The sequence below is a fragment of the Vanellus vanellus genome (assembly GCF_965231255.1).
Source record: "Vanellus vanellus genome assembly, chromosome: 3".
In the NCBI taxonomy this organism is placed as follows: Eukaryota; Metazoa; Chordata; class Aves; order Charadriiformes; family Charadriidae; genus Vanellus; species Vanellus vanellus.
The window spans coordinates 23,691,972-23,835,860 of record NC_138907.1 but is presented as its reverse complement, the minus strand read 5'-3'; the positions used below and the strand labels follow the sequence as shown (position 1 = coordinate 23,835,860).

Below are 143,889 nucleotides of genomic sequence, written 5' to 3'. Positions count from 1 at the left end.
TTTCATTTCTATTCTATTGAAATTTAAGTATAAAGATCTTGATCTGAAGGCCACCGGAGGCAGCAGGTCTCTGCATTTACTTCCACGCCTATCCAACTAAGTCAAAGCTGGACTCCTATCTTTAAGGCTCTCTCTGGCCTGTGCCCAGGATACCTGCGAGGCTATGCTCTGGGATGAAAATCACAGCTGATAACTACAGCATGACTGAACTTCTTAGAGGAAGGGTAACTCCATCTACCTAGCCAAGAGTACCTTTGCACAGAATGAGGCAAGTCCGTGGAGCACTTTCCACTAAGGATTAGTATAATACTTTACCACCTTGTTTAAGCACAAGGTATGTTTCTCTGACCTTGTTTTCTTTTACATAAACCTGCTGCACATCTGGGCATGTGTCTGCATGTTGAAATGCATCATGCCAACTTCCTTCCTAGAGACAAACTGATAAGAGGCATATGGCAGAAGTTGGTCACTACGGACAGTCCATCACTGTGATGTATGCATTCATTGCATGTCTAGGACAGAAAGGAGCTCTACCTCTCCAGAGAAACCAAAGAGAGGTTTTGTCTTCATTTTGTTACTGCTGTTTTTGTTGTGAGGAATATACAGTAACCACTTCAATTGTGGTCTTTCTCAGTATTGCTGGTATTTAAACTTTAAGCAAAAAATAAAAAAAAATAAAAAAAATTAACACATTTAAAATTTTAGACAAAAATGTTAGGATTGCAAATCCCTGTGCCATGCTCTTTACAGCTTTTTTCAGACGTTGGCTCTGCTGCATCCACAGATCAAACTTTCATGCACTGTCTCATTAGCCATGGTTGTACTACCGACCTGCAGCTGCAGAATGCCAGCTTGTGCCTCTGCTGCTCTTCAGACAATGCTGCTGACAGTGATAAACTGGGAGGTAACTGCTGCTTTGTCTGGATTGGAAAGACTTTGTAGGCTGGTTATATCTCCAGCATTCCTCAGACCACAATTTCAGTACAGAAGAACATTCAGGCCAGAGTGATGGGAGACAATGACAGTCATTTGAAATGAGGTTTGGCAACAAATTTGCTGACAAATGCTTCGGGATAATGCTTGTGGAGAGAAGTATGCTATCAGGGATGTGACTTGTTAATTCAGTCTGAGGCAAGAAGGTTCAGACCCGTCATTTATCGGAACCCATTACAGGACTTAATCTGAGGATTTTGACATACTTCCAAGACAAATATGATACCAAGACTAAGACATGTTCAATAAGGTGTGTGTACTAGGAAATGAGGACTGTAATTGCCATACTGGAAGAGCTTTTTGTCTGTGCAGTTTAATAACCTTCTCTTAGCAGTGTCCCTTCCGACGCAACGTGATTCAGAGATGAATCATGCCAAGCAAATGGTAAGTGTCTTTATCATCGTATAGCAGACTTGACCAAATGGTTAGTGCTTATTATTGGCAGACACCCTAGGATTTGAGCTCTACAGCATAAAACATTAGGAAATATGTCTCCTGTAAAGCTTGGGCCTCTTCATGAAACATCATGGGGATGTTTATGGTTTCCCTCTTACTCTGCAGATCATAGCGGAGGCCCAAATATTTCAGCACAGTGTTTCTTTTTGCTTGTAACAATGAATTAGACTGAAATTCGTCACACATAGCTCTGCTCTGCAGGACAGCTTATGATAGAAACAATAAGTCCAATACTGTTTGTCCTTAGCTGGCACTTAACCAAGACGAACATACTTAGCCTTTATAATCTTTCCTTGTAAAACAGTTTCCCCGGCCATGTAATAATTTCTGTCACTCTTTTCTGACCTCTCTCCAATTTTTAATTTTTCCACCTGATACGGAGGTAGCAAAAGGAATTTGCTATCTTGGCTGCCACCCACATCATTAGGAAAAAAACATGTAATGATGGAAGTACAAAGACACGGGTCACTGACTGTGCAGGGTAGCGACAACAAGTGAAATATTAATTTACAAAAATACAGGGTGTAGAAATCAATAAATAGATTTTAATACCTGAAAAATACTGAAGCATACTCTACATGTTACATTTTTCTCCTGTTTCTGAGGCACCACCATATGATAATTGAGCTTTAAAAAACAACAAAGTCATCTTAAAATCAAACCACCAGTCTGAGATCATTAATATCTAGGTATAGCGTTGCCTTGCACCTCATTTACAATATGAGCCACCATTCCATATTTTAATATGTGTTTATGTATACAGACTCTCTAAGGTGTCAGTGAAGGTGCAGAGGAGTGCAGTATTTCATCCATATGATCATGCTTAAGGATTATGACCTAAGACACCAAGCTTTTTGGGCAAATCTTCTCAGATACATCACTAGCTATACTCATACCTATAGCCATAATTTTCAACATCCAAGGTTATTTGTACTGCACCTTAGGGTTCCAAGGAAACCTGGAGCTCCTGCCTACCAGCATACTTAATTGTTACACTAACAGCAGTTCTTGATAACAAACTTTCACCTGTTTAGTTTGGAGTGATTTTAAGTAAGAAGATACCTGAGAAGATCAACTTATTTCAGTGTTGGTCTTCTAACTGATGCTTTTTTCAAGATACACTTCTTATAGATGCATCGAGTAACGGGGTGACTGGTAGTGTCACAGTCTGGCCTTAAAATCTGTGTGTCCGTTTACTGGTTGTGAAGAGACAGAAACTTAGTGTTACTAAGATAAGAAATTCTATAACCTAAGGTAAGAGGTGGGGGTTTTTTTCTACACATGGTGGATAGTCTGCTCTTCTGAACACCCAGTGCTAAAACCAAATACTACCATTAAGAGGGATTTCAGTACATCAACTGAACAGAGTTTGCAAACATTTCTAGAATATTAATCTGAAAAATTTGTAAAAGAACTTAAAGCATAGTCAGTGATCTAGGACTTGAATTCATCATGCTAAGCATTAAATCAGCGTAGTTTGGGTGGATCCAGTAATTGTCACTTGGAGGTTAACATCCCAGCCCATCCCAGAATAGATGTGTGGTGGAACATGTCATTTCGGACACACAGAAGAAAAGCAGAATTGTCTACAGAGAGTCCATGTCTCACCCACCTATCTGGGGCCCAAGTGCCTTTGGGTGTCTGAGGAGGTTTGAGCCCCACAGGTAACTGCTAGCACAGAGTAACTTTAAAGATTGAGAGCACCCTCCTATGAGTATCCTCAGAGGACATCTCTTGTGTAGAAGAAACATATTCAAAGTAGTAAGTGGAAGCATCAGTGTGCAAATGGCATTATCTTTAAGAGAATATAATAAATGTTTGGGTTGGTTTTTTATTTGCTTTTTTTTTTTTTAAATCTGAATGAAATGCCAAAGGAAGATAATGTCAGCTTGTCATTCCTCCTCAACCTCCAGTAAATGTTTGGGGGTTTTTGTTTTTTTTTTTCTTTTTTTCTTTTTTTTTTTTTTTTTTAATTTGAATGAATGCCAACAGAAGATTATTCCAGTTTTTCATTCCTCCTCAACCACAAATAAATGTTTTTTTTGTTTGTTTGTTTGTTTGTTTTTTTAATTAGAATGAAATGCCAAGGGAAGACAATTCCAGTTTTTCATTCCTCCCCAACCCCCAACAAATGTTTGGGGGTTTTTTGTTGTTGTTTTTTAAAATTGCATGAAATGCCAATGGAAGACAATTCCATTTTTTCATTCCTCCTCAACCCCAAATAAATGGTTTGTTTGTTTGTTTGTTTTTTTAATTTGAATGAAATGCCAACAGAAGATAATTCCGGTTTTTCATTCCTTCTCAACTCCCCAAATATGTGTTGTTGGTTTGGTTTGTTTGTTTTTTTTTTTTTTTTAATTTGAATTAAATTCAAATTACCCTCCTCTGGCAGGGCAGTTGGACTAGATGATCTCCAGAGATCCCTTCGAGCCCTGACCATTCTGTGATTCTGTGAAATGCCAAAATTCTACTTTTTCATTCCTCTTCAACCCCCAATACCAGAGATCCCTTCGAGCCCTGACCATTCTGTGATTCTGTGAAATGCCAAAATTCTACTTTTTCATTCCTCTTCAACCCCCAATAAATATTTGGGGTTGTTTTTTGTTGGGTTGCTTTTTTTTTTTAATTTGAATGGATGCCAACAGAAGAAAGTTCCAGTTTTTCAGTCCTTCCCGTGTTGAAAACTATCCTCTTTTTGGGCCTTGACCAGAAAGACTTCCAATTCCTCTTCCCGCTACGCAATCTACAGTAAACACATGCATTTATCATTGCCACGTTCACTGTGGCTCCCCAAAGTAGAAGGGAGTAATCAGCAGAGAATAACCCGCTGGGGCTTTGCTGGGTTTGAGCTTTTGCAGGGTTACTCTCCACGCTTCGGCTGAGGCGGCCTTTCTCCATGTACCGAAGCTCGAGGACGAGCCCGGCTGGTGGCGACCCCAAGATGGCGCCTGCGAAGGCGGGAGCAGCCCGTGGCGGGGAGGCCCTCAGAGTCTCGCTGGGCTTTGCCCACTGCTGGAAGGGCTGCTGGAGACCCACGGACCTCCCTGGGCTTGAGAGAGAGGCGAAGCCCAGGCAGACCTCTCTGCTTTATTTATTTATTTTTTTCAATTATGTCGCTTATCTGGTGAAACAAAACCCCGCAGATCCCCACGGCTTTGCCGATGTGCCCACGCGCCTTTTCAGGCCCGGGTCCCTCCCCGGAAACCGCCGCCGCTCGCTGTGCCCGGAACCTTTGGAGGCGGAACGCAGATTCGCGGTGCAGTGGCCGGGCCGGAAGGCAATACTGTGTGGACCCCGGGGGAAGATGGCGGCTGCCGTGGCGCGCCCACGTGGATGCGGGGCTGCGGCGGGCGAGGAGGCGGACAGCGGTAACGGGCACCTCTTTTCCAATGGGAGCGGGAAGGGGTTTGGGTCTTTCTCTGCTCCGACGGCCTTCGAAGGCTCTCCCCGGCCCACTGTCCTCTCCCCGTGGGTCGGGGAGAGCCTTCGAAGCCCGTCCGAGCCCGCCGGTGGGCCCGAGGCCCTCCTTCCCCCTCTCCTTCGTCTGCGGGAGCCCCTTCCCGGTGGGGTGGAGGCAGCGGGGTGCTGGTGGAGCTCCCTGCGGTGGCTTTCCTGCAGCTCCGGGCCTTGGGCCCGCTCCCTGCCCGCCGGCCCTGGCCTCCCTGCGCTGTCGCTTTGGGGTTTTCTGTGTTGTTTGGTTTTGTTGTTGTTTGTTTTTTTTTTTTAATTATTATTATTTATTTCTACGTAGTCCGTGGAGTACCGACAGCAGCTCGTTTATTCCCTGAGCTCACCAAAATAACTTATTGTTATGTGTGATATATGTGTCTATTTGTGACAAGAATCTACTTCCTGCTCTGAAGGAAACCTGTGAGATACACCGATTACAGTAATCCACCAGGAGAGCACAAACACAGCATAAAAACAGTCGTAATCCATTCTTTACCCGTGGTTCTCCATTCATTCTTGCCTCTTCGTGTGTTGTGAGGGTGTATCTACCTAGTTCTGATCGCTTTTTAATTATATCATGTAATTGGATAATTCTTGTTTTTTCTTTATTCTGGGAGCAATAAAGTTTGTGGCCGTTTGGAGCTGTAGGTCGTGGTGGTTCTGTTTGGTTTGAGTGTCAAAACTGCTCCCTTGTGGGGGAGCTTCCTTCAGAGCTCGTTTCTGAATGATTGCTATTTTTAACTCTACGTGCCTACACTTAGATCACTGAGCAAGTTTAGAAGAATAAAGTGTGGAGATGTACATTTCCCCCACACACACAATTAGGACTTCTTATATTAACTCTATGCCAGTCTTCAATCTTTGCGATTGAGAACAGAGCCCCAGGTCCTACTTCTGATAGAGTTAATCTAGTTTAAATTACTTTGAAGTATTTCTGCTTTATCTCATGCTCTTGACAGATCCTCTGATGTATTAAAGAATGAGTCATGGCTGTTTGTTGAAGCCACGTTCATCTTTCTGTAATTGTTGAAAGCAAAACGTTGTTGGTATAATCCAGCATTCTCCTACTTTATTAGCAGAAAATATTATGTAAAGGAGACTAATACATGCTTTTGCAATTTTCCTCTTTATACTTCTGTTCTGTTTTTTATGGCTAATGGTGGAAGTTTGTCCAAAACTACCAGACTTCTGGTAGCTGTTAGCATTTGTATGTATAAAAAGTCACAAGTAGGGGTTGACGCCTTATTTAAAAACTAGATAGCAATATCCCTGCTAGATAGCAATTTCCCTGCTCTGGCAGGGGGGTTGGACTAGATGATCTCCAGAGGTCCCTTCCAACCCTATGATTCTATGAATATTCTAGCAAGGCTTAGGGGTGAAAACTTGACAAATTGTTTTACATGTGGGAATGTAGTGATGCACCTACTTCTTTACATGCAGTGGTTTGCATTTTTATTTCTTTAATTTGGAAATCAGGATATGCAGATGTACTGATATCATAAAAAGAATGTCTTTAGTAGCTTCTGAATGTGTTGAACAAATTTGCCACTTCTAAATTTCCAATTTATAGTAAGGACTATTGGGAAAAAAAAAGAAAACACCTCTCATAATTTATCATGTGTGGAATGTGACGTAACACTTCACCTCGGTGGTAGTAAAAATCATACTGATGTAGATAATGAGCAAATATTCAGTAAGTGTTTCTCTTCCACATTTGTGATGTAAACATATAATCTTGCTTCTTTCCATGATAATAACTAAATGCTTTCTGAGCCTCTCAACATGCCTGGGTGTTAGAGGATTTGTTTTAAATTGGTTAATGCCACTGTTTTGCTGCTATGTTGGGGTTTTTGCTGCTTCAAAAAGGCATATGGAGAAGGCTGAGTAATGAGTTAGTCTGACAACGGAGTGCATGTTTATGTTTGTTAAGTAATGAAATAGGCAATTAATAGGGAATATAGTTAGTAGCTGTCTACGTGGTTTTACGGTAAATATATCTTGTGAAGCAGTCCTGACTTCATTCTCTTAAGGAGCTGGTTGATAAAGGTATGTAGTAGTGCTTGCAAAGTCAAGCACTTGGCTCAGTAGTACTTAACATTGTGATTTTAAATACTCTTTTTAAAGTAGTGTGAGAGTGGGAGGTGGATGAAAACCAGTAAGCTGGTATCTCAGAGTTGGTAGGGAATTGTCCCCTTGCTGGTGGGACTGTGAAGGTGTCAGAAACCAGTCTTCTGTCTAGCACTTAATTTGCGGCCTTGAAAGTTGTATGTAAGATAATTAATTTTAAAATTTTGGGTGGCACAAATATTAGTGGAGTGGTAGTTAATAGTGGCAGGACTTACACGCTTTGCTCTTGATTACGTGGTAAAGTGGGCCCACTGAAATAACCAAACGTATTTTAGCACACTCTAAACTTGCAGTCCATTTCATTCTAGTTAATCATCCTGCACTGTTAAAGACTAATTTTGGTATTTGAGCCACGTAACAGACTGATGAGGGAAGTGGTAGATTCTTTTTGTGTTTTATTTGCTGTCTAGTTGGCTGTTCTCTCCTGTCTTGCTGTTGCTTGATTCTGGACTTCAGTATTTTAACATTAATTCCTTCTTTTTTGTTTTGAAGGGGTCATAGGGTAAGGGAACTCGAATTTGGGGGTGTTTTATTTGCGTATCAAGAATTTGAGTAGTTACTTTTACCAGAAAAGCTCAGTGCCTCTGGTTTATTTTGAGCTACCTGACAACTGTCTTGATTCTTTGTTTCACAAAGCAGTCTCCCCTCTGTGTTCATTATGCTTAGGTAATCGTATTTTTGCTGGTATTGTTTTCCTTGAGCAGATTTTGCTTTCATGTAAAAAATACCCCCCTACCTTCAATGTAATCCATGTGGCTGTTTGCATTTAAGCACTAGATGTCACTGTTGCGGTTTGTATATAAGTGTGTACATACATATGTATGTGTGTATGTGTATATGCATCTATAAATTATAATTTTTGAACTGGAAAACACATTTTTTTTTCCCCAAACTTGCCACTCCTAAGCATCAAAGTATTCATTAATCTAGTTTCCAAGGCTGCCTTTTGCCTTTTACTGAACCTCTTTAAATCACTTTAAATCATCACTGAGATGAGCAGGCACTTGCACTGGATACTTTCTAATAAATTCATTATGATGGTGTATTCCTGCTCAAGGAATTAATAGTAACAGTAAGCAGTACATGGCCCTGAACTCGCGTAACATTTACATATGGAGCAAGTTATACTAGTGATGAATCCTTACTAGAAACAGAACTCCTGATACTTTTTTTTGTTTTGTTTTGTTTTTTTTTTATCCCTAGATTCTGAGTTAAGCTCAGGACTTCCAGAAGACAGCTACTCTTCAGGAGGTGAAGCCCTGGATGGTGATGATGAAGATGAAACGGCAGCCCTTGGCAATGCAGATGAAGAGGCAACAAGCTCCAAAGCTGGCCCAAGTGCAGGCTGGGCAGATGCCATGGCAAAAGTGCTCAACAAAAAGATTCCACAAAATAAGTCCACCATCTTAGCCAAGAATAAGAAACTGGAGAAGGAGAAAGAAAAGGAAAAGCAAGAAAGGCTGGAGAGGAGGATGAAGGTGAGAAAAACATGCAGTATTTCATTGTGTAGTCACAGTCAGATGGGGATACATGCAAGGTCCCCGCAGCAGGGTTTTGGGAGAGTGTTCTGAGACTGTCTCAGTTTTGGAATCTCTCCTCCACAGTTATCTCGAGTAGCTTCAGATTTTTTACTTTTCAGACAGTGATGCTGTAGGGATTTTTCCCTTACTGTTTTTTCTGGGCCATCAGGCAGGCTAATCTTTGGCAGCAGGACTATCTGGGCTGTCACCTTAAGGTGTTTTTGTTGTTGGGAGGGTGAAAGCAGCTGCTTTAAGCTTAGTTTTATAATTGCTATTGTTAATTTGGGGTATAATGCACTTTGTCAGCATTACAAGTTGAAATAGTTCTCATCAAAAGTGAGGGGGAGAAAAAGAAGAAAACTGCTTTCATTTGAATTCTTGTTGCGACTTCCAAAATCAGAGGTCTCTAAGTTGAGACTGCAGTAATCATTGACGTAGCTGTGAATCATTATTTGCTTCCCTCAATGATTTTCCTGGTAGGAGTTTTCTATTACAGTGTCCATGCCCTAAATGGCTTCTGGTTCTGAAACTGTTACGACGAAAACAAAACTGTGTTGGCAATTAAGTCATTTGTTTGTGTGTCTTTAGTGGAACTTTTAATTCCAGGCTGTGATTGATTTACCTTCAGGGTAAAAGTACATTAATAGTTCTAATGTCTCATCTTACCAGTTCTGTTTCAATGGGATCACCAGGTTATCCTCCTGACAGTCTGGGACATGCTGTGGTTAGGCCATGGCCTGCCTGTTAAATACAGAGAGAATCAGCATGGCATCTGCTCACTTACGGTTATCCTAAATGCCTGTTCTCATCCAGTAAATATGTGGGAGTACTGCAAAGCACAGGTGGGCTGCAGGTCCCCAAACTGACTTGTTTACCCTTGTAAAAACTTGAGAACAGTCTGCCTTCTATTAATTTCTTGCTGATGGAAGCTCGAATAGGGCAATTCTTTCGATAAAAGGCCAAAACATGGTCAAAAACTCAGAAATCTGTAGTAGTCTTCCTGGAATTACAAAGATAAGGACTCTGAAATTCTGTGAAAGACTTCTTGCATAAAACAGACTTAGTGCAACATCACCAGGCCTAGAATATTGTTAAATTGGTAAAAAGGAAATAAATAAATAAATCGCTACCTGAAGCAGAGGCTGGCGAAATACAGTGCTCTCCTGTTGCAGCAGAAAAAAAGCTGGTGGTGTTGCGACCCCAGGTAATGGGAAAACAGGTCAGTTTGATTTTGAAACAGTGCGCCTCAAAAAAAGAGACGAAAATAAGTGTTGTGCACAGGAGTTGTTCTCTAATGAGCACTTGGTGCTCGAGTTCTGCCAGTTGTAGTCTTTGCCATGCGTCACTGTTGGTCACAAAGCTGTACCATGATTAGCTCAGTGGGGGCAGTCAAATTCCCAAGGCTCAAAATGTGACATGCCTATCTTGATAGACCCAGGATTTTATTATGTATAAATTTCTCTGTGATCAGCTTGTGAAGGCTCGGAGTTGAAAGCTGTCTTTGAATAATTTCCTTGTCTGTAGCAGCCAGTGTGAAAGGATTTGAGTATTTCTAAACTCCTTTTGCTTGTCTTGAGCAAGAGGCATCACTCTGGTGTGACTCTTCCCTAGTTTTTGTTACAGAAGGCAAGTGGCTCTTTGAGATTTGACTGTGGCCCCTGGTGTGTCAGTGCAAGAGACTTGCCTCAGACCTGTTTCCCAGCCCCATATTTGAGTGCCCCTTAGCCTCAAATGAAACTGAGATGCATTGATTAATCTTCTTTTTCGCTCATGCTACATACTCTGTCAGAGTATGCTGCATTCTCAAATGTTCCGTGTTGTTTCACATAACAATATTTATAACGCAGCTCGATAAAAAGCGGGAGTGGGAAATGATGTGCCGAGTGAAGCCAGATGTTGTCAAAGACCGAGACAGAGAAAAAAATCTTCAGAGAACTGCCACGAGGTAAGAGTTTTTCTGAATGCTTTGCTTAAATACTTGTATATCGAAAAAAGGAGGGAAAAGGGGAAGAAAAGGCCTGCACAGGTAATCTGTTTCCAATCAGATTGAACTCTTAAGAATTGACTAGCAGGAGCAGAGTGATTTATATGCAGGTTTGCATTGTACAGTATCAAGTTCAACAAAAGATTTCAGAAGCTTTATGAAAAAGTAAAAATTTAGATGGGAATGTAATGTTTGCTTAACAGAAGTGTTTTGTTGGATCCCCTTATTTTGTTAATTTAATGCTTTAAAAATGCAGAATAGTTGTTTCTGCTACTCTGGTTTTTTCCTTCTCTGCAGAGGATTCACCAGATCCACATCTGTGAAGTTCAGTTGCCTGTTCTGCGATGCAGTAGTTTGGTGTCGCAGAACTAGTTGAACACCTTGGTGTGCTGTTTGTATCTGTCTGTCTACTCATTCCTCTGTTTTGTTCCCCCTACTTCAGCTGCTCTTTAAGATCTTGTCTGAGGAATTTAATAGCTGATTGTTGGACAAGTAACATGCTTCTGGGGATGAGACCTGCTCTTGCAGTAATCTCGGTGCCGTGTTACCATGCTTACTTCAGGGTCTGAATAGCTATTTGTGGTTTTGTTTGTTACTGGTTCCTAGCAATAAGTGTGAAGGAAGAGTGAAAACTGGAAGTCTCTTACATTGTAGTAAATGTTACTTCTTAATGGAATCGAGGTTTTAAGTGACCAATTTGGGGAGCTATAAGCCATGCAGCATCTACACGGATTAGTTGCTTTGATAGAGGGTTCATTTCTGTAATTTGAACGTGAGTTAAAATCTTTGTTTTGTTCTGTGCTTTTTTTCCTCATCCCAGAGGTGTTGTACAATTATTTAATGCTGTCAGGACGCACCAAAAGAACGTTGATGAGAAGGTGAAGAAAGGTGGGAGCTCTGACAGGCAGCGTGCTAAACTGCTGTCATCTGTTTCAAAGAAAGATTTCATCAATGTTTTAAGAAACATGGAGGGTGCTAAAGGAAGCAAGAATTCTGCTGGAAAGGCCATGAAAAGTAAACAGGTAAGCTTCGTCTGGGAGAAGAAACGCGTACATGATACCTTCTTAGTATAGTTACTGTCCATTAATGTCCATGCTCTTCAGAACAGCTGTGATCCAAGTGCCTGGGGTTTTTTTGAGACTACTTAGGAATGGAGCAAGCAGCTCTTAGCCTGTTTTCCCTATCTTTTGAGTATCAAGTTACAAAACACTGGAAGCTCTTCTGGTAAGACATTAAACCTTGTATACAAATAACTTGGTTTAGCTGTGTTTTTTAAAAAAGAATATGAAAAAATGGATTTTATCTTGGATTTTGCACCAACCGTGGAACAAACTGCTAGATTTTAGTGGGTTGTGATATTAGAATTTGGCCAATAGTAGTTACCAGCTCTTTAAAATTGTTAAAGGCATGGGGGCTCTTCATCTTACATGGTATATTAGACTGTACTACTTGTGTGTACCCACAGTTTTGGGCATTTCAGACTTAATTCCTCTGGATGGTTATCATATCTGGAACTGAAGGGCTTTTCCATACAAGTCAATATAGCAGCAGAAAGAAACTGAGACATATTGAACACTATATGTAGGCTTTTTTTTCCCCTAGTTCTGTGTGTGTTAGGCTGTTGTGGCTTTATTGCCATTACGATGTTTTGGAAAGAAGTATTTTAACACATCCCACTTTTTCCAAACATGCTCAAGAGAGACACAGTTTAGTTGGACTTGTCCAACTCTGTGTCAGTTCTTTTAATTCATCAAGTAGCTCAGGGCTGAAAACAAGTTGCTCAGACATACTCTTTCTCATATTTCAGAAGCTGCATGTTTTTGAAGCGTATTTGTGTTCAGGTTTGAACTTTGTGCTTGGTAGTGGGTGGAATACTTCTGTTGGCCCAGACTCACAGCAGTTAACTAAGTGCTTTTCTGTGCCAGGAAGAAATACTTTAATCAGTTGGGAGACAACAGTTTGTCATATGTTTTTTGTTTGTGTGCACTTGGGGAGCATGCTGAAACACTGCCTGGCATGAAGAGCTCATACAATTTTCATGCAAGTGTAATATTAAAGTATTTTTTAAATTCTTTGGATAATGAGAACAATTTAGCTTGGTGCTGACACTTTATTTCTCCTTAAATAATTCCAGCTTGCTTGTTTGGGGGGGAGTGTGTCTGTGTGTGTTTCCTTCCCCCCCCTCCCCCCTATTTTTCCACCCCTCCATAATAGCAGAAGAACATCAGAGTGATAGCAGTGCCAACTACTATTGTAGTAGGCATTGAATCAATAGCTGAACAAAACCCTAGGACCTTTTTTCTTTGTGTTAGATTGTAGTGGGGCAATTTTCTAATTACTAGGTCAGAAAACATAGATTGCAAATGTTTCTATACTATAAAAACAAGTCTTACTTTGGCAGCGTCAGTAACAGCATATTTCCATTAAAGTGCTCTGGAGATGCTTTAGGTGCTGGCTGGTAGTGTTGGTTTTGAATATTGATATAGGTGCTGCTTTCACACTGCTTGTGAACAAAACCTTCAGATTTTGCATTTTTTGATTACTATACTTGTAGGTTTGGTTTTGTGTTTGAGGAGAGGGGGTGGCTTTTTTGGTTGGTTTGGTTTGGTTTTTTTGAATAGCCACGTCTGCCTGGATAGACCACCCTTTCCCTCCCTCGTTGCATTTGCTTCAGTGACTCTCCATTCAGTACTGAACCAAGCTCTTTAGTAACTGATTTTCAAGCTGTTCTTAATCTGCCTTATTTTCTCTTGAGAACATATCTTACCCGTTTAGTAGGCTCCCACCCTCATAGTTGTTGATGCCTGAGGTTGAGGCCAATCTTCAGTCTCCTCCTCAGAATTACACAGACATTTAGCCACTGAACAGTACTGCTGGCCTTCACTGTCATATCTCTGCTTCTTGGTCTTTGAGCGTTTTTGAGAGGGTAGTAAGCAGAGATGAGGCTTTTGGGTGTTGAATTCCTTGCAGCAGGAGTTTGGTAGATTGCTCGTGCCATCTGAAAGCTTTTGTTTATTTGTTTTGTGTTGGTGTTTTTTTTTTTTTTTTTTTTTTGTAGCAGCCTGCTTTGTTTTTAGCAGTTGAGAGTAAGGCATGTATTTCATTTTTAAAAAAGAGGGGGGAAATACATTTATTTATCTCAACAAAAACAATGGAAGAGATGCCAATCCCAAACTTCAGGCACTCTGCCATCAATTAAAATGCAGTCCAGAACAATAAAAACTCTACCCCACCCACATAAAACAAGCAGTCAGCAGGAAAAATAGCAGAATAAAGTTTTCCCAGTGAAAGCAAACCTCTCTTGACTCCAGCCTTGTGCTATGAAAGGATATTTGACTATATTTGTGAGAATGGGCAAATGCTTTTTCTTACTCTACAGCGCTTTTTGAATGCAAAATTTGCTGATACATTTTTGAAAGTTTGGTGGCTTCTTCAAAATGTCAGGGGTTGTTGAAGAAACCCCTTATAAAGCTCTGTTGTGGTTGACTATTTAATCAGGTATATGTATGTGTGAGAAAAAGTTAAATGCTCTGTGAAGACTCTGTATCAGTGGGATTTCACGGTAGCACAACCATTTGAAGTTTGTTTTCTATTTCCATCAGTTTCATGCATTGATGGGAAGGACAGGTAACCTGTGCCCTGTGAGAACATTGTTTATAGTCTTGTATACTTTTAGCTATTGGCCTAAATATTACTTGGTGTATGCCCACCCAATGTAGCTGTGAAAGAAACACGGTAAAGCTGTGAAAATTTTTCTGTGCCATGGGAAACTATAGCCCTTCTTGGGGTTTTGTATGCCCAGATGGGAGTAATTACTTTTCTGAGCTGGAGCCAAAAGCTTTGCCTTTCATATCATTAGCTGTTTATCAAGGTATTTCTTAATCCTTGCTGAGCCAGCTGACTTGTGTAATATTTTTCCCTGTTTTTTTCCAAGGTACTGTACATGATGCTTGCCTCTGGGTAAGATCATCTAATTTCCCACCCCTCACCACCTTATCTGAAAGCCTTGCAATGTGGAAGAAAAATGTAATAATTTTCTCACTTTAGAAAATCCCCTGTGTTTGTTTTTTGGGTGGTTTGTTGGGTGGTTTGGGTTGGGGGGTTGGTTTTGGTTTTTTTTTTTGGTTGGTTGGTTTTGGGGTTGGCTTTTTTGGGGAAGCATTTATTGGGAGATATGAGAGCTTTCAATTTGGTTCAACACAATCCTTACAGACCAGATTTTCATTTCAGTATGTGTTGGTTGTATCTTGCAGCTTCCCACCTGTAAGATACCATAAGACACACTATTAAACTGTAAGTTTAAAAAAGGTCCATATCAGAGATGCTGTCTTTCCAGACCTAGATGCTGAAGTCATCTTTATGTCTACAGAGGAAATACAGAAGTAGGTAGTGGCAGTACCTTCAGGTTCTTAAGATATTTCTCGGTGCTCTTAGCATTATGGGTTAGGGAAATACCTTTGCTTCCAGGGCTGAGTGAAGTTTCTGATCTCTTAGAGTTGCAGAGACATGTTGACCGATGTAGTGAATTACATGAGGTCTTGAAATCTTGATTGTAAGAAATCAAAGAAATTCAGAGTTAAGATTCCCGGAGCAGGCTCAAGTCATCTCCCTTGCTGCATGTCAGTTACAACAGGGCCGCTCAGTACCAGATGGTCTCATCTTGAATTTCCGTTTTTCATTTGTACTACTCCCTGTAAAGCATTACTGAGTGGTAAAACGTTTTCTAGTGACATATAAATAACTGGCGTGAAAGTTACAAATATATCCTGAGAAGCATAACCTGTACTCATTGACCTTCTAATTTTGCATTAGGCCTTTGTAGCATGGTTTTCTGAATCACCTGTGTTTGCTTCAACTTGTAAGTTTTTTTACACCAGATCTGCTGCAGAGCATTTCAGTGGTGGAAGTGAGAGCAGGATATCCTGGTCTACTTCAGTAACCTCGATCCAAAATCTGCAAGGTAATTTTGCTGTAAACTGTGCCGACTACATGACTTGGAGGTACAGTTGGCTTCCTGTGTTGTGATGGCATCTGGAAAAAAATGGTGCATTGGTCTCAAAACAGTACCTATTCTAAAATAATTTATTGATGGGAAGGAAGATGAGCAGAGAAGAATACAAGTGCTGTTTCGTATCAGCTATTGCTTATATGGGACTTGAAATAGAATGCTTTTCCAGAAAAGTTCCTTCTGCCTGATGTGTACTTTATAAATGCTTTTAGTTTTTGGTAAGTACTTTGTAAACACAGTAATTAGAGTCAGGTTTACTATAGATTTTTCTTTTGTTCATAAGACTTCTAATATTCATAAATATATTCATTTTAAGCAGTAGTTTGAAGACTGGTTAAGGTAAGGGCAGAAGGAGTACTACGCTTCCGACAATGACTGCTGTTCTTGCTGGGACACAAGAAGTGGCATGGGGGCTTTCATTTTTCAAATTAGATGGGGATATAAATGTGCTTTCCGTCTTAAAAATTAGATCTGTTTAAAACCTGTGAGAGTCACTGCCACCTTTTTCTTGCAGCTGCATAGGTACTAGCCATTTGCATGTTGTTCTGCTTTTTTCCACAGTTCCACAGTGTAGAAATGGGGAGGGGAAAAAGAAAAGATTATTTTCATCCATATACCTGTTTGGAAGGACAGTAGTCTGAACAATTGCTATAGCCAGCTGTAGGAAATAGTTTATACCTGAAGTATGGATGAAGGCATGGACAATTTCTAGAAATCTGGTAAGGTGTATCAACACCTCTTTTAATCTTAAAAGGAAACTTTTTTTCTTAGGTGATAATGACATTGCAGAGTAGCAGAAGTTTATTACTACAGCTGTTGTTTGCTGGTTTTACAGAACTAATTGAAGGAGTAACCAGGCATGTGTGTATTCCAGCAAATTTGAGGGGGCAGCCAAGTATTAATTTAGTTCAGCTGCAGCCTGAGTAGATGTGTTCTCCCAATTTTAATAAATGTTTTCCCATCCCATGCCCAGGAACTTTTAATTTGGATTCCTTTATAAATCATGCATTTGTATCTGTTTTTCCCAAATGCATGTACATTTTATTCAAGGTTACCTCGTATATGTTTGGAGCTGATGCTTTTAATGTAGTTTTTTGGTTTTGTACCAAAAGGCTGCTTACTACGTAATTGTATGCTGTACTCTGATTTTTATCCTTAGGGATAAATGCAGTGCAGCCTGCCACCAGTTTGCTGTATCCTGAATTCCCTATGTTCTTTAAGGTGAGGGATTGTTGTGCAGTATTAGAAGTTGTTGATGGTGACATCTTTTTACTTGAAATCTGTTCACATGAAGATGTATTGACTTACCCAGTTTGGGTCGCCAGCAGGGTTAGCTTTTTAAAATCTCCAAGCTCGGTTCCCTATCTGTTGCTGTAGCTGGTAACAAACATCTGTGTTAACATGGGAATGTAGGTCTTTGTTACATGTGTATTTGTGTATTCCCTTTGTGCTCTCTTTTTTCAGATACTCGGTCCGAATTCAGGAAGGGAAAAAAACTGTGATTTTGCACTCTGTTTCCATCAAGCTTTTTGTCCACTTCATATTTCATGTTTCTAACAGGTTCTTTTTCCCTGCACCTGTGGGCCCAGCAGGCAGCCCAGCGTGCGAGAGCAGCCCAGACAACTGCTCCCACAGAAAAAACAGTTCCCTGTTTGTCATCATGAGTCACGCATGGCCCAGTTGAATGCGGTCTTCTAAGATGCAGATAATATGTGATCAGTGAGAACAGATATTTTAAGAGAATTTGGATACTAAATGCTGCTCATATCTACTTAGGTGATGACCTCAGGTTTGGGGAGGGCAGTCCTCCAGGTGTTTATAACTTGGCCAGATCTGGGAAAATGTTTGTAGAGATAGCAAAAGATACATTCCCAGCACCAAAATACATCCTTAACTGATTTTTAAGTCCAAAAAGAATGAATTATGCAAAGCTTTAATGGATGCCTGTAGGAAATGTCTCTTTCTTTCCTCCATAGAGCTGTAGACAAAATATTTTAAGTTCATCTTTCTGTGAAAAGGGATAAAGTGATTTTAATTGAAACAGGGGGAAACCCTTCAGCATAAAGTAGTTGAAGTTTGGTAAATTTTGTAAGTGAATATAAACAGGGACTTGTGATTGAAATGTCAGTCAATAATGAGATAGCTCCATCTGTCATGTTTGAGACTGACTTGCCTTGCTGCTTGATTATTAGTGCACAGGATACTATGGTGGTGTTCTGTTTCTCCAGAAGATGATGCAAGGCTTTTTTTTGAGTAAAACTATGTCTAGAACAACCACATTTGAAAAACTTGTGGTATACATCTTCTTTTGATCTTACTGTAAATATACAAAGCTCAGAAAGTCAAATCCTATCAGACTTTTATCTGGTAAACTGAGTTGGAAGCCTTATAAAACCAGCTCTCTACTTTTGGCTTTGTAACTCTTATAGGCAGGGCAATGTACTTACTAAATATTTCATGAAGTTTTATAAAAAATGTTCTCTGGAAGTAGGGAAGATTGGGTGGAGCTTGTCTATCTAAACCAGTTTGTTTCCCCCATCTAAGCGTTTTCTATTGCAAATTATCTTGAAAAATTATTCCCTTACTTTGAAGTTTTGTTAAGGTATAAAATGTTCTGATTTCCAGAGTGTTGAACTAGCACTAGTGTATTATAAATGACCTGCGTGGGCATCTACTCATCTGTTACCTTGGTAGACTTCAGGAGTAGTGGGTCAAACTGCTTCCAGCTTCCAGTGGTTAGAGAGTTGCTGAATTCAGTTGTTTTTGGTTTTTTTTTTCTGTGGAAAAATCTGGCCACTTTTTAATGAATGTTTCTGAAATTTACTGAAAGCTTAGAACATACACTTTTTTTTATTTTAAACGTACTAACCTATTACTACAAATGATAGTAAACCTGTCTTCTTGGAAAGACCTGACCTCTTTTTGGTTTGTTGCTGAACCCTGTACGGTGTTTTGCATGTGGTCTGTGTCATTTCTTCTCCACCTGCAGGTGTTGGGAAAACCCATACAGAAATGTACAAGGAGATGGAAGGGTCAGAAATGCAGAGAAAGGGTAGCCAGATGGCTAAGATAAGGGATTGAGATCGTGGGCAGTTTACACTTTCCCTTTTCAGGTTTAAACTGCTTTTAGAAAGCAGCCTGGGAGTGTTAAGGGGTATGGTCTGTTTCTTAATGAGTTTTCCAATCACCCACAACGGTGTGAGGGAAACTGCAGGAATATAAAATCAGAGACATGGATTTGCAGACATTTAGGATATGTTGCTAAAGCCATTTAAGTAAAAGCAGGGGCAGTGAGGATAGGGAGGTTGAGCCCTACAAGCTGCTTAGTAGTCATAAAAACTTCAGTATTTCATATTTAGTAATGACAATACACAAAAGCTAGTTCTTTGTGTTTTGGTGTGGGGTTTTTTTTTTTCCTCCCCCTCCTGCCTCATAGTATTTTGGATCTCTATACTTGTTTTGGGACTCAAATGTAAGGGGAAATCCTGTGTCAGGAAGAGGAGGCTTTTTATTAGTCCCACTTCTTCCTCATCAGCTACTCTGTGAGATGATTTCTTAAGTGCTGGAAGTGAAGGACTTGGTCATTACTGTAGCCTTTGTTGTTTGAGACAACCTTTTGGGACTCACTCTGTTATGCCTCTTGCTGAATCATAATGAAAAACAGTGGATGATTTCAGCGTCATTTGTAGGAAATAATCTGAGTCACATTCAGATTATTCAAAAATCTGCAAGATGCTAATTTATTCTAAAAAAGGATCAAAAAATATTCCAAACAGCTGTAGGCCCGCATGTTTCCTTACTGTGCCAACAGGCAAGCTTTTATAAAAACCTGCAGAAAATTTTAGGTACCCAGCTACAATAGTGCGTAAGTGTTTTGCATAAATGGGTGATATCTGAGAAAAATCTGTTGTGACTCAAAGATGTTTGAAGTAGACTGTTGAAAGACATTAGTACTTGACTTCTGAGGGATAGCACATTGAAGGTCTTAGTCTTGACTGGAGGCTTTTTACTAGACACTCTTGCTGTATCTGCATATTTTCCAGGTACAACTTGATGGTTTGGAACTGTGCAACTTGCAACAATGATGTTGCAGATCTGCGTAATGTTTAGGCTGATCTTTAAACTTTGTAACGTCTTCATTACCACAGGAAATACATATTAAGAAATGTAGGACCAGCTGATGGAGAGAAGTATTTTTTATCACATGTGAGAAGGCATAGGCAATCCAGGAGGTTCTTGGATTGCATCGAGGATAACTTCCTTCTCCAAATGGTTGAGGAGCCAACAAGGAGAGGAGCTATGCTGGACCTTGTTCTTACCAACAAGGAGGGGCTGGTAGACAGTGTTAAACTCAAGGGTAGCCTGGGCTGTAGTGACCATGAAATGGTCGAGTTTGAGATCCTTGAGGCAGTGAGGAAGGTGCAAGGTCTTACATCTGGGTCGGGGCAATCCCAAGCACAAATACAGGCTGGGCGCGGAATGGCTGGAGAACAGCCCGAAGGAGAAGGACCTGGGGGTGCTGATTGACAAGAAGCTCAACATGTGCCAGCAATGTGCAATCGCAGCCCAGAAGGCCAACCATATCCTGGGCTGCATCAGAAGTGTGGTCAGCAGGTCAAAGGAGGTGATTCTGCCCCTCTACTCCACTCTCATGAGACCCCACCTGGAGTACTGCATCCAGCTCTGGAGTCCCCAACATAAGAAGGACATGGACCTGCTGGAGCGTGTCCAGAGGAGAGCCACGAGGATGATCTGAGGGCTGGAGCACCTCCCCTATGAGGAGAGGCTGAAAGAGTTGGGGCTGTTCAGCCTGGAGAAGGGAAGGCTCTGGGGAGATCATACTGCAGCCTTCCAGTACCTAAAGGGGGCCTACAGAAGAGCTGGTGAAGGGCTTTTTACTAGGGCATGTAGCGATAGGACGAGGGGGAATGGCTTTAAACTAGAAGAGGGCAGGTTCAGATTGAACATTAGGAAGGAGTGTTTCACTTTGAGGGTGGTAAGGCACTAGCACAGGTTGCCCAGAGAGGTTGTTGAGGCCCCATCCCTGGAGGTGTTCGAGGCCAGGCTGGACGTGGCGTTGGGCAACCTGGTCTAGTGGAGGTGTCCCTGCCTATGGCAGGGGGGTTGGAACTCGATGATCTTTGAGGTCCTTTCCAACCTAAACCATTCTATGATTCTATGATTTCTTTCAGGGATGGCTTACTGAAAGAGTATACTGTCTGGAAACTTTCTGTCCTGATGTGTTGCCTGATAACCTAATACAGGACATGTGTGATTTCTCTCTTTCCCGGTATCTTCTTTGAAATAATTTGCAGTCTACTAGATCTAACTTTTATTTGGTACCTACTTGAAAATGCTTACCTGTGGACCTTTTTTTCTTTTTTATGTCAGAGGAGTGTTTTGATCTCACGATTGGAAAGACAGTGATGTAATTACTTGACATTCACGACATTCTCATTTTGCCTTGTATTTTACATAACATGAGTTACAGATTACAGAATATATTCCACAAGGGGAATTGTTAGTATGGGTAAAGGTTCATACCTGTATTGTAACTTCACGATAAGATTGTTTCATTAGGTGAGGCTTATTTTCAGGTGAGTTTTTATTTGATGATTTTTTTTATTTTCTGTGAGTAGCTCCTGGGTGTTGCATGCCCATGCTGTTCATCATCTCATTAAAATGTTGAACGGGAATCTCAATGGCAGTATGGCCAGACATTGTCTTGCAGCAGCGTGTGGTAAAATTCCTTGTGTAGCAGAAAGATTTCTGCGATGGCTGCTATCAGAGATAGAGCACAGCATGGGCTGAGGAGTTCCAGAGCATCCTGTATGCAGAAGGGCCCTGTGCTACTCTTGAATTCTTAAAATATTTTTGTTTTTTCTGACAGAAATACTGATTTATGTGGTTTCTGATGAACTAAGGCTGAGAAAATCTGTTCTCTCATAAGCTCTTTCTGTGAGTCTTTGCAACTGAGCGTTTAGCAACGATGCTAATGATTTTTCTTCTTTGCTTAAATCCAGATGAATGCTTGTTTTTAGAAATTGTGTAATTCAGTTCTGACCCCTCTAAGGTTGGGGCATGTTTAAGCCTCTCCGTGCCAACTCAAAACATTCCTTCTCATTCACACATCCCCAGTTGTAGTAAACCCTAGAGGAGGATGTGAGAATGGGGAGATTCCTCATGCAGGTCATTAAGCTCTGGGTGGTCTTCTGGCTGTGCTCAAAAGGAAAATCAGTATTTGTTGTGCTTGTAGTAATAATTCCAGTGCGTTACTTGCAGAGAAGTTTGAACAGGAACAGCAGGTTTCAAAACACACTGTAAAAAATTTCATTCTTAGATTTATTTACTAGAAATACCAGTACAGATTCTGGTGTGCACAAGAGACCTTGTGGTCTGAGTAAATCTCCTGTGCCACTGCTGATACCCGCAGTGTAGGGTCACTTCATACCAAGGCAATTTAGTTCAGGCGCTCTAATTTCTCATTCAGAGAGAGGATGCAAATTAGTATTGAACGACTCTCTGAACATGCAGAATTATGCCATAACAGAATATACTTCTGTTGTGCAGCTCGCATCTTCTGCAAGCTTGAAAACGCTTCCCAAAGTGAGTTGCTGCCGAAACTTCATCTCAGAAGTTCAAGATGGTAGCGGTACAGGAGATATTCTCAGCTTCCGGATCTGTGTTTTTCTGTCTGTTTGTGATCAGGTGTACAGGAATTTTTCTTTCAGTCAATATCTCACTGTAATTCAAATTCAATAAAGTTGCAAGCAGCGTTGATGATTAAACCCAAGTATCATTTTTCTCCTTGTGTTGCTGCTTTAGGCAGATAGTTCAGCTGTAGTTTTCTTCATTTCTCCCCAGCCTAGAGGAAACTTATTTTCTTAGCCTGTGAGCTTGGATATTCCTGAAAACAAATTTAGGAGAAATGATTATGATGGTGTTTTTTGTTTTCCATTTTCTCCCCCACTTCTACAAAGTGATTTTTTTTTTAATTTTTTTTTTAATTGAGATTTACCTCAGTGTATGCCTATGCTGGGTTTTTCTGAGCTAGGTTTAATCCAGCTTGCTTGGGGATGAGAAACAGAATAGCAGCAGTCATTTGGAGCAAGATGCAGGCTGTCAGGGAAGGTAACTGTCAGATGTATCCAAGAATGCATTTTGGCAGTTACGCTTTTTAACTTCATCATGACAAAAGCTGCCCTGTATTTCAAGGTCTTAGATGTTTGTATTGAGCAAAACAGAGGGACCTGGGGAGGTAGTTCAAATTAATTAGATATGTTAGAATTGTTTTCTCAGGACTTAAAGTTGTTGCTTGAGAGATATTTATGTTAGAAATTCCTTCCCTGACAGGTACAAATAAACATTTATTGTATGTGATGGTAAAGAGAGATGCCCCTGCAAGCTCTGGTATTTCATCTTGTGCGCGGAGCAAAGGCATGGGAGCCCAGCGTGCTGATTGTAATTCCTAGGTCTGAAAAATGTTCATTTGTTAATACCCTGCAGTTACTGTCTTCCAGATGCAGGCTGTAGGGGAACCTCTATAGTAATGTTAGGTATGTTTGCTGTTTTACAGATGCAGAAACTGGGGGTATGTTCAAGTGACACGAGCTGGTGAAAAGCAGAGTGAAATGCTGGCTTTAATCTGTGCACTGTCATTTCAAGACGTGTCTTTTAATGCTGTTACTTACCAATAAGCATTATGGGACTTTGGTCTGATTAAACGCAGGTTTCTGAAAAGCTCTGGCAAACTTTCCTGCTCTGGTTTTAGGATGTTGCTGTGCCGGTAAAGCAACAGATGACAATGACAATGTCCTGTGGCTTACACAGGCTGAACTGAATTCCCTTAAGCTTTCAAAGGAAGTAGGCTTTGAGCTAAGGCACTTGTTTGCAGACTGAAGCAGCTATGTGCAGTTACAAGTATCCTGCTGCTGCTTCTGACAACTTCAGGAGGGGTAGAGAGGATCGATCTCCCACCTGAGCGGCAGTGAAGTCTGCAACAACTCCAGTATTGAGTTTGGCTGGTCTCAGTTGAAGATACTTACGGTGATGCCATTTACCAAGAGTGAATTGCCTAGCTCCAAATTTTTGCAGGGGTAAAGAAATGAACCAAACCAGGGAGATTTCTAACTTGATGTTGATTATGTAGCTGCTGCTGATACCACGAGGCATTCGTAGACCAGTTCCTCCAAAAGCATCCAGGAAGCAATTCCATCCTGGGACAGCTGTTTGTTCGAGGTGACAGACCTAAGCTTTGTTGTTTGGTGGGTGGTTGGCTTTATTAGGACTCGGCTAAGAATTTCAGTTCATCTTGTCCAGGTGCAGATTTTACAGTCTTTTATAGTCTTCAAAGCAGAATTAGTTTGGAAAGTACGTCCCCACTGCAGAACCCTACTTGTGTCAGACTTCAGCTATTGCTGTGATAGCTTAGGTGGCACATCAAACAGGCAAGATGGTGTTTGTTTCGTTTATATGATGTCTTTTCAACTGGACAATCGGTCTGTCCGGGCAAATAAGTGTCTGCACTAGCATAACCATGCTGCATGTCTTGGTCTGTCTTGTTTCGGCTTATGGTAACAAGTGCATCACTACGTACCAGTGACTCCTGAGGTATTTTACTCACTGCTGCCTCTCAGACTTTTTGAAATAGGTTGCCACACCTTCAGGCAAAGAACAAACCCGTTCAAATATATGTATAAAAAAGGAGAGGGGAAAAAAAGCAACACCAGAATTTTTCACTCCTTGCCTTACCCGAGAATCCACTTTATGGAGCATTACACGCTGATGTTTATACAGCCTGCTTTGTTTTCGTTTGGGGATGTTCAAAGGGGACTTCAGCATTGTAGTGAAATGTGGGAGATGTGGATGAACGGCTGACTTGAAGTTCAAAAGCGGTTGTATAGAATGAAAGCTGGTTTATTTTCCACGTGCCAAGAATCAGTTTTGTTTTATTTAGATGAAACCAGATTATGGCATTGAAAACCCAAGTGTATTAACATTCTTACATAAAGCAAGTTGGGAAGCGATGTTACAGTTGAACTAATTGTTAATTACACAAATAGTCTTGCTGCGTATTTTCTTAAGACTCCAGGAATGTTTCGTGATACCATAGATTTTGGGTAGTTTTTATTCTGAGGGGAAAATAGAGCAGTAACTGAGTTAGGAATGAAGATACGAAACATGGGCTTTTCTTCACTTGGGAGCATGCTTAAAATTGATTAAATATTTGTTTTCAAGGTTTTAATCTTCATCTTTGAGGCAGGGACCAGCTACCTCTGTCTTTCTCCTTAGGGCTTGTTGTAAAACTCTATTCAAGCTTTTGTGATGCCTTACATAGTGGGTAATGCTATGGAGGATCAGCATCCCTCTTTTGTTGAGGTCCTGCTTTTGTCCTGTTGTTCACTTGACATAGCCAGAAAGGAGGGTTAATGGTTGCTGAATAGTAGCTTGTGATGAATTTGAGCGTTGGGCTTTTCAAACCCCAAGCCTTTCACTGTCATTGCTCACAATAACCTACTGCTTCTGTGCTGTTTAAAAACCAAACCAAAACAAAATCCTTGTTCTGCACATCTGGGGGAAAAATGGAATCTCTGTTGATTTTATTATTATTGGAAAAATAAGAAAATTGGATTGTTTTTTCAGGAAGATGAGATTTTCCCATTTAGGAGAAGTCACATTTAGCATTTCTGCTTTGAATGCCTGTTAAAAACACGTATCTTGTTTGGCAGACTTTTTGCACTCCAGTTGGTGTGATGTGGTGTGTTAGATTTACAGTGATGGACCTGTATTCTCTATTCCTCATTTCTCCTGCTATTAAGTTCTGTATGCTGCTCTCTCCCAAAAACTGCACAGGCGTCTGCTTAAATATGTCGTTGTTCTATGTATCGCATATTTCTAAATGCACAACGAAGAAGAGGCATCAACAAATGCCTACAGCAATCATACATTTACTATGGATTTTGCATCTAGTAGGCAAACCTGCATCTGCAGAGGATGCTGTAACGGTGACCCCCCATGCACTGTACAGTATCAGGAGGTGCTGGTTACTTAAATTAGAGTGAGTCAGTTGAGGTCTGTCCTTTTTGACCAGGGGGGTGGAAAAAGCATACCTGAGATGCCAGTATTAAACTTTGTTTCAAAGACAAAAGTAAATTATTGTTTTCAGTGCCCCTGATTCTACTTTGGTAGGACAATTTTTTGCTTGCCTGCTGGACACAGAGCCGTGTTGTTCCTCAGGAGTATTTTGCTACTAAGGCTTAAACCACTGAAATCCTTCCTGAGTACATTGAACAGGTTTTAGTATTTTCTTTTATAAGAATGTAGGAATAGCTTCAAGCTGTTCTTTAAAACTGCTGCCACAGGATGGGGCTGTTGCACTGCCTAAATATGATCTGTCACTTAAAACAACTGCAACCAAGCACTGTTGTCAGTGCTAACCTAAAACTACACTCCTGTCACTTTTCTTTATTATTCACCAGTCCATGTAGTGTGGCCTCAGTTTATCCACTTTCAAGAGGTAGGAGGTTTGGAGTAAGGTGGTGGTGGATTGCTGAGTGTAGATCAACTTTGTTTCTTTTAGAGGCAGCTTTGCACCATATGACAAGCCCAGGTAGTGAGGTAATAATCCACATAAATGGTATTTGGTTCACGTATCGCAGAATATGTTAAATATTAAATCGGGGGGGGGGGCTTTATTAAATCCATATTTGTGTTTTAGAAATGTGCCAAGAAGTGTTCTAATGAAGCAGCACCTGGGGGTTAATAAATGATATCATGAATCCATTCTGATTGCCAAGAAAGATTTTAATAAAGTAAGCCATGCCCAGGGTTGACTGTTTAATCCATGAGGAATAATTGTTTTGTTTCCATATTTCTTTTATTGGTTGGTTAAAACAAGTTTGTTTATTAGTATCAAGTCATTTATGATTGTCCTGCATATTTCTGTGTGCCACTTGCATAAAGAGCTAGTCCTTTGTAGGTCTGCTGATGCAAATTGTAAGAGTGTGAGAGGTGTTTTGATTGCGTGAAGAGCTTCCACCTTTTACTGCCTTTCACATTCGTCTCATCTTCCTCTGTTCCCTCTTCTCCTCCCCTCAAACATTCAGGGTGAAGTGAAATCTGAAGAGGGACCAGAATGGAATATACTGCGTGATGACTTCATGATGGGAGCATCTATGAAAGACTGGGACAAGGAAAGCGATGGAGAGGGCAATACTGAACAAAGAAGTGGTCTGAAACAAGAAGATGACAGTGACTGAATGAAACTGAAACCCATTCAAGATAATGTTTTATCTTCTTAACTTTGTTAGGACAAAAAGTCAGCATTCTGTGAATGTACAACACTTGGAGGATATATCTTTTTTTTTTTAAAAAAAAAAAAAAAAAAAGACTTGCACAACTTTGGAGTGTTTTCTCCTCCCTGTCAAACTTTTATTTAATATAGCTTCATTTGCTATACTGAAATCCTGAAATATTTTCCAAAACATGTATAATTTTCAACATATTTCCAAAACATTTTGTACAGTCAAAATAGTGGCACCTGCCCAACGAAAGAAAGATTTTGCCAAGGTCATTAAAAGTTTATACATTAGTCATGGCAATTGATGTATTAGTGTGCCTGCATTTCCAAATCAGTGTTGCACTTTGAAAAGTTGTTAGCAATTCGTGATAGAAATGGCTTACAATAAACACAGAAATGCCGTCACCTTGTAAAGTTATCAGACTCCTATAGAGTCTTTACTACTTCAGCCAGAAAAGGTTTTGTAGATAATAAAGAAAAGTAACCATTAATGTGATAGTTCTGGTCTTGGAGAATTAGTTTGATTGGGTACAACTTTGGAAACATAATTGTAAAAGGAGAGACTTGACCCTACTGATTAGCTTTTATATTTATATATATATGTATATATATATATATGTCTATATATGTATGTATGGTTTTTTCCATTGCAAGTCTGAAGTTGCGTAAGCTAAGAGACTGGTAAGAGAGGAAAGGACAGTTGTCGTAATTGGTTTTGTTGGAGGAGGGAGAGCTTGTCCAGCAACACCGCATAAAATTGTATTCAGTTTGGTTCATTTGCAGTTCTGTTGTTCTGGCCTTTTTCAGTAAGGAGCCGAACCTCCGAGATACATCCTGTGGGTTTAGTCAGCTATAATTCCTCAGGTCTGTAAAGGGTCAAACAAAAGCCCTTCCTCTTAGGTGTGTGCTGTAACAGTACCAAATTTTGCAAGACATCGGTCATTGTAACGCTATCGGCTTTATTTAGGCTACAGCAATTTCTCCTAACTAGTTTGTTTGGTTGTGAAGGTGCGGAAGCTAACACACATAATAAAAATGTATTCTGTATAAGCCTATGCATACAGAAGGAAGTGCGTTGGGATTAAGGTGTTGTAAATGAGAAGCTGGGGTTGAATTCTGCTGCCTTCACTGTTCCAGACTGGCTGTCTGATGCTGTGTCGTTTGTTTAACTTTGCTATCGCATTTCCCCATTTGCTATGTGAAGAAAATGCCTTGGGTCCTATTAATTGATACTTAAAATGCATAGTACTGTTCTGTCTGTTTCTACAGACGTCTTGCGTACAAACCTTTCTTTGTACCTGCTTATATGCAAGATATGATTAGGAGCGACTTTCAGATTTTCAGTCTTCAGCGTTGAAATGTGTAGTAGGATGGTGGATTTAGATTTTCCTAACGAAGGCCCTGAGGAGGGGAAGGGTTTTGAACTTTGTGGATACTGCAGGATAAAAAATATACATACAAAATGGCAGAGAAACCCATCCTAACAACTGGCAATGGTTGTGTCATCCCTAGCCTATTCATCTGGTATATATTGTAGCATAATTCTTTGAGGAGAACTCAAAGCTAACAGCAGAAATGTTTAGATTTTCAAGCTGTTTTGAGTGTTAAACATATTAGATATCTGAAGAGACATTAGTTTGTGGCCTGATATTTATTATCACAAACGAAGGCATACACCCAAAATATCAAGTGGCAAAACCACAGAAGTTTGACATGTGGTTATCCCAGCTTCTGAAGGCTTGACATCTGTATAGCTGTTCAGCAAGAGCTGGCATCTCATTAGTGCAATACAAAAATATACTACAATGAATTTTGAGTCTATGAAGCAGCATAGTAGTCTAAGCTGACATAGCTTTCTTTCTACAGAGTTCAGTTACTTTGTGTGGAAAAATTACATCAGCACCCTTAAATGTACAGTCGTTCTCTAGTTTGATATCACCAGTCTCAGAAAATAGTCTTTTTGGAAAATAATAAATAAGTCTTTTGGAATATTATTATTGGAATAATAAATAAGTCTTTTGGAAAATAATCTAGTCTTTCTTAGGAACTATGACATCCTCTAGTGATTATTAAAAATTTCAAAATGCATTCAGAATACTTCTAGAATACTTGGGTGTTTATGAGTTTTATTTGTGCGTTTTTGAAGTAGTGTTTTGATTAAAGCACTGAAATGTCACTTGTGTATTTAAGCAAAACGTGGAATATATCAATATTGCTAAAAATATCTCGAGCTTCCATTTCATTTAGAGCGCACAGCAGTACTTTTTGCCGATGACAGGTGGGAGCGATGTGTTTTCATTTTGGGCGTTTGGACGTCAATTTATTTCACAAGTTTTGTTTTAATTGACTAGCAATTCAGAAGTGTTAAACCCTGTCTGGCCCAGACACCTTCCAGTCTCCCCTTCCAGCTGTGGGATCAGTTGCCCTACCTGCCTCTCTACCCGCTTTTTCAGTAACTTTCTTCCTTTTCGATAGCTACCGAGATCAACCTTCAGCGGCTTTTCCCAGCCATCAGAGTACTCGGTCTGTTTTGCCTGCTCCCATGAATATCTCTGCTTAAGCAAAGCCGTGCCGCTGCCCTTCATTCCAGAGAGCATGAATCATCTCAACTTTGTATATTTCTGTACCTATCTATATAAAGCCAATAAGGATGGGGTGGTTCCAGTTTTGTTAGGCCTCAAGCCAACTCCAGAGTATGTAGAGTTTAATATTCTATGGATTGCAAAGCAACAAAGTCTTGTTTAATAAGAGAAGGCACAGGGTCAGCTTTTCCCCGTGTCTCTTATCCTCTGGTCTAGTATTTCTTCACGTTAATTGTGCTAACTTTTTTCAGCAAGGAAGGCATGAGTTGGCCTATGGCAACAGAAAGACCATCTTCTCCCTTCTGCTTTTCTTCAGCCTGCTGTTAGGGAAACACTTTGGGAGTGGTGATGGAATATCCTTGTTGTGCCTGATGCCACTGCACCTTAGCGTGTTTCTTCCCTGCTAAAACACAGAGGGAAGAGCTCCCACATCTGCAGCTGAGAGGCAGGTTCTCCTGGGTTCACAAGTTGAGCAGAACAAAAGAGCTGGAAGCTGCTGCCTGGGGCCGCTGCCTAGTGGAGATAGGGCTGTGTGTGTGTGTGTGTTTTGTTTTAAAGAGAGAAATGAATTGTTTGGAGGCCATAAAAGTGTTTTGACTATCTGATGCTGCCAGAAGAAGGTGGTCTGTAAAGCCGCATCTGTTCAGAGCTGGCTCAGTAGCTGTCTCCAGGGAGGAAGGCAGAAGTCATCTGGCACACAACACACTGCACAACTTAAAATGACAAACTCCTCATTCTTATGAAATGAGTCCTGGCATAGTTAATATCCACACAGAGCAGTCATCAATGTTGTTCGTTTCCAGCCCCTGCAAATTGCTCAATGATTTCTTCAAGACTTGCTGAGGTAAGGAGTAAGAGGGCCAGGAGAAGGCTTGAAGTAGTGAAGACTCTTAGGATCTTGTTAAATAGATAGGATCCTAGTGCTAAATAAAACATTAAACTTAGACTCTAGGACCTCAGAGGCAGGCACGGGAGACCGGAGAAGTTCTTGGTTAACAGATGGTGGAAGACTGTCCATTTAATTTACTGTTAGTCTAAAGCAGTGGCTTTTAACCTCTTGTCAGTATGTAAACCTCAAAGGTCTACCTCTGCAGATGATCTAGCAGATAAGGGCTTTTCCTTAATCATTCTTTTTCAGACTGATAGGGATGGCTGATATTTCTTAGACAAAGCATTTTGGTTTCAAATGCATCTTTTCAATTGCTTTTCTGTTGTAGGGGACATGTTGAAATAAAACTCCAGTCAAATTGGATAGCTTCAACACCAAAGATGCTTGTGTTTGTGTAATGCTTCATCCTTTGAAATTATTTCCTTTTGTTTAAATCCATGTGTTTCATCTGTTGGATATCAAATTGTAAAGTGAATTAGGACACTTTTTGTCAGGCCTTCAGATACGACCTCATGAGCTCAAATGGCTTCCAAGAGGCACTTTGGAAGGTGATTTTAGGAATCCTCATAAAAAGCATTATTTCTTCACAGTGCCTCAGTTGTTTCAATAGCTTAGTCTCTCATGCCAGTGAGTGAACTTTTTGAGCATTATTTTGCAACAACTTACTCTTTCTTAATTCTGTTTTCAGTATATGTGGTGTTAATTGTGAACTGCTAACCGGCATCAGACTTGAACTGAGGTTTGATACCACTAGGATTTCTTACAGGCGTAAGTGTCCTCAGAACTAGCTAAATAATTAGTAGAAATAGTTCACTTAAAAGATACACTGGTTACACTTCTTATCAGAAACTTAATGCATAGTTTAGAAATGGTTAAGTATGCGGCCTGCTGATGTTATGTACTGATCAGGTCTGTAAGTAATGTCTATTATAGGCATGTACAGCCACAAGTAGAAGGTAACAGAGGGTTGTTTGCCATAGTTTTAAAACCTGTTTGAATATTGAAGTACTTACAGATTCCACTAGCCATTTGTGAGCCCTTTATAAACTGCATTGTGAATGTAATCTTGGAGATTATGACTGAGGCCCCTTGGTTATTCAATCCTTTTGTTGCTTTTAACTTTGTTTTTCTATCCCAGGGAAGAGGGACATTCCCATTCTTGTTCAGAACGGAAAGACATACAAGTGTTGTTTCATCCAAGCAAAATGGTAGTGAAAAGCTTTCTTGATTACGCGGGTGTTTGGTTTTGATTATTATCTTGAATATTTACTGCGTTGACTTTCAGGTTGTGTACGGTTTATCTAAAGAGGATTTTCTTTGTTTTTCAAGCGATCCATAAATCACAAAGTTTGTGGGCAGTGATATATTGGAAGAGTAGGAAGTTGCAGGTAGAAATACAGGCGTCAACAGTCCGGGGCTTCATTCCCAGCTCTGCCACTGGCAGAGATTTCTAAGAGTATGCTTTCGAAGCAGCCTTATGCTTAGGGTACCCTGCGTTCAGGGACAAATACTGGCGTGGGTCCATTCCAGGAAGGGTGCCTGAAGTCAGGCAGCTGTGTGAAAACTGTTGCTAGAGGCCTGAGCGCCTGAGCTTGCTGCGCTCGGTGACTGAGACTTTGGCAGACCGGCCCATAACACCCGTGCAGTCACCACCTTGTTGTGCTCCTTAGAGATGAAGGGCCATCGAAACCATGCTGTTAGCCTTTCCACCATTGCATAGGTCTGCTTCCCAATGTTGTAATCCCAATGAGTTTCAAAAGAGCTTAAGGTTCATGAGGAAAGGATGTCACGCGGCTACGTGTTGGTAACGATAGTGTGGTTTTGTATGCTGCTGGTTTTTAGGTGGGTGAAATACTTGACAGTACCTGCTAAAATCTTTTTACGTGTTTATGAAAAAAATGTTTGGTTTTTTTTGGTTAAGAAAAGACTTCATAAAATTCTCAGGTGAGTATCACTTCATGATAACAGGAAAAGACTATGAAGATGTTTCAGAATCTTCAGGCAAGATCCTAATTTCAAGGGCTTATTACTCTGTCAAAGCAATGTATTAGACCGAAGTATAAATATACTTCCAGTTAGAACATTGATCAAACAAATCCAGCTCGGGGGGATGATACAGTGACACTCATTCTTGCAGATTGTGTAGCAAAGGGACCAGTCAAAGCCTTGCAAGATGTTGAACACCTTTCTGAAGTTGAACACCTGCAATCAGGAGGTCAGATCAGGATTGCCAATGCCACTGCTGTTCTCTTCATCTGCTGTGTTAGTTGTTTTATTGCCTTTTTTTCTTAACTGCTGGAGCATTCTTTTATTTTAGGTTTTGGTGTCATTGCCCAGAATTAAAGCAGAAGTGAAATACATTTTTTGTAAAGAAGATAGTTCGAGTATGAAGGGAAATAAATTACCTATGTGTCTTTCTATAATGTCAACATTATGCTTACAAGAAAACGACCCTTGTCTTCGGTTCTTGTTCACTTCATTTACTGTTGAAGCATATTGCTGGACCATCTGCCTTGAGACAAATTAATTTCTTAAGAGACTGGAGTGATGGCTCTGTGGGCTCAGGTCCTTTATGTGAGACGGTAGTGGGTCTGCCATCTGCGTTGTCAGCCCATGTGTAGGCTGTTCTAAGCTCTGACTTAGCTGTTAATGAGGTGGATGTTCAACTGACACTTACGTTTGTGAGAGCAAATATTCCCTCACATATTTGTGAAAGCAAGTCTGACACTTATATTTGTGAGAGGCATTTCAGCTGTCAGTCTGTATCCACGACGGAGAAGTTTAGAAGTTAATGTCCAGAGGACAGATTGGGCTTTGGTATGTTTAATGAAGATAGTTCTTCCATTCTTGATATCTGTTCTTAAATCTTGTTTGCATGATACCTTTCTCTTATTTTTATAGAAAATATAGGACTCTTAAATTTCTGGGGAAATACCACAATTCTTTTGATTTTCCTTATGCTTTTAAAGATCTTTGTCCTTAACCCATAGTATGCCTTGGATGATAGGGAAGGTGCTCTCAGGTGGTCCTCTTTCTGGAGATTACTTCACCGAATGCGCTCCCACTGCAAACCACCCAGCTGAGAGGATCGCATGTGCTGTTAGTTTCAAAAAGGGGTGTTGCTGAAATTCTTTGTGTGGTGTATAGCTGGACCGGGCACTGCATTCAGCCCCATGGTGGGCCTGGTAGATGTGCAGGTGGAGCAGCTCCTTGGCTTCCCGGGGGCAGCCTGGACCCAAGGCAGTGCCTCTGGGTGGCACGAATCAGGAAAGCACAGAGCATCTCTCTCTCTGGGGACAGGGCTTGGAAGCTCTGCTGCTGGGAAAGCTGAGCAGTTGGGTAAATGTCGCGGCCTGCTGGGTCTGCCAGGCCCAGCTAAAAGTCAGGAGAGTAGGTGTCTTTAACTGCAGTCCCCTCTAAAAGACCCTTGATTCAGGAGAAGTAGATATTGAAGATGTTTGCCACTCCATAGAGGTGGCGTGTTCTACATCTGGCTCTAAAATAATCTAGATCTGGCTCAAAATTGCCCCTATCACAGAAATGGATCTTTCTGTTCTATTTCCAGATTGAGTCACCAAGCTCAAACCATCTGGCTGGAAGGGTGTGGTTTGATCAGCCATGCAAGAATGCTGCTTTCATTGGTTTCGGTAGCCAGGCATAGAAAATGGGTTTAAAAACGTGTAAGGCTGAGAGGCAACACAAAACCTTCTCTGGAGCTCGTTTGGTGAGTGCAGCACAAAAGCTTGGTATCCCATGAGTCTTGTTTGGTTTTGTTTTTCCTGAGGTAATATAAAACAATGCATTGCTTTCTGTAAGCTCGCTAGGATCATCTTGAACGTGCGGTGCTTAAAAACCATTAGGAAACAGTATTTCTGAAGCTGCATTAGCTTATTAGAGCTTTTCTTCTGTGCAGACTGCACAGGCAGCTTGTGAAGGAGACAGGACTCCAGATCCAGGTTGGATGGGGCTTTGAGCAACCAGGCCTAGTGGGAGGTGCCCCTGCCCATGGCAGGGGGGTTGGAACGAGATGATCTTTAAGGTCCCTTCCAACCTAAACCATTCTATGATTCTACGATCCAGGGCTGTTTGTTTTTTGTAGCTGCAGGATATGACTTAAAATATGGCATTACTGGCTGGCCCCTTTTTGAAGTTGCTGCCAGTTAATCTTGCTCTATACATATTCGTCTTAAAACTTCAGCAGTGCTATCTGGGTGCATATTCTAACTCGAGTTACATAACTTTAATTTGTTGTGTAAACTCCTGTAGATGCTCTGTGAGGAATACAATATTTATAGATAATCATTTGTGTGTTACTTAGTGAGGTATAATCCAAATCATCACCGAGCAGTTCGGAAATAGAAGGCAACAGCTGTAATAAGGAGAAAGAGATGCAGGTCAGGAGTTGAAACACTGAGATTAAAGGGATGACTTTTACTCTACTGTCTTTACTTTGTCATGCTTGCTATAAGTAGATGTCAAGACGCTCTGGTATATAAACCACTGCGCTTATATTTCTCCCCCTCCCCTTTTTTTTTTTTATTATTTTTATTTTTAGTTAGTGAATCTGATCATTTTCCTCTGCTGATATTTTAAGTCTTACTGACTTTAGTGGAAACAGGATTTCCTGTGGTGATTAAAACCACAGGTGCTGGGATTAAGGGAGGCCTTTTTCTTGGTGGTACATGCACTAAAACCGGAATGATGCAGAGAAGATTAGTGTGGCATCCTCAGGGCTGACAGGCAGATTTGGAAGAGCACATGAGGGGATCAAACGCTGGGAGGTGTAACCATGGGGGAACTTCTCTGGCATTCACAAAATTTTTATCAAAGACTTCAGTCTTAACTGGTTTAAAGATGGGGATCGGCTGTTGGAAGCAGAAGCCTTTTTGGATGCAGCACTGATTCTAGAAAACGCGTATATTTTTAGGACAGGCGGTTTAGAGCGTTGATCGTTGCATTGCTTGCCTAGACCCCCTGATGTCCAGCTGTGCTCTTGGGAGAGAGAGGGAACTTTAGTAAAGGGAAGCCGTTTTCTGGGTAGTCAATCCAAGGCCTGTAAGATGTGGATAAAACCCTAGCACTGAAATACAGACTAATGGTCACGTTCCTTTCTGTTCCCTTTTTCCTCTTATCCATAAGACTTTTTTTTTTGGGGGGGGGGGGGGTGGGTGGGGATGGTGGTGTTATTCTAAGGGACATAAGGGACAGCTGTAGTATCTTAGCAGCTCCTGAACATTCCCCTTTCCTTCAAATTTTAGTCATCCTGGCTTGAGGTGTCTTGGGATCAGGATCCTGTCTAAAGTTCCTTTTTTTTTTTTTTTTTTTTTTTTGTAATTGCATTCTAGATGTCTTTTATTAAGGTAGAGTTTTAAACACACAGACCATACACTGCTGCGTGGACATTACTGCTTGCTGTAATACTGTGTTCTCACTTGATGGTGGATGTGGTGCCATTCCACAAGATCACAGAGGTAACATCTGAATGGCCTTTTGGACCAGATCCTGTTGACTGCTTCTTGTGATTGTTTCCACTGAAGTTATTGAATCTCTTTGTAGGAATGAGAATTTTTTTTATATATATATATCTAGGTGTATGTGCATAAAAAATATATTTTAAAATGTGTGTGTGTCTATAATTGTATATAAAATATATATAAAAATAATATTCCCATTCCTACTATAGATAATATGTATTATATATTCCTTCCTATATATAAAATATATATTAAAAAAGTTCTAATTCCTACAAATAGGTTCTCTCTCTATATATATATCAGAAACATACCTTTGATTTGCAAGTTGACAAGTAGTTACATATGTATATGTATACACGGATAGCAGTCTTGCGTGTCAAACAGCATGTTCTATAAAGTAGCCTTTATCTTCTGGAACACGAGCGTTGCAGGAGCAGCGGGCTGTGGTTGTGTGAAATGCAATCCGTGGGGCAGCGGGGCTGCTTGTATTAGTAAGGTCAGCCGGATTTGCTCTCAAATTCATTCAGGCATTACTGCGCACGCTAATGAAATGTGCAGCACAGGAGTATGGACTTCTACTTCACTAAGGATAATAAACAGTAAAATGTGAGGTTTTATTATGGTATATATTACAATTTTCCATTATTTGTCATCTCCTCTTTGCCTCACCTTTATTAGGTGCCACCTTGGCTCTACGAGCTGAACCTTCGTACGTGTATTTTTATAAAAAGGAGAATTCAAAAGTTTTTTCCCTAGCACCCTGCATCAGAATATCTGAGATTCTACACGACCACAGTTACGGCTGCAGATTTCTGTGCGTGCCACAAAGAATTAATTGTGCAATCATCCTGCACTCGTCATCAGCGTGAGAGTTTACAAAAGTCACCTCTTAACTTTTAAAAGTTATTCCTCTTCCAACAATGTTCTTTAGTTTATGAAATGTGGCCAGCCACCTTACTTAATGACCTGGTCGTCAGCAGTTTTAGAAAGATTATTGCCTTTGTATTTCACACAGCACATTTGCGTATAACCAAAACAATCTAAAAAGAAACCACAAATTGTAAAATCCTGACCACGTAATTTTTTAGTTAATAGGAAACATGAAACCTTTACGCTTAGTGAAGTAACTTTCCAGGTGTCCCTGTTTTTCTAATAAACAGTTACTGTTTATTAAAAAGAAAATCAATATATTAAAAGACAGTATTGTATTGAATTAAAAGCTCCAAAACAGATAAGTTCTGTTCTTTCCCTGTGTGCACGCGAAGGGCCCGTTCCTGCTTTTTGACTTCCAAAGCTGCCACTGAGAGCAGCCCCACAGGACAAGTCCTTTTCGTAAAGGCACAGGGAATAGATAACTCTACGTTGAGTTAAACTTCAGTGCCTGATCATCTCAGCAGCTTTGGAAACTAACAGGTAAACGTTAAATAAAAACTCTTTAGGCTGAAATACAAAGCCATAATTGGGATGATTTTGACAGATGCATCAGTCCTGAAAATTAGAGGTAGGATGGGAGAGCTGGATTACCTGTGCAGAAGGGCCCATGATTATTGAGTTCTGACGATATTACTCTTTATCCAGCTTTGCAGAGTGCACACAGTTTGGCTCTGTCGTTGCTCACCTTTAGCAAGGTAGAAATAGCACGTGGTTAGAGTCTAGTTTGCAGGACTTTTACGGCAAAAAAAGATTAAAAAATTTTAAATGTGCAAGGGAGAGATTTTAGAAATAAGATCCGTTATATCGCGATGTATATTGTGATGTATGTGTTCCAGATATTTTCCATTTACAAGACGGAAAGTCAGCGTTTATGCACGTCGATGTGTGTTTGAATGATTTGGCTAGTGGGTGGGTGTCCTCTCCCCGGGGTGAACGGGAGCAGCTCAGGCATGTGTGATGGGCCTTCTGCAGCTGCTGGGGATTTAGCTCAAGAGGCTTTTGGAATGGAGAAGCTGAAGCCCATCTCTGCTCCTGCACCCGGGAAGTTCTGCCTAGCAAAAACATCACCATGGTGATGCCAGTGGCAGCGGTGCGGCAAAACGGAGACCTGCACCCGAGTAAGCGACGCCCTGTGTCACACCGAAAGGGTCAGAAGAGAAGCAAACGGGTTGTCTCAAATGGGAGCAAAACCAAGATTTATTTTAATTCTTTTTTTTTTTTTTTTTTTTTTCCCCCTAGCTCATTGGAAAGACTCTGAGGAAACATTGCCAAATCAGAAGGAATCTCAGCAACTTTCAAAATCTAGTCGGACTGGTTTGCTGTCAGCCCGGCTGGATCTCTGGCAGCTTACATGGAGGGCTCCTCTGGAGCTTGGACCTCCAGCACCTCTGGCTGTGCATGGGAAGGTTGGCCAGCCGGGCACATGGGGTTTGATAGCCTCCAGCGGGGCATCTCTGAGGCTCCAAGATTTGTGAAAGACACTGCAAAGTTTGGGGTGTTTTTTCTCCAAACAGGAATAAAAAACTTGCAAGAAACAAAACGCTTTGCGATGTGGCAGAGCTGTGTTGGCAGAGGTCTCCTGCGAGATGGTGGGAAGTTTCCTACAGGAGGAGAGCGTCGAGCACTGTCCCCATGGCTGCCCTGAAGCCCCCGGGGCAGTACATTTACAGCAGCGAAGTGTTACAGGGCCATAGATGCTGTGTAAGGAATTTCTCCATGGTTTCAGCTGTAGCTCTTGGAGGAAATAATTTAATAACCCTTTTCTTTAGAAGTATTTGCGGTTGAGGTGCCTCGTGTAACAGAGCTGGTTCCTCAGCTGGTTGTAGCAGCAGCAGCGGAGCTGTGAGATGTAACAGCTCGAGGAACTGTCCCCTTGGTTTTGTACAGGTGTGGCGCAGAAGTGAAACCAGCTGAGTCTACACGTCGAGCTTGCTTGTTTATTTGAGCAGTTTTGGAAACGCTGCCATTCCTGACACTGCAGCTGTGTTTTGGAGGTCAGTAGGAGCAGGACACTGACGTGTACGGCAGTAAAAGTGTGATGTTGTGGCAGAGACATTCAATCTGGCCTTGCAGGAACTCATAGGTTTAAGTGGAAAGCACCATGAACTTTGCACCCGGAGGATGCAGCCTCGGTCGTGGCTGCAGCGCCGTACGTACCCGTGCACTTATAAAGAATGACAAGTGAGTTTGCTGTCCAAGTCTGTGTGTGTGTGCGTACCCGTAAATAATACATTTCCTTAGCTCCTTCGTCTCACAGAGAATCTCATCTCCGCCGGTACCCACAGCCGCGCCAGGTTAGCTGCCCGCGTGGGTACAAGGTTCCCCTGGAGCAGAGCCTGGCCACTGCAAACCGCGCGCAGCGGCTCCGTGCTGCTGGGCGCCCCCGTCGCCCCGGCACACAGCCACAGCTGCTCGGAGGGAGCACTTTGCCTCGCAGATGGGTTTGGGAAGGAAAAAAAAACCCTCACTTTTCATTTTGGGGCTGCCGTTCTCGAGCTTCAGAAAACCAGTCGGAACGTTTTGCAGAAAGGAGATGGTTCCTGAGATGTGGTCAGCTGGAGAAAGTCTTTGGTGGTGTTTGGCTGGTTTATGTCTTACATGATTCTCATTGTGCTTTCAGATAGATCCCAGTCATCCCATCCCACTTCTGTTATGTGTGTTTGCCTGCAATACCGCGGGCGATGGCCCAACTGTTCTTCTGAATTCCTGTGGCCCCTTGAGTACCATGTTCTTCTGCATGTTGCTTCATCTCTGGACGCAAAGCAGAGGTGCTTCAGAAACAGCCTTGTCCCACCTAGGAGGTTGTGATTGGAAACTCCTGGCAAGTAAAACCTGTGGCAACCTAATTCAGAAGGGAATGTAGGGCTAAAATGGGTTGAGGGTAAAGCAAAAAGCTATGTGATGACTTTATAAAGTTAATGTTGATGTACAGGGGTAATAAATGGGCTGTGAAAGAAAAGCTTTAAGGCATAAAGTTGAGGGATGCCTAGTAGACTGTAATTTCCCTAGGGCAGAGGAGGGCAGCCGTCCTCCTGAAGTCAAAGCACGGGACATTCCCCGTATGCACGCACTGGAGCAGCCACGGATGGAGCCTGTGATGTTTGTTGCGGCCAAAAAGAGGCAGCGGAAAAACGGAATTGCAGGCGCAGCCTAAGCGTTTGGGGCTTGAGAGTTTCTGTCAAGTGCAGACGAGGATGTATTTGCACACTTCCGACAGGAGAGGAGACCTCGCAGAAGGAGCAAATCCTCCTCGGCTCTCATCCCCACCCTGCTCGGCGGGTAGCGCCGGTTGGCAAGCGGGCCGCTCGGCGGGGAGCCATGGGAATCGCCCAAATCCCACCTGGAAGTGACACCGGGGAGAGGAAGGCGAGGGGCAGCGCGAAGACCGACCACCCCCCGCTGAGGGTGCGGGGCAGATCCCCGCAGCCTTCAGCCGAAACGCACCCGAGGGGGCGCGTAATTCTTCCTCTACAGCGAGGCTGTATTACTTTCATAATAGGTGCAAGCAGCATTAAAGCCTTGTTTAAAAATAAAGAAATTAAAAAAATAAAATTAAAGGAAAGACATCTCCCCCCCGCCCCCCCCCCAGCCCTGGCAGGAGTCGCTTTTTCCTCTCGGCTCCCGGCTGCCAACCCTCTCTCGCCCTCCCCTCCCCGGGGGTTGAAGGCGGCGGCGGCGGCGGGGCCGCGGCCAGTCCCTCGCCGGCTGCGCGGAGCGGAATAAATAGGCGGGCGGCGGCGCGGCCGGCGGAGCCCTCCGCTCCCCGCGGCCCCTCCACGTCACTCCGCGGCGAGGCGAGCACGTGGGGCGGGGAGACCTTATAAATCTCCCTCTCCCCGCGCGGCCGTGATGTTATCTGCTGGCACCCGTCCGCTCCGCGCGGGGAGAGCCCAGGGGCCGGGGGCGGCAGCGGGCGGGGGGCGCCGGGCGGAGCGCTAGATCCGCCGGGAGCTGCGCGCCGCACCGCGCCACCGGGGGCAGCCCCAAGGCCGGCGGAGGGGGGGGGGGGGGGAAGGGAGGAGGAGGCCGAAGGCGAGGGGGGGGGGGTGGGGGGAGAGGAGAGGAGAGGCGCTGCGGGCGGCCGCTCCGCGCCTGCGATCGGCGGGGAAGGCTGTCGGGGCGGCGGCGGCGCTGCCTCGCTGAGTGCGGCGTGGGGTTGGCGTTTCGGAAGGAGGAGGAAGAGGAGGGAGCTGGAGAAAAAAAAAAAAAAAAAAAAGAAGAAGAGAAGAGAAGCGAGCTCTGCAGCGCGCAGCGGCCCGGGCGGGGGTGGGTCGGTGCATGCAGCGCGGGGCGCACGCAGCAGCCTGCGGGACGCGGCCGGACGCAGGAGCACCGCCGCCCCTCGCTGCCGCCACCGCCACCGCCGCGGGGGCTAAAGCGCTGCAGCCGCGGGGCAGCCGCCGCTGCCGCCTCCTCCTGCTGCTGCCGCCGCTCCGCCCGTGCGCGGGGGCCGGGGCTCGGCGCAGCCGGGCGCACACGTGCGCGCCTCTACCGGCGCCGCCGCGGGGGCTGAGCGCCGCCGCCGCCGCCGCCGGGCGCGGGGCGGTGCCGCTGCCGCTGACCGCCGGGAGCCGCCGGGCGCCGCGGGCGCACGGCGGGGCTCAGCGCCGCGCCGGCACCCTCTGCCCCGCCGGCTGCGGCAGCGCCCTGTAATACCCAGCGCTGCTTCTTCCCCCCCTCCTTCCCCCACCCCCCCCTCCCTTTTTTTTTTTTTTTTTCCCCCTCAATTTTTGGTTTTCTAGCCCGCTCCGCCAGCGCGCTTAGAACACTCTCTCTTCCATTTACTTGACCCGCAGGTTTGTTTGGCTGTTTGGGGGTTTTTCCTCTCTCTTTTTTTTTTTTTTTTTTTTTCCTCTCCGGCTCGCTCCACCCCCGACTTTTATCTGGTTGTAGCAACTTGCTTCTATTTTTTTTTTTTTCATTATTATTATTGGTATTTTTTTTTTCACTGACGCCTCCCGTGCGTTTTTCGATTGCAAGTCGCCCTTGCAGTCCGGTTTTTAACTGCATTTTGTCTGCAGATCTTCCCTTTGTTTGCACACATCCTCTTTTTTTATTTTTAATTTTTTAATTTTTCTTTTTTTTTTTTTTTTTAAAGTTGTTGTTGTTCGTTGTTAAAGTCACTCTTTTTTTGGGGGGCGCTGTATTTAAACACTTAAAATGCACTGCTATCTCCTGAGCGTGTTTCTCACCGTGGATCTGGCCACCGTGGCTTTCAGCCTGTCTACCTGCAGCACCCTCGACATGGATCAGTTTATGCGCAAGAGGATCGAGGCGATCCGGGGCCAGATCTTGAGCAAACTGAAGCTCACCAGCCCCCCGGACGAGTACCCCGAGCCCGAGGAGGTCCCCCCGGAGGTCATCTCCATCTACAACAGCACCAGGGACCTGCTGCAAGAGAAAGCCAACCACAGAGCCGCCACTTGCGAAAGGGAGAGGAGCGACGAGGAGTATTACGCCAAAGAAGTTTACAAAATAGACATGCAGCCTTTTTACCCTGAAAGTAAGTCCTCTGTGCTTGTGCATGTGTGTAATTTTGCCCCCGAGGCTTGGCAGTGCCCGGCGCCTTCAAATACCAGCTCCGTGCATCATCATCTGCCGCCTTTGCTCGGTTTGCTCTTATCCTCAGCATCTCTCCGGTGGTGACTTCTAGGGGTTCGTTTAGGTGGTGGGGTATACGTGTGGGTGGGTGGTTTGGGGGGGGGGGGGTGTCAGCTGTCCCCCTAGCCTCACCAGGCTTCCGACCCCCTTTGAAGTCACCCAGGAGTCCCTAAAGGTGCCTCCGCTTTTCTACCAGCGTGTACCTGAGCAATGCTCCCCCCCCCCCCCCCCCCCAGCCCCGCATCCCGCTCCCTCCCCAGCACTGGGTTTAGCTCCCCCACAGCCCCGTGTGCAGCCTCCAAAAAGAGCCAATATCTTTCCACTGCTGTTGTTTCCCTTGGAGTGTCTGGATCGGGCAGGTTTCCATCTCTCCATAACTGAAAAGAGAAGGAGGTTTTAAAAAAAAAAAAAAAAAAAAGTCACCAGCTCCTCTTCTGTCTGCGCCCCTCCAGAACATCGTCCCGCAGACCGCTCTTCAGATTGGTGCTCAGAGAGGACAGGGACATAGGCATCCTCCCTCCTCTTTCCCACTCTGACAAGCCTCCCGGTTCAGTTCGTGGGCGCTTTCATTCCAGGTACAGAAAAAGTTTTCCCTTCTGGGTAGCCTCGGTTCTTGGAACCTGTCTCAGCCCGTCTGCCTTTTGCTGTTTTTAACGACCTTCTGGTGATCCGCGCCACGTTTTGCACAAAAAGCAAAAAAAAAAAAAAAACGGGTAGAAAGGCTCTGTGCCGACCAAATCCACTTAGAATGATTAATAATCGTAACGGCGTGCCTTTCTGTTTGGGTAGTGAAGTTTAAGTGTATAAAAGAAGGAGGGGGGGGGGGAATAAAAGAAAGAAAAAGCACTGCACTGCCTTAAAAGAATCTAGATCGTCATCATACCAAGGAAAGTGAAATACCAGAAGCAGAAAATAACTTCACCGTTCGCATATCCAAAACTTCGTCCCTACTCTCTTCGTTTAGCTCGCTTTTCTCTCGCTTACCCTCCCCCGCCACTTGATGCCCTATATACTGGCTGTCTCTTTTTGAAAAGCGCGTACCTCTTGCTTACATAGATAATGCAGCCATCTTGGTAACTTTATCCTAGAGTTTCTAATTGCGTTTTCCCTTTATTTATTTTTAGTTTAGCAAGTTGTAGCTTTGGGGCTTGCTCCGTCTTGCATATGATAGTCCTAGGATGCCAGCCAAGGGATCCCAACCCCACGCTCGGTGCAGCTGCCTCCCTTTCTGCCTTTATTCTTAAATGACAGCATCAGGTACAGGACATCCTGGCAGTCAGAGCCGTTTTATTATTGTGATTATGGCACCATCCATAATAGCCCTGATAAATACACTCCACCCTTGTTATCCTCGGGGAAGAAATGCCTTTTTTTTTTTTTTTAAAAAAAAAAGTCTATTTGGAGCCAAGTGGGTATGAGCGGAGAGGTTCAGTGTAATTCATAGCCATAGCGAGAACACACAGGAATCACGCCCGTTTTCCACGTTGGTACACTGTAGTATTTTGCTGGTGGTTTTGGTGGAGGTCAGCACTTTGTTTTGAGACCTGGCGGATCATGCCCTGGGCAGAGGAATGAGCGCCCCTGGGCAAAAGTTAGGAAGACCGATAGCAGTGCCTTGGCTCGTGGAGTCGCCCCTGTAACAGGGAGTCTCTGGGAACTGTAGAATGCATCCATCCTGAGCACATCGCTCCTCTTTCCTCGCGTGAGCAAGCTACAAAGACCCGATAGTCCAAAATGTAGCCGCCTACTCTCCAGAAAATTAAAATATCTGGCGGGTGTGACTTGGACGGTGTTGACAAAAGAGGATCTATTTTTAAAGTGGTGTCAGAGGCCAGATTTGTACTGAAGTATCGATAGAGGTTTGGGAAGAGCGAAGGAGATTGCAGGTATCTACCAACAGAGTGCATCAGACGTTTGGGATCGGAGGGCCGGTTAGCGGCAGATCCAGTACTACTGTGCGAGGGCTGTCGCTAACATCAGAGTAAGTAGGTTAACTGTTTTTCCACTGCTCTCTAGTTATGCTGGATGGAGCGAACCTTTCCAAAAAAGACAGAAAGGAAGAAATCGCTCCACCATATTTTAAAGGCAGAAATTGAAAGCGCGGCTCTGGCGGCCACGGGCGCTTTTCCCCCAGATGTCTCGGAGTGAATTTTTTTAACTCTATGGTTTCTGCTGCGTCGGAGGGAGGCAGGAGGGAGAAGGGGATCAGTGTGAACGCGCTGGAGGTCAAAAGCCGCTGGAAGGAAGGCATGGGAAAGATCAGTGGTTCAGTTTTTACCACAAGTTGTTAGCGTTCAGTAACTGACTACAACCCAAGTATTACAAATATGCTCTAATTATACTCGTAGTCAGCAATATATCACTACAGATCGCTGATAGGTCTTTGTGGGGCATTTTGTAAAGTTCAGACTAAATATTTTTAGCAATGAGGAGATTTAAAAGGAAAACTATAAGAGATATTGTATATACCCTAAGGCATATTTTGTCTTAAATATTATCCTTGGCCAACTGTACTGTATAAATACAGTAAATATGAATAGAACTGGCAAGATGCCAATCTCCCGGGATGAATTTTAGTCAAGAAGGTATTTATGGGATATAAATAATACTGTGTCAACATTTAAAGAAGGGATCTGATTAGTTTTGAATTTATTCATATTAATCTTTTCACATGCTGTTAGTTTAAGGCTCAAAGTGAAGTTATGCTAAGGTTTACTGATAGTTTGCGCTGAGGAAGTGACAGTCCACCTGAGGTTAAAGACACATCGAGTCGGAATATATGCGGCAATTCAGCGAGTCGGGGAATGTCCGGACCCAAAAGCAACAGATGTGAAAAGGAGGGGCGGAAAAAAAATACTACAAAGAGGTTTGGAAAAAGCAAAAGGCTTTTGTCTGTCCAGCATGCCTGCCTGCGTTGTGCTCGCGACAGCGTGGATTAGGTACTGAAAGTCGGAATCTCTCCTGAGTCCAGCTGGCCGTCGGGAATTGAGTCGTTTTACGGAGCGGCTTAAAGAGGGAGGCGGGATATGGAAGCGGAGCACAACGTCAGAGAGAGCTCTTGCGAATTTTGTGCCTAGGTGAAGTTACCTGAGCAGCTGCTTAATACCGGTTTCCGTGAAAGCTGGATCACGTTAGGAGTTTATTGCTTACCAGTGCTTCCTTGGTTATCCAGGCCCTGATACTTAAGCTAGTTATTTATTTGAGGCTGGGCGCTAATCGCCGTCGCACTGATAATAAGCAGAAATTTAATGCCACCACAGTTAAGGACTGCAAATTGTAATACCCGTGCATAACTGGGATACTCCAGAAAAACGGGCAACGTGTATGCGGGGGCTGGGGCCCAATTCTGTCGTCTTCATTAGTGGCAATTTGTATCACAGTCAATTAGCTGGTCAGTACTGATGGCTTAAGGCTAACGCAGGTAAATTTTTAAGTTTTCCGCATTCTTGGAGATAGGTCTGTAAGTACTCGGAAATCACAGTTGTTCTGGGTTTGGGCCCGGTTTTGCCTGGATTTTAAACTACTTTAGTATGAAGGAGCCTCCGCAGGCTCCAGCCTGCACTGGGTGGTGAGAGGAGTCTTCTCAGGAGCTCCGTACCATGAATATTGCTTTACACAGACCGTCGTTCTGCTGAACGTTCGCCTCATGAAAGACAACATTATAAACTGGCTGGGCACAATGGCATGCTTCTACTTTATCAACAAGGACTCGATTTACCAGCAATTATACATATGTGGGCTCCTTGTCTTCAGGGTACCAGCATTACTCGTGCTCCGCGTCTGCCGGCACCGACCGCATCACTACAACGATGTTAGCGGCTGCGCAGCTCACGTGTGTTTGCATTTAGCAGAAGGCAGAACTTAATTAATCTTCCGGGATTTCCTGTGTTGTTAATGATACGGGAAGAGTCTCTGAAGGAATACCTTATTTTAAAACCTTCTAGCTATGCTGGCCCTATGGTCGTGCTCTGGAGCACCGCTGGTAGGAGGCATTTGCCAGTCTTACTCTCTGGTTTGCAGAGAGACCGGGAGAGGCTTCCCTGAGGAGAGAGGTGGGAGGAACAGTTCCGTGCTCATGAATGGCACTTGTTGCAGTCTTCCCAGCTGGTGATGAAGAAACCCAGGAAATTGCAAACAGCTTTAAAAAGGGGCAGGGTAATTTTCTGGATGGTAGTCCTCTACATACGAAGAGGGATAATAAAATAACATGCTCCGGTGCACTAACCAAGGGCAGCTGAAATCAAAGAGAACTCTCTTCTTCCACTCCTGCCCAGACGGCGCAGATGGTGGGGTGCACCACGCGTGTTTCCTGCCCGGCTTCTGAGTCACCAGCGACTTGCTGTAAGCAGGGTGCCAAGCTGGGAGGGGGGGAGGTCCACAAGCCAGTCTGGCGTGGTACATGGTCCATCCCTGCATTTCCTCCAGAGGATGAAGCCTACAGAAAAGCAAAACACCCATGACCCCCCTCTAACGCTGCAAGGTCAGAAAACCTGCAAGACAGAAACATGGGGCTATGTTCTCGAGTCCTTTCTGTAACCCTCCTTGGGTTTATCTCTGGTGTCTTTTATAGAGGCACTTTCACTCTAATTTGGTGAGTGAGGAGGTTAGATGTGCATCACCGCCTCTGCTGCTTCCGACCCCCCAGCCCCTTGGCACTGCGAATGTTTTGTAGTCCCAGAGACCTATCTGGAAACGTGCCCTTGTCTTCTGCTCACGGCTGGGGATGTGCGGGGAGTGCCCAGAGCTCATGCCGCTCTTGCTGGCTCCACTTAATTGCAGGGCTGGCTGCGAGTAGGTGATTGTGGAAAGAAAGCAGAGCGTCGTCTTCATTAGCTGCTGGTTTTAGCCTTGCTCTTCCTCGGTACGCTGGGTGAGAACAGTAGTGGTCGTCAGGATGGCTGAGTTGCTTCACAGTTACAACTTCCAGCGTTTTGCTGTCAGTGTGACATTCCTGCCTGCACTGGAGCTGGGCAAAAAAGATGAATGAGGGCTCCTGGCTGTCGTCTTTGGTGAGCTGCTTCAGCACGGTTCTGAAGCGTGCACGGAGCTTCACACACATGAATGGACTCATTAACATTAAGGCTCTGCGTATGCCTAATTAGCTACCTGAATTGGGGCCCGGTTTATGGCGCGTTTGCAGGGATGAACAAAGCCAGACAGTTCAAATCCTTCTCGCTGCGTTGAAATCTGTCATTTGGGCATTGGAGCCCAGTGAGAGGGAGATGCTTTACAGGATTTTTTAGAAAGGAGAGACTCTTCAGTACTCCCATGATCCTGAAAAAAAGGCCGACCCTCTTGGGCATCTGGCTTCTTTTGCCTTTGCAGTGTCTATGCTACACTGCTCCTGTATTACAGATAAAGAGAGGAACCCCAGGGTATGGTGACAAAACGAGTCATGAGTGAAAGACAAATGTTTCTGGTCCTGTTGTGAAACCACATGCTGCACATTTTCACGCAGGCAGTTCTTAGCTTGAGGATGATACGCTCCCCAGGTATTACTTAGTGTAATACTGTGTTACGGATATTTCTGCTGATTCGTTTAGACTAAAAAGTTTGGTTTGGTCATTTGCTTGGGGAAAGTTTGTGTCCTGCCTTCCACCCCCGGGCTGTTGCTTGTTTCCCTTTCAATCTGTGATGTGGACTAGTAGGTGCCTAGCTCCGGCATCACCGTCGGTTGGCTTCCTGTAGTGGTCTATCTGAAGCAGCTATGTTTCTTCTTAGCACAGCTCCCAAGCGCTTGTCCTCGCTGCCGTTCAGTGATTGCAGCTGGGCACCCGACTGTACAAGACATACAGCTGCAAGGTGTAGAGGACAAACTCAAAGATCTGTCTGCGACAAGAGGATGAGGAGGTGGGAAAAAAACCCAACAAACTGGTGTGAAGAGTTGTGTTTTATCTCCTTCCAGTGTGACCAGTTGTTTTTGAACTTGTGAATGACTCATGAGTCTGTTGAGTACTGTGGTTCTCTTAGCTCAAATGGCACGGGAGCGGCCCTGGACAAATGAAGTGCTAGACCTGGCTTCGTTAGACCTGTCTGGTGAGCAGGTTTATACTTGTTTTTGGTGCTCTGCAAGTTGGTCCAGAGTAGAGAAGTTGCCTCTTTGGGCAGCATAGCGTTCTGTAAACCAGCAAGGTTTTCCAAAGGGAACCACGCGGGAGCTCATGCGTGCTGCTTGGAGAGGTCCTGGCTCCTTGCAGAGGAGGTCAAGTGGGATGAGTTCAGGAGGCAGCACAGAGAGACTGCTCGTTCACGGTGGCAAGACGGGCTCCACTGAAATACATCTTGTGTTGCTGTTTGGGTTCTCTGGCATCCACATTTGGTTTTCAGGAAATGCTAGACCTCAGAGGCATCCCTGCAGCAGATTTAGGACTGAGGGTGTGGAGGGGATCTTTATAACATCTCTCCTTCATTCAGGTTTTAATTTGGGCAATGCGCGAGGGTTCCTTTTAATTTCATGGGTGATGCTCATTGACATATTCAGGATCTTCACTGCAGAGCTGAGCTTTTTCCCACTGAAACCCCCTTAGGGCAGGAGCCTCTTTTTGTTGTTAATATAAGACCTAGCACAGTGCGATGCTGACTTCAGGTTTTTATAAATAACGGTGAAAAATATAAATGATAAGTTGACCTCACAGCTGACCCTGCTTTGAGCTAGAGGTTGGACTAGATGTCCCTTCCAACATGAATCAACCTGTGATCCTCGTAATACAACATTTTAATACAAGAAAAACAATGCATTGTGTTTCAGCTTCCATAGGGTGGTCTTGATTCAAGTATCACCAAGTTTCTAAAGATGTGTTGTTTTCTGTCTGCCTCGGATCTGTGCCTCTGTTATAGCTTTCTTGCACCAAAATGTTCCTGTTCTTCTCTCCCTCTGCACACATTTTTCTTTCGCTTTTCTTGTGTGAATATTGCTTTTCAAACAAGCATGGTAAGTTGCATGAAAACAGACTACTGTGTTACGCTTCGGCAAAAGCTGTGGCATCGTTTTAGGTGAACCGAGGGGGGGGAAAAGGGAAATGTTGTGATACTGACCTTTCACTTTGCTCGTTTGGCTCCTTCCCACCGTATCTAACCCACGCAGCACTGACAAATACCGCATCTGTCTTGACAGGCGAGTTCACAAATAACCATTCATTCATAACTTGGAGCTGCTGTAAGACTCCTTATGGGTTGCTTAATCTGACAGTTGTGCGTTTGAGCAGAGACTTTGAAGAAAAGGCTTTGCAGAATGACCGTGAGTTCGGTCTGACTTTGTGAAAACTAGGAGGGAGGTCTTGCGTGAAAGGGGATACTGTACTTAAGTATATGTGTGCGTGTGTGCATGCGTGCACACACACGCGTGCATATATTTAAGAGCATTAAAACATCTGTTGTTGCCAAAGCCCAAATTGGAATGTTCTGGGAAAGATAATTTAATTTTTAGCTTCTGGATTCATTTCAGTGATGGTAATTTCAACACTTCCTGGGGAGAGTCTATCAGTGGTTATGTGCATCAAATGCAGCAGTAAATCTGTCATTCTTTCCATTTCAGTTTTTCAGGCTTACAACTTCGTTATTTTTCCCTGTTTGGCCGGTGTTAGTATCCAATGTTTTCCCTGGCTTCATCTCTTTTAAACCCCTGCCTTGAATTTTAAAAGGCCAGCTAAGCCTGTTGAAGTCCCTTCTCTAACTTGTTTTTGTTTACGTATAGCATTTGCAGTTCAGCAGCTAGCTCAGCTGAAGCAGGGACGGTAACTTATCTTTACCATCGCGATGACTGAAAGATAGGAATCGGAACATGTTGGTTTTCATTCCTTGGGGTCGGGGAAAAAAAAACCAAACCAACACCAACTCACAAAAAACCCCAACCCCATGGGTGGACTTTGTACTCAGGAGGCTGAAAACCTAATAGATCTTAGCAGCACTGACTCTTTTGAAGTGGTCAGAGAGTACCTAGCGATCTCATACTTGATGAAGGCTTCTGTGCAGTAATACTTAATCCTGTGCCCACAGTTGTGTTTACAGATGAGCTCCGATACCCCAAATTGAACAGAGAGTAATCCTTGCTTCTTTAAATGGGCGTTGTCCAATATGTATAAAATGACTTTTTGGGGCAGCTTTGGGCAAACGGTCATAAAGATCTTCTCTGGGACTGCCAAGATGTACACTGGGAAGGAGGACACCAGCAGAACTTTCCATCTTCCAGGTGACGTGTAAAAACGATGCAGGAAATTTACCCTCTTCAGATGCAGCAGCGGGTTGAAATAATGGCAGTAGTGGCTGGCAGACGTAGCCTGCTCGGGGCCTAGCGTTCACCAGAGCCTGTGGCAGGCTGCTCTTCCTTGTCCCACCTCTGCTTGGTCCCTGGGGTGGCCCAGGTTAGCAAAGCGGGGAGGTGTCTCTGCTCCCCCATGAATGTGACGATGGAGGGGCAGCTCTGCCCTTTGCATCGCAGATCCTGACCTTTGTGCTTCGAGGGTTTGATGCAGGAATCGATCCAGTTGACCGGATAATACCGAAACAGAGCACTTAATAAGTATCTAGTAAGCAAAATGTATGGATACCAGGAGTCAGGTCCACTGCCACGCACAGTACTGGCAGTTCATTTCTTCATCCACATGCCTGCAGAGGATATAGGGGAGGTTTGCCCTCGGGGAGGGATAAGTGGTGTATTGTGTTCTCCAACACGATAGGACGTTTTAAACTGCCTGGAGATGTGTTGGATCCACCGTCCTTGTGTTCTCATTCTCGCCCAATCTCTGAGAGATCCAGCCCAATTTTCTTGGCTGTTGCAGTTGGCTCTGGGCCTCCCTGGCAGAGCAAGGGCTGTGCGTGTCCTGTGCCAATCACTGCTCTATACTCAAATTTTTCCTGATGCACGCTTTGGAAGTGAAGTAGCCACATTTCAACATTGAGGTACGCTGAAAGATGTCTGTACGTTTCATTTGTTGTGCTTGTTGCGTGTTTACCTAGCATATAATGGCAGGCTATTGCAGCAGACATACGTGCGTCTTTAGGTTTGTGAGCGAGGAACAAGCTCCAGCTTTCTTGAAAATAAATCTGCTGTTCTGATCTGGTGGTGTGATAGGAACTGAGAGGCTCCCTGCCAGGGTATACAGTTTGGAAAGCAACGGAGCTAAGCGAGCAGCTTCGTCCCAGTTAGGATGGACTCGCAACAGATTGTTGGGGGTCTGAGCTGTCTCTCCCTCTTTGAATCTGGAGTCCCCCATCCCAGCTTGCATTTCTCCCTGATGCTAGGAGCCATGTATTTGGAAATTTCACATTCCCCTTGCTAATCGGGGAAGAAAAGAGCCCCAAAAGGATCTAGAAAAAGAGATCTTTATAAAGGTGGCCAGAGACTGAGTTACAACAATATCATGTGTCTGAAGGAACTTGCCTCCTTCCAAGTTGGAGTCCTATTATTTACCCACTTTATTGGGAGACTTAATTTTCTCTGGCTGGAAGTGTATTTGTTGAGGTAGAGTCTGGAAAGGAATCTGCCTCATGCACACTTGCCACAAGGCCAGCTATACATGTGATACAGTCAAACCTTTCCATTTTTCTGCCTTTTGAGAGTATGTTCCCCATATTAATGGCCCTGGTCCAAAGCCTGCTGAAAACACTGGAAGCCTTTCCATTGACTGCAAAAGTCTTTGGATAAGGTATTAAGGGCCGTTCCTTTGTTTCAGGGAAAGGCCACATCTTCAAGATATATTGGGATGTATTACTGTAATGTGGTGCTTTCCCTTTTGTTGAGTTGCCACTGGAGATGTTCTTCTGCATAAGGCTTTGCAAAGAAAAAAGAAAAAGTCACTTTTAAAAATAAACACCTTAGTAGCTTATTGATAGAAGCATTTGATGGCAGATGTCATCTGGGAACAGCATATGGCAGCAATATGGCAAGAACTGCAGAATGCAGAGAAGGAGGCATGAGTTCATGTCCTGTACTTCTTAGGTATTCCACACCTCACCCCGTCTAAAATAAATGACCATCTGACTGCAAAGGTCTTGGCAAATAAACATGCTATAATATATCTCTATCATCCTCCCTACAGCGAGTTTTTGTCTACAAGCTCATCACTCCACATCCAGAGGCTTCTTATAAACACGTGCAAAATCAGACCTCAGCGCCCAGAGCAGGGAAGAATCGCGAGGCTGTGAATAAGAATGTGGCAAATCCCTGTGCAGTGGACTGTAAAGAAAGGTCAGGGCTAAGCCAACAAGGTGTTTTTATGTTATCAGTAAAATCTCAAAAGTCAGTTCTGAATAGAGCCGGAGCCTGGCGAACAACTTCTGAAAGTCAATTTGCTGCATGATATATGCTGAGTTTACAAGCTGGAAAGCCACGTAGCTCGGGAACGGGAGCTGTGCTTATAGCATGAAGGTGCATGTGGTTTTACATAAAGCCTTTCTGACTCGATATGTCTCAAAGTGGCTCAGGACGTAATGACTTAACTTTTGAGGTATGTTTTTTGCATGGATGAAAAGTTGGAGCAATTTCATTTGAGTCAGTAAAGCCGCTCCAGATTTTTCTTGTGGTGTTGAAACCGGAGTCAGTGCCGTGGTTGTTTAGGCGAGCAGAACAGTCATGGTAGCTGGGGTTTTAAGCGGCACCTAAAGGAGTGATTACTTCGTAGCCTTTGAGAATCCCAGCCATTTATTCAGATAAAGCTTAAGTCAGGTAAATCTGCTTTGCTGATTATAAATGTCCCAAATGCTGTTTTGTATCATGTCTGTACTACTACTGCATACTTTACAAAGCCTGGGAGAACTCAACATCCACCACAGGTGGTTGGGGTTTCATTTGTTTTAAAAAAAAAAAAGCTTGGTTTATATTTTATCTGTGTGGTAGTTCCTCTGTCCTGTTGGGATGAGTTTTGATCCTAAGCCCTTTGATGTGGGATATGAAACAAACGACACCATGCTGTGTGGAGCAGTCGACACACTGGAGGGAAGGGATGCCATCCAGAGGGATGTGGACAGGCTTGAGAGGTGGGCCTGTGCAAACCTTATGAAATTCAACAATACCAAGTGCAAGATCCTGCATGTGGGTCAGGGCAGTCCCATGCATAGATACAGACTGGGCGGAGAATGGATCGAGAGCAGCCATGAAGAGAACGGCTTGGGGGTGTTGGTTGATGAGAAGCTCAACATGAGCTGGCAATGTGCACTCGCAGCTCAGAAAGCCAACTGCATCCTGGGCCGCATCAAAAGAAGCGTGGCCAGCAGGTCGAGGGAGGTGATTCTGTCCCTCTGCTCTGCTCTCGTGAGACCCCACCATCTCTGGGGCCCCCACCATAGGAAGGACATGGACAGGAAGAAGTAGGGCCACTAAGATGATCAGAGGGCTGGAGCATCTCCCCTATGAAGACAGACTGAGAGAGTTGAGGTTGTTCAGCCTGGAGAAGAGAAGACTCTGGGGAGACCTTATAGCAGCCTTCCAGACCCCCTTCCAGGGAGTCTACAGGAAAGATGGAGAGGGACTCTTTTTGTCAGGGAGTGTAGTGATAGGATGAGGGGTAACTGTTTAAAACTGAAAGAGGGTAGATTTATATTAGATATTCAGAAGAAGTTCTTTACTGTGAGGGTGGTGAGACACTGGAACAGGTTGCCCAGAGAAGCTGAGGATGCCCCATCCCTGGAAGTGTTTAAGTGCAGGTTGGATGGGACTTTGAGCAACCTGGTCTAGTGGGAGGTCTCCCTGTCCATGGCAGGGGGGTTGGACCTAGGTGATCTTTCAGGTCCCTTCCAACCCAAACCATTCTATGATTCTAATTTCTAGCATTTGAATCTGGTTTAAACCTTCAAAGACCCATTATCGAATTTGTGGGCCTTGTGTAGGCACCTGCATGAGAAGGAAGTGGTCTGGCTGAGAGCAAGCTAGCATGGCTGATGGAAGACCCTGCAGTGAGGCAGCCAGGAGCTCAGCATAGGCTGTTTTACCCAACTTTGAGTGTTTTTCAAATCCACAGACTGTGATCGAGACACAGCTCTTTCAAGTTTAATATGCTGTGCTCCTTGAGATACTTCCTAGCCTTTTCAGTTATTCTCACAGTTTCCCTCTGAAGCTCCTTGGCTTTACTCACATTTTCCCTCTGAAGCTCCCTGGCTTTGCTCACATACTCCTGAGGTTGTGGACAGCGGTGTTGGACACCGCATTTCAACAGTGGCTGTGCCATTATCAAGTACATGCATGTTGCAGACTCTGCTCTAATTCATTATTACACCATTTATGCGGCGAATTTCGGCAACAACTTTGCCAGGAGCTCTACAAGAAGTAAAAATTCTTACTTGGGTAATTATTCAGCAGGGTCCCCCCCTGCCCAAGTCCTTTTCAGAGGTGCTGACTCTCAGAATGGAGTCTCTTGCTCTCTAAGTGTGGTCTGGTTCCTCAGTCCCAGAGTTGTATTTTCATATTGATTCTACTGACATTTACGTCTTGATAACTCAAGATTCAAGTCACTGTATTCGTGATGCATCATCTTCATTATTTGTCACATCCGTATCGTTATTTCATCTGCAGTTGGTTAATAATGGTTTAGTTTCCTTTCAGGTGATGGATAAAAATATTGGATAGTAGAATACAGTAAAATGAGCCCTATGGGACCTTGTTAGAAGCTTGTCTCTCAATAATGGTTTCCTATCTGCCATTCTATTTTGAGTCTCATAAAAATACAAGGCTTTGATTGGTTTACTGCCTGGCCGTGTTGGTGTCCTGTTGTTCCTGTTTCCTAATGAAATCATTATGTAGCACCAGCTTAAGTGTCGTGCAGCTACCCAAGTACATTATATTAGAACAGTTGTTTTACCAACAGGACTGTCGGTCTCTCTCGCTAAGATCCTGGACCAGTGGGATCGCTTTTTCGAGAGCTGATGGTGGTGGTACTCCCTTAGTTCCTCTGAGCTGCTTTCCATTCCTGCGCTTTGCATATTTTTTTCTGGGATCAATATGAGGCTGAGTGTATATGTGAGATAGCGTGGGTTGCCCACTTTAGGCATTGTATGTTGGCAAATATGTTCTGCCTCAAATCCTTAAGATATTTTCCAGTGTTTGGGATTTACTGAAAGCCAGTTTTAGTAATTTAGATGGTTCCTTGGACAGCTCTTTAAAAAGTCTTGATGCAAGTTATCTGGTCTTGCTTGTTTTACAATATCTGCTTGTAGTGGCTATTGTTTTAAGACCTTCTGAGTAGCTGCTGGGGTAAAAAAAAAAATCATCTTTTCATCTTATGATTGCCTGGCTTTTTTATCTGCAAAACTGTATTTCATATTTCTGTATTATTATTTCAACAGGTTTTACCTTGTAATGGATGAATACCACTGTTAAGCTTCCTTAGTACTTCAGTACATCTCATCTTTAAGTTTCTTTGCCACGAAGCGGGTACGCCCGCTTGATTTTTCTCATGTTATCTGCAGTTCTTATTTTCCGACATACAGTAGTTCTCAGCAGCTCTTTTACTTTTGTTTGTAATCTATAGCTGCGTTTTTCAATTTTATCTTCTAATGGTTGTATTTGGTTTCTGTCACAGTTTTGTGACCTGAGCGGTCTTACTTGTTGATTGTGGAACTGTGTCGTTTCTACCTGTCCAGCAAACTAAACGCATGTCCATTATCCTTTCCAGTTTTCTGTGTAAACACTGCTGTCCAGTTGATTCAGTTCATCATTGTATGCATCTTTGTATGGCTGTCTCCTTCATAATGCTAAACCGGAATCAATTCTGGACTTCTTGATTTTGTGCAGAACATGAGATGATCACTTCTACCTAAGCTATGAATCTTTCCTGTCACATCTGGGTAACCAAAACACCTTGGTTCCATCTTCCAAGTAAACTGGTGCCTACATCTGGCTTGTTGAAGTGCCAGGGGCATAAATAAGGGGTCTTCAGAAACCAGCTGATCAGAGAGTTACCATATCTCAGCAGGCACCAGGTATAAAGGCTTGGCCCGACAGACTTGGTTGCCCTTGTGCTGACTGGAGCGGTGCCACCCACAGCTCCCAACTGCAGAGGAGGAAGTAGGTGGTGATGGGTTATCTAGTGCTCGTACAGGTGGCAGCTCTTCCCTGAGGGAAGCAAGGGGCCAGACACTCCAGCTGTGATGGTAGTTCTGCTACCAGAAACCATAATTTTGGAAGGCAAATGAAGTTTTTGGCTTTCTTTTCCATGTTCAATAGCACAAAACATGGGAGACCTCCAAGTCAGTGACTCAGTGACTGTTGCAAAGTAGTTAATGGAGGTGTTCTTCCTACCCAACCCAGAGGTATGAGCCCTGAACCTGTCAAGAAATTTCACGTGTTTGGAAAATAGTGGAGGGTACAGTGGATCATAATTCATCCTAGTAATTGGGACATAGTAAAAGGACCTTGGAATTAGGAATATCTGTACCTAAATAGCAAGAGTTGATACTGTTGTTGAGTCCATCCTCTTAACACTAAAGTGGAGCTAAGTCTAGCAAGCATCTTCAGGGAACAGACTGGTTTTGACAAGTTACTGTATAAAAGAGAATGACCAGATATTCAACGTTAATCTTCTCTCTGACAGCTGTGATTTAATAGCCTGATTTGGGGCTGCTTGTACGTGAAGCTCTGCAGATGAGCTCCTCCAAGCTTTGTTGTGCTGTACTGTTTATTCCGCAGCTCCTAATCCATCCACGTCCACCTCTGTAGTAGTCTCTGGGCTCAGTGAGCGGCCACATTTCCCATGCAGTCCATGAGGTGTTTTAGGGATCTTCCAAAATGAGCTGCCTGGGAGCTTCTTCAGCCAGTTGGGATGAAAAGTAGAGGAAGGAGTTGAAAGCTGAGCACCTCCAGAGGGGCAGGCAGGTGTGTGTTTCCTGTGGGCAGGCAGCTACTGGCACTGAATTCGACTGGCTGGAGGGTTTTCCCTCAGAGAGGTTTACAATCTCTGTGCTTTTCTGTTCCTGATTTACGCTGGACCAGGGTGTAAATCATTTTAATTGTAATTACTGTTACGAAGCGGGAAAGATTGCACGATTTTTATGTGGTTAAAAACTTTCACTTCCCTCTGTCTCTAACATTCATCTATTACCCGCTGTCTTTATCGTAATCATTTAAAGATGTGGTGCCTGTGCTTTGAGTCTGTGAATCTCGACTTCTCTGCAACGCAAAAAAAAGTACAGTTTTCTTTTGCTCTTTTGCTTCTCCTTCTCTGTTACACTTTTATTTCTTGTATAATTCCTTTTTGTTCTTTTTTTTTTTTTTTTGTCCCCAGAGTGAAAGTGTTGGACGATCCAACCTGCTTTTCTTGAAAATGACTTGCTTTCATTTCCTCCTCCAGCCAGGGAATAGTTTGGAAAGGCTGTTCTCTGGACCCTTGGCCGAGCGGGAGAAGGCAGCCAGGCGCGCTGCTTGCCAGGGGAACAGGAGCGCTTCCTGGCAGAGGTGGGGCGAGAGGAACACAGCCTGTGCCGTGGGACTCGCTTTCATCTCCTCCACTCTCTGCAAGGCACTCCTGAAATTTCCTGACCGCTTTTTAAATCTTCCAGTTAGAATAGCTGAGCAGTGAGGCCCACTCTTTTTTTTTTTTTTTTTTTTTTTTTAAAAAAAAAGGAGGAGGAGAGCGCAACTTGTTCTTATAAATAGCAATAGATGAAAAATACTAATCTGTGCTGGGCAATCCAGCGCAAGTTTCTCTGTGCGCGATTTTGAATACCCAGTAAGGGAGGATGGGTGCTCCCACGTGCCTGGCCACCATCGTTATAACCTTGTACGAGTCCCCTTTTTGTATAATTGTCCACATATGATTCTTCTGTTAAGAATAAGATCTAGGTCTATGGTTTATCCTGTTCCATTATGTTTAGCATATTTAAGGGTGGATGCACGCTGTAATGTTCTGATTCCCGTACCCTTTTTTTTCTTTCTTTTTCAAAGTTCTGGGTAGACTTGTGGGTTTTGTCTTGGAGCCCTGAGCATTGCAGAGTGCCTGAGACCTGTTGCTGAGGTGAAGTGTTGGGCAGGAGGAGTGCTTCACCATTGCATTCTGGCTTTGGGGACCTGCAGACAAGTTGCTGTCAGCAACACTGCAGCTGCTTTACTTCGTGGAGTATTCTTTGAAATGAAACTATGCAAGTTTCCTGGTAAAACCTAATTAAACTTAATTCCTTGGTCTCCATTGTTGGGAAATACACAAGTGAGAAGACTTCTCTTCTAAGCCTCCAAGATGTCTGGAAGCGTCTATCTTCTTTCATGGTTTCACCACAGACATGTTTCAGAAGAGGTCCCGGTGTGAAAATGACTCCTGTGGAGAATACTTTCTGTTATTTGCCTCCAAGTCTGACATGCCTAAACCTGTCACTGTTCTCTTGTCTTCTTCGTGAGGCATTTCAGAGATATCTGGAGATGCCATGGATTCTCATGCCACCTTCGTAAGTGATATATTTCTCTGTATCTGTACTGGTTCCGGTTTTCCCATGAACCTTGAGTGAAGTCAGCAAATGATGAGGGGTTCCTGGCTTGACCTAAAGTCACAACTGACAGAACCGCCGGTGACAAAAGGTAACTCATCTGAGGAGCTGATTGCTACATTTGCATCAACAGGGATGGGAAACCTCAAAGCAGTACAAATCCTCAGTGTCACGATGAAACTTCTCTCATCCTCCCATGCAGTTTTCCAAGGTGGAAGAAACAATTTGGTCTACATATGGAAGAGGCTTTGTTGTATCTGCTTTTGTGAAAGTCTGGGGATGGTGACGCGAGCTTTACAAGATTCTAGTTTGGATTTTTGTAATTCGTGCTCCTCAGGTTGGATGCAAAAGTTGCCGGTGGCTGACTTGGCTAAAAGAAGCCAATAATGCCAAAAGCAAATACATGGCAAATGGCATTTGCTCCTTCAGAGTCTTTCTGGTAAGATTTCATGTTTCTGACTGGAAGATGGAAAGCCTATGGGAGCCTGGGATGCTTCTGCCTTAGAGATTTTGTTAACCTCAAGTAAATACCAAAATATCCATCTTAGTTTCAGTGTTATGAGGCAGTGGTACTGGTTTTGGGTACTGACAGCTAAGCAGGTAGGCATGAGCGCTCTTAGTTCAAAGGCAGTGGCAGCTGCTCTGTGTTGTTTCTAATTTTTTCATCACTTTTGACAAGGAACTTTAAACTTTTATTGATGTCACCAAAGTAAAAAAAAAAATCTACGTGAAAGCAGTCTTGTTCTTCTGTGCTGGAAAGATGGAAAAAAGAGTAAGAAGTTCACTCTCAGTATTCCACACCCCCCCACCCCCCCACCCCGCTTCGTCTTATTGAGAGGTGCTAAAACAGCCATGGGTAGGAAGAGTCCAGCTGGGGAGGCTGTAACTGCCCGCGTGTAGTGAGTCAGGGCTCTCCGCAGCTCGAGTAACAGAGATCCTTTTCTTTGCTCCCATTCTGGTCCTGCTAGCACATCAGCCAACTTTCACCCCGTATTGCAGCTGCTGACAGAGAGGTTTTCTGATGTGTGGAGCCAAGGGCCAACCACAATTTGTCCATGTATTTACAGGGATCATTTCACTCCCGTAGAAGCGTGGCCAAATATTTCTTGATAGAAACATGCTGCATCCATCTAACAACACTATCCAGTTGAGGCAAAGTGAAGAATGCCGCAATATTTGTGTTAACAGTAGTTGCTCAAACCCCAGTGAGAGATCAGGACCCTGTTGCGTGAGGCGCTGTTGATCTCGCAGTACTTTTCCCAGCCCTACGGACCTTCCCGTCTAAACCGACACGTCAGATAATGATGCTCTGTGGTATAATCGGTTCCACTGCAAGAGGCGTGTGTGCTCAAAACCAGAGACTTTCACGTGATCTTAAATATTTCTTCGTGTGATAGTGTTCATCATCTTGCGGCTGCGCTAGTCCAGCACACTTATCTAGGAAGCGATCGTACATGAGAAATGGAGAAGCTTCATGTGTCATTCAGTGCTACTGGTGTTTTTTTTTGTTTTGTTTGTTTTGTTTTTTTTTTTTTTTTTTTCAGGGCCAGACATTAATCTTGGCCTTACAGCCCCAATAACTATTATTTCTCATCAGCAGCATGGTGAGTCTGAAAAGAGAAATTGGAGTCAAGAGGATATTTTCCCAGAAGATTACAACAGTTATAATGGAGGTCAAACTTTTGGCTTCAGCTATTGGACTGTTTCGCTTTAAGCTTGAAATGCACATCAGTGAAAGCAGCAAGTTCAAAGTTTAGCATGAAATAATGCCAAAGACTAAGGAGAAAAAAAAAAAAAGCATATCGTAGCGATTTTACTAAAACTTTGCCATCACTCTTCACACTGAATGTAACTTTTCAAGCAATGTAAGAAGCAATCCCAAGATAGTGAATCACCAGTGAAGGAAAGCACTGTACAACGTAGCATCCTAGTTTGGGGAATTCAAGACCAGGGGATGGACTATCAGTTATAATTATTTACTGTGTTGTTATAAGCATGAACTTGATATTAATACCACGGAAAATCTGCTTCTTAAACTTGCATTATTACACACTTCAAATATCCTGGTATAAATTCTTTTGACACAAGGCGTATCACTTTAACTTAAGTAGTTGTTACAGTTTATTAGCTGGTTGCAGGATAGTTGCAGCAGACTACCCGGGAAACCCAACGCTTCGAAGAAACATTGTTAAATTTTGTTAAAGTTAATCGGTCTGTATGTCTGTAATTAAGGGTGTGTAGAAATCATTCCCACAGGAAGGATTTGGCTGGAGGGCAGGTCTGCCAGTGTTGGTAGAGCTCACGTGTTGGTCTGCACCCTCTGGGACCTGACCTAATGACATACGTTCCGGAATTCCGTTGTATAAATATACCTGAGGTGTATATGTATCAGGAGATGTATTCATAAAGCTCGTTGGGGAATGTGAGCTTTTTCGCCAGCGGCCGGTTATCACAGAAGAAACATGGAGGTGGAGGGACTTCAAGAGGTTCCTCCGTTGGTCCTGCATTAGAATAGGGTGTAGACTGTAGCTAGGATAGTCCGGATAGTATTTGTGTAGCCTTTTCTTAAAGGCTTCCAGTCACCACCACAGCCTCCCTGTGCAAGCTATTCTAGTGCATCATCATAACCCTGGATGTCTAAAGGTTTTCGTGATATCTAGCACAAACCTTCTGTTTTGCAACTCAGAACTGTTCATGATGGACATGGAAAATGGCTCATTCACCTGCTTTTTGTGGCAGCTGTTTGCATACCTGAAGGCTGTTTTTATGTAACACCTACAGTAGTCTCTTTTGGCTGAGCAACCCAAATTTACTTGTTAGTCCATGTTTTATAGCGCTGTAGTAATATCATTCCTCTGCTGCACCTAGTTGGGTAGTTGCTTCTATTTTAACTAGGAACCACTGATAACTGGTTTCTCAGGGCAATCTTCCAGTCTTGCAGCCTACCTACTGTATTTTTTTGTCTAGATCATATCTCCCTCTTTTGCCGATGGGTGTGTCAGTGTCCAAACTTACTGAAGTCAAGATAAATGTCATCTCCTCTATTTGCAAAGCTTGTTATCCAGTCCTGGAGGCACTTCAGATTGTTTGGACGCTAATTGCTTCTGACAAGTCCATGTGAGCTGTTATTCAACTCCTTATTTTCTTCCAGGTGCTAACAAATAGTTTGTTTGAATATTTTTCCACTCTTGTTTTGTCTTTAATTCCTCATTACTTCGTATTCCCCTCGCTCTCCTTTTTTTTTTTTTTTTAATAGATAGCATAGATTGTTCTATTCCAACCTTCTGGTACTACGTACTTGACACTATATTTAAAACTGCCTTTTCTTATATGTAGGTGTTACTGTTAGTAGAAGCAATGAGGAAAAGTCAAGTAGGTAAGGAGTAATGTGTTAATTTGTGGCAGATCTTTTCAAAAGTTTAGGTAAGTGGAGAAAAACGTGCAGGTGTCCACAATCCTTTGCATCCAAGGCTGTGCGTTAGACCTTAGATAAGAAAGGTAGAGGAGTGGAGAGAGGGCCTGAATGCATTTGTGCCTGTGTCTCTGCTTCTAATCATGGTCTGTGTCTGGGTTTTTTTACATTGTGCTGTGGCCCTTGTTCACCAACTGGTCAATTAATGGTTTGTTGCTACCTGCTTGGAGAAGTGAGGCAGACCTTGGGAATCCCTTCTGTCGAATTATATGGCCATCAGCAAACTGAGGTGCTGGCTGCGTGTGAAAGTCACTTGTCAAATTTGAACGGTGTCGCGATCATACCCTTTTTTGTTTTAAACATCAATCCAAGGGATGATGAGTAGAATTCCATAGTGTCTTTTACTCAGGGGTCTCCACAAATGCCTACAGGGGGCTCTCAAATGAGAATAAGAGAGCTCAGCTCTGACGCTCCCCATCTCGCATTATTGTTTCTCCTTTTTTCAGATGGAATTAGGATTTGATACCCTTTCAAAAACTGGAAGCTATCAAAAGAATGCAGAAATAACTTCTGAGCATTTTCTCTCAGGCCTCTATTTTGAAATAAGCAAATGAATTAGGAAGAAACTTTTTCATACTCTTTTCAAGAAATCAAAACAAAGCCGTGTCATCTTTCTGACTGAGTGTACAGCATTGGCTAGGTTTGCTATTCCAGAGCATACAGTTGATATTTATGAGAAACATAATAGTCTGGGTTCTTTGTGCTTTGTTTCTTTGGGTAGAGACTATTCGAGTTGCATGCCAGCACAGTACCTGGCCCAGGTCTCGAGGGCAGTGGCGCTTCATCTCCTCCGATTATTAGTGATTTCCGAGCATCGTTTTTTCCAGTGGCTATATTTGAATCCCACGGATTATGTTACTTTGCACATCAGCTCAACTTTCTTACCTTTCCTCTCTCTCCCCTTCGGCCTCAAGTCTCAGTGGCTCCCCTGCTGCATCCAGGTGTCCTTCCCTCCACCCTTGGGGTAGCTGGCAAGGGGGAAGGGGGCATTATGTGTTTGCAGTGCCACACTTTAACCGGAGATGTGGTTCATCATAAGTAGGTGCTGTTCAGCTAATCACTGGATTAGCACTTTACTTCATTTTCAAAATAAATTACCATTTTTTCATGAACTGGCTCCTTAGCTGCCAAAACTTCAAGCAGTTGTGCCCACTGCAGGGGGAACTGCCCCGGTTTATTCCAGCTGAGCTGGGCACGGAGTCTGCTTCTGATGTGCTTGCATTGTATTTCTTTTAATTCCTTTTTGAAGTCAACTGCAAAGTTTTAATATTTATAAGTGGCAAATCTGGAGGGTAGGTGTGCCATATTTAATCTCCCCCAAACTTTTTGGTGTATCTATGTGAGAAGACACTGATTACTCCTTCCTTCTCGACGGTATAGTTAAGAGCTCAGCTACATACATGGTGGGGTACAAGATGAGGTTACAAAGGATCTGTTGGCAAGTGGTCTGTTTCCCCACCATTGCTGGTGTGTCATTTTCCATTTATTCTACTTCTAAAGGCCAGGTGTAAAAGGTTTTGGAAGTTGCCATTTGCGCTACTTTTAGAGGCCACCTGGGTTATTGGTTTAAAATAGACACTTAACTGCCAGCTAGAGTTAGGTGAAATATGGAACCGTGTCAAACCAAATAGAAAACTACACTGAATATCACAGTCTGAAAAGATGCTACTTTTTTTTTTTTTTTTTTTTTGCGGGCGGTGTCAGTTCTTCACTTTACTTTTTCTGGTCCACTCAGTTGTCTTCTCAGTTTTTATCATCCTGAGGCCAGGAGTGCCTAAAAAAGTAATGCAGCAGTTCCATAACCTCTCTTGGTGAGCAAGGTAATGATATTACTGCCCTAAAAATTGCTGTCGCTTTTGATGATTATATGCTTCAGATATCTCCGCATGGTTGAGTTTTGACCTATTCCATTACTTTTCACATAGGTATTTGTTGTCTGTCATCAGACTCTGGAGCTGCTAGGTCTCCTTGCTTAGCTCTGACATCTCCATTTTGACACTATCCTGATGGAAACAGACGTCCAGCACTGAAAGGAAGTCTGTGTCTGTGTGTGTGTGTGATCCCAGTACACTTCTGCAATACAAGACTTATTTTCACCTTTTCTTGCCGTCTGAGAGCCCATTATTTTTGCTGCAGTGTTGCAGTGAGAACTCATCTATCTGCCATACACTGTCAGCCCTTGTTGTCTTGCCATGCCCTTGCACTTGACCCAGGGTTTTTTTTATTATTTTCTCAGTCATTTTAATATTTGTGATTACTTTTCATTGTGGTTTCATGGCTTCTAAGTTCCAGTAATGCTTTTGTGTATGTAAAATAACCTATTGTTGTGCAAATTTGAAAATGGCAAATATTTGTTCTTTGTTGCTTGGCATGACAATGGGGTGGTTAGCTGGTGTCCCATACTTCTCATTTGAATGTGTGATCCTGTAGTGTTATAGTACCTGTGTATCAAATATACAAAGCAAGGAAAAAGGCATCACCTCCTCGTTACAGACGTAATTTGTGTGTGCATTTTGAAGGCACCTTCATTGGGATTTCTGAAGTTCCACCTCTGAAGTGTGGAGCTTTTCCTTTTGATAGTAGGTCAGCCTTGGGTTGGGTAGAGCTAGAGTAGTCCTGAAGCATACTGTGTTTTGTGTAAACATGTACGATATTTCACTGTCACGTGCTCTTTTGAACCAGTGTTTAGAAGGACTCTGATATGCAACCAGTACTTCAAACCGAACATCCAACTCAACAACAAACTCTCTGGACAATTCCCTGTTTCACAACCTGCTTTCTAGCATGATCTTCCCTTTGAATGTAGTTCTCAAGAAGTTTAAGTTTGCTGTGTAATTTGTGCCAGTGTCATACGACTAAAGCAGCGGAGGCTATTTCTGGAGCCCTACTTCTGTAGGCACAGGTCAGCTGAATACCTGCAGAGCCCCACCAGTAGGAAGTATGACTAATAATGCATGTAGAGCAGAAAATTTAAAACTTGCTGTGAAGAGCCACCATAGTTTTCATGCTCCTTTGAACTAATGTGTTTTCAAATCATTCTTTAGGTTATTCCGAGAAGCCACTGATGCATTCCTGGTCTGTTTTGCTCTTTAAGAAATGCAGACATTGACTCTGTAATTGCTATCCATATTCATTATCGCAGTCGTGGTGTTGTATGATGCAATTTGTGGAGCTCTTTCACTGAATGTGATCTCTGTCTGGAGTCTGCGTTAGTTTTGGATCCTTCTGAATCATAAATGGTTAGAACATCTTTTTCTAATATTTAGTTGGATATCATCTTGGTAGTCTAAAATATATATTCTTTTATGTTTTGGGTTTCTTCGTGTGCATATATATGTGTGTGTGTGTATGTTTGCACGCCTCTTTCTCTAGCAAATTTTATCTCAAACATTTATGTGTGCCCCAAAAAGCAGGTAGTAGGTTGCTGGCAAACATGAAGCCAATTTTTTTTTTTTTTTTGCAATTATTGCAAAAATTGTAAAACAAAATAGGTGAAACTTCAGGTAGAGTAAAGGATTGAAATTAATTGAGCAAAAATCACCATTCAAAATAGCAGGCAAAAAGTTATCTGTTGTTAAGCTTGGGTGTAGTTTCGTTGTCTTGGCAGTCCTGTGAGCCCACTCGTGGTGTGTGTCTGTACCCCTGTGGCTCAACGTACCTCTGGTGTAGAGCTGTCCTGTTCCACCGTTACGTTATCATGCGGTTTCCTTCGGTGTGTGATAAAATTTCTCCAAGAAAAAGGAATCGGAAACTCAGTCTTGGTGATGTATATCTAAAAGCCGATGTTCTGCAGATGGATCTGAAGCAAGTGGCCACACTCGGAGTGATTGATATCCGTAGTGTCTCGGGGAAAGACGTTTGTCTTGTGCTTTGGAAAATCCAACTGGATCCATCTAACTGTTTTATTTGGACACAGGAAAGCTAGTCTAGCCTTGTAAACCTGAGCACTCGGCTATGAATAGCACAGACAAGAACTGAGCGCCCACGATGGTACGAGCTTCTGCCATTTCCTCATGTGTTCACCTGTCACAAGGAGGGGCCGCACTATAAAATAAGTCGTGTCTATAATGCTCTGTGCCACACTGTGTGTTGTGAAAAGAGAGCGTCTACCCGCAGCAGCAGCAGCTGTCGCAGTGAACTGTGCCATTCTCCGTTTGTTCTTATTCTCCGACTCTCCTCTTCCGTTCCAGACACTAATAGGTTAAAATATAAAAAGTGTATATATTGTAACAAAAAATTTAATCCTTTTTCAATCTGTGTATGATTTTACTCCAGACAAGGCAACTTTCCAGATTTACATTAACCAATATTTGAAATGGGGTGGTTTCAAAACTCGGAAAGCTGTCTAGGACATTTTACTACGTTAGCCTGAAATGTTTCAGAAAAACGATCTTCTTTTTCTTCTTCTTTTTTTTTTTTTTAAGAATATCGGAAATAGCAAAGTTTTGTAATAGCAGTAACAAATATTAAAACGTGAAAAGCTCAAACCCTTGACTATAGGTTTTTTGGCAATACATTTTTTATTTCTTTTTTTTTTAATCATATCAGTCTTCTGGAGTAAGCTGGGGAGGCTCATAATGGTCTTATTTACTCACTCTTAATGTGCTTGGACCGGTAAAGGTTGGAGACCACAATTTAGATCAGTCTGGAAAAGGGTGGTTTTGAGTAAAAAGTAGACTGTTGGAATAAATCTCTGCTAGTCAGCAGTATCTAGAACATTTCCAGCATTGGGTTAAAAAAACGTTCAAATGGAACAAGAGGGTCTGAGAAGCAGTGGTCTTCCCACATCTTGCCATAGTCAGAGGTTCTTGCGTAAGCATCTGCTCTGAGTATTGGTGTCTTTTCAGATTCAAACTGCTTGTTTCTACTTTGTATTTTGAGAAGTAAAACCTGCATTTTGGTCCAGGACAACGCAGTTCCAGCTCTGGTATCAAGGAGAGACTGAAGTGGAGCCAGAAGTTAACAATACTCTATGTTTCTCTCATGTCTAATATTGAGCTGTCTATCTATTGCCTATGCTGTCTCTCCTTCACAGCAGGAGAAGGAAATGTTTCTGCCTTTCCCTGCTGGTGGCTGTGGCAGATCATAGCAAGATATTGTCCTCTGCACGCGTGGCAATCTCTCTTTACCTGTCAGTAGGGTCTTTTCAGCAGTTTGGGTGGCCAGGCTTCATGGTAAAAGGATTCTTCAGCTGGTGGTTTAATGTATAAGGGTTTATAGTATTCTGTTTAGTGTTATTGCAGCTGTCCTACAGGCGTTGTGGGATAGTCCTCTTTCCTTAGCTTCGGTAGAGAAATGCACTCCTCGCACGTGAGGAGGAGAGTGCGCTTCCATGCTTCTGAGCGTTAGGTTAGCAAGGCATAACGTTCTGCCTTGAGGTGTGTGAGCACCGTAGAGCCTATATGTGGATTAGTAATGTTATATTTGAGGTAAACTTTCTATCACTGAGGAAGATGACTTTTGTTATTAACAACACCTCTCAGAGGAAATATTGGACACCTCTACTTTCTCTGCATTGTGTAGATGTCTTAGTTGAGTCTTCTTTGTTCCTTTCACAGGGACTACTAATTCAACAGTGCTACAGCTTCATCCAGGTAAACCATTTAGGTGGACAGTTCTGTAATTTCCAATAAGAGGAAAATCCATTTATATTTAGTTACAGTGCCGCTGAGAAAGTTCGGAGACCACTGACTGCTCTGGAAGGAGAAGAGAAATGGGTTTATTTCTTACCTGCGCTTTGAATTCTACACACTGCATTATCCTTTTTCCCGATCCTGATCTATAAATGCCTCTTGAACAAGTCGGTGCATCTCACTTTAAGTTGAAGTCTTTACAGTGTAGCCAGCTATGCCATTCAGAGCTAGTCACGCGTTGGTATGTACGCATGGCCAGCCATTGTATCCGCACGGGAGAGAAGTTTTTAAGTTCAGAATCCTGTCTCTTCCTAACTCGTCGTGCTGGACACGAAGCATCTAATCCATGCAGTTAAGTTAGTAGGAGCAAACATTAGATTCAGAAGAGCTCTTCCGGTCTTAGGGGGTCTCGCAGTTCTGAACGGAGCACTTGGAAATTAGCATTTATCAAGACTGAGCCCGTATGGACGCAGCTCTAGGTTAGCAGGGGAGAAATGCTTGGAGTTTTCCTTCCCAAGCCATGCTGTGTAGCGCCATTCAATAATGCTTGATTATAAAGAGAATTTGAACTTAATTGTTGCTTTATGACTCTGTTCTTACTCTTCAGTATCAGCGGTACCTTTTGCATGTGCGGAAAAGGCCAGGTAAACGCATCCTCTTCTGCCTTCGTAGCTGTGGAAGATGGCTTTGAGCAGATGCCTTCAGACTGGCTTCCCTAGTTCATTCAGTGGTAGGGCTAATTCCGTATAAGCAGGGCAGCGGTCAAACGTCTGCCAGGCCCTCCATCTGGGAGAGGCCTTCAGCTGGCTCAGTGCTATACCGTAAACCTTGTTAGAAATGTTGGAGGTTTGCTTGAGTTGGTCCTTGCTGTTGTGCAGATGATAATGTCACAGGGGAAGGCTCTGAGAGCAGGACAAAGCATGACAGAGCAGCCTTCATCTTCTTTCTCTTGTCTTTCATTTATGAAGGATGGTAACAAAAATCTGAACGTATACTCCAGATTGAAGGGTTGGTTTGAGACACTGTGCTTTTCGGGGACTCTAAAAAGGCAAGTAGCACTTGTCTCTTCCCTTAGGAAGGCATTTCTCTTAATTATGGTTTTGATTGGTCAACAATGTTTGGACAGTCCTGGGATATAATATCTTCATTTGAATTGAATAAAGGCAGTGGAACACTGCTTGGCACTGGGCACCAAAGTACATACGTTGAGACGCCAAGAAGAGACTCTGCTGAGCTCTAGATGCTTCACATTCCAGACCTGTTACCTTGTAAGTGTAATATTTACCGGATTTCAGTCCAGCTGGAGATGAAGAGCAGGCCTGTGAAGGAGAGGAGAGTTAGGGAGATTTTAAGCTTGAGGAAGAAAAGCTTGAGCGAGCTGGTACTGCACGCTACATTCTTCCTGGGTAATTGACTTACATGAAGACGTGCAAAGAACAGTCCCTCATGAGCAGTTTATTCAGGCTAAAATCAATGTGCGTGGCAGTAAAAGAAAAACAGAAAAAGGAGAGGGGGAAAACATGAAAGGTGTGCTCTAGCCACGGATGAAAAGCCCCGAGCTTTTGTGTTTGCAAACATGAATGGATTCTTACGAGGGCACAGGAGCAGTTTTAACACTTTCGCTCCTGTGCAGGCTTGGCGTTTGTACCCAGGTGGCTTTGTTTACTCAGAGGACTTCTCCTTTAGAGGAGATCCTGGTCTTGTTTACAAACAGAGCTGGTAAATGAGCAAAGCTGAACCACTGGAACTCATAAACGTTTTTAATCTGTGCAAATCATAAAACCCAAAGCCTGGGAAGACTTGAGGAAGCTTTGCAAAATCACCCCGATATTGCATGTTTCGGTCCCACGAGAGTGCTGCTGGAGAATGATTTCAGATTCTTGTTTACCAAACCAAAATATCGGGGAGAAGCTGGATCCAGTTCAGTTGGTCTTTATTGGATTATGCCTTCATGCTATTGTAGCTGAAAAAAATGCTACGATTCCAAATATGATGTGTAACAATTGTGCAAATTCCTTAATCCTGTTTTCCATTCATTTATGTAGTAATTAAAACCATAGACCTGGAAACTATTTTCACAGGCAACTTTCATTTGCAGAGGCCTATTTAATTTCATATATTTTATGACTGTATACTCAATTTTACTCTCTTCCCCTTCCAGAAGAGAGTGAAACTTGGTGGTGTTACCTTCATTATCAATCTGTGCGTTGGCTCGGTTTCTTACAACTTGTACATTATTCCACTCTACAGAATGTAACAGTGTAATTGGAGGGGCGGCTGGGTTTTATTTCATTTTGTTCTCCTTAGAGGGCACCACAAAATGCTCTAATGAAAGAATAATCACAAGCTTAAAGAGGAAGGAAAGTTTTAAGGGACTAATTGAAGAGGGGAAATGGCTGAGTGGTTTAAAGGAATGAAATGATGGGAGAGCTCCAAGTGAGATGAGGCAGCAAAAGTAAAGGAGCTACCACCAACTGCGATGAATGATAGACGTGCACTTGAAAACTGTGGTCGTGGGGCTGTGTAAGTATGCAGATAGAGGGAGGAAAAGGTTTGTTCAGGAGACAGCAGTTCAAAGGTACATCGCCTTATGTGTGGCAGTCTGCAGCCATAGGTAACAGGCAGTACTTTGTGCTCCAGACCTATGGCAGTAGGACACTGCCCCTTCCAAGTCTGTGTTAACAGGAAAAGCAACTTAGGACATGGTTTATAGTATACTTTTACTCAGTGCAGTCATCCGCAACGTAGCAAAGACCGCTGCCCTACCGGGTTCTGTGGGATGCACTGTTTAATTTGATCTCTGTGTAAGGGATCTATATTAACCAACTTCCGTCAGCTAAAACTGTACTGTCTTCTCATTTTAAAAAGAAAAATTCTGGGGGAAGACTGGGTGGCTTTATCTAGCCTGGAATTTAATCCATATTAGTAGCAGGTGGCTGTCTGTTGGCCAGCTTGAGATGAATGAGATGAGCTCAGGCTAGCAGGTAAATCTCTGCATGCTCGCAGAACGCTGACGCGTGTTTTCATCTCTCCCATCAGGAGTTTGAACTGGAAGGCCACTAACAGCATAGGCATGTAAGCTATGACCCATTATTGCTCCCTTGCACAGAGGACCCCCCTCCAAAACACAGGTTGGGTAGGTTGGGAAAGCAGTAACAAAAATCACATTGCAAGTGTGAGGTGCACGAAGGATTTGTTCCTGTGAGCTCTTCTCAGTCTGAGGAGCTTCGTGAGGACCGGATTCACCTCGTTCTCCCTCGCTGCTGGGGGCTCTGAGGCGGGAAAGCTTTTAAGCACATGACTGCGTAGGAAAGCTCATAGGATGACTTCAGCAGGACTGTGTTTAAAGCGAAGCCAGTGCCTGAGCTCCTTCTGTGAAGCAGAGTGGTAGGCTTCTTGCCCTGTTATTCTACTGAATATTCAGGCTGACTTTACAACTCACCTGGCGTGCATTCACTTCCAGTTGGTTGAACCAGTCTGTAGATGAATAAAAGGGGAAATAAAAAGTTTGACTTGAAAACAAGAGAAATGATATTTGGATTATTCTTTGCTAAGGTAGAGAGACGCATAAACAGAGCAGTGTGAACAGCTTAAACTGAATTGTGAAATAGCCTGAGAATGTCTTTTCGCTGCCATTTCCTTGATTTCAACACCACCGAGTTTGTCATGTATGACGGCTTTGTGGTTGTTGTGACACTGTTGGAGAAAATTGGATTTGGGGAAAGTTTTCTTAGTTCTCTAAATAATTCAAAATGTTTTCCAGTTGTGTTTTTTTCTCTCCAGCACAGCTTTGTTCTGCAGTGGTACATTTTTCTGTAAAGTAGATTTCTGTATAGTCTTGCGTCGCCGTGGCAGTGTATAATCCTCAGGATATATCCAAGGGATTTCCAGCCATCATCTGGGATTTCATAGCATACTTGTGTTTAGAAGCACTTCTACGCAGAAAAATTAAAATGTGGATGCTTATTCAGAGGCTTAAAACACAGCTCAAGTCATCCAGCACTAAAGGCACAAGTCAGAGCCTGTGATGAGTGTGTTTGCTGTCAGAGTGCAAGCTGTACCGAACTGACGTTTGGTGAATTGCCTAATTTTACGGACATAGACATATGATGGGTAACCACAGCTTACCTTAAAAGCAGTATTAAGTCTGTTTCCTTGGAGAGGTTGGCCTCATAAACATACTATCCTGATTTCTAGCATTAAAAGCATATACCTGTGCTTCTCTCCAAGCATCAGGCTTGATCACGATCCTGCTCACCGGAGCTGCCTTCTGGGGTCCCAAAAGACCGCCCCTGGTCCCCAGGCCTGGGGGGGGGATCCTGACCCGGGTTGTCCCTGCAGTACCGCCGTCCTGTGGCTCTCGCGAGTGGCCCAACCCTGCAGGCTGGCTGCCTTCTCCGCCTCTGGTGTTGCTGGAGGAGCGCCGCTTCCTTCGCCCGACTTGCGCAGCCCCCGCAGGCGCAGGGGCATCCTGCCCGTGGGCGGCGGGTCCCGCCGGGGCTGCGGGATGCCCCCGTCCCACCTGCCGCCTCGGCTTCGGTGCCTGCGGAAACCCCGGAGCCGGGAGGAGGGAAAGATGCGGAGCGTGCGGGCATGCCCAGCTCCTCTCGGATGCTGACAGGGAGAATAGATTTATAACAGAAGTAATTTTTAAATTTTTTTTGGTGAGTCTGATGGATTCAATAAAAGTATGTCTGCACAATATATATTTTTCAAATATAGCTCATTAGTAAATTGGCACTGAGATAACATGATGAAGCCAGTTTTAATCCTGCTGGCTGGGCTGTCGGTGCAAGTGAAATTCATGAGAAAGGTGACAGGAAGAGGAAGGATTTTAAAAAAACTAATATGCATACATAGACTTTGTCAAACACATGCACATGCATCTAACCTTCCACCTAGTCTGCTGTTGAAGGGAGAAGGTAGAATGTTGTCTTAGATAAAAATTGCTCAAGGTTACTTGAGTTGTGGGGCTGTGATGACTGCTTCGGGGTTTTGAGGCACTGCAGTCAGCATCCCTATGTCTCTGCGTACAGCAATACGATACAGCTGGACTTGTGATCTTGCCTGCCTCTTCAGCCCACCGATGGAGAGGTCTGTTATTGCCAATTGCTTCTTAAGATACCACTTCAATAGTGTGCAATCGGAAGTTGCCTGGGAAATGAAAGAGAAAAAAGGTTTTTGTTACAGGGAAAACCGTTGGTCAGTCTTGTGAATGGCGGAAGGTTAATCTGTTAAACTGTTTTAAGTCACTGAGGTCATTGCAGCCATAAAACCTCAGCTGAACAGTGCCAGCAAGTCGGTTCTTACTTTGCCATTGAGAAAGGTTTGTGCTCCCGGGTGAGTTTTTCCCCCCTTTCTTTTCTTTTCTTTTCTTTTTTTTTTTTTTTTTAAGAGGAGATAGGCGATTGTACTTGCAATTCTTGCTTATGATTCCTAGCTGAAAGAGGAGCAGCCCTTCATGGAGAGAGATGAAAGACACTAGGATATTTTTCTTACATTCCAGTGTAAGCAGAATAGCAAAGTACATACCTGAGAAGTTTCCAAACACAACACACATCTATTTACATATTTGATTTCAGTGGTGATACATGATAACCTGGGATTTCATTCAAAGGATCCTGATGGGGATTTGAAAGGAGTTGTTCTTCCCTGAATGTTCACAAAATAACTGCTGAAAGCTGAAGGACCTTTTGTTGGCAAACTAAATTCACAGAGAACAGGAGGCAGAGAGGCTGGAGACAGTTTTCTTGTGCTGAAAATCCTCTCTTGTGCTTACAGGTGTGGGGGTAAATTCCTGTCCTTTTTGAAAGCGATGGGAATGTTTTGTCGGTGACTTCAACGGGACCAAAACTTCACTCGGGTTTCAGAGAGGCTTTGGTAACTCTGTCACTTGTTCAAACGCCTATTGACGGATGCAGCCGCTTTCCTGTTAGCTTGTCGCGCATCTTCCCAGCGGAAAGGGATCTGTCAGCTCCTGTGGAGAATGCCTGGGCATGGGCTTGCTACAATGGCATCTGACCCAGGAGCGAGGGACACGTCTAAAGATGTGGTTTTCTCTCTCGCTATTAAAACTGCCAGTGTTGCATAAGCGGCGGTGAGATTATAGGGGGTTACGTTTGAGAGAGTGAGCTCTTGTGCTGTTTCTTTACCCCATATGTTTTAACGTACCACAAGATTAAGATTTCTTTGTTGAGGAACAAAGATAGCAGTATGGTTTGTGTTTACGTTCCCTCTTGGCTCCTTTACATGACAGGTGATGTGTAAATAGGACTTTGAGAAGAGGAGAACGGAGGTCAGACCTTTCAGACTTTCTAAATTCACGGAGATTTGTATATGCTGGAAGTGGTCCAGAATGGAAAAATCAGCATTTGTTGCTCTCTAGAATACTCCTGAGTAATTAGGTTACCCCAATTAAGCATTGCTCAACAGCTCAAAATTTAGACCTGAAAATAGCTCTCATGTGATGCACCGGTGTTGTTCGCGTTACCCAACCTCCGCGTTTCAGCATGGACGAGGGAAAACAAGCCAACAGCCTGGAAAGCTTTAAAGGCAAGCAGAGAGGAGGGTCTGGTGAGTTCACGTGAGGGCACATTTCTTCAGGAGATTAATTTTCAGGCAACTGTAAAGGCAGGGGCAGAAAGTGTCCGCTGAGCACTGTATATCTGAGGGAGATGTGCAAGCGTTGCCATGTGAGGTGCTAGTTTACCCCGTTTCCAGCTGCTCGAGCTTTTGCAAATAGGTAAACGGCCTTTCTTGCTGGGAGAGAAAGGTCAGGCATGGGGCTGTGCTACGCGTGCTGCTCTGTCCCGAGAGGGGCCATCCCCTGGGAGGGACTCCACACTCCTTTTTAAGAAATAGGAGTATTTGGCAGTGGTCATGCCAAGTCTCCCTGGGGCGGGGTTTTGTTTTCGTTTTCCTGAAAGGGACCGGACAGTTTCCCCTTTCATTTTAGCCAGAGGTTTCAGCACTTTCAACTGGCTTTTGATCCTGCTCCAGCTTCAGAAGTTTGGATCCAGGCAGTTGATTCGAGGCTCAGTGCTCAGTCTGACTCTTCTCTAAGTTTAGGATCATAGAATCACAGAATGGTTTGGGTTGGAAGGGACCTGAAAAATCACCTAGTTCCAACCCCCATGCCATGGACAGGGACACCTCCCACTAGGCCAGCCAGGTTGCTCAAAGCCGCATCCAACCTGGCCTTGAACACTTCCAGGGATGGGGGCTCCACAACTTCCCTCGGCAATTTGTTCCAGTGCCTCACCACTCTCATAGTGAAATTTTTTTTTGCTAATATCTATCCTAAATCTACGCTCTTCCAGTTTGAAGCCATTACCCCTTGTCCTATCACTTTATGCACTTGTAAAAAGTCCCTCTCCAGCCTTCTTATAGGCACCCTTCAAATACTGGAAGGCTGCTATAAGGTCTTCCCCAGAGTCTTCTCCAGGCTGAACAACCTTAACTCTCTCAGCACCTGGAGAGGTCCTCCACCCCTCTGATAATCTTCATGGCCCTCCTCTGGACCTGCTCCAACAGGTCCATGTCCTTTTTATGTTGAGGGCTCCAGAGCTGGACGCAGCACTCCAGGTGGGGTCTCATGAGAGCAGAGCAGAGGGACAGAATCACCTCCCTTGACCTGCTGGCCACACTTCTTTTGGTGCAGCCCAGGATACAGTTGGCCTTCTGGGCTGCAAGTACACATTGCCGGCTCATGTTGAGCTTGTCATCAACCAACACCTCCAAGTCCTTCTCCCTCAGGGCTGCTCTCAATCCGTTCTCCACCCAGCCTGTATTTGTGCATGGGATCGACCCAGCCCACGTGCAGGACCTTGCACTTGGTATTGTTGAACTTCATGATGTTTGCACAGGCCCACTTCTCCAGCCTGTCCAGGTCCCTCTGGATGGCATCCCTCCCCTCCAGGGTGTCGACTGCTCCACACAGCTTGGTGTCATCAGCAAACTTGCTGAGGGTACACTCCATCCCAACGTTTATGTCACCAACAAAGTTGTTAAATAGCACTGGTCCCAGTACCGACCCTTGAGGAATGCCACTTGTCACTTCTCACCACTTGGACATGGAACCGTTGACTGCAACTCTTTGAGTGCGACCATCCAGCCAGTTCCTTATCCACCAAGTTGTCCATCAGTCAAATCCATGTCTCTCTGATTTAGAATACTCAGAGAGTTTTGTTTTGTAGCAGAATTGGTCTTCTGGGCAGTCCTCACTTTCTTCAGAATTGCAGAAGAAAAATTCACTTTCTTAGAGGAATTCAGTCTTATTCAACAGAAAGCACTCTCAGGATAGGACAGTTTGTAAAGGACTGGGATTGTGGCTTGTAATTGCCTCAGGAGTGCTCTGTGGCTGTAAAGTAGTAATAACATAAAGTTTTGCAATCTCTGTGCTGATTTACCTTAGCATGTATTTGAAGATGTACTCGTGCCTGTGGTCTGTAGTCCTTACTTTCAGGTGTCTTCTTACACATTCCTCAAGTGTTTCTTTTTTGTTCAGGACAGCCTGCACAGGCAACTGATTTCCTCCAAAACAAATTGTGTAGCTTGTCTGGAAGGACTGTATATGTTTTTCTTAAGTATTTTTCTCCCATTCCCGAAACACTTTCAGATTTTCTAATCTTTGCAAATGAGCAGTAGTAGGAGACAGAGGAGGCGTGGAGAGAAGCTTAGCCTAGCATCGCTCAGGCAATACATCGCAGTAAGAGCCTGTTCCTGAAGAGGGTTATTCTATGAGCATTGTTTCTTCATCACACGCGCTGGTTAGTTCTTGCTGCCTCTGCTCTCACAGCGTGTCACTTTTGTGGGGTGTTTGTTCTTTAATGGTCCAGTCAAGGAAAACATAGGAGCTGATCACACTGACACCCAGCACAGACCAATGGACCAGTTAAATAAAGGCTGAAGGTGATACGCAATATTGGAAGAAAAGGAGGGAGAGGAAAGGTGCACAGAGGTTTTTTTCTGACTTTTCTGCTTCTTTGGTAGGGTTTGGGTGTTTTTCTGTGTAGCCCAGTGGCTTGGCCTCTAATCCTACAGAGGTATTTTTGAAATTTAAAAAAAAAAAAAAAATTGCTACACTTGCTACATATGTGGCTACACTCCAGCTCACGGAGACTGACAGGGAATTTTTGCTTTAGGTTTTTGGGCAAGGTGACTTAAGGAGGAGGCAAGATTCAAGGTGAAGATTTTCTGTAAGTGTCGGCACCCACGGCTGGGGCTAACTGGCGAAGAGACATCCAGCTCCATTTCAGTGCCAAAACCCAAAACTGATTTTCAAAAGATCACAAGAACAGTTAGGCCCTTTGAAAGTCAGGCCAGAAACATCCAGTTGGAAGACTTCGTTCTGGGGACATTTGGAAAAATTAAAACAACAACAACAACAACAAAAAAGCCCCAAAATACTGCGTGCTGAACACTTGGAAATCTGGTCTAGTCTTTAAAGCCTGGCTTAAAGCACAAAAGAGGTTAATCCCTTTCTGCTTGCTGCGCATTAGCATTCATAGCATGGTCTGGGAAGGGAAGCTGGGTCTTTCTGTGGGAGCCTGCGCCCACGTTAACTCTCCATCCCCTTGCAGCCGGAGCGTGTGAGGCAGCAACGCCTCTCTCTCATTTACAGGAGAACGATCACGTGGACTTTTTCAGAGGCTCTTGGTCATCTTCTCAGATAAAGCAGAATGCTCCTGCGATTTTTCTCTTTGGTATTAAATTTGATTCTCCTTTGCCTTTTGAGCGACAGAATAGCTGCAAACGTTTTTTTGAGAAGGGTTCATTTGGGGGATTTGTCATAGCTCAGACTTCTTTGCTGTTGGTGTTGCACCTCGTAGTACGTGAACAAACATATGTGATGTTGGCCCAGCAGTTTTGCTTCAGATGGTACCCATAGGAGAGGAAGGAGAGAAGAAGCCATAGCTGATTGTTCAAAATAGGTATTTTGTCTTCGTTCTTTCTAGCTGGTGTGGGTAGTATGGATTTTTTCAGGCTAAACAGTGTTTCGGACCGAGCCTACAAAGACTAGTAGCTTCATGAGAATAATTGGGAAAGAGTGGCAGAAAGAGAAAGCCCAAGGGAAGAAAGGATTTAAATGAGGGCTTTCTGGCTGCTAAGATTCACTTAAATCAGACAGTTCAGTGACACAGGAAAATTACAGCCCTTCTTACAATGGTCTGCAGACCGAAATAAGGAACATCCAAAGTCAGTTTCAGCTGCAGCATGTAAATAAAGTCGAGGTTGAACTTGCAACATGATTTGGCCCAGCCCAGGGAGAGCAATTACAAAAAAAAAAACAACCCCAAACATCAAAACAGTTTTAAAATGGGTTGTATTGTTACAGCCTTAAAACAGCAATGGTAGCTTTTCTTGGCAGGGTTTGATGCCCATTGTAGGACTCATATCCAGCTCCAATGTGCTAGTAGAGACAAAGTGACACAAAGTAGGGAGTATGTAGTAAGATGCCCTTCTCTTTGCATGTTTAAAACGGCCCACAAAGCCAGGACTTAAACCTGTTTTGCACCAAGAATCCCGTGCAGCAGCTTTGCTACACCACCACCAATGATTTGAGTTTTATTTTACTACTTGTTTTTGTGAGGACTTAAGCTAAACTTTAACTAAACTCTATGATTCTCCAGTGGCTAATTATACTGTTTCAGTGTCCTTACTATACCCGTTGCATTTTGACCCAAAGACCACTGGAGGATATTTTTCACCATTACAGAAATCAAGAGTACAAGACAGTTACGTAAGAGTGTCAAAGTCCATCAGACTCCAGAGCAATAAGAGTACCCTGAAGGCATTAATTATTTGGGTAACTGGAAACCAGACTACCAGATCACTGTGCTATGACCTCCATAGCTTTGGCTAGTCATCTTTTGATACAGGCTCGGTGAAGCAATGAGGAAGTAGCAGCAGAACCAGAAGGCCTTTGTCAGTTTTTAAGTAAGGAACGCATCATTTCATAAACATATCTTCAGAAAATTCCATTTCTGCCTCATTGTACCTATCTCTTCAATCTGGAGAACGTCCTGGGTTTTTTAACTTTCCATATGTTGTCATAGATCTTAGTTTGTTTTAAAAGAGGAATAGCAAGTGGTTCAACAGGAGAAAATATATCACAAAATCTGGGAATTAGGTAATTATTCTTTTCTAAATCCATGCCCACCTAGACCTTCACTGGTGTATATTTTTTGGACATGTAGAGCTTGACAGAGGCAGAAAAAATAAACCATGCATTTGTGCTCTGTGAGCCCTACCGAGTGTCTTTGCTCTGAGCACTCCAGAGTCTGCTAGTGACATTTATTGAGCCTTCGTAGTCAGTTTATGGCATAATAATTACACGCATGGATTCCCTGCCGCATATCAGAGCTCACTGTGTTGTCACTACAAAGAAAGAAAAAGTTAACTAATATGAGAATTTGTTACTGAAATAAGAAAACGCAGGGTTGGCTTCTGTTAGTGGAGCTGGTGAAAGAAAGTCATGTTTAAAAAGCTGCAGCAGGAGTCCCTGTAGGAGTGAGGTTTGGTTTCTTTGGTTTTTCTCCAAGGGGAATCACCTCGGGACTCTAAAATCCACCGTCTTAGTGAAGGTGTATTGAGGCTTCCCCGTGTGACTGCAGGGACAGGTCCAGGGGTCAGAATTGGTGGTGAAAGAGGGAAGTGGTTTCAGGTTTCAATCTTCAGTTGTTCTGATGCTCAAAAGGGTCATCCACCAGTTGGATCGCCAAGCTGTTCTCTTTCTGCCTTTCTGATGAAGAAAGCTCTGTCTTCCTTTATGTAGGTCTGTCTGTCTGTTCCTCCTGTTAAGTGTCAGCACATCCACATGCGGAAAATACCAACACTGAAGTTATCAGGGAATGTGGAATTCTGAACCACCTGCTCCCCTTTGCATTGGATAAATTATGTATCTAGGGATCATTCAGTGGAAGATTCCTAGCTGCCAGTTTCTGGCACGGGTTCTTCTTCACCAAAAGCAGGGGCGATAACAGCCGTCGTGCCTTCCACTGCAGTGTAGGCGCGCGCGTACCCTGCTCTGCGAGAAGAGCTGCTCCAGAGCCATTGGGCCTCAGCTGAAAGCCTTATCCACTGTGCTCTCCGCAGGTTTTTTCTCACTTTCAGTGCAGTGTCCCTCCTCAGCAGCAGGTGGTTGATGACAGATGAAGGTGATAGCACATTGGCAGCTTTGCAGGTAAAAACTGGAATGTTGGAGTAAGTCTCTTACGCTGCTTTTGTACCGTCTGACTTTGAAGCCATACGGCAAGAGACTGGAAGCAATGTCTGAGCAGAAAGTGGTGCAAGTGTTTAAGTCCAAAAGCGCTGATTTGCTAATGGATGTGCTCGTAACGTAATGTCACAGCAGGATAGAGTTGCAGAGCTAATGGAAAGCTGATGTACAGCTGATTTACCACTGAGGGCCAATCCCAGTTCCCAAATATAACCTGTGGGCCCCCCTATTTTGGTTCACTGTATTTATATATCGCCTTTCATTGCAGAGAGGTGGTTTCCAGCAGGATTCTGTAGTCACGGCAGGGTCAGGAGGGGTGAGCAGAGTAATTATCCGTGGGCTCTAGGAGCCCAGATTCATGAAAAAAGTTTCTAATTTCTTGGAGAGACTTTCCCTGGAATAAATGAGAGGATTTGTGACCCGAGTGTGCCTGACAGGAAGGATGGGATCCTGCTGGAAAGACGTGCCGGTACAGCTGATGAGCTGCCCATCCTCCCGGCAGCCTTGCGCATGCTGCTTCACTTACCACGTCTGGATGTCCTTAAAGGCAGCCTGACCTGGCTCGTGGCAGGGACCCATGTATTGAGGAGAGAGTAAAATTCACACAGGGGGGAGAAAGGATGTCACATTATACTGCTTGTTACAAAAAAAAAAAAAAAAAAGAAGAAAAAAAAAAAAAGGTAGGATTTGCTATCAGTGAGCTGAAATCTAAACAGCCTAAATGGCCCTAATAGTTAGAGGGGTTAGGGAAGCTTGCCAGAGCGTGGAAAGCATAACAACTGCATTTAATAACAATTGAGCTACTCTTATAAATATTTGCATGTGCTGCTTCAAAGCCTACTACATGGTCATTCATGTACTGCAGTTAGAAAGACGAGGAGGGGAAAAGGAAAAGAAAAAAAAAGAGGGCGAGAAGAAAAGGGCACTCCATGTTTTGTAGCTGCTGTAATAAAGAATGGGCAAGGCACCAGAAAGAAAAGAAAAAGGAAAAGAAACCCTCCACAGTTTAATAAACACAAAAGGGAATAAAAATAAATCTTTGGAGCATTTATTACAAGCCCTTGATGGAAGGATTAGATTGAAGCGCTCAGCCTTTCCAGTGTGGGTGTATGTGTGAAGACGGCCTGTCTGGCCTCTTCCAACGAGGAAAGAAAAGTTGTTTACATTTCCTAATTTGGGCTGCGCACATAATTGATTTTTTTTTGTTTCAATAGCAGAAATGAAAATTCAGAGGGGAAAAAAAGCCTCATTTGGATACAATTGAATTTAGGTCTTTTTGAATGAAAGCCCAGCTCTCAGAAGAGCTGTGTCAAGCAGAGTGTTTTGTTTCTCCTGAAATGTCAGTACATGCAGTACTTGTGAGGAAAGCTGTGGAAATGCAGGGCTTAGTTCATCAAACACAACTGCGGAAGGCAAAAGTATCATCCTTTGGTGCAGGAGATTTCCTGATTTGGGGAACATCTCCAGCATAAAACAAACTCCTTCCGTTCCCGCTTTCGGTTTAAGGGAGCTCGACTCCAGCTCGCTGTCCTCCCAGGAGCAATGCCGGAGGGGTCTACCTGCTAGTTTGGACAGAGAATGTGTTCAGTCTCTCCCGTTGATGATGCTCCAACCTGGAGCAATAGTGCAGACTGTTGAGTATTTTGGGGTAGGCCTCCTGCACCCCTCCCATCGATGCTTTTCTGCTCTGTCAGAGCAGGGCTGCTTTCTGTCCCAGTTCCTGGCACAGGAGCTTAGAGAATGCTGGACATTGAGCAAAGTCAGTTAGAAGCACAGAAACCACAGTGTCCTGATGCACTTAAACACTCGCATACCTGAATGAGTTTTAACCTGGCAGTTTGGACTCTCCTGTGTAAAGCAGCTGATGAACTTTCAGCTGGTTCAAGAAACTTGTGATGCTCGGTGTTCAGCAGGCGAAAGGGAGGAGGAGGGATGCTGCCTTCACCTTCTCCAACTGTGCTGTATAACTCTTGTCTCAACTGTACTGTGATGATTGTGATCATGATTATTACAGCTGGAAGTCTTCAGGCTTTTGAGGGTTGAATTAATGAATAATTTAAAGATGATAAAAAAGGAATCTCTCACTGCATTTACTATTCCCTCTCCAAAACAAAAGAAATCTATGTTTTCCTAGCTACAGGAAACATATTGGTTTAATTCTACTCATTAATGATAATGGTTCAAAGAATACTTAAAGAGTCGAGTCTGCAGCAGGGTAACTGTAGTTGGTCAGAGTCATTCTGGTGTCTACTGGAGTCATTGGGCCAAAACCAGAAGGGAGTCCAGAGGTATCCTAATTGAGTCTGAATTGATAAAACTGTCAGGTTAAGGTGGAGTCAGAAAGAGAGATAAATTGCAGCATCTGAGACCACTTAAAGGCTAATCCAAAACCTTGTAGACTCCATAGGGTTCTTTCCATTCCCTTAAAGAGAATTGCAAGTCTCAATTCTCAGTCTTAAAGTTGATTAATTTTCACATAAACCCCAATTCTGCAGTCAGCCATTCTTTTTCAGAGGAAGGGTTCCAGCTAGTAAAAAACCCAATTTTTTTCAGCTGTCCATGAATAATGCCTTTTCCTGAATTGACTTCCCGTGAATAGTAATGAATGATAGAATAAAGAAATGAAGTTTATTTTGTGGAATTTTTGCAAGTTATAAAACTATCTTATATGACAGATGAAGCTTCTGTAAACAAGAATTCATTTTTATTCATGGTGGATGTCCCACGCCAGCCTTCCAGCGGAAGGTAAATGCTCATTCGCTGTGTATACGAATGCACATATGCAAACACAAAAACATGCACACTTGAAGAATATTCCTTCTCTCTCTATCCTCTTTATGTCTGAAAGAAAGAAAAAATGTAAATGCAGACGTGGTTCAGGAAAATCCATTCAGATGCACATTCACAGATTTGTAATACACAAACAGTATCTAAAATCTAGAAACTGAAAAGAAGGACTACAAATATAGCACAAGAAAGTTCTAGAAATAAGTTAGAAGCTAAATATAAATCATACGGACAGTTAAATAGGAATTTTCAATCCGAAATAAAGTCAGGATGGCCAGGGTTTGTCTGTGCCAGGGCAAGTGCCTGGCTGCTAGCTTGGCTTGTCCACGGGGAATGAAATGGTAGGTTGATGCCTCAAATAAATGACAGGGAAGGACAACTTACAACTCATCCTGGAAACATCAATCTTATATATACATATTATTATGCCAAATTATATTCCTAGTAGGATTAGGTTTGGCTGAAGAACAAGTAGTAGTCTCGGAGTTTCCTATAGCAAAAAAAATAAACTGAGGAGATTATTTCCCTCTTAAATGAGGATATAATCTCTGAACCAAGTAGCTTCTATAAGAATTTGCAAGATGTATCGAAATTAAAGTAATCATTGCATAAAGTTAAGCTTTTCTCAGAAGACCTTCATTTGGTACTTTGAGAGAGACCAGTACTAATGTGGTGCTGATGGGAGAGTGGAGTCATTCTGGTGTGGGGGTAGTTTGCATCTGGTTTTCTTTGAGTTCTCACTATAAGATTGTAGCAGTTTTCTGTCAATGAGTCTGGTAGGCAAGAGTACTGATCATGATGCTTTGGGCTTTATCTTTGAGCACTGCAGATGTGGAAATTTGAGAACCTTTGTTTTGTTTCTTTAATTAAATGGGATCATAAGGAAGCCTGGGCCTTCCTGTTCGTATTTATCCCTCTTACCAGTTTGACCATACTGGAGCTCTGCTTTGGGAAGTACTCTTTCGGAGTTTTTTTTTTAAGTATTTTAACAATTTGTCATCTCTCACTTACAATGCATCTACAGTTGAGGCAGAGGTTATTTCTTTGTCATTGACGATTTTCTCACAGCTAGGACTACTTTTAGGAGTTTTTACCTCTGATCATTTAAAAACAGAGATTTTGGCCCAATTATGTAGAGGAAGCGTGTTAGTGAATTTTGTGAAGACAGCATAAATTTGCTTTATTCCTCATGTGACTGACTTGTACTTGGTATTTATTTTGCAGTCAATTTCAGTTTAGAATTATTCAAAGAGCTACAACAAATCAGTTATTAAATGTCTAACTGTGAGTGGTGTTGCCTTGTGTAGCCGGGAGCTGCTGTGTTGTTCTGGTAATAGCAGCCAGTCCAGAAGCACTAAATATTTGGAAGGTCTTTAAGTTATTAATATATCTTATTGATATGAATAAATATTATTAAGGATTTATTCCAACTACCTTTAATCTTTAGTAGTTAGAATCACAGAATCACAGAATCACAGAATTATCAGAGTTGGAAGGGACCTCTAGAGATCATCAAGTCCAACCACCAACAACCTAACACTGCCAAAACCACCACTAAACCATGTCCCTAAGCACCATGTCTTTTAAATACCTCCAGGGATGGTGACTACACCACTTCCCTGGGCAGCCTGTTCTGATGCTTAACAACGCTTTCTGCGATGAACTTTTCCTAATATCTATCCTAAACCTACCCTGGCATAACTTGAGGCCATTTCCTCTTATCCTGTCACTTGTTACTAGCAAGAAGAGGTCGACCCCCACCTCTCTACAACCTCCTTTCAGGTAGTTGTGGAGAACAATAAGGTCTCCCCTCAGCCTCCTTTTCTGCAGGCAAAATAACCCTAGTTCCCTCAGCCGCTCCTCATAAGACTTGTTCTCCAGACCCCTCACCAGTTTTGTTGCTCTTACTCTGGACACACTCCAGTACCTCTATCTCTTACTTGTAGTGAGGGGCCCAAAATGGAACAAGCTGTTTGAGGTGGGACCTCACGAGTGCCCAGTACAGGGGAACGATCACTTCCCTAGTTCTGCTCGCCACACTATTCCTGATACAAGCCAGGATGCTGTTGGCCTTCTTGGCCACCCAGGCACACTGCTGGCTCATATTGAGCCGGCTGTCAACCGACACCCCCAGGTCCTTCTCCACCAGGTAGCTTTCCGGTCATTCTTCCCCAAGCCAATAGCGCTGCATGGGGTTGTTGTGACTCAAGTGCATGACCAGACACTTGGCCTTGTTGAAATTCATACCGTTGGCCTCAGCCCATCAATCCAGCCTGTCCAGAACACTTTGTACAGCCATCCTACCCTCAAGCAGATCAATAATCCCGCCTCACTTAGTGTCATCTGCAAATTTATTGAGGCGGCACTCGATCCCCTTGTCCAGGTCATTGATGAAGATATTAAAGAGAACTGGCCCCAGTACCAAGCCCTGTGGAACACCACTTGTGACCAGCCACCAACTGGATAATAAATAAATAATAAGGCAGATGTACTTGACTTGGCTTCTCCCATCTCTTTACATAGAAATGATAACTTGTGTGTTATATTGTGTCAACACTGAGCTGCTCACCTCCCTAACGTCAAGGCTGTCATCTCCTGCCACTGCATGGCAAATCCTGAGCTACGTGACTGGTGGGAAAACTTTGTGTTTTCTGATTACTATCTGAAGTCTTCCTGCTGGCGTGGCCCCAGGGAGGCCTGTGAGCTTTGCCTCCTCGGCTGAAAATCACCCCCACGCCCTCCAAATACAATTTCCCTCCTTTATTTTCTGTATCCACTTCAGTTTTCACGTGGTAAGAGAAGAGGAAACCTTTTCCTCAGTTTGAATGGAGATTTTCATCAGGGCCTCGGAGTCATTTTGTCTCTTCTCTGAGTTGGGCTGTGGAGTTGAGGAGGGCCTTGCCAGGCAGCAGGGCAAGGAGAGAGTCACACACACGGGATGGTGGTTGGGGTGCCGGGTTCCTCCTCCTGCTGCTGGTCAGGACGGGGGTGAAAGGCCTCAGGTGATTGCCAAACCCTTCAGGGTAACCCAGGTTGTGAAGAAGTGCTTCTCTGCTTAGCCTCTGTCAGGGTTTACAGCTGGGAAGGAGGAAGAGACTGTTTTAAAACCTAAACTGATTTATTTAACGCTGTTATTGAAGATTTGAGTCCATTTTTCTAACTGGTTTTTCTGCTTTCCCCCCAACGCATAGTGAGGAGTGGTTACGTTTATGGTTTTTACTGCTTGCAAGTGGTCAAAATGGATGTAATTCTGTTCATAAGGTCTACTATCTGCTTGCCTTTTCCCTCCCTTTCTTCTTCCTCTTCTCTTCCTGCCCTTGTCACTATAACCAGAATGAATATTTTGTTCAATAAAACCCTTAGATAACTAAATATGAAACAAAATCTGAAGCTGGCTAATTTATGTTCCGTATTCTGGGGGGAAATGGGCTTCAGAGAACATGCAGATCAGATGAGTTGCTGTTACTTGTGGTCCTAGCGGATCCTTGTGAACTCTGCAAGTCTGAAGGCATTTGCCAGATACCAACTGCTATGATTTTTTTCCCAATTTATAAGCATCCAGGATTTTCCACAACTGTTGAAAGAGGGGAGGTTTAAATGCATGACCTGAAATAGAGTTCAAAATAGTTGTTAAGCTGTATTAATACAGTATTCCTATAATCAAACACATGTTGGGTGGGTTGGTTTGGGGTTTTTTTTATTAAATTGCTAATAATATTAAATTGGCATTGGAAACTGAATCCTGCTACAGATATTTCCCGTACTGAGGCTGTCTTATGTTACACTGTTTGAAGGAACAATGTATTTTACCATTAAAAAAAATAATTAAATCACACTGCCTTCTTGCAGATGCCATCCCACCGAGCTATTACAGCCTTTACTTCCGAATCGTCAGATTTGATGTCTCGGCGATGGAGAAGAATGCCTCCAACTTGGTGAAGGCCGAGTTCAGGGTCTTCCGCTTGCAGAACTCGAAGGCACGGGTCTCGGAGCAGCGGATAGAGCTGTACCAGGTATGGTGGCACCTTGCACGCGTCAGGTCCCCGTCTTTCTGCAGCAAACCCGCCTTGTACCAATGTAGCAGGTGGAACAAACCACAGGGAGAAGCAATTGAGTCCCACCTTTCCAGAATAGACTCGTATTTCCTGTGCCTTTCTTAGAAAGGACTATTCAAAGTCATATGGAGCTGAAATGTGCAAACTTTTTCTAGCAATTGTGCCTGAGGACTGCAGAGTTTCAGAATATAACGATGAGTGACAGAACATGACATCAAACAAGTCATCTTCAGGATCTCTGTCTCACACCACCTTCCTGTACTGCAGTTTACATAGAAGTCAAATTTCTCTCTCTGCGTTCAGGAGAAGCCTGTTAACCATTCCTCACAGAAATAGTGTTGTTAATAATTGAGTTTCAAAGCTTAGCAGTTTCAGTATACTGTATAGTAGCCCAGGGGTTGAGGCAAGGGACTGGACAATTCAGTGTCTGAGGAGTGAGGAAAAAAAATGACCCCATGACTCTCTCACTCCCGAGTGTTGATAAGATTGATGTCATTTAATCTTTAAAGACTTCAAAGCCATTGAAGTAACTTATATCGAGTCTGTGCGTTTATGCAAATATTGTTTAGAGCATATCTCATCTAAAGCATAGTTGACTTTGCCAAGAAACACAGCGGCTCAGCTCCCAGCAGTTTTATACCGAGTAAAGCTCATGGTTGTTCCAGCAACCCGGGACTTGTTCTGCTGAAAACCCTGCCAGATAGGATACCACCTTGTAAATGCGCCCCTCTTTGGCTCTGTTTTTGCTGCCCTTATTATCTGTGCCTGAGTGCTGCCCTGGGTTTGCAGCGCTGTAGAGTGTGGGTCAGATCCAGTGGGTGCAAATTCGAGTTAGTCTTCTCCCTCACTTTCAATGTTCACCTTTTCCTGCCTGGTCTGGTCAAGTGCAAGCCAAACTTCGAGCAGAGAGGGGGGAATTTGGGTTCACACGCTTGCTGAAGTGACAGTATAAGCCAACCTTAGAGGCTGACGCCAGGAAAAGGTGCAGTGGACTGTTTAGACATTATTTAAATGTAAGAGAAGTGTGATTCGTAGTTGAATGGGGTTCAGGTCCACAGATTGGTCACTGGGTGTTTGCCTTCATGACTGCAACCTGGCTGCTTTCCTTCCCAGGGACAGGCTGGCAGAAGAGTCGAGTAAATAGTCGTTTGTTAAAAGAGAAAGCTGGGAATCTTTAACGAGAGTCACTGGTGTTGTCTATATGTAACAGCCACAGCAGAGAGTTACACTACGCGTCCCTGTGATGCTGCTACACCAGCCTGGTGAAGCGATTGTGTGTTCTGGCTTGACCTCACCGTTCAGACATCCTAAAAGGAGTTGATGGCGTCTGTGGGCTTTCTGTTGTTCTACTTTTGAGAGCCGTTAGTCAGCCGCCTGAAAGGAGTACAGCTGGGGTTGCCTGAGCTCAGTTCATTGCCTTTCCGTGTTTGAGGAACGTGGGACACAAAGGGTTCGGCAGAGGTAGGGGAGAAAGGGCCTTTGCTTGGCTGGGATTTCGCCTTGTGATGAGAAACAGCTGGAGCTTATTTGAGAGAGCCTGACTCCAGCAAGCCTGCGCCCGTGGAAATGACTGACACCTGCAGCCAGGGCAGGTACTTGGGTCGTTTAGATAAATATATAGCTGGTGAGGAAAGCAGTTTCTTTTTTAGGCTGGGTGGGGCACATTGAGGGAAGTGTTAGGTGAGAAATGAGTGCAGGTTATGGTAGGATTAGGTCTTTTCTCCACCAAGTAACGGGCAAGCCAAAGGCAGCAAGCTCTGAGTGTGTGTTTGTGCCAGGCCAGCTTTAGGCACGTTGCTTTGCTCCTTTGCCTGTAGAGAGGCGAGCTGCCTCGGGAGCGTTTCCCTTGCGGAGCACCGATTGAAGTGACAACAGCTGCTTGGTAGTTCCTCTCTCTGCTTTACTTCTTACAAGTTCCTGTAGCCGCCTTCTGCTGATTGTTTTTTCCCCGCTTTGGTCATATTTATGTCTTGCAGTCTTGTACGCAGCTCTCCCCAGATCCTTGTATGGAGGTATTATCTTAGCTCTGTGGTGGCCAGTCTGAACTGCATGCCTTCCTCGCAAGCAGCTCTCCTGGAGGAGCATCGGGGTCCCTAAATACCGCTGCATCTAATCACCATCACAAGGTGTGAGGTCAGCGTGCCAGTGTCCAACAGGAAAAGCAAAAGCAGGGAGAAATTGAAGAGGAGGCACCCGTGATCCTTATGGGTCCCTTCCAACTTGAGATGCTCTATGACGTATTGTAGGACAGTGCTATAGAACGCATCCTAAAACTTCGTATATGAATTTCAGAGGCTAGAAAGAAGAAAATCTAAGGAGCGGAAGATGAGGAAGGAGGCATTGGCGGCCCAGTGATGCTTGAGGAGCTTCAGGGCTGCGTAATGATAGATCAAAAGTGCAGATAGGGGTGTCTAGCAGTGAAGGAAGGTACAAACGTGGGAGGTAAAAGTGGAGAATGAGGAAGATGCTCATTTCTGTGGAAGTGGGAGGGGCAAATATGTTCTGTAAGGGCTGAAGATTTACTCAGGTATCTTTGCTTCCAGCATGAAAAGCCGTGCACGGAGAGCGAGCCTTGCAGAGGAGGTTGCTGGTGGAGTTGGCATGTGCAGCCGCTGTTCCTCCTCTGCGCATAAGCCCTCCTTCCTGTCTTGTGAGATACGTGCTGGGCTTGCCAGGGCTGTTGTGCCCAGAAGGAGTAATGTGGTTTTTCATCTTGCATAAGCAGTATTTAATTATGAGGGTTTTCTTTTTTTTTTTCCCCCTCCTACCAAGTTTTGGGTTGCCTAGTGTTTTGCTTTGTTGAAGAGATCTTCTTGATGAGGGTTTTTGAAATTCCTTTCATACCTGCAGTTTCAGGGAACGTTTTTCCCGTGTCCCCTCATCTTTCTCACTCAGGCAGTAAGAGAGCGGCAGAACTCTTCTGGAGAGAGTCAGAGCTCTCTTCTTGTCGTTCACTGGGAAAGTGGCTGTCCCTGAACACATGCAAGTTTCCTAACTGCTCTCCAAGAGCTCTCTGATGTAGTCCAGTTGCAGTTTAGTAGTAGTATATGTGCCACTGGTGCAGAAGGGACAATATTACTCTGAAGGACTATTTTAGGAGCAGTGAGAGACAGATGTGCAGGGTAAATGGAAAAAAAAAAAAAAGAAAAGGCAAGCAGAATATAAATATTTTGTTTCTCCTCCCGATTCTTTCTTTGTGTGGTCCTCTGACCTTACAGATCTACCCCTTAAAATGAAAAGAGAAAGGCAAGACTGCACCTTTTCAGCTAAGCTTTCCTGGGGCTATACTTGGCTCCCTTTTCCAAACCACATCAGAAAAGGACTCTGTGTTTTCCTGCAGCCCTTGTTTGCTCTGACTCCGGGACGGCCGTCTGGGGCTGCTTGGTGTGGCGAGCCAGGGCCATGGCCCCTCGCTCCCGGCCCCGCCGCAGCAGCAGCGGGACCCTGTTCCCACCTCGGAGGCAGGGCTGGAGCAGAGAGCACCCCGTTGTATTTATGCTGGGAGCGAGTGGTTGTGGATGTGTTTGACAGGTCTGCCGCCTCCCCCGGGTTTCTCGGGCAGTAGGTCCAGGAACTTAATTGTCATGCTGGGATGCGGCCGCGAAGCCAGTGGGCAAGTGGTAATCCCCGAGAGCAGGAACAGTTTCTTTAATGTCTGTTTTCACCCAGAGTACTTCTCTTGGTATTTAAGGATTAGTCAGCCACATCCGCCTGTTCCTGCGCAGATGGGAAGCGCAGTGCCCATAGTAAGTAGTCTTAGGATGGAAAATAATAGAACTCATAGAAGTAGGAATTAAGTTTCTTTTATAAGGCTGTTATAAAAGCTTCTGTCTCTTCTTGGCTCTGGTTAAGGGAAGCCACTGAGAATTAAATTCTTTAAAGGCACTGTCTGTTCTGTTGTTTCTTCTGCCTGAAAGTGAGGGTTACTCTACCGGTGGTGCTGCTGCTCATCAGCACGTTGGAGAGAGGGAAGCTGGAGGGAGGGAGGGAGGGAAGGAAAGAAGGAAGGAAGGAAGGAAGGAAGCAGTGTGACCTCAAACGCAGCAAGCGCTGTCCCGCGCTTCTCCTCCCGTCCTTCCACTGCACCGCGTTCACTCAATGCTCTTCTCAGCGTGCACCGAGACTTCAGAAAATATTAAGAGGATAAAGTACTTTGGGGGAAGGGAGGAGGAATAATATTAAATAAACAAGGTTTAGCATCCTCCAGTGGCCCTTGCTATGTTTTTAAAGATTTATGCCAAATGCAGGCTTTATTGGAATTTGATCAGATAAAGCTCAGTTGTTATGGGAATGTCTTTGTTCATCAGTTTTCTTGCCTGCTTTGAAGACTTCATCACATCTTTCTTTTATTAAGGTGCTTCTGTATTTATGAATAAAGTCCCTACACCCTTCAAAAAACAAGCTTGTATTTTATGAATGAGCATTCCAAAAAATAAATAGGTACCACCGCAAAGCTGGACGAGTGCAAACCCTCGCAGGGCGAAAAGCCGTTGTTCGGAGAGTGTTGTGGTATTGTTTTTAAGGTATTTTTATTATGCACAGACGGTCAAACAATAACAAGTAATAATTACTTCCTATGGAAGCAATGCCATGTTTTGTTAACACATCGTAAAGCATTGTGAAAAACGCAGCCGAAGTGCTGGTTTTTATCATCGTCGTTATCCACAGCTGCTGTGGGTGGGGTACCTGAGAGGCTGTGGATGTGGGGGGACGTACCACGGGATGTAACAGAGTACGGGGTTGGAGCAAACGAACGGCACCAGGTTAAACCCCGGGACGGGGTGGGGGGAGGCATCAGATTGCGATGAAGAATTGGAGGTAAGCAGGAACAGACCTTTGGTCTTTCCATGTTGGCAGGGCCCAGTCCATGCCAAGGGCTCCCGTGGAGCTAGCTTGGGGTCTAGGAAGAACCGTCTACCCTCCAGACAGTGGTAACCCCCGTGTCTTTAAGGGCCTCTCTCCTTGCTTGGAGGTATGAGGAGGAAGATGCTGTGGAACATATTACCCCATTATAAGTCAGATTTAAATTTAAACCACAGTCGGTTATTCAAATACTTTAAATTCAGACAGTGTTTTGTCTTGTTTTTCAGTTAGGGAATACGTTTAGAGCGAGCTACTATAGATTTGGGCCAAATCTCCGCGGTGCAAATCTGAGGCAATTTACACTGACTGCAGCAGAGCTACTCCAGCCTGATCTCTGTATAATCAGGAGCAGAGGGGCCTTCCTCTCTTTTCTTGCCAAAAAGTGCCGTCTCTAATGCCACGGAAGAAAAAAACAGGAAGCAGGATTTGTGGCTGTGAGCTGGCGCAGGATGTCTGTATTACAGATATCACCTGGGGCATTTGATTTTAATTGACTGCCGTTGCTGTGACCCACATCTAAAGTAGTATATTTGGATCTCACAACTTATGTATTGCTGTCCTGAAACCAGACTCTTGTGATCTGAAAGGTTACAAGGTTATGTTAAATGGCAAATGTAGAGTGCTCTTTGAAGTGCCAAACTCGGTATAAAGTGTGGATCTAATAACTTTCTACTATACCAACCTCCTCCTCCTTCTCCAGCCCCCTCAGCAAAAGCTCAGGACCAGAGGAGGTTAATTTGCAGTGTATTTCAGTCGACTTGCTGCTTTCTCCTTCTTTCCTTGTTCCAGAATCCTTTTTTTTTGTTGTTGTTTGTTTGAAATACCGTATGGCCTACAAAAAAAAGTTAGTACGCCGGAGACCATGTATAGAGTACCTTTCGCAAATAATCTGTGCCCGTGGATGAGAGGAAGTATTTATCACTGTGTCACATTCACTGTGATTTGAGAACTTCTCTCAGACGCAGCCACCTCTTGCCAGGAACAGAGCGGTTATTGAAGATGACTTGAAGAAGTTTATAATAACCCCATTAGCTACTGGCACGAGCCAGCGTGTGCTCCCAGCTCGACACTGCTGCGCGTAGAAATGTGGGGCACTGAGCTGATAGATTTATTGCCGTTTGCGGTGCCTGTACATTATAGGGAGTGTAGGAATGCAGGACATGGGTCGGAAAACAGCTGCTGCAGCTGCAGCGCTTTGGGCTGCAGTCTGGTGGGATAGCCAAGCCTACACGAGCTAAGACATGAGCAAGTTTTAACCAAGCACTGCAGCATGGTAGTTACTGGGCTGAGGAACACCAGGTTGGCTCGCTGGTCTTGTGCTAGGGAGCCCGTTGGAGGAGGGAAGGTAATATTGCTGTTTTGGGGAGGTGTAGGAAACAGTATGAAGCTTTATTGGAGAGAAGCCTATATGAAGAAGAATAGGTGGTGGAAGAAAATGGAGGAGGACCAGAGTGGTTTGGGTGGAAGCCTGTAGGAGGTGGCAAGAGAAGACCAAAAGGAGAATTGTGACTTACAGACAACAGTGCAGGCAAGAGGAAGGGAAGGAAGAGCAATGACTTGCAGTAGAAGACAGCATCTTAGAAGAAGCAGTAAGTCCAAATATTCAGACAGCAATGACAGTTGCGTACCAAAACATCGCAGTAAAATGCATGTTAACATGAGATATGGCTGTCAGGGACAGGACCGAGGAAGAGGAAGGGCTTGGGAGACCTGTGCTTAAAGGGGAGATGAACACAGGAGTACCCTGTAGGATCTAGGGGATTTGGCCAGAAGACAGGAGAACCCACTCTGTTTTTGTTGACTTTGGCTCCTCTTTGTTGATATTTTAATAAAACATAACGTGCCTCCGGCAAGTTAAAGCTAAATGCTAGATAAGTTTACAGGATTTTTTTGTTTTGCTTCATTTTATGTAAAATCTTTCTTTGGAGCTATCTTAAAATCTCCTAAACGGCAGGAAATTGCATTCAATATTTCAGAATCTTCCAGGAGAAGGACCCCAGACCCTTCGTTCTCATTTATTGCTTATACAATACAGAGTCTTCTGCCTGCTTAAGCATAAATCAGATTGAACGGCCTCAGGGCTGTATCCCCAACTTAACTGCACATGTATCTTCAGGGGCAGGAGGAAGGCCCTGCTTGGGGAACAAACGGAGAGGAAATCCCTTCTCAGGATCCATTCTCTTCTCAGAGCTCATCCCCTCACCACAGGGCGATGCAATGAGTCAGTCACAGCGATTCCATGACATACTTGACTTCCCCTCCCTTTTTGACCTGCTTTAGCCGCTCATCTCTTTATCCCCCTCACGCTACTCCTTCTTTTACCTTTAAGCAAGGAGCAGCCAACACTGTAAGAGAATCCTGCTGCAGCTGTAGCCCATCCAGATATAAAAGGGGTTGGGTTATGTGTGCAATATGTTCTTTTTATTTGCAAGTTTGCATGAAGAACGTGTCTGGCAAGTCCTGAGCAGATGGATCAGAGAGCTGTGGGTTTTTTTAAAACTTTGGCAAGTACTCCATACCTTTGTATTTTGGCAGGAACTCTGCATCTCATATACTAGTCTCTAAAGATTCTGCCCTCAGTTTGAGCCTGATTCGGAGACCTTTGCGAGCAATGGAAAGACTTCCATTGATAAGCAGGGGGGCTGTAAAGTCCTTTTAACTCATAGCACTGAAGGCAGAGTCTGAATTCCTCTTTTGCAGAAGTGGTCACAAGAAGAGCTTGAAAATTCACACTGAGAATTTTTGAAAAAATACTCAGTCAGTCTTTTGCACTAGTGATAAGAAGCAGCTAAGATTTTGATAGCCAGTAGGCTCCTAATTATCTGGCAAAAGGTACTATATGGAGGCTTTGTATTTTACACCGTATGTTTCCACAAATAATAAGTAAGAAACTGGAGAGGTTCGCAACAGAATTAAGGGTTTGCTTATCCTTGTGTTGAAGATAAATCAAAGACCTCAAACTCAACCAAGGAGTGAGAAAGGAATGAGAATTAGCATGGTCATTTTTTAACTTTAAGCTTCAGAAAGGGCTGGATGAAGTCCTTGAAAGCTGTCTGAGGAGACCTTTGAAATCTGGAACCAGGCAGCGAGTGAATCTTTCAGTAGGGTGAATAGTATGTAAGAATTTGGAAACCACAAGTAGCTGCATATGCAGACCTTGGGAATCTGGTGATTCCACTGCAGAGGGCTAGGCTGGAGTCTCCCGCAGATTTCTTCTAGTTCAGAAGAGGTTATCCTAAACGGCAGTTTTCAGCCATGATGTTGCGCATAGCTGAACTTATCTCTGCTCTGATGTTAACCAGCATTAGCACATCATTTACCACTGGATCTCATTGTTTGGCCTTATTTACTTTGAGCTTACAAGTACATGTCAGGTTATTTCCATTATTTTAAAAGGCCCTTGAAGTTCCAATGGAAACCATGGATAATGACTGATAAGTAAGAGAAAGATTAGTGAGCCTGCCAAGATGTTGTAATACACAAGAACATCACAGTAGTCTGCAATGACAGAGAAGAGAAGGGAAGGAAGGAAGTTATCAGGGAGCCAACAGCATCTGGAGGGAGGAGATCAGACAGTCCAGAATGAATGGAGAGGAAAAACAGATTAATAGCAGGTTTTTACAAGATAATGCCATATTTACTGCTATTAAGCGATTGCAGAACCCACACTGGCTGACAGCAGTGACCATCTCAAGTCCCAGGGCTATGCAGCAGACAGGATAGATATTTTTAAGTGACCATATGATCTTCTTATTATGTTTTAAAAGTTCATCAACTCCTTTTAAGAAACTGTAAGTTGCCAAAAATATTTCCTAACAGTTGGTTACTGTAAATCTCAAACCCAGCTAGAAAATGCCCTTGTTATTCCTAAAGCTCGGCCTTTGATGTGTGCCTAGGGTTTTCTTAGCTGCAGCAGATGTATGTCATCGATGCATCAGCCTGTGTATCTTCACTGCTGAACCACATTCAGTTTTTTGGTCTGTTTGTTTGTTCGTTTGCTTTCTGGGGAGGTGATGAATTTATTGGCCAAAACTATTCCACTGTAAATTATACTTAATTGTAATTTTTCTATTCTTCTGCATCTGCGGTAACTATAGGAGACTAGAAGTAATTATTGGCCAGACTGTCAAATCTGAAATAAACTAGGAAAGTCACTGTTCTGGAGCTCTAGTTACTTGAAAGAACCAGCGTGTCTTTCTGTCAAGTTTTTTCCTTTTATGTGTGTAATGAGTCATGAAGACGGGCTGTTCTGGCGTCTGCTCTCAGTGGTTATTGTCTAGAATACATACACTAATGTCTTCATTCAGTTATCCCCTGCTTTAGCTGCCTGTATATATGAGAAGGGGAGTAGGCGAAGGAAAATTTGAGCAAAATAATTACATTTCTATTAACAGAGTCTTGGGTTTTGGAGGTTTTTGGTTTTGTTTTTGAACCAGTAGAATTACACTGATGCTGAATGCTGCTGCTCTGCTTATGTCAGCCTCTGATGTGCTCCATTTTTTAAAGAAGCCACGTTTCTGCTAATTTTGCAAACATTCTTCTTTGTTTGTTATCATGAATTATATAGTGTTCTCAGTGTACTTTACAGTTTATAAAATACAGACTAAGACAATCCTTGTCCTTATTTTTATACTCAGAACTGTGTGACAGTTACTTGAGAGTATAAACGTGTGTGCATATAAATGAACAGTTTCATCCTCCGGTATTGTAATGAAGATTTTAGCTACTTAATACTTAAATTTTAAAAAATTATATCAGATAATGCTCTCCAGTTGATCTTAAAAATAAGCATAGCAGGTGGCAGAAGTAATTCAGAGATCAGTATTTTTTGGAAACTCGCTTGTCATTCTTCTGAAACCAGTTAGTGACAGACCCAAAGCTTTTCACCGTTGAATGCCCTGGTCATGGTGATTTGGGATATGCTTCCAAAGCAGCATCATGGTCCAGCCTCCTCTAACGGACGAGGAGGAGCACAGACAAATCCCTGTCAGCAGAGCAGAGGGTCTCCCCCTGAAGACTGAGCAGAATGCCTTTGCAGAACCAATGAAGAGCAGATTTCAACAGGATTTATAAAATACCAGAAATCTGGCAGGCCTGATGAGGGTGGCATGTGAGTGCTGTCATCACCAAGATTCCCGAGTGGGCTTCCTAAACATGTGTAGCTGTACAAGCAAGAGGAACGCTTTGTTTGCCTGTCTGGCTGCTTCATGAGCCCTCTCCTGCGATTAACTGCATTATTCGTATATTCACATGTTTGTTTTGCCTTGAACTGCTGGCAGTGGCTGCATGTGTGTGATATCTGGAGTTCCTCCATAGGTATTTGTAAGATATTTTTTTTCCCCGTGTGTTTTTAAGAAGGGTCAGAATAGAAAAAAAAAAAAATGATGAGGGGAAGGTTAGCAGTTCCTGTAGAAAATGATAGCTAGAAGGCAGGGCTTAAGTGTACAAGATACTTTGTCAGGAAGAGATTAGCAAGAATTTTGGCTAACTATGTGATTTCCTGTGAAAGGGAGGAATCCCATACAAAAAGAGGGTAGTCAAAACCAAATTGTTCTTAGAATTTCGAGCATTGCTAGTGGATGGAAATTACTCTGCAAACTGAGCGAGAAGTCTGCTGGATAACCTTTTGGTAACACTTCTATCTATTCAGCTCGTCCTCATGTAATGTGATCACATGCATATGTTCCCAGCGTAATCCTTCATTAGAAAAGGCAGAAAAAAAGAAAATTAGAAAAATGCCTACATTTCGAAGGCATTATAGCTCTTTGAAAGCGAGACCAAATAAACAGATATACCTGGAAGAACATCCCCATGTTCAGAAGCTGCAGAGATTTTGCACAACCTGAATTTCGAGTTTGTTGATTTTGAGCTTTCACTCCCGCGTGTGTGAAGGCGTGCACGCTCACACCTGCACACGTGCAGCTGCTGTGCATCGCCAGCTGCTTGTGCATGCAGGTGTGCAAGCGTGTCGCTCGTAAGTGAGGGAGTTGAGGTTGTGTGTGTGTGGAAGCTCTGCCTCCTGCTCGTGCAAGTGATTGACTCCGTCATCTCTACATGCGGGTGGTGATGCACGGTACTCCCCCTACCCCAAAAGCCCTAACCATCCATGCTATGACCCGTAGGCATGCCAAACTCTTTCTGCCTCTCTAAGAGGGAGTGTTTGGATGAGGTGCCAGAAGGAAATGAGAAAGGATTAAAGGAGAAGTTTAACTCAGTCTTCTTTCTCTCCTGTGGGGTTTTTTTCCCCTTGTCTTCTGTTAATATTTTTAGTACACTGAAAGCTCTTTTGCACAAAGACCTGCTTTTTAGGCCTTCATTTAGCTCCTGCAGATACAAGTTGTGCAGCAACATTTCTGATAACAGTGTTTGATGTGGTTGCAGTGGGCTAAGGATAAAGGTAAGGCAGTGTTTATAGGCATGGAAAGGCAATGTTTATAGGTAAAGGTAATATCTCTTCTAAGACCAATCAGTATAGATGGAAGAAGTAGACACGCTTTCAAGCACAAGAGCTGCGAGGCACAGAAAAGGCTTTTCTTCTTTTTTTGCAATGAAACTAGTTGATGTAGTAGAAAGAAAACATTGGAAGTACTGAAAGAGAAGTTTTTTGGTGGGAATGTAGGCTTGAGGGTGTATTGGAAGAAAAAGGTGTGTTGCTGATGGGGAAGGTAAGACCAGAAATGTAGTGCAAAGTACAGAGAAGCAAGCCCAAGGGGGAGCATGGCAGAGAAAACCTAAAATGCTTATCTCACCTAATAATTTCTGGAAGACTCATTTGAAGAACAAATTGTAGCTGTGAAAATTTCTGATAGGTTCCTAGAAAAAGTCCACTTTGTTTGCCACCATGTAGAGTGCCATTGCTTCAGTGTGGATGCAAACATAGAATGCAGTATAGGAAAAGAAGTAAAGAATCCTTTATCAGTTTATTTTGTGGGAGGAAATAGACTCTGAGGATCCAGCCTAGGATTTTGTTATCCATTAGCTTTCCACACTTGAAATGATGCAACAGAAGAAGCAGGAGAAAATGGAAATGGTGAAGCTAGAAGATCGTTCTTGCTTACAAGCAATCAGGTTGTTAAGATCATTCACCACCCTAACACCCTAAAGATAGTCAGCCCAGGAGAAGACATGCTAATTTCACTAGGTATGGCACTCATCACACTTAACAGCCTTTAAATTAAGAACCGCTAGTGTCTGTTTAACCCTTGATGTCAGTTGTGAAAATTATGCCATACTTAGTTTGTGGCTTTTTATCTCATTCTTCATAATTTTCTTCCTGAGCATGCAGCATAAACAATATGGAGAGAAGCCTTACTTTCAGATGTCATAGATACCATAGTATAGACAATACCTAGTTCTCATAATCTACAGTGCCTGCTCTGTCCCACAGTGCCCTACAGTTTTGAAAACTGCAGACACTTTCCTTGTCATTCGGTTCATCGTTGAGGATGGATGTTCTTTGTACCATTGGATACGTGCAGTGATGATTTCTTGCACTTTTACAAATACCTTTCATGCCAGGTATACACTGCCGGCCCTCGACTTTGTCTTTTGGTAGCAATGGGATTGGGATAAAGACGTTTTATTTTAGATACGAAGGCACAGCTGAGTCTTCAGAACATATCTAAGACCAATTATAGTTAACATCAGGAGATTGCTTTTGGCACAGTACTTACTTTTAGATCCTTAGATCACTGCCAAAACTGAGGTATGCAGTTTCTGGAGTCTTTGGAAAGATATGACTGTGCAGAAAGGAAGAGAAATGAGCCAAGTTCTTGTGTCCCATTTGCCTCACATACCCCCACCCCAACACATCTTTGCAGAATGACAGCTGCATTACATCCTCAGAAACACTTGAGCTGACCTGATAAAGACCAAAGGGAAGGCAAAGTTATATTTGTACTTCACTGGGACTTTCCCAGCATTGATTACTGATTCTCTCATCCCTCTGGCACTTCTGAACAATGGTAGTCCCCTTGCTGCTGCCAGACTCTCTGTAAACAGTTGTTCAAACACTTTGTTTGAAGGTTGCCTCATAAAAAGGAGTCCCAATGTTCCGTGTCCGAGCGCCTTCAGTTCCTACTGGAAAACTCAGCATCGCCTACTAGGGGCACTTAGTAATTTGCTGGACGGGAACCAACATCTTCTCACGTCTTTTTGCTAAATGTGTTGATTAGAAGGAAGGCAAAGAGCGTGTCATGCTGCTGTTGTTCCCATAAGACAAATGCTGTTTTGGGAGCTGCACGGTTGGCCTTTGAGGAGGCCAGGACTCCCTTGAAATAAACAGGGAGACTCTGCATGTTGGACGGAATCTGGCCTTTTCAAGCCTTCTTTCTGATTAACTATGAAAAGCCTAATTTTATCATGATGACATAATTTCACACCTCTTTTGAAATATTTTTCTTTACACATATTATGCAGTTTCACCATTGTTTGATTCCAGCAGCATTTGCTAGATGTCAGGTTGGTCTGGGCTGAGAAAATAGGAGGAAACAATGAGACATTGTCAGTTATTCATTTGGAGATGGACTTGGATGGTTAAAGAGAGGAAGAACACGAAACAACGTATGAAGTCGCACGGCTAGCATGCCAGAAGTTACAAAGTGGTGTTATCGTGTGGTATCTTGATTGGTGTTGACTTAACGTTGCATGGCATTCCAGCTTCCTGCATCGCAAAACTATCAACATAGTAATAACCAGGAAACCAGAAACCCGTTAGCAGCCAGAAGTCCGGTTGTTTTCATCCTAGAGTTAGGGTAAATAATAGCAGGCTATGCTTGTATGTGGGAAAGCACTCGCTGAATTGTTTAGATAGGAGGAAGGCTGGGGGCACTTGAAATTCTAGGCACTCGGTGCTATGTCTTGAGAGGGAGGGGCTGGCTGGGTTTTGTACAGGTATTTTTTTATTGCATGCTCAGCAGGAAGAGTTGCTGAAACTTTTGACACAAACACAAATACAGCAGGCATCAAAGTTTGGGTGGAAGCAGCATCGCCTGTTGCACAAATGCATGTGTGGTCATGATTCACCCCAGGCTGTCTCTGCATGCCCCCACCGTTACCTGTATGGACAATAACTTTTTTTCTGTTTAATGTATGACTCGTACCTGAAGTCAGAGGGAAGGCTGGAAGCATGAATAAGGCAATACCATACAGATTAGTTATGAGTGAGCATTATAGTATCTTCAGCGTGCAGACTACATTATACAGGCTTTACTTTAGCATCTGGTATTACACTCTAACCAGTGTAAGTATTGCTGAAGAAGGTAAAATAGCCTCTTTTGATGTGCCAGTTACTATGGTCTCTTGACCACTTGTGTTGCAGGACAAGTTTTCAGGGCAGTCTTTCTGTGTAATTTCTCTTAGGAACGAATATGTGATGGCATGTTTTGCTTGGGAGCGTAAGCTGATTTCATTAGGGTGTTTTTATATCAGCTCTCTCTCCCTGCATGCCCTAAGAACATTCGTTCTGAAACCAGGCGTGAATGTACATCTGCTGCATACAGGTTTGAGCTGTGATAGGGATTTTTCTGCTATTTTATAATGTTGGTGGTTTATGTAATAAAAAACAGGTAAATGTTAACCTGTAGGCAATTATATTTGTTGTTTCTCACAGGTTCTAAAATCTAAAGAATTATCATCACCAGGACAGCGCTACATCGACAGCAAAGTAGTTAAAACAAGAGCTGAAGGAGAATGGTTATCTTTTGATGTCACTGAGGCAGTACATGAGTGGCTCCATCACAGAGGTGACAACAAGTGCTCTTTGCCTTCACTCCTGCCCCAACTGCTCCTCCATTAACTCAGCAGTATTTCAGGGTCATTCCATGTGTAAAAACCAACTCCACTTACTTTTGTGTTTTGCAGACAGGAACCTTGGATTTAAGATAAGTTTACATTGTCCATGCTGCACCTTCGTGCCTTCCAATAATTATATCATCCCAAATAAAAGTGAGGAGCTTGAAGCAAGATTTGCAGGTAACGAAAGAAAAAAAACTTTTTAAAATGTTGTGGTACTTACTAATTGAGGGGGGAAACAAAGAGCCATTACTGCCTCTCTAAATGACATTCAGCTGATTGATTGAAAATTTGCTCATTTGAGACTCTTGATTATCAGCTGGTAGGAAGTGGTATTGAAGGCACAAGGGTAAAATTAGATCAGCTGAACTATTCTGAAAACAGATGGCATGAGTAAGCCATCTTATTCCAGGTATGCTGCTTCAATGTCCTTAAGTGTCTGTGCTACAGTTTGCAGCATGCACACTGCATATACATACCATTTCGGATGTAGGGAAGACTCTTGTACAGTAGACCATCCACTGCTGGATAGTCATGAGAAAAATTGCCAAATATTTTCAAAATAAACCCTTTGACTGCTGTCCATCCTTGCACTGTAACGGTTCAGGCTTAGTAGAGAAGACTACTGCTGGAAAGTTGAATCAGGGTGGTGTTTAACTCACACGTAAGCTGCTTGCAGTAGACATGTGTGTGAGCATGGTGCGTTTTATGAGCATTAAACAGCACTTGTGGCAAATTTCCAAACTATACATAAGGCAACAGTTGTCTGCTTTGCTTGCAGAAGAACCTTCCTTTGTCCTCATGAGTGTAGAGGGTCCCAGTCTTTGTAAGGACCTGCACATGCACTTGCAGCTCTTCAGGCACCCTAAATATCTCCAGCTATTTTTTTTTTTTTCCTCTGGTCATATCAGTAATACTTTAACTTATTCTGAACAATGGCATCAGTCACTTTGGGGAGAGCTGAACAATTGGTGCCAGGCTTGTATAAATGTCCTACAGCGTTTTACTGCCGGCATGTTATGGGTTGAAGAAACAGCAATGGTGTGCCTGTCTATGCTCTTCCTAATTCCAGCAGCAGAAGTCTGATTCTCAGGTGAAGTCACCAGAACTACATTGGTTAACATTGATTATCTCTATATATCTACATTGGCACGTAGAATTTATTGTAACATATTCATATATTAGTTACACAAAGTATTTTTTTATGCTGACAGTTCGCTTGGTAAAAACTTAGAGATTGGATTGAGTGGCATTAAAAAATAAACAGCAGTGTGTAGTTAGGGTTATGGGTATATGTGCTTCTTATGGACAGCAGACAAGGTGATATAGAGTAAATATATCAAGGTCATATAAGCTCCCTTGTGTTTTTAAGCCATTCAAGTTTTGGTTTCAAAAAGGGAAATGTTATTTAATTGACCGTGCTCTAGTTATCATCCACCAGTACATATAAAATTATGGCTGTATTAGAACCAACACAAATTCTGTTTATACAGTTCTCATTTATTAAAGTATATCACGATTTGGTTCATTTGTTTTCCAAGGATTTGGCTATATTCCTTTTTAAGTATTAAGTTTGTCTAACCATTGTTTCACTGCATTGGAATTTTTTGTCTACGTAAATACATGTACTGTACATATGATTAAAGCCATTGTGTGTGTTTAAAAAAATGTTGGGATGATATTTGGTCACTGTAATTGCAAATGTTACAAAAAGAAAAGTGTATCTTTTTATATAGCAGTATCTGGTTCAGGAGGTTAATTTTCAAGAGGTTTTTAGCAACAGGAATAACATGAGCTGTTTGGACTCCTAGGAAAGGCTAATACCTTGAATCTTTTCCCTGTGCTATTGCCATCATAAGAAGCTAGTAAGGCAGTTAGTGTTTCAAGAGAAAATACAAAATGTGAGGTCATTGATTGCCACTTCAAGAAGAAATATTTTGATCAGTGTCCTTGCCATGACCATACAAAAGAAGGGGCTAGAATAACTGACTTGCTGGGAAAAAATAGCAGATTTAAATAAGCTGGCAATGGTAGACAGAGAATTTACAAGCATTAGAAAGAGGTAAATGGGATTGATAGAGAAAACCAATGGGATGGAGTGGGAAATGCAGGTGAAGTTTCCAGAGCAGCTTTAATGGTATTACAAGGTTTTAAAAAGTACATATCTGTGCATGCCTGAAGCGAAGTGACAAAAGCATCGCTGCTTGGGGGGTTTGAAACTAAGCATCTGACTGAAGTAATCTTTCCTGTTACTCATTTCAACAGCTCTGGTAAATGTACTGAAATGCCATTAAATGGCTGTGAATGTGGGAGGGCTGATAGAATAGATAGCACGAGAACTGTGACTGTCTTAGGGATCTCAGGTTGAAATTTGTCCCCAGTTCCCCAGTAAACATGCTCAGCTGACGCCATCTTTGCCCAGTTTCTGAGAGAATTTTTTTAAAGACATGGTTTATTTAATTTGTGAAGAAAAAGCAACACAATGTTTATCACCAAAAATGTATTTTTTGAAGGTATTGATGACTACACATATTCCAGTGGTGATGTGAAAGCTTTAAAGTCCAATAGGAAAAAATACAGTGGGAAGACCCCACATCTTCTGCTAATGTTATTACCCTCCTACAGACTTGAGTCGCAACAGCCCAGTCGGCGGAAGAAGCGTGCTCTAGATGCTGCCTATTGTTTTAGGTAACTATGTGTCCCTATTCAGTATACTTACACAGTAGTACCAGCCTGTGAGGTGTAATGGAGTTGCTTATCGTGTTTCTGTACGGGTGGCATTTATACAGGGCGCAGACCCACGGGGTCTGCGTGCAGCAGGTATCTCCCCAGCGGTCTTCAATCCCGCAGAGGCAGTGGCAGATGAGGAAGCTTGTGGCCTTAGAAAGCAGAAGCTGAGTTCCATCTGGGAGGATGCCCAGACTCATCAGCCCCATAATTGCAGCCAAATTATCACCTCCGCTGTACTCACCTACTCAGAAAGACCACTGGAGGCCACTCAGAAAGGACCTGGAGAAAAATACTTACTAGTCCTCCAGGGAAACCGTTAGCTTTGTCCGTATAAGCTAGTCCTGCCATGACTGTCTGATTTGTTACAGTATAAGCTACTATTGATGTGATTTGGTTGTGAATTTTTGGGACTCAGACTTGCCTGCCTGTAAAGCATCATTCAGGGATCAAGCAACTGGATAATTTTTGCTCCTCATGTTGTCTTTCTTAAGACCAATGCGTTTGTCTGTATTTTATTTCCCAGGAATGTGCAAGATAATTGCTGTCTGCGTCCACTTTATATTGACTTCAAGAGGGATCTTGGCTGGAAATGGATTCACGAACCTAAAGGATATCATGCTAATTTCTGTGCAGGAGCCTGCCCATATTTATGGAGCTCAGATACTCAGCACAGCAGAGTAAGTAATGATTTTGCTAATTTTCAGCTTCTTTTTTATAACTGCAGGCTGAAATATGTTTCTAGGACTGACATCAGCACCAGTGCCCCAAGCTTGCATTTATTGTCTCAATAACTAAGGATGATGAAATATGGCCCAATAGAGGGTCTCGCACATGTCCTGAAGCTAATGTTGAATTGGTAGGAACGTATTGGACCAGAGATATTTTTTTTTTTAATGTGTCCATCAGTATGACGTATGGACGGATTGAATGCTTTTTGTGAGTACGAGCTTGGTGTAGCTTTGGGAGGCTTCCTGGGAAGGGACCTCTCGTTACTGAGCATGAGTGGAAGATGGCCCAGTGACTTTGGTCAGCAGACGCACTGAGGGAGGTGCTTTCAGAGTAACAAAAGGGCTGAGTCTTACCACCTCGTTATCACCTACTTTTATGACCTGCCATTTTTCATTGTTACTGATATGCTTCCATGCTGATTTTCATGAAAATGTACTGATAGATGTGCTTGTTTCACTTCAAAACACGTATTCATTCTTGTACTTTGAAAATTTATATGTGAAGGAGGAGCTTTGTGTCTGGGATGCCGAAGAACTGATAGTTGTCCGAGATGGGACTTTTTGTTTTATGGATTAGATGTGGCACTTTAACCAGCTGCCTTAGGATGAGTAGTATTCTGCTGAAAAGTGCTTATTTCTCTCAGCTGTCAATAAGGATGTCTAGACAGTAAATGCAAGAGGCAGACATTTGCATCGCAGTCGTCATAAAGTAAGAGTTTCGCCCTCAGCTCCATAGTAAGAATGATGTCTCCCATTTTTCAAGCTTCCCTTAAAATACCAGATCAACGTCAGCCAGCAGGGCAGCGTCCAAGGGCTTTGCCTTTGGTCTGTAAAGCCACAAAAGCGTGTTCTTCCTGATCTTATAGACCCAGGTATAGATATCCTCTGTAGCTTTGACTGGCTTTGGCATTGCGCTATTAGCAATGTCATAGAATCATAAAATGGTTTAGGTTGGAAAGGACGTTGAAGATCATCGAGTTCCAACCCCCCTGCCATAGGCAGGGACACCTCTGTCAGCAGGCAGAGGTATAAATAAGGTAAGTATGTTTCCTTGCTGGTGTGGAGTAGTAGTGTACACAGTTTGGAGCAGCACTTGTTTTTAAAGGAAAGAGGAAGAATAACTGTCATGGTCACAAATATGTGGTTTGGATAGTTGCCCAAGGAGTCAGAAGTTGCTTAATAAAGTAGTTAGTGTTGCTGTCCTGAACAGATCTTCTGTCTCTCTAAGCTGTAAATGTTGTGTTGAAGTTCTAGGAAAAGGTCACTTGGTGTTTGGCTAACACATTAATGGCATCCTCAGAAATACCTGTGCATCATCGGTGGGTAACCCCACATACTTCCCTTGCAGAGAACCACGCGTACGAATCCAACGTGACATAAAGCACCAGTGCTGCTAACTTCACCGCAGCTGATTCTCAACAGGAGTAACTGCAGCTCTAGTCCTGGTCCTTGCAGGGTGGCACTAATGGACTCAGCAAAACGCAGCCAGAGAGGAAAAGCAGAGGCGTGCTTATGCTCCGAAGGGCTCTCTTCTCCCTTTGGTGTACTTGTAAAGCCAAAACCCTGTAACATCGAATGGCAATCTGAAGACACAGATGAAAACCTTTAAGTGTCGTCTTTCCATATCGATACAGTCCGTGTGTTGATTCAAAGGTTATGCTTTCAAGGCAGGCTCCGGGCATGTGCCTGTATAAGACTGTATAGATAAAACCTTAGGAAACTCAGGCAGATTGTGACACCAGATTGAACTGGAGAAGCATTAAAAATACTAAAATCCCGGGATCTTCATACTGCTTTCAGTGGGCTTTCTCTCAGGCGTTGTGGGAGGAAGCGGTGCAGAAAGGAATTTGCTCTGCAGTGGCAGGAAGGCAGAGATAGCTGTCTTAATCTCTCTTTTTCCCTTTCTCCTTCTAGGTACTCAGCTTGTATAACACCATAAATCCAGAAGCTTCTGCTTCTCCGTGCTGCGTGTCCCAGGATTTGGAACCCCTCACCATCCTCTACTACATTGGCAAAACACCCAAAATCGAACAGCTGTCCAACATGATTGTAAAGTCTTGCAAGTGCAGCTAAAGGATAGCCCTGAAACAGCATGACGTGTGTGTATTAAAAAAAAAAAAAAAAAAAAAAAACAAGGAAGAAAAGAAAGAGAGAGCGAGAAGGAAAGAAAGAAAAATGAAACCCCAGGTTCATCAGTGTTAAAAGAAAAAAAAAAAAAGAAGAAAAAAAAAGCGGTACTAGTCTGAACTGTTTGAAAGTTTGGTTTGTTTTGTTTTTTAAACTGGCATCTGAAGCAAAACATTGAAGGCCTTTATCCTACATTTCACCTACACATAGTGTGAGATAGACAAGAAGCAAAGTTAAAGAAAAAAAAAACCTTTTAAAAAATAAACACTGGAAGAAATTTGTTAGTGTTACTATGTGAAAGGAAAAAAACAGGAAAATCCCATGAAGTGGAGTTGCTGTATCTGTCCCGTGCCTTACTTGATCTCTCTGTATTGTTACGCAATAGGCATCCTACCCATTCCTCTTAGTTGTAGAGTTAACAGTGCATTATTTATTTGTGTGTAAAAACTATCAAATGAATGTTTCCGTATCGCCATTGGAAAAAAGAAAACCAGCCAATGTGGACAAAGTGGAGACCAAATAAGCTGCCAGAAATACATATAAAGCCTAAAGGAACACAAGTTCAAAAGAATCAGAAAAGTAATGGTTAGTTTAGTTCAATTAAAATAGAAATCAGTTATTACATTATTGAGAAACTCTGCCTTTAAAATACCTTTTTTTTCATGCCAGCTGCCTAGAGAGGCTTCTTGTAAGGTCTCAAACCCTTGTTTTAAATACTGAATAATTTACTAATAAAGGACACTCTGTTTCAGTCTCAAAGACAAGTCTATAAGATTTTTTTTTACTGTAAATGATTTAAAATGTCAGTTTAGTAAACCAGTGAAATATTTAACATGTACTGGTCTAATCTTCAGACCTTAATATGTTGCTGTATAGCTATGCTATGGGATTTTTTTGTTCTTTTGGTATATGTAACCATACCTAGAGTATTACAATAGGTGGGTAGTAAAAGCCAGCTTAATTGGAAACATATCTGTAGATCTCTATTTGTAAACTATTAAAAAATTAAGTACTTTATGTGTAATGTGTAAATTTTCACCATATTTTTGTACTCTGTAATACTGTCAGCTCTCATGAGTTTGAATTTGAATTTGGGGCTCTTTTTGATCACTCAGAATCACGTGTTTCCCTCTAGCTGGCCAGTATGAGTAGAGTCCCTATATTTTGACTTGCACTACAAATACATGTTTTATAATAATTGCTATACATGTGCTTTGTATATTGTTCATCATTATGACATAAGCTACCTGACTCCATTTGTTTTTCCGTTTTATCAAAAGGATGGATTAGAGCGATCTCTCCCCGCCTCCTCCCCTCCCTCCTTGGTTGTCCCCATTTGTAACGCTTGCATCGCGATGCGGTTTGGATTCCTAGACCTTTTCATTTCCTTTTCGGCAGTAGACATTCAAACAGATGGGCAGGGAGCGAGGTGTCGCAAGAAGAGGTGTCCCAGCCTGGCTGAGGCGAGGCAACCCCGTGCAGAGAATGACATTCACCACTGTGCAGAAGGCTGGTAGGAAGCATCCGCCGCGGCGATGCCCCGAATGGGGCGTGAGCGGGATCGGTTTGCGGTCAGAGGCCGTGCGTCGGCCTCGTATGCAGCGGGGACTTGCCCCAGTGGTTAGTCCGTGGGACCGAGCTTGTTCCTACTGCAGGTAACGGTGCTTTGCCTTGAACTTCCGCAGCGTCACGGCAGGCCCTTTTAGGCGACTGGGGTGTGTGTAAAGATCAGGAGGATCAGACCCTTGATTTTTGTGAGTTTGCCATTTTTTTTTTTTTCAGTTGAGTTCACATTAAAGCTTCTTGTGAAAAAAGAAAAGGAAAAAGGAACATGGCGTTCCTAGGATTTTGTTGTTGTTAACACATTTAAATATTGTAGAGGGAGTAAAAGAAAAAAAATCCACATCATACTCGTCATTTAAAAAAAGCCCCAACCTAAATTACCAAAAAAAAAAATCAGGAAAGCGGCGCATTCGGTTCATTTCACATGATGAATAGTTTATGCACGGCAAAGCTGGAAAACTGCGTTAAAAGCATACTCCTTGGATGAGAAGGACATTTTCTGTCATTGACCCGAGCGAGCGGTGTCGGGAGGACGCTCCTGAGCTTGATGTTGTCAGCTCCAGTTTTAAGAAGTGCAATGTCTTTGGCTTCAGCAGAACACTGATGCAAAGCTGAAGTAGCGCAGCGGCTTGCACACGCAGCTCCTCGGGACCTCGGTAGAGCCTGTGCTTATTGCCTAGATGGAAACGTAGCCCCACAGATGATCTAATCCCACCCGTTGACTCAGCACAGAGGAGGAGGTATGTTAGACTTCTGATTTATTTAGTGAGTTGAGATGAACAGGTGAAAAATCTGTCCTGCTAACACTTGTTTGAGCCAGACTTACTCCAGTGAGAAGATGCACTGAACTCAGTGAAACTCCTCAGGGTAGTAAATACTCTGGATTTTGTTGTATACGGCAGCAAAATTAGTTTTATCAGGTTCAGTATGAGAACTGTATTTTTGTTGGACAGGAAAGGAGACAAGGATGAGCACGTTTTAAAAACCTTAAAAACTTTTGCAATTCTCTGCCACGGGAATGCAGCTCAAAACCGGTTTTGAAGCTTTGAAAAAGTGGAATAGGAGATAGCATAGTTGTCCAACTATACTCACTATGCGCTGGACGCAGCTGAACATTTCGGTTTGGGTTTGGAGTTTTGCTCTAAATTTAAGCATAAAACCTTATTTCTGTAAGTCATTAACCCAAGAAAGAATACTTTTTTTTTTAACTTTTTTTTTTTTCCTCAAAATGCACTGATAGTGTTTGAAATACTCTACTATAAAGCTCCTACAATTATTTCGTTTGTTTATTAGGCATGTGTTTCCCTTTAATTACCAAGGATGTTAGGCCTGATCCTACAATGTGCAGAACTCATGGGTGAAATTCCCCTCTACAGAGTGGGGTAATGTGAGTCCTAGAGCACCCCTCAGGTCTGATGTAAATCCCCCTCGAATGATGTTTAGATGGGTCTGCAACAGCTCAAGGACTTTGTGCCAGAGGCCTTATCTCCATGAAGTAATTGCCACTGTCTGAGCAAAATCCCTGGGAACTGCTGGGAAATGTTCAGCACCTTGAAAGTTCAGACCCAAGGGGTTGGCTGGGGCTGAGGGGAAATCTTAGCACTTCGCTGGGTGGGGTAGGACAGCATTTTTTTATGTGTTTAGCATCAATAAAATTGTATGGTTGGCATGGTTTAAAGGAGAAAAAAAAAAGAACTTAAAGGACAGCTGTGTTGTACTTTGGTGATCGATTACTCTGTATTTTAACACATTGTATGTCTGTTTTTGTGGTGCTCTAGTGGTAAATAAATTATTTCAATTTATGCTGGTGTTGCTTTCGTATGGCAGCGTTCTTCTGGCCTAGGTGATTCCTCAGATCTGGCTCAGCTTAATCCCTGCAAAGCCTGATTAGGTGTGTGATTTTGGTGTGTGTGACCTTGATAAGGTCCGGCGGCACAGGCTGAGGTGAAGAACAGCTGTCCAGGGTGAGCATGAATCACATCTGCTCTGAGGATTGCTTTCCCCTCTGCCACTGCAGTATATGTCTTGGTCTATAGGCAAGAAGTGGCTTCTGGTTGACTGCTCTGAGCAGCAGTGCTGTCCCATGTGTGTGCGGGACAGGTACTGCCCTGGGCAGGAGCAGTGTTACCCCACGGCCCCACTGTGCCTGATCCCTCACCAGAACCATGCCCTGGAGTCCTGTTACTGCAGGCACCAGTTTTTGGGACTTTCCTCTCTGGTAGGGGATCTCAAAGTAGTTTCTTCCTCATTTCTGTAGCGCTGTGGGAGGTGAGAAGGTGATCTGTTTCCCAATGCCCATACGCTAAATGGTCCCACCCCATTGCGTCTTTCAGTAGAGCTCAGTGAAACTGTTGATTTTGTGTGTTGTACAACATAGTCTACAATGGGATGAGATGGGGTATGGAGAGGAGGCAACAGACACGGGTTGGAACATTCTGGCTTCATGAAAGGAAAATATTTTTACAGTGGAAGTGGCCAAGCCATGGAATAGGTTGCCCAGAAGGGCACGACATCTCCATCCTTGGAGATGCCCAAAACTGGCTGGGCAAAGCTCCGCACAGGCTGCTCCCGCTGCGCCTGTTCTGAACAGGAGGTTGGGCTGGAGACCCCACAGAGCCCTGCCCACTCCCATAAATCGACAAACAGTCGTGGTCCAACCCAACCACTATTCCTATCACTGGCTAAAGGAGTGCAAGAACCGCTGGTGCTCAACTGCCTAAGCTGTTTCAGTTTGCCAGCAGCAGCCATGTAGCCACGTGGAAGTGGGGTTTTTTTGACAGAAAATAGGATTCCCTAGTTTGTTGTAAACTTCTCTCGATGCACTCTGCAATATGCAATTGCGTTATATAAGCAAATAAGAATTCAGGAGCCCGGTATCGCAGCTTTTCTTTATCAGGCCTTCAGCAGCTCTAGTCATTTAAATAAATAAAACTGATGGAAGGGCGGGCTGCAGGATTGAATCATTACTTTTCAAGTTGATAAGATCATATATGAAAATGCTTCCAGACCAGGGACTGATGACAAGAAGGGGTGAACATCTGCTCTTCCTGGTGCCTTCTCTGGGGTCTAAGGGGTGCATCGCATTTCTTGGCGTGAATGAAAGAATACGTTTATGCCAGATTGTTTAGTGTTGTTGTGATAAATTATAACAAATGAACCCTGTGGTCTGTGAGTATGTGGCTAAGACTGCAACTTGGGATGAGCATTAGAAATAATCTTAGGACCCGTTTCACCACAGTTAGGCTCCAGCCTTACAGTGACCTGCCTTAATTGATTTCAGTGAGTTTGTACTAGCATAAAACTATGCTCCTGCGAAAACTGCCGGATACTAATTTTCATCCTAACTATTTTTAATTACCCGGCGACGTGCTTTGACATGAATGTAATCTGCCAGCCCCATTCTTACGTGAGGTAGCCCTCACGCAGTGAGGTGAGAATACTTTGCAATTCTGCCTGCTGTATTTTTGAAATCGATGAAGAACAAGAGGGTTTGAGGAGGAATGCTGATTGGAAATTTTAGATGGGAAAGCGGTTGTGGTGCCTATAACTAAAGAGGAACAAAGTGGAGGGAACACAGTGTGCTAAGAGAGATTTTACAGCGTGGGGTTGAAATGATGGAAGCTCTCCCAGGATAATGAGATTTATGCAGAACATTTTGGTGCTGGGCTTGTCTTTTCCTTTCACTAACAGAGCCTCCCCAGACTGTATCAGTGAAGCCCTTGCTGCTCTGCTTGAATCAAATTGTGGTTAATAAATGTGGAATATTCAATATAGGAAAAAACCCAAACCATGTAAATGTCTTGAAAACCATTTTTTAGGCCAAAATCTGCCTCTTAGATCAGACGGAACAGATTCTATGAGGAGCCATGAGTTCTGGAAGAAAATAAACCGAGAGGTTATGTAATTATATGTGGTTATAAAGTAGATGTGAAGTAATGTAGTTGGCTTGTCAGTGGGTATGGGTGTAACAGTAATTTCTTCATCTGTATAAAAATAAAATTAAATGGAACAGAAAGTTGATGAGAACTTCCAATCAAATTTGATATGCTCATTTAATGAAGTAACCTGCTGGAATCTAATACAGACCCCCCGGGGTATAAACCCTTTCTTAAAACATTTGGTGGTCCAAGAAACAAATGATTCCTTTGAATGGGCTGCTTTAGTGCCAAACCAAGGTGATGGCAGGAATGGAGGAAGGGTCGGTGGTCACTGGTCTCTGGGTCTCGGCACTGTTTGCATATACTGTAGGGAGATCCTAATTAAAAGAGCCATGGAACTCATACCAAAAACATTTGCCACAAGAAAGGGAACAAGGAAGGTACAAATGGCAAATAGGACCCGCGTTTCCTTTTGTTCAGTGAAGTACACCACAAGGCTCAGAAAGCGGTTTTAACATACTATTTCATCCTGCTAATTAGAGATGGATCAACCCAGAATGTTAACATGTGAGTCCACATTTAACCAAAGTAGAAAATCAGGTGTTTGGGGTTCTGATGCTGTGTTCAAACTTGAACCACTTTTACGAAATTCAGTGAGGTCCAATCCCTGCAACTAGTTTATAACCAAACTTTAATCACCAAATTCACTGCTGGGGTGTGTAAGGCTTTTAGCTTAAGATGCTGGAAGTTCTTGCCCTTGAATAGGTCTGAGCATGCAGGACACAAGTCTCACAGAATAGTCTTGTATTTTTTTTTTCCCCAAGCACAAAGATGTATAAATCTAATTGCTATTCACAGTAATGGCAATCAGAGACAGTCAAAGTGTCCCTACACATCAAGGTGGTTCACAGAGAACTGGTAGTGGGACACCACACCCTAGGTCACCTCGCTCTTCAGTGATTAAAAGACCAGCATTATGGAACTATGTGATGGGATTTTTGCCATCTGATGGAACTCATGTGAAATGAATTGATGGCTTCATTCCAGTTCCTAGTGTAAACTTGTTGGCAGTCTCCAAGGATATGCAGACTAATTTCATCCATCAAAAGCAGAAAATATCTTTATCCGGAAAAACCTGCTTTTTTTTTTCCTTTGGAAAAAATGTAAATACAAAGAACAAAATATGCAGCAGTTCATGGGCAAGTTATGCATTCCTCTGCAGTGTGTAACCTGTTCTCAAAGAGGTGGTCTGGATCAATATGTGAACATTTGGGAGGGAAAGCTGGATTTGGAGATACTCTGAAATATATTGTTCTCTCTGCTTCATCTATGAAACAGTTACAAAAAAGGCAAAAAGACTGTAAATAAGAATATGAGCTGACTTTATTTTTTTCACATTGATATCCAGCTATGATGGAAATCACACAGGAGGTAAATCACTGCAGATCTGGAGTGTCACGTACAGCCAACTGATGTACACAAAGTCAGGTCACAGAAAGCGGAGCAGGAAAGATGAACACAACAGAAGGTTTATGTCAGCATAAAGTATAGGCCCTACATAAAGCTGCAGGAAAACTGGACTAGTTTTTTGTTGTACTTTTTGCTTTGGACTTGGCTGTGCTTCTATAGCACAAAGGGCTGTTTCCATTTCTCATACGTTGTCTTGGAATAGGGGTCTCTTTAGGGAGGTAGAAATTTACCTAGGAATAAATGAAAGTCACTGATACATTTTGAGATCATTATCAGTCAGGAGATATAATTTAAATGAGCTGTTAACATGACCTTAATTAACTTTTCCCGTAGCTAAGCATACCTAACTGCTCTCCTGGCCTCTATCTCTTATTTTAGAATTAAAAGTTCCTCCGCTGCTTTGTGGTAACAGATGGTGTCTATCAAGTAGTCAAAATCTCAGGGAGTATCCCAAGGACCGAGGAAGAGATCTCAAGCGTTAAACCCCTGGGTTTCTATCATGCCGGGTCCCTTAAAGCAGTGCTGTAACACACCAGGTGCTCTGCAGACTGGGCACAAAGCAGGGCCTCAAATGCACTCTCAACAGTGGGCCATCCATGTAAATAAAGCAAAAATATTGTGTCTCAGTCTCCACAAGACCCTCATGGACTCATTCAAACAACTGTCTCACCGGTCAGACTTTCTCCCCCCTAATAAGCAGTGTAGGAGGAATTAGTGACTCTCACTCACGCTGGGGGAAATCTATCCTCAGAAGCTGATGAATATGTAGGTGCAAAAATATGCATCACAGACTGCAGATATGAAAACTTCATCTACACCACTGCAAGCAAGAATGCACATAGCAAGAAAGGAAAGAATTAATTCATGCTTGATATATTTCTGTGGATGCACAGATTGAAGTGGTGCATATAAATTTAAAGACCTCTTTAAAATTTGCATTGGACTGCCATGTAGATATGTTTTTTTCTGTATTCATAGCTTCTCCTTCTATTTGCTAAGTATCTTTGTACTTTCTGGACAGCTTCAACAGTTATATTCTTAGCAGTCTTACTGTATGAACCCCAGGGGGAAAAAAATGAAATTTCAGACTGTTTCACTTCTGGGTTACTCCAGCCATAGCAGGTTGGTTTTGTAACTTGTGTTGCTGGATGCAGGAAATGACTTTTGAAGGCAACTGAGTTGAAATGACTGGTCTGTTTCCCAGTTCTCTTACTTTAGCTTTACTCCAGCACAACTATTTCAACAGGGGACAAACCAGGCTTTAAGGTCGTTTGGCCAAGAACAGTCAGGCTCATTTTGCCATTTTACTGGTGGCTTCACACAAAGCATGTGTGTTTGTAAAGTGCTTGAACATTGAGTGCCACATTTGCATTTATATTTGAAATCTAGAAAAATGAAGAATAAGAAAATTTTCTGAAAAAGGAAATTGATCTTATTATCACTTGAATTGGTGCATTTTAGAAGGCGTTGCTGTTATTTTTATCTCATCCGACTGTATTGACAATAACATCCTTTAATGCTGGATTCAATTCTTGTGCTATATTTATTGCACGGTGTCCTGGTTCCGGCAAGGATGGGGTTAATTTCCCCAAGGAGCCGGCAGGGGAGGCAAGCATTCCATCCCACGTGCCCCGTGCCCAGCTATAAGAGGCGCTCGCCGGGATGGGGGGGGCAGTCGCCACTCGGGGGTGGGCTGCGGCGGTTCGCGTCCGGTCGCTGCAGTACTGTAATTGCGTTCTTATACTCCTTTGTCGGTGTTATTGTTTTTCTTTCTTCTTCCCTTTGGGCTGTTCTGTTAAATTACACTATTTCAACTCAGAGTTTTGTCCTTTTCTGCCGATTTTTCCCACGGCTGTGGGAGTCGAGCGAGCGGCTGCGGGGTTCTTTGTTGCTGGCTGAGGCCAAACCACGATGCACAGATATATTATACGGCTATAGCTAGGGGAAACTGTCCTTTTCAGTTGCTTATAGCTTTCTTTTAACTTTTTCTTTTATCATTTTCAGGCTGAACTTTTGATACTGGAATTGAGCCCAGAGATAAATTTATCTGCAAAGTTTTATCAGACTTTGTTGAGATATCTTTGACTTCTGAGAGAGCAGGTAAGTATATCTGCCTTATGCTCTCCGATCAGAAATGCTGTGCGCTCATAGCTCAGTTTGAGAGTAGAATTCAGGCATGCGCACTCTAGGTTGTTGGTCATGCTGTTAGATTAGTATATCAATTTGCGTTTCAAACATGAAAGCAGCTTTCTGGTGTTCCTGACTGTAAAGAAACGCTTGAAGCCATGAGCTGTGTTGAATTAACATGGCGGCGACATCTACTTGAGTCTGCAGAATAACTGAAACAGAGCACTGAATGAAGTTGTGCTCTTTGCAGCTTTTCAATGGAGAATGTGCTCTCTTCAGAGGACTGGCCTCTCCCCCAAGCTTCTGGCATACAGCAAAAAAGTCTCCCAAGTGAAACAGTCATCGTCGTCTTTGTTACTGAAGATAAAAAAATGAAAATGTCAGGTTTTTATGTTCTTGTTGGAAAAAAAAGAAATCTGAGGAAAAAGAATTAGCTAATCACCTAAACTGTTTTCAGCCTTGACAATATTTTCTCCAGAAACAAAAATATATTTGTAGCATGAAATGGTCCACCTGTGTAAGTGTTCTAGTGACAAGCCTCTCCACAAACAGCCCAGTCCCCTCCTGCTCTGTGATAAGAGGCCCAATACCCTCCACCAGCTAATGGGAAGGGAAGGCAGATGCCTCTTAAAGAAGTTTTTAGCTGTACTTCTCACTTCCAGTTGGGCTTTCATTCACTGCTGAGTAGTGGCACCCTGACAAGAGAATAAAGCTATGATGGCCCTTTGAGATAAGGTAGATCTCAGCAGAAGACAAACTGTGTTCAGATATGTCTTGATGTTCAACCACTGCCTGACTTAAGAGGAAATCTAAGCATGAAGGAATCTCCTTCAGCAGAAAATGACCACAAAGAACAAGAACTGTAAGCTGAGTCTCCAGCGATGAACAAGCAGAATGGAAGGTCTTATAGCAAACAAAGACCTGCTTATGAAAGTGCAAAAGAAGTGACTGTCTCTGTCAAGGCAGTAAAAAAAATGATGATGCATCCCTAAGCTGGCCAGGCATTGTGTGGGAGTAGCTTCATCACAGTCTAGTTTCAGCCTCATCATGAACTTGAGTTACTTACTGGTATGCGTCTGTCTCTGAATCTTGATCTATTCTTTTGAAATATTTTCAAGAGTAATCTGCCACAGAATGTGTTTGTATAAAGGGATGAAAAGTAGCAAATGTCCAAATAAAAAATAAAAGTCAGACTCTTTCTGTGTGAATCATCATTGCACCCATACTTCCTGCTGGAATAATTACAGGATTTTTTTAGAAGATTGTGATTCTTCTGTTTTATTCCAAATCTGCTCTAAGTTACATACTAGATATTGTATGCTCAGCATCTTTGTACTAAAACAATTCCTAATTCATACAAAAAAATTTCAGTTTGCTTTAAGGGAACTGCTTCCAGAGGATAAAGGACAAATCTGATTCTTGTATCTCTTCCTTCTGCAGCCTGTCTTCTGACATTTGGCTGTATCAATGCCATGAGTGCATGGTGTTGATTTTCTTGTATCTGATGTGTGTGGACATCTCTTGAAAAAAAGAGTACGGCATTGAACTCTGTCCATCAGTTTGCCATATAGACCATCGATAGCTAGGAGACATACATGTGACTTTGAGTAAACTGAGTTGACTTGAAGTTGGGTTCCTCAAAGTAAAAGAAGCCTCCCAATCTCCTAAGCTTGGAGCCCCGTTCTCCAAAATATTTCTTGGGTTCTCAGTCAGTCAGAAATCAAACAGACTGCTGAAGGCACCTTTCATGATGGAAACAGAGTGGGAAGTCTAGAAAGCTCTTAGATCTTTTTATAGACTTGGCAGCCTAAATATATTCACAGTTAAGAAATACTTATATGAATTCAAGTCACCATGTGCAGTGATCAAGCAGAGCAAACCTATTCTTGTCTCAAAAAAGGAAAGAAAACATCTCCACAGAAACCATATGAAAGAGGTTTGTTAAAAGGGGGACAAAAACATTAGCTCCAAGTAAATCATAAAGTTGACATTGCTGAAAAGCCATCAAATTCCCATCATTCAATTAACATCTTATTTGTTTGATTATTGTATTTCTGTTTTTTTAAGATAAAATTTGGTGCGTTCACTCAGCCTTCAAATCCAGTACTGGTTCCCTGCTTAAATGAGAAATACTGTGTTTTTATGTTACTAGTTTAATGCAGCAAGCAAACAGAGATCAAAGTATCTTGAGAACTACATTTAATTATAATCTCTGCCACAAATGCCAAAGCAAGATGTGGCTCTTTCATAAAAGAAAACACAGTAAAACAATATTATGCAGTTTACAAATTCCATCAAACCACTGTACAAATAAACAATGCTACTGAATCACACAACAAATCATCTTACAATTAGGCCACACAAGACCATCTGGTTTACAAACCAGCCTACGAGCCAAAGAGGAAAACTTTGAAGATAAATATTGCCATATGTGGAAGCCCAGGAAAAATATTACTTACTAGCACGGAGCATCATTTTGAAATGTAATTCTCCGTGGGAATTGAAGATTTCTTACTGAGGCTAATATGTTTTGCAAGAAACCTCACAAAATGGAAGCATAAGGTATTACAGATAGGCCCAGAGACTGTGAAGGAATGAAAGCACTTTTAAAGCAGCTGGATTTAGCCTGTCTGCTAGTTGAGTACATAAGTTAATTTGGAAGTTGTAGCATTTTCTCTCTCCAGAACATTTGTCTAGTTGCATAAGGGAAACATCCTGTTGTTTCTCTGTCAAAGTGTACTGATAATGAGAAAAAGTAGAATTTGGTCTACATGAGCTTTGAATGGCTGAAGTAGAATTATTTTATCACTCCTTATAATACCGACAGTCAGGGGTTCTTAGCATGCTGATGGACAGCTTTGCAAAACTTCAGGACTGAAAAGCAAGATTTACCAAAGCAAATGGATATTTGGGATGTCTGTCTTCAAGTCATATAATGATTGTGCAGTTCAGGAGACTGGAATTCAGCATTTTCCTAAAACCAAGACACTGTGAGACATCTAAAAATAAAAACCAACAATCAAGATGTCTAAAATAATCTTTCAAAGATGTCGACCAATAAAGATTCTTTTTCCGAAGTCAGTGGTAATTTTCTCCTTAATATCGGTGATGCAGGGTCAGATCCTGAAGCAGAATGGTTGGAAAGGAGAATATAAAAAAAGCAGCAAATCATAGAAAGCACAAACCCAACATCAGTTGCTTATTCATCTAAACAAATTTTGGTTGAAATAAAAAATACAGAAGTGTTTCATTTGTTTGAAATTTACAATCCCTGTGCTGTTCCGCTGGTTTGTTCCCAATTTGTTTTCCCTTATGCCACGAAAGACCATGAACATGTGAAGAGGGTTTATCTTTCGTGCTATGAAACAAATGAATGAAAAGAAGTTGAAATATTAAAAAGGATAGTTTAGGACATTTATAGAATGATAAAATAGCCTTCAAACTATATTGGTTTATATGCATTATATAGGGTATAAAATTGCTTGAAAGCTCATAATTGACATCTCTGGCTCATTAAATGTTTTCTTTCTGTCACAGGTATTTCTCATAAAGTTGATCAAAGGTTTGGATTCTCCAGAAAATGGCTCATATGTTAAGAATAACTCAGAAGTGCTGAAGTCACAGTTTTATTCTTGCAGGGTTGCTAATGAAATCTGTACTCTTGGTACTGAGGTTTCAGAGATGTGTTTAGGCAATGTTTTTACAAACTAAGAAAACACCATTAAAACTGCACCACCACCACCCCGCCCCTAATTTTCAGCCTCAAGGCAAGTATAACGTCCCTACAGTTGCCCTGCTTTGAAATTTTTTCCCGTCTGTTGTGCCCAGTGCATCATCCTTTAAAGAAATGTTATCAAACTAATTGGGAGGTTGAGAGCTTTTGCTTTAGTTCACTAAGACATGGAGTTATGCACAACTGTATCACATCTCAAATGGTCCTGATGCATGCTGGGCCTTCGCACCAGGTCTCCATTGGCTGCATTAGTTCAGTCCAGTGGTTTCAAAGGAGGTCTGATTTACACCAGTGCAAGTCTGAGCCTGGCCTTGATAAACCAGAATGAGAAACAAAAGTTTTGTTGGTCTGTCTTTGGGTGGTACTAACTTATATATTCAAAAGATGGTGCATGTCACAGGGAACACTACTGTGTTTTGTGCATATTACTGGCTCATGCGAATATATATTCTTGCATTTCATTCTTTGACGTTTCTGTAAAGGTTCCTTAGATCACAGGGTGGAAAAAATGTGGCCATCTTTAATCCAATGTTTAACAATTGAGTCTTTTCTCATGTTTGCTGGCTGATTTCTTACTTACTCTGAGCTGCAGCCCCTGCATTTGCAGGCTATTCAGACTGAATGGCCAACTCAGAATGGGTGATCTCTCCTTTCGGCACAACTGGGCAGCAGTTTTCATGGAGATTCAGAAGCTGATATACAAAGGTCTGCCAGCTTACATCATTTATAGATCCCAGTTTTGTTAAGAGTTATGTTGATGCCTTGGATTAAAATGGTGATCAAGCAGGCTGTGCAGTTTCAACTCGTGGTCTTTGCATTACGTATCACTTTTTTGATTCAGAAACCAGCAGTTATTTTGCAGGCAATGACAGTAGTCCTAGACCTACACAGAGCAGAGAGGAAGATCTGACCTTTTCCCTTTCGCTGATTTGATCTTTTCCCTTTCACTGCAAGATTGACAGCTAAAGCTGGCAAGGAAACTGAGATGAAGTTCCTCACTTAGAAGGGCTTTCTCCCCAGATGACACTGATCTCAGGCTTGTTTGACAGAGCTATACCAGTTTATCCTGGCTGAAGATCTGCTCATGGCTGGGCATCAGTGCTGACCCTGAGATGGCTTAAAACATGTGTGAGTCATGGAAAGGAGAGCTTTGGATGGGAAATTTGGAAGTGATGCACCGGGGCAGGGCAGGGCAGGGCAGGCAGGAGAGGTGCCCATGGCTGGGAAAGAAGGGCTCTTCTGCTACTACGTTTTATTTCTGTGTTTCTTGCCCTGCTGTCTCCCTGTGCCCTGGTATCTCCACCACAGCACGGGCTGCAGCCCTTAGCAGGCAAACAAATGAACAGAAAGAAAGAAGCCTTCTCCCAAGCGCTAGATTTTGGCTGAAATGTGAGCAAGAGATGAAATCTCTCTTGTCCTTGCAGAGGCCTGTTTCTCTGCAGCTGATGTTGAACAGCACTGAGTCACGGTGAGAGACATCATTAATTCCCCGAGGCCAAAGAAACACTTGCCAGCATCCCAAAGGGGATTCCCAGCCACCTCACTCATGCGCAGCACCTCTGGCATCCGGTGCCTTGCCCAGCTTTATTTATTTATTTGCTTTATTCACCTCTGTTTTGTCTGGAAAAGACTTATCTACTTCTCCTCCCAGGGCTCAGGTCTTTCTTTCAGCTCCTGCCAAATCCCAGAGCCACGTGTTTTGGGAGCCTCTTTGGAGGAGGAGCCAGCCTGTGTCCCTTGGCTGGCTGGCCAGCAGCCGGCTCATGGGAGGTGACCGGGACCCGTGAGGAGTGGGAAGAGACGGCAGGTCAGAGCTGTGGTGTTTGGTGACCTGCAAAGGCTGCAGGGTTGAAGCTTCACCCTGGGAGGTGGCTTCAGCCCCAGGCTGGGCTTCCAGCAGGGACGTGGCCTACCCTCACGTGGGCGTGATGGGATGGGCAGATAGGATAGAGGGAGATGGAAAAGCGATGCTCAGTGGCACTGGGAAACTATATCAGACAATAAACATGACCCCCAACACCTTGCATGGTAAGCTAAGCACTGTCACAGAAAGCCTTTTCCCCCCTTGCTCGCTTGGGTGGATGCAACGCTAGTGGCTGCCATTCTGGCTGGGACAAGACCCTCAGCTGCTGCTGCAGCTGGGTGGCTGGTGTCCACAGAAACAGGCATTTGCTCCATCTCTGTGTTTTCATCTGTGCCTTGCTTGGGAAGCTGCCCGTCTAGCGTCCCCAGCAAGACGGGCCACCTGCGTGCACATCCCCTGCTGCCAGGCTGCGGCAGGGCCCTTCCTCCATTTTGGGGGCGGCTCAGCCTGGTACGGGCCCAGCTGTGCCCCTGCCACAAGGCTGAGCCCGGCATGGAGGAGAGTGCCCTCAGTGATGCCGGGGTCCAGCGCCCTTCACAGCGGCAGCAGACGTGGTGCTGGGTGCTGTCCTGACGTTAAATAAATAATAATGAAAAAAGAGATGGAGAAAGGGCAAGAGACAGAGAGAGGGAGCGAGTGAAACGTACACCCTCCATTTCACACAGTTGTCCAGAGAGCCTGGCTGTCAGCATCCCACTGGACTCCCTCCAGGCAGGTATTCATTACATATAGATTTGACTTTTTAAATACGATAGAAATGAGAACCGCAAACTTAATATGTTTTTCTTCTTGGGAGATGAGGGGGCAGGAGGGAGGGGAATAGCGTTTACCTCATAATTTCCCTTTCTCTTCCCCCCTCTGTGTAAGCCACATTATTCTTTCTGCAAAGGTACTTGGGGAAACTTGCTAAAATTTTCCCTCATGCTTGAAATTTACTTACCCTGGGTAACAGGAAATGTGGAGTCTTGTGATGTAGATTGTTATACCAGATGGTAATCTTAGCACATGCTATTTGTGTAGATCTGTGGTGCAAGTGAGTCATCATTCGTAGCTGACCTTCGCTGCTGTGAAAATATTTCTTTCAATAATAACAATAACAATAACAAACAACATTTCGGCAGGGCTTGACTCTGCCTGGCATGAAGACAAGGGCATGCTGTGCAGCCAGTGAAGGTGGGTCCTGGGCTCCCCGTGGAGCACGGTTACAATCCCTCCGGAGCAGGATCCAAGGCTCGTTACGAGTCTTTCCATCGGCTCTGCTGAGCTCTGGATCAGGCCCAGGTCATGTTGCATCACATTTCTTTACAGCCTCCTTACGTTGCCTTCTCTGTGCTCCTTCATTGACAGAAAGCACTTTCCTGTTTTCTGCTGTATAGGAAGAGGCGCAGACGCATGATCAGACCCAAGTAATGGGAACAGTTTGCTGCTCTTTCCAAAGTCCCTGCATCCTGCCAAATTTAGGACAGAGAGAAGACTGAGGGATGCATTACCCCTCAATTGCAATTATGCTTGCAATTTCCACACGTAAAAAAAGAGAGTTTTTACTGAGTGAGGTAGCAAAACCTCTTGATATTTTGACTGGGGGGGGGGCATCAACTTTTGCTGGAGCCTCCCACAACACTTGTGCCAGGTCATCCTTCCTTATCTCTTTCCCTTGTCTGCACGGATAATTCTGAACACAGATTTCTTCCTTGACAAATCTGCAGATCTAAGCCCAGATTCTGCAAGGACTCTACTTGTGCAGGACTGAGCCTGTAAATCGAAATTACAGTTGTTATTAGCAGTGCCACTGCAGTCCTGTAGCAATCCAGACACAGTATTTGACTCCAGTGCTTCCTGCAGCAATGAATTCCACTCTGGGAAGACGCATTTCCTTTCATTTTCCTGAAGTTGTCCTTGTACTGTGGGATTTCAGACAAAGATTAATTTTTCTCTCCATTAAAATTAAAATTCTGGATGTTAACAGAAAGTAATTTCTGGCCCTTTGCAGCTATCAAAACCTCAGCCCTTACTAGCTGTGATAACTTTCCAGAGCTGGTGTTCTGGTCATTTCATCACCTGCTTGACTGTGTCCTAGCAAAAAGGGTGAGAGTTTCAGACCAAGTTACCTATTGTGCTTATAAAGTTGTCTGATAAAATAAATAAAGCATTTAAACAAGAAGAACCCAGAAGCCTATCATATGTCAAACTTTTCAAAACCGATTACAACTCACATCTGATAGAGTGAAAATCACACTGGCAATTAGATCAAGAATGGCTGATTAAATTCCTCAGGCTTCCCAAATCACAGTGCTAGTATTTGTTTCAAAGACCTTATAATTACTGTATTTAAAAGCCTGTTATTCAATACTCTTCTCTAACTCTAAATTGCTCCTGATGTCAACTTGAGGTACATGAAATTCTGTCTACAGCATATGTTATAGCCAATCAGTGAATATGACCTTCGTGGCAGCGTGTACATCTCTTGCTTTGTACTAATCTTCTCTTTGAAAGATCAGAATAGGAGGATATTGTAGAAGAGGCAGTAGGTCTGATTAAAAGCCTATTAAATCAGTGGAAAAACTTCCATCTTCTGTGGATGTTAATGGACTTTGGATCAGGTCCCTTGTGACTGATTTTGCTGGATCACTGTCGCAATAAAAATGCCTGTTTTCTAATGCTGAACTGTACTTACCTCCCAACCAAGGGAGTACAAGTGACACATACATTCATCTTAACCTAGTCCACATTTTTCAGCTGCTTTGATGTCATTAGATGAGAGGATCTGACAAAGCAGGAACTAGTTACAAAGCAAAAAAAAAGACTTTGGAGTGCTGTGAAATTATATATTTCTTCCGCAGCCTGTCTTGTTCGAGAGAATGTCGTATTTGTTACACTGTCCTGCTGGTAGCAGTGATAAAGTGTTTTAAAACTGAAGTCCATTTTCTTACTCTCACATCCAATATATGCAGCCCTTGTAAAAGGCAGAAAAATTCCTGATGTTTGAAAAAGTTGCTTTTGGTGCCAAAGCAGACAGAAAACGTCTATGCTCCTGTAGAAATGCAAGGGGAATAAAGCTGTTTCTAAGGGGATAAATGTCTCTCCTATTTCCTATTCCCTGTTACTTTGGTTACTGTTACTTTTAAACATTCCTAGCATTTTGCACGTAATAAAAAAAATGGCAAAATCCCTGCTCATTTCTAGACACTATTTTCAAACCAAAGCCGCTTGTGTTGAAGAAAGGTATAAACACCAAAGTCCATCCCACTCCAATATAGCAACCCATCCTAGGTGGACCTCTTGCCACTCTACTTCTTGAAGGAAGGAGTTACAGAAAAAGAAATGAGAATACAAATTAAGCAACACGAGGACTTGAAAAACATCATCATAAGACCCAGAGATCTGCCTGTTGTCTTTGGGCTTGTGATCACCATTGACTGCATTTCTTCCTTCTGTGGTTTAATCCATTATGAGGTCCTACATATGGTCCTGCTATGACATTACATATAGTCCTCAGCCATGGACAGTGCAGAAATGTGACTGTCACAGGAGTCAGTCACAGGCTGTTTTCACCGATTCCTTTTCTCTGTCTGAGATTGGGTTAGCATCTGCCTCTTTGTTGGTAGTGCAGAACAAGAGTTTACTGGGCATCTGAAATGTTTTCTTTCCATAAGCATTGCCCGTGAGTGGCCCCAGTTTTGTGTCTTGCAAGACAGACTGCGTGGGATTTCATCTGCACTTTTATAGCCTGGTAAAACAACTGAGAGTGACCACTATAGGTTTGCTGTTTCTGAAAGCATTTTAGCTTTCTTTTAACAGTAGCATCTGTCTTTGCACTGTGGTGTTTTTGTTTTTTGGTTTTTTTTTATTTTCTTAAAAGTATAATGAAACTCATTGTTTATTTTCCTTCAAGCATTACATAAAGTAGCATCCCTGGCTGGAGTATCTACAAATACGGCAGTCTCTGATGTTCCTCATTTGTCTGTCATTACTAATATCCTTTAGTAACCTCTGGCTAAGGCATTTTTCAGATATGCAGTTCTTCTGGTAACTTATTTACTCAGGACAGTTTAATTCAGAGGCAACATCTGGATTTCCGTGGAAGCCAGTCTTACAGCTTAGCTGACTGAGGTACCACAGAGGTCAAGTGAACTGCCTGTGGTGATACTTTAGCTGCCATTGAACTTAGGACCTTCCTGCCTCCAAAACACTGTGTTGTAACTGTTAGACTCTTCTCTCTCTTCAAAAATCTTATTCCCAGGGATGATCTTCTTTCCTCAGGCCCTGATTATATCCTTCCTTTTTCATGTTCATTTTTAGGCCAATTTTATCTGTTCACTCTATCAGCCCTGTAGGACTGTCTTAAGAAAACACTGCATGACCTCCTAGCTTTGGCTCTGCATTTGCTTCCAAATCATACTTCAGTGCAAAACTTTTATTGTTTTGTTCAAACCACAGACAAGGCTTGAAATTGTCCTTGAGGCCCATGAAAAATGGTTTTCTGTTCCTTACAAATTTCTGAGATGCACAGATATTTCATCATCTGTGACTGTCTTGTGAAATCATGTCTTGTTAAGAGGCTTTTGAAGCTGTAAAAATCCATACAAAATAAAACTGTATTGTCTTCAGCTATTGTTTCTGTGCTAATTAAACATCTCTCTGAACAAACAGATTCAGGATCGTGTAAACTCTCTAATAAAGTTGTAATGAAAGAAATATTCAAAGCCTCAGTGATTAATGAGCAGATGTTAACAGGCAGTGCAAACTTATGGGAAACCATTTCTAATAGTGATGTCAACAGAGAACAATTCACAGACATAATTACTAAAAAATTATCAGAGACTTCCTTGTCAAGTATTTTGTATGTTTATAAAGCTGTTGGTGACTCATTTTAAGCAGTCTGGGAGACTTATTTGATTTGGAATCGGTGTTTTATTATAGCTTAGCTGTTATGTAATAGTTTACTCAGACAAAATGGTCAGCTATTCTTCCATCTCGACATCGTCCTTATGTGTGCACTGAGATTCCTTGTAATTCTCTCAGCAAATCGTATCTAAATATTTTTCCATGCTTTCAACCTTTGAAATACAGTCCTCGTTAAAACTGAGTAGTAGAACAGCCCTTTGCTTAATTACCCATTAGATTGTCTGCCATCCACTATAAAGTTCAAACGCGGTAGTACTACCAGCCACCTTGTGCAGTTCAGTTCCCTGTGCCATGTGGAGCCGATCTCTCTGACATGGAAGCAGCCTCAGTAAATTGTGCCTGTGTTTGTTTAAGAGGTAATTTCATAGCAGGCAGAGGGCTGCCATTTATGCAGGGCAGGTGCATTCACTAATTTCTTAGGTTATAGCACAAACTGCAATTAATGTTGCCTGTCTCTCCAGTGTCATTAATGTTCAAGTGAAGTAATCTGGATGTAATTTTCACGCTGGCACTAAAATGACATTTCAGTGATTCCACGAGTTTCTTTTCCAAGACATTCCAGTACAATCAGCTATAGTATTACCCATCTTTTTCTTTGATTGCTTACTGTCATTCCTTCAGATGAACTCCAAAACCCAAACTAGGAATTTTAAAAAAGAAAAGCACAGCTGTCCTCCACTCCCAGCTCTTCTCCGGGAGGCTTTGGGCATTTTATGTAGCTGAGATGCAGCTGGTATTTGTAGAAAGCACTGAGATTTTTGGATGTCATTACAGAGTTATTGTTTTCATTTCTGTGTCATATACTGTGGTAGTGACAAGCAGTGGCAGATGAATAACGCTCACCAATGCTCACCAATATTATATTTAGACTCGCACTACCAAACCATGCGTGGCATTGCCAGCAAATCATAATTTTGGGCTGCCGCTCTGAGAACTCTCTGTAGTGGACTGTTGGTACTCCTTTGAATACTTTCATGTTTTCTCATCTGCAGATATTATTTAGATTAACTTTAAATTATGAGCTGCAGTCAAACCTCAACACAATTTCCTGGAGAATTATTTTGCTGCACAAACACAAAAACTTATCGGTACAAAAGTTCCTCTCACTCAGACTGTAGCAATTTAGGGGCAGAAATAGCCTGTATTTTTTATAATGCATAGCCAACACCTTGTATACCAGAAAACTGCTCCTAGTGCAGGTGAGGCCCTAGAGCACACACCCCCTCAGCCTGCAAGGAATTTTAGAAAGAATTGTTAGAAAAGACGTCTTCCTAATGATGACACTAGTAGTTATCTAGTAATCTAGATGTCAGAGTACTCAACAGCACACAGGAAGAGACTATTACAACTCAGAGCAGAGATGTCAGAGTTTGTTTTACTTGGTACACGCAGCCTGCTGAATTACCCCATGGTGTCTTAGAGAAGAAACACCTCAAGGAGTTTGGCTTCCAAGAGTCTCTAGAAGCCAGTAGGAGCTGGGTCCCTAAAACCTTTGTTGCAAACTCTAGCCCTGCTCTGGCAGCAGGAACTAGCAAAGGATTTCTGTAGCCAGAGCTTTTAAGGGAATTCCATCTTTCCAGAAAGTGACCGGAGCATTTTTAATCAAGAAGTCAATGGGTGAAATGCTGTTCTCAGATGCGTGAGTAGATCTGAAATGACTCCTCTGGTATCAGGACACCTGATCTTGTACTTTTGCCATTTCGCACCTCTACTACAAGCCTATGTGGCTCTTGTCTGGGCGAGGCCTCTTCTGCTGGATGAATTTTTGGAAAGCAGATGCAAAAAATTGAGTGTTTCTAATAACCTTGGTGACCTTCCACTGCTGCAGCCCTCATCCAGATCAAGGCTTATGAAGGGTGGTTTGAAAACTGGGGACTGCAAAGAGCCATTTACACTCATCTGCTGAGCTCTGGCAAGTGCTTCTTTGATCACAGCAGACAAGGTGCCCATGTGCAGCTACTCTGAGTCCACTGTGGTCACGTCAGCATCTGTAAAAGACTTCTTGTCACATTACAGAGAAAGGTCACACCTCTGCTGGGAAGCATTTGGTACCTGGTATGAACCCTCACACTGACAATGCAGCCACGAAGTAAAAGTCCTGTGTGAAAACGCCCTTCCCCTAAGTGTCCAGTGAGCCTCTAAATGCACCTAGTTACACGAGCAATTTGAAAATGGGGGGAAACAGCGTTGATTTGCTTTGAGTGTAGCCACTTTCCATTTTTCTTACTGCATTTCACAACAAAAACACAGCCTCTGTAGAAGTTGTGAATTACATATTAGCGATGAAGAGATTTTCCCCATCACCATGTCTCTGTGCACAGAGCTTGTCATGCTGTGAAGAGCAGGAGAGGCAGAGGAGGAGGTGACCTTGGAGCCCCTCAGCACCACCTCATCCCCGGCTCTGGACCCCAGCCAGCTCCCACATGCCAAGGAGAGGGTTTCTGCTGAAACCACGCCATGCGAAGCAGTTGCTGGCTCCTTTTTGTCTGCAGATAGTTTGTCTCAGCCTGGTAGCATGTCTAGCAGCACTTTGGTCTTGTGTCTAAGTTTAACACCATACTTTTGTAAATACATCAGCGTTATTATGTGATAGAATAGCAGAGACATACTACAGCTTTCTCTCTTTGCAGCTGCATTTGTAGCATTACTGGGGAGCTGTTCATCCAAAGAGCACCGATCCGAGAAAACAGTATAGTGTCAGTGTCGTCCATCAACCTGGAAAAATTAGCACAGTGCAGAGAAAGCGTGACCCCTTTTCAGTTCCCATCAGCTCAGGAGGTTTGCAAGGACTTATGAGGGCATCCGGAAGGGTTCGTGTTCCCTAAAGCAATGTCTCCGAATAAATGACTGCAAACAATAAGACTTACAAGACTGGGAGACCTTCTGCCTTTGCTACTGTGTTCATCTGTAGAGCTTCCTTCCCGCGCTGCAGGCCACATGTGGTGGCAAGCTAGGCTTTGCAAGCTTTAGCACAGAAGCACTTAGTAGGTGAAACTCATCCTTTGTGGAGGTCCTTCCTTAACCCTCCCTTCAAATCTCCCAGATCAGAGCTGGGTGGGAATTTAGCAGTGCCTACAGTGTGGTGGGAATTTTGCTCATTACAAGCAAGTCCAGGCCACGCGCCGTGGTGGGACGGGGCATGTTGAGCAACTCGAAGTGGGTTACTTCAGGAGCTGGGCAGCCTCAGGGGCTTAGCATACTCAGCTCTGTGTCCTTCAATGGCAATACTGCCTAAGAGATGGAAAATTTGAAATGGGCAAGAGCTTTTAAAGGGTAAAAAGTTATTTTAAGTACACAGTGTTTTCTAAACTATTTATGTATCTAAGTTATACTCATTTATGGCATGACCAAGCAAGGTACTAAAGCCTGTCTTTAAGCATGCAAGCACTCTAATCAACTTCCTATTACATGCTTAGAATTGAATCTCGTCATGAAATGCTTTCCTCAATTCGTGCTTTTAGCTGGCTTTGAAAGCCCGTCTTTACACCGCTGAATCGCATGTGAGTCATTTAATTCTGACTGAGCCTCAAGTCAGCAAGCTGAAGTCTGTAATATTCATTTGGATAGTAATTATTGCCTTCAATAGATCTTTTAATTAGAAAAATGTTCTGCTTTTTTATGGAAAAGGCGTAAACAACATGCTATTTGGTAAATGGTAACGGCAGAAATATTTAGGGGTATAAAAGAGGTGGAGAGAATGACTCATGTATGTATAGCTCTGAACACTGCACTTTTTGAAGTGACTTCTGGATAAGAAAGTTAAAATTGTTACCCAAACAATAAAATTCAGGGCTCTTTTTATTTTGCAAAACCTTGAAGTAACTCCCTCTTACATATTTAAATATTTTTTAATCTTTAGTAAGTCCTTTTGTAAAGTTAACATCCACTTTTTTTTTTAAGTTATTTTCAATTGTTATTTGTCAGAGAAATTTTGGTGAACTATAAGCATATATGTGTAAAATAACATTGCAAAATGCAAGAAACCCCTGAACAGCAGGTACTTTCCAGAAGTGTTCTTGTTACCTTTTATGAGATATACTTGGAAGAGAAATGAATGATGCAGTGACCAAATGGTTAAAAAAGCAGATCCAGTAAATAAACCCTGTTTTGGACTGTTTGTGTCTATCTGGAGACCAGAAAGCAGACAAGAGAGGTGCTCTGCACAGGGGCTGCTTGAACTTTGTAAAGGAGGAAAGAAGCTTTGGGGGTATCCTGTGCCACAGAAAGAAACGTGTGTCAGAGCTGTATGTGTCTGTGTATTTATGTGGTGTGTGTGGGTGAGAGAGAGGGTCCTGGAAGCAGAGACTAAATGAGGGATGTGGTCCTGGAAAGAGAAAACTAGAGAAAGGCCAAAGAGCATTGCTGAGCTGGATCCAGCCCTGGGACATCACTCCAGCCAAGGAAGCTGTGAGTTCGATTTTTTTTTTTTTTAACATGTACATTTTTATTACATTCTAAGTAATTTCCCACAACATTCCACATTTTTAAAGGCTTTTCAGAAGGGGAAAGGGAAGGAGGCTTGAGAAACATCAGAACTTTTTTTTTTTTGAGAAATTCCAGATCTCTTGAGAGCATAAAGCATTTTTAAGGTTCCTTACCCGTATTTAAAAAGCTAATGATGACATAACCAAATAGACTATAAAGGAGCAGCAGCTGCTCAGTGAGAAGACAATCACTGGCAAAATCAGGGGCAACCTGACAGACGTCAGCAGCTGATCGTTTACAGCAATCAATAAAGGCCACGAATACTCATTTTTCTGCTGGGCATTTCATACACACCACTGTAAAGTGAGCCGAGAGCGGGTAAAGAGAGTGTGCCGCGCTTTACGCAGAGAGAAACCTGGGGCCAGCTGAGTCAGGAAGATTTCACAGTGAGTATGTAGTGGAGGCAGGGATAAAACACATCCTCCTGCTAAGAGCACAGGGCCAGCCTCCCTGCTGCCACTTAGTCCTGCCGGCACACACGCTTGGGTGAAGCCTTGCAAACTGCTCTCAGTGGCTTCCCTGTGCCCAAGTAGGTGAGCTCAAGTTGTTCTCAAAGCATACAGAGACAACGGCCATTTCTGTGGGCAGTTTGGGTCTTTTTTGCCACCTATGATAATCGTTGCTATTACTTGTCATTGTTGTGGTCGGTTTTTAAGTTTATTCTTACTGTTTTCACTTCTCAGAAGAGCTGGGAAATGGTTACAGCCTGGGGGTGATGATGGTAAAACTCACTAAATAATTTCTGAGTACTGTGGGAGATACATCCTCCCATCATAACATTTTTATGGCAAGTTTAATGTTCGGCTCATCTGGAATAAGCTGTGAGAGCCACACTACAGGAAGCTGTCAGGGTTACTGACGATTTTTTATTCTCTTTGGAGAAGAAGAAAACACAGGCTTCTGTCCTTAGTGGATTCTGTGATTTGTGAAGCACTGAAAGAGATCAGATTTCTGCAGAAAAGGAATATCCAGTGGGTAACTATTTGTGCCAATTCCAGTTCAAACATAAGCCTTTCTTATACAAATAGTTCATGGCAGAGCAAGAGGTATTAAGAGGGATGTGAGCTGTAACCAGAGCGGAGGGAATGCTAATATTTCGTCCGGACTGGGGTTTGGGAGGTGGGTTTATTACTGTTTAGAATAAGAATCGGGAAATTCTGGAACAGCGCTGTGCTTTATTTTTGTTCTGTTGTGAAATTCCATCCTTACAGAACAGCTCTGTCTTTCTGGCTCCGCAGAAAAACCATTTTCTTTTCCAAGTGGGCTAGATTCTGTGTTTTATATGTTACCCCACGTTGTGGGCACTGCAAAACCGTACCAATCCGGGAAGCGGCAGTGCAAAGCTATACCACCCCACCCTTCACAAGCTAACTACTGATGGGGGGAAAAGGTGGAGAGGAATTTACTGCTTCTTTTTAAGTGGTGCAGCCACTCTTTTCTGCCACATGGAGCACAGGAGGGGGTAGAGACATACTTCTGCCCCACACGCTCCCCCCCCACCTCCTCCACCCCTCACCCCCCCGCCTCCTCTCTGAAGAGTTGCTCCTGTGTTCCCTTGAGCAAAGAGACTGTGATTCTTGGCAGACTTCATGTCAGCTACACAGGTCAGGGGGAAGTCATTACTTCCTCCTCCCACACTGCTCAGTCGTGTTAGGTTAGGACAAGACTTTGCAAGATGTTGCCCAATATTTGCAATGTGTCCTTCCCATAAAGTAGAGGAAGAAACTGAAATGGGCCATAAACCTTAAAATTCCGGAAAATGAGGCTGCTTGGTTGATAGGTGAAAATGTACCAAAATATATTAAATAGGGAAATGGAATATAGTTGTGGTCATGGCTCTGATCTAAGGATGGGGGAAACTTGAATTCTGTTCTTGACCATGCCCCAAACTTCTTTTAGTGTTTGATTAGGTTACTAAGCTGCTGTCTGTCTTTGTCATTGTTATTGCCCTTATATTTCAATAACTTCCTGGTAGTTAGCTCCCTTTGTTTTTGATTTGAAAACCTTTGTCAAAAGAAGGGCCCTTATTTTCCCAGCTGAAAAGCAATTATCCACCTGGGAAGGAAGAGTGGGAGAAGGCTTTCCTGCAGTAGAGGAGTATTGTGTGCCTTTGTCGTAAAGCAGTCTGAGACAGTGAATAATAATGCTAGAACATTGCATAAACCCTCGCTATTGTTGTAAGGCTTTATTTATCAAATAGATTTGGCTGTAATACTACAACAACAGCAGTGAGACTACAAGGAGGATCTTTTCTCACAGGGATAACATTGGGATCTAGGCTACCATGTTTAAAGGAAAAGTGAAAAGTAGGCAGGCTAGTGGAAACATTACTGTCCCTTCTATCCCAAACCTATTTCTCTTAGTTAATTATATTCCCCGTTATTACTGTGGAATTCAGTAGCGTAACAGTCTTTCATTTCTTATCACCGTTAAGAATAATGCCATCTCCACAAGGAAGGACAAGCACAAGAAGAGCACAGAGCAGTCAGCTAGGGAAACGCGGGCTGCCTGCTCTGGAAAGGGAACTCTGCATTGGCATCATGATCACCGGTGACACTTTCCTCTTAAAAAGACAGCCCCTGTCTTATCAGTCAATAAAGTTTTATAAGCTTGGGAATTTCACCACTTACCTGCTCTGTCCTTAGAAAACCAAACAGGCTTTAATGTAAGGTGGCCTGAATTCCCTGTCCCGAGATTCCCCCCTCCCTCACCACCATCTTATAGGAAAATTCGGCGTCCTGATATAGTAGCAGAGAGCTAAGCAACCACCTAGCTGCAGAAGACCACTAGTGGCAGTGCCTGCCCTGAAGGAGTTAACATCGAAATCTTGCTCTTTTGTTTTTCCATGAGCAAGGCACTCCAAAGGCAAGGCGCGCCTGGAGTTCATTCCTGTTGATAATGCTGCCATACCTTCTCAAAGCTTTCCAATTGGAAGCAATTGCAAGGGGACATTTCTGCATGTCACTCACACCTTTCCATTTGGGATACTTTGTCTTTCCCAGGTTATAAAGATCATGCGTCTTGACACTGGTCTTAAATGCCTGGATGAGCTGGATGCCATATCTGATGGCAGGCTCTTGCAATGGCACTGCAGCAGTCTGAACTAAGCTTCCAATAATAAGCACTGACACTAACATAAATATTTGTGGTTATGCTTTCCATTTTTTCCTTATAGGAAACAAGTTAAAATTTTGAAATACTTCAGGGATGTGATCAGTGGACAGTAGTGGGAAAGAATTTCTCCAAGACTTGAATTGCGATCAAAATAAGGAAGGAAGATCTGAAAGACCAGAAAACATTTTTTTTAATCAGGATATGGCACTTTCCAACATCTGGATGTCAAAACAAGTGTTTTGAATTCAATACTATTAACATGTGTCACTTAAATGAATTTTTTCCTTCAGAGACGATTGGGTGGTTACAATTTTTGGCAATAGTTTTGCAGTCTGTTGCTTACATTACCTGACCCATGGTCTGTTTGTCTTACAATGTCTGTGGGAAAACAAAACAGAACAAAACAAAAAAACAGTTCACTCCCTTCCCCCCTCCTCCTCCGCACTGTCCCCCCCACCCCCCGAAAATAGCTCAGGACCCAGAAAAAAATCTCTAGGACTGAGTCTCATCCTCTCAGTGAACCGTTTTGACCGGAGGCTAACCTCATGGGATTTATTCTGGTTTTGCCTATGACATCATGTAACACCAACCGAAAAAAGTATCTGATTCTTCTGAATATCAAAGAAACATGATTAAACAGAATAAAACAGCCTGGGAATGTAGAAAAAAAGTTTGAATAAAAGGTCAGAGAAAGATCAGGCATCAGCTCTCGCTCTCTGCAAAATGATAAAACTAACAGGGAGTAGTGACTCAGCTTCCCCTGATCAAAAAGCTCCTTTCTTTGCAGTGTAAACAACTGTAGTCGGTGTTCTTGAAATCCCAGACTGAAACATCAACCAGTGCTGGAAAATAAGATTCCCCAGAATGCCTTCCCTATCCTAGGCATAGCCTGCCACTGATATTTCAGGGGATTTTATTCCTTGTGACTGGAATCACTGTCCAAAAGACACTGTTGCATGAGTAAAAGGGAAAAAAATTTTATGTGTGGACTGTGACCTCAAGACTGTGAAACAAATATTTTGTTTCAAATCATCTCTTAACCAATTTCAGCAGTAAATTGAGTGGCCAGTATTATAAACCAGGAAAAAGTAGGGAAGTGTGGCTTTGGAGGAATGAATAAAAAACGAACCTAACAAAGAATAACTCTTCCAAGCTAAAGCTTGGTGTCTATTTTTTTGCTGAATAACTTGTTTTGAAGAATAAGAGACTCTTACTCTTGCCAGGTCCCTGCAGCTAGATTTTATAGCTACAATGAACAAGTATGCATCTGTGTAAATGCTCTTTAATTTTCTTTTTACATCATATTTACATTGCTCAGACAGTTAAACTGCTGAATGTTTTAATTAGCACTCCCATGGCTATGAAATTGTTTGAAATTTTCAGGCGATGCGAAAAGGCTGGCACACAAATAAAGGCTGTAGTCGCTAGATGCTCGCAAAGGGGGCGAGATGTTTAAAGTGCACCAATTGTATTTGTTTTGGGCTTGGGACCGACCGTACAGTGAATCGCGTGTGCTGGGTGCCAGATTCCTCAGCCCTTACACACAGCACACGCAGACCTGACCCACAGCGTGGGCAGTGTACTTTGGACTCGCGTTGGCTTCGACGAAATGACTCTAAGGAGTAAGCACCGCTCAGCATGAGCTCTGGGTTGCAAAGTCAGGCAGCCTCTTCTTGAGGGTTATTTCACCAGCATTTGTCACCTGCTGAAGCAGAGGTGGACAACATTTAATTCTCAACATTTTCAGAAATTCCCCAGTGAGGTTATTAAGAAGAAATCAAGTCATTTGAAAGAAATGAAAGCTTTCTATGGAATCTTTGTTTTTTTTGAATGTTATTTTAATGTAATTTTCATAGACTCATAGAATAAATGAGGCTGGAAAACACCTCAGGAGGTCATATAGCCCAACATCATAAGAACAGTACTTTGCATGTAAATGTGGAGCTGGCAAAACCTGCCAGCTGCAGGGTATCTCTTGTCTTTGTTTATTCATGGAACACATACAACTGTGCAAACTGTCTAACACTGGCCTGTCAATTCATTTCAGCCACAGTCCAGCCCTTGGGGAGGAGAGCTGCTCCTCTGTGGTGTTTGGCCTCTGCATTGACTCTATCACCACAGTTGCAAATTATCAGAGAACCATACTGTTGGAAGAAGATTGCAAGAGGTGATCTAATGCAATTGCTGTATTGAGGCAGGACAAAGAATCTTAATGCTATGTGGGCTTGCTGTGTTTGCAATGTAGACATTTGTCCCCAAAGACCTGAACTAAAACCATGAATAGAGCTGTGGTTTTTATAAAGTTCCTGGAACTTTTATAGCTTAGATTCTTATCTGACAATGAGAGATCGCCCTTAGCTTGGACTCAGCATCCCCTCAAGACCAAAAGAGTGTCTTTCACTTGGTGTTGGAGAGAATAAGGAAAATTTTGGGACAGAGCAAGTAAATATGTTCAGGGACTTGAGAAGGCTGTTAAAAATGATGAGAATTTATTAAATTTAAAGTTCAGGAGATATCTAGAAAAAGTATGGCATGAAATAAAAAAAAAAGGGAGGAAAAGTGGAGGTGAAAGAAACTAAGACGACAAGCGTTGACAGAGAAAATAAGACTTTCCCCAGGTTTCTTCAAGCAACGAAACAGATAATTAGGAGGACACAGAGGAGATTGTACTGCAGAGGCTATTTGTCACTTCCTCGTGCAATGTGTTGTAAAAATTAGATTTTGTCTGAAGAACCACAGGCCAAAAAACAAAGGAAAAACCAGAAATCTTCTGAAACAACCTCCAGTTTCATTAATGTTATATTTTTGGCAGTTTGGGTCTTCAAATTTTAATGTAATTGTACTGTTCTAACTGAATTATGGTTTGAGGTCAGCTTCTGGTTCTTGCCATCTTGTGGCGTGGTGCTGCACTGCGACCATCCTTCAGTTCCTCCTCCTCTGCAGCAGCTGTAAAACAATATGCTTTCATAAAGGTCTCACAAAAAAACCCAAACAAAACAGTTTCTTTGACGAATCTTTTCTATAATTTTCGGGTTTTCCTTGGTTTAGGGATTCAATTAAATGATGCTTCTCTTTTTGTTCCCCCAGTTCTTAGCAGGAGTCCATGCCATTCCCAGACTGGACGCTGGGCCTGACAGAGAGGACCTCTCTCCAAGTATCTTTCTAGCCTGATCTCATGGGCCATTTATTACTCACATGGGCACAGAATCTCCACACTCTTCATCTTTGTCATGGTTTAGGCCAAATCCGCTACTGGGGACCTGGGGGACCCCAGATGGGACTGACAGATGCTCCCCTTTACCCTTCTTCAAATTGAGAGGCAGAGGAGGGAAAAAGAGATGTATGAGTTTAGAAGGAACTAAACTATAATGAAATATTAATAATAAAATAAAAAGAAATAATGAAATATATACAAAACCGTATCAAGCTCCCAAGATGACAATCACGACACGGGCTGTCCCTGGGGCTGTCCCAGATTCCGGATCTGCATTCAGGATCGGGATCACAGGCAGACAAACAGAGTCCTCCTCAGACGTCGGCCACTGAAGGAAGAGAGAGAGACCTGACCCTTTGATCCGTCAGCTTTTATGCTGAGCAGGAGGCAGATGGGATGGAATACCCTGTTGGTCAATTTTGGGTCACCTGTCCTGTCCACTCCTCCCGGCAAGTGGGACCCCACTATGCTTTTCCGCTTCCGACCCTCCAAGGGGGCAAATAACAAAGTTGGTTGGCCTTGGGCGTTATAGCAATAAGTATAAGCAGGAGCCTCTCTGCATCCCATGCCTGGGCATCAGCTATAAACAATTGGCCTTATCACTCTGAGAGAGTGAACACTGTCTGCACAATATACAGTTAATTTCAGTAGTTAGAGACGCCTAGCTAAGAAGCGAAATTACTGAACAAAATTCCTTCTGTTTTACCTCAAACCAGGACAATCTTGAATGCACTTGGCTTTGAAAAAAAAAATCCAGTTCATCATAGTCTTCACTGTGTCTCAGACAGTCCTTTGACAATGCCAAGACCTTTTTTTTTAATAGTCCTTTGTAGGTAGCTGTACAGCTCAAGTTCCTGTCTTCCTCCCTCCTTTATCTTCCCCTTCCTATCCTTCCCAGGTCTATACACTTTTAAGCCGGGAATACTCTGAGACAGAGATAGCAGACCTCCAGATCCCACAGTCTTTAAAGTGAAGCGCTATACTGTTGCAATGCTTTTTATTGCAGCAGTCCACATACAGGAGTCAACTCCCACAGAGTTACCACAGGTGTTTCCTATTTTTTGTATTCTAAACATTGGGCATGTGTGCTATTAGTGACATGCTATTGTGCTTCAAGGTGCTGGGAAATGATTAATGTATAACGGTGTCTACTGCCAGCTTCTGATCCATGTTTACTGGCTTTCAGCAAACCGGTTAGGAGAACTCATGTCTCTTGCAGTAGTTCTGTCTCAGCAATCTTCCTTACTGAGAGGTCTCCATGGAAGACATCTGAGGCTTTGCTGACTTTCAGTTCATCTCAGACTTTTCCAATCTTAGTAAGAGCTGAGTTTTGTTAACGCTAGGGTCCTCTCTCTCCCAGTTTGCCAGAATGATGACTTCATCTGAGCTTGAAGAACTTGGAGGTCAGTCAAAAAGATGTCTTGTTAACTAGTTTACCTAAGACTGGCCAGCTGTGGCTGTCCTCTCTACCTGATAAGCCTGGGAACTAGTGAGGAAGAGCCTGAGTGTAAGTCTGCAGAGAGGGAGTAGTCCTGTTTAATAGGATTCCAATAGTGAGCTTAGACTATTCTCCCAGTTGTATTGTGGGAAAAAAAAAAATCCTCAGATGTCTTAATTTGTAGATCTGGTTGGAAAAAAATATTTTTCAACTCAAAGTTCACGTCAAGGTTTTTTTTTGTTTGCTTGCTTGTTAATGGTTTGTGGGTTTGTTTTGTTTTGTTTTGTTTTGTTTTGTTTTGTTTTGTTTTTAAAAAAATACACCCACAACCAAAAAACCCAAACCTGAGAGCCAGGTGAAACCATTAATAAAGAAAAGGCCTATTTGCTCTAGGATTTTAATCAAAGCCCATAAGCTATGTCTAGATATCTGAATTTTGTGCATCTGTGTGTCTCCTTAGGATGAGTTAAGAAAGCTTGTACTGTTTGTAGTTGGAGATGGAATATATTGCACTTTGCACTGTCTGATGTATGAAAAAAAATTTGAGTGCTAGTAGATCACCTGAGGAGAATTTAACCAGTTTCACCAAAATTCTTGTGTTCAGGTAATGTCTTTTTTTGTGTAGCTGTTATGAATTTTAGCTTTGGTGATTTTGTCATCCTTTTCAGGAAGAAGTTTGGTGGTGAATAGCAATAGCATTTTTAAGTTAAAATGTGCAGTGCAAAAGCGAAGCACTGAAATGCCAGCTCGCTCTTGCCAGTGGCTAGCACACCGTGAGCTCTGTGCTAACTGATCGGAGCCATACAGAGAGCAGGAGGTGCACAGACTACAAGCGTAATGAAGACATAAGGCTTTGTGCCTGCCAAAGGGAAAGCCTGGTTCCAGAAGGACTGTGGGCTTCCCTCCCATCACATCAAGAGCTGCACTTGACAGCCACAAGGACTCGTAGCCTGCCTACATACATATATAGGATGTTCAGTACTGCCCATCCCCTTCCCACTTCCATCTAGAAGTGCAAACATCTAACATATAGCACTATATATAGTAATTGCATAGACTGGTTGATGCAATAAACTTCAGCAGTGCATGAAATTGTTGCTTTGTGTGTAGGAACAGGAAGGAATTCCTGCTGTCTAATGCTCTCCCATATTTGTTTTTTTTTTCACAGTAACTGTAAATGTTTGCTCCTATAGAAGACTACTTGAACTAGGGAAAGGCAAGGGTAGAGTATGGGAAATGGTGAAATAAAATCCCTCCTCACTCAAGTTTACCACAGACTCCCTACAAGACACAGCTGCTTGATAATAATAAGCTAGAAGTTTGAATCATAACACACAAAAGAAAAAAAAAAAAAAAAGAAAGAAAAGAGTGGCTACATACCAAAGTGTGAAAGAGTCAGAGATGGAAAAAAGGCTAACAAAAAGGAAAATAGACACCATGTTAAAAACTGGTTTCCTTTCAGAGTTTTGAATAATATCTGGGGGCCAACAATGAGTATACCACATCAGAGACCCTTTTCACCTTGCCCAAAGTGATGAGCTCATGTTTGCAGATTGTCTAACGCTTTGTTTTCAAGCCAAAAGTATCAGATTTACACTCGAGTAACAAATTGTTACAATGTGGGAAGAGGTTATGGACAAAGTACAAATCTGTGGGATGCTTTAACCATCTATAATTGTGTCGGTTAGACTGTGTAATAGGAAAGAGCTGATCCCAAGAGCCATAGCTCCTAACAGGGGGAAGATGCAATGGTGCAGTGCCATTCATTTCCTGGTACTTCAGGATATTTCATTAATGTAGAGTAATATATATGTATTTTAAAAATGCCTTCGGTGATCTTGTACGTTTTGTGGAGTTCCTCACTTTAATCAGAAGTAAGCATAATTTTTGATGTTGTCTTGACTGTGGGGAAAAATATGTTGGGTACCTTCTTCCAAAATGAAGATTTGCCTCTTCTGCTCCTTGGTTAGGCAAAGCACTGAGAACAATCTCCAGTAGCGCAGCTGCTGCCTTCTTTGCAGGCAGGAGTCTGTGGATGTGACTCATGAGTGTATGTGGGTTTTCCCTGTTCATCCTACTCATCTGCTCTCATCTATTTGCTTCATTCTCTAGTTTTCTACTAAGCCTTGTCGGTGTTAAATTAAAGGAGCGGTTGGACTTAAATAAAGACTGTTAAGTTGTTTCAAGATAGACCAGCTTTTAGTAGATCCTATTTGAAATTCAGCATTCACTGCCTCTATATATCTTCAGCAACTACCTAAGAACAAGACTCACTATTGAGTCTCCAAGGAATACTTTGAAAATTTTAAGAATATATTTTAGGTATGAACTGTGACATGATAAGCCCCCTTCGTCTTGTACCTTGGCAAGCACAGTAAGTATTTTGGAGGAAATTGAATTAATTGACTTACCATCTGTTTCTGTAAATACTTATTGCTATACAGTTGGGTGTTTTTAGGGACACTGCTTCCCCGTGTACTGAAATTCCTTCCTCCCCCTGTTTTATTTTAATTATGGATTGGAGATGATTGCTGCAAATACATGAAAATCAGACTCACTTTCTTCATTTTATACTTTAAAAAATCCATCTCTAATCCCGGCTTAGAAAAACTTAAAAGATAATTCTTTTGTTTTGAGTGTTTAGACATTGGAAAAAGTGTAAACCAATGTTCCTTCCTCTCTCCCTTCCCTCCTGCCCCCCATCCCCCTTGCTCGCTTTCTCTTTTGACATCATATTGAACAGGAAAAGGGAGGGGAAAAAATGCAGGGCTTGAAGGAAAGTCTCAAAGTCATGAGGTACAAATCCTCTTTCCATATTCTTTCCCTGTTTCCCTTCCCCCAGGGTCCTTGAAGGCAAAGATAAAAGTATCTCAGATGGCCAACAAAGTGTCTCTGCTTGATTTTACTGAAAGGGAGAACATGAGATAAAACAGACTCCAATGTGGTTGCCATTTAAATTAGCTATAGAAAAGTGTGATGACAGTCTTACCTAATTAATAAATCATTATTACAATTTCATATATTAGTATTCTGACTACAATGAAAACTATACATGTCTTTGAGAATACTGCACAAGCCAAATACTGCTTTGTTATAAGTCATTCAACAGATGATTTCCTTCTGTTAACAGTATTCTTCAGAAGACAATTTAAAGCCTCAGAGGAAAAAATATATATTTCTGCAGTCCTGCCATAAAGAACAGAATTTGGGAAGATTTCCTGAATTTAGCTTCCTTGCTGCAGGTTCGGAAGGCTTTGTTCATTTCTCAACTGCATTCACTCAGTGACTCTTCTGATCAGTTTAAAGAGAACAGTGACTATTGTTATTTATTTTTTTTATGTTCAGCATTATGAACATAACACTTGCCTTAAGGAATTAGTGAGAGAAGCATTACACTCCTCATTTTCACCTAGTGAAGTACCCTCATAGTCCCAGTTTTACTGACCTTCCTCTTACAGAATGTCTACCCTCTATTGTCCCATATTCTTCCCTCCCACTCTCCAGTAAAATCCCTCTTTATTTTTGTCTGGCTTCAAAGACTTGCTTGAGGTGAGAAAGGCTTTGGATTGAGCTGGGCTGGTCTCCACTACAGGAATTCATTGTTACTGAGGATGTATTTTGATGATGTGAGAATCACACACAAAAATAAGAAAAAAAAATGTTTTGTATCCACTGGAAATATTTTATGTAACTGGAAATTAAGGGTTCCAATGAATTTTCAGATTCTTAAAATGTAAATAAATAAATAAATGAGAAGTTAAAGAAAAAAAAAATAGTGAATAAGTTCCAGCCTGAAATATTTTGATTCTTTAAAATTCTCTTCCCAGTTTAGTTTGTTAAAATTGTTTATCAACAGGAACGTGGGTTTAATTACCTTTCTGTTTTGAATACTGTTGTCTTTAGATAAGCTGCTGAAAGTTGGAACATATTTTAAAGGTTCTAAGTGAGCAAAAAGTTTAGCATAATCTTAAAATGATCCACTTAATTATAATTGCAAAATCATACAATCATTATGGCTGGAAAAGATTTTTAAGATTACCAAGTCCAACTGTTACCTAACTCTACCAGGCCCACATCTAAACCATGTCCCTGAGCACCATATCTAGATGGCTTTTAAATATATCCAAGGATGGCGATTCAACCACTTCCCTGGGCAGCCTGTTACAGCCTTTGACACCTAACTAGGTGTCTTCTGCAAACTTCCTGAGGATGCTCTCGACGTCCTTGTCAAGATCATTAATAAAGATACTAAACAGGAGTGGCCCCAACACTGAGCCCTGTGGAACACCACTTGTGACTGGCCACCAACTGGATTTAACTCCATTCACCACCACTCTCTGGGCCCAGCCACCCAGCCAGTGTCTGATCCAGCAGAGTGTATGCCTGCCCAAGCCTTGGGTAGCCAGTTTTTTCATGACAATGCTGTGGGGAACAGTATGGAAGGCTTCACTGAAGTCCAGAATCTTCTGTATGTTCTGTAGCGCCAGACAGCAAATAATAAAGGAAGGTTAAGATCCCTATCTTCTTGCAAATGTGAATTAGCCTGTACCATGCTGCATGCTGCGTCCTGTTCTGGCTAGACTACTTCCGGTACCTGAGATAATTCAGTTAAAGCTACCTTAAGTATCTCCATAGTCCATCAAGCAAGAATATTTGAGGAACAGGCTGAGATCTACCCTTCTTCTCTTACTCCTGGAAAAATTTGGAAATCCTTCCACTGAAATAAGTATAGTAAAATTGCTATGCAGTAGCTTCTCTGAGGAAAAAAAAAAAACCTGGCCCAAGGTTTCTGAAGTCTTTGGGTAAAGTTTCAAAGTGAAGGGCACCATATGTATCTAATATTATTTGGTGAAATGCAAATATATCACTGCTGTGGCACTCGACACTTCGATCACAGCTCCCTACAGTAATATGCCAGGAGGCAGTGGAGGCAGGCAGCCCTTTCAAGAACACATTTCATCCTTAATCCCA

At 42.9% G+C, this 143,889-nt stretch overlaps 2 protein-coding genes across 2 annotated transcripts; both read left to right on the top strand.

Moving 5' to 3' along the window:
- The first annotated feature begins 4,743 nt into the window (after positions 1-4,743).
- RRP15 (ribosomal RNA processing 15 homolog) lies at positions 4,744-27,372 on the top strand. The gene is made up of 5 exons (XM_082480963.1): positions 4,744-4,817; positions 8,230-8,504; positions 10,394-10,491; positions 11,351-11,552; positions 26,644-27,372. The coding sequence occupies exons 1-5, from the start codon at positions 4,754-4,756 to the stop codon at positions 26,794-26,796; spliced, it is 792 nt and encodes a 263-aa protein (XP_082337089.1). The 5' UTR covers positions 4,744-4,753; the 3' UTR covers positions 26,797-27,372.
- Positions 27,373-41,689: 14,317 nt separating this feature from the next.
- On the top strand, positions 41,690-107,154 carry TGFB2 (transforming growth factor beta 2). The gene is made up of 7 exons (XM_082480169.1): positions 41,690-42,218; positions 86,682-86,845; positions 101,361-101,493; positions 101,612-101,722; positions 104,056-104,230; positions 104,796-104,949; positions 106,915-107,154. Exons 1-7 carry the CDS (start codon positions 41,876-41,878, stop codon positions 107,071-107,073), a joined length of 1,239 nt encoding a protein of 412 aa, XP_082336295.1. The 5' UTR covers positions 41,690-41,875; the 3' UTR covers positions 107,074-107,154.
- Positions 107,155-143,889: the final 36,735 nt, after the last annotated feature.

Bases quoted from the DNA above. Each gene is read 5' to 3' on its own strand.
- RRP15 (XM_082480963.1), top strand. From the start codon at position 4,754: ATGGCGGCTGCCGTGGCGCGCCCACGTGGATGCGGGGCTGCGGCGGGC. The intron at 10,492-11,350 runs GTAAGAGTTTTT...TCCTCATCCCAG, and splicing joins CTTCAGAGAACTGCCACGAG to AGGTGTTGTACAATTATTTA. The intron at 11,553-26,643 runs GTAAGCTTCGTC...TCAAACATTCAG, and splicing joins AGGCCATGAAAAGTAAACAG to GGTGAAGTGAAATCTGAAGA.
- TGFB2 (XM_082480169.1), top strand. From the start codon at position 41,876: ATGCACTGCTATCTCCTGAGCGTGTTTCTCACCGTGGATCTGGCCACC. The intron at 101,723-104,055 runs GTAACGAAAGAA...TATTTTTTGAAG, and splicing joins GCTTGAAGCAAGATTTGCAG to GTATTGATGACTACACATAT. The intron at 104,231-104,795 runs GTAACTATGTGT...TTTATTTCCCAG, and splicing joins GATGCTGCCTATTGTTTTAG to GAATGTGCAAGATAATTGCT.